Source organism: Vitis riparia, chromosome 17 (assembly GCF_004353265.1).
Source record: "Vitis riparia cultivar Riparia Gloire de Montpellier isolate 1030 chromosome 17, EGFV_Vit.rip_1.0, whole genome shotgun sequence".
NCBI lineage: Eukaryota > Viridiplantae > Streptophyta > Magnoliopsida > Vitales > Vitaceae > Vitis > Vitis riparia.
In genome coordinates this window covers 11554957-11699135 of record NC_048447.1, presented here as the reverse complement: position 1 = coordinate 11699135, position 144179 = coordinate 11554957, and the positions used below count along the sequence as shown (strand labels likewise).

Here is a 144179-nt window from a genome sequence, read left to right as displayed (position 1 = left end):
TTTATTATTGATGAATTAATTTGAAATTTGTTAATTTGAGTTAGATTTAGTTGATAATTTATATGGTTGTACTTATTTGAATTATTTAATTTAGATATGATATAATATTTTAGTATATTTTAGACATGAGTTTGCATATTAAATTGAGTTGATTTTGGTTGTGAATTTATGTTTACATATTAAATTAGGCTTAGATTATGAGATATTAAATTTAGGCCTAATGTGATTTATTTTAATTTATCATGTTTTAGGTTTGATTAATTAATTTTATATTTTGGCTATTAATTTGAAAATTTTAGATTAGGACTTATGACATGTGAAATATTTTTGTTGGGTTATATTTGCTAATTTGACCCCATTTTTAATTGGAGAAATTTGTTGGACTAATTTAAAATTTGAATTTGGGCTTGAATATCTATTGCGAATTTTATACATTTCTAGATATTTACATTTGAACTATTTTTTTTTTTTGCATGGGCGTATTCTACAATTTCGTTGGCTGAGTATGAATTTATGACATGTGAAGTACGAAATTTCATGGAAGAAAATGAGACTCAAAAAACTGTAAAAAGATATTGAACTTATTGTAAGCTTATTTGAGTACACCTTTTATTTCCCACTATTATTTAATTTTATTTTTATTAGTTTCTGTAAATATTCGTTTGTATATATTTATTGAATGTGTATAGAATTGACTATCCAACTAATCAGAAATTTTATTTAAATAAGAGGAATAATTCAATAAATATGTTTTAATAAATAAATAAATTTAAAATATTCTTCTTAATATAAGAAAGTTTATTTATTTTATTTATTTTTTTTATGAATAAAAATTCAGAAAAATGCTTCTTAATATAAGAATTAAAAAAAAATTTTAATCCAAAAATTTATTTGTTTAATAAAAATTGTCCAAAAATTGTTTTGTAAATAAAGTTGTTCTAAATATTAAATTTTACTTAAAGTTATATATTTTTTAATAATTTGTATAAGTCACTTTTTTTAAATGAAAATAAATTGAAATACTTTTTGTAAATAAAATTGTAAAAAGTCATTTTTTTACTAGTAAAAATAATTTTTATACCCAAATTGAAATTTTATAATAAATTCTTTTGATATAAATAATTTTTTTTTTTGAAAATTGAATAGAAATGAAATTGAGAAAATAAATTGACTTTTAAACAAAAAATAAAAAATTGAAATCATTAATTCAAAATAATTTTTAATAAAATCCTTTGAAATTTCTTGAACACTATTTTTTTTATTTAGTTCAATAAATCATTTTACATAATTATCTTGTTATTTATTTTGTATATTTTGGTAATTATATTTCATCATTATTTTTATGTATATTGATTTTCACCATGACTTGTACATTAATTATTTTTCTTTGTATCCATAATTAATTAATTAATTGCCACAATTCCCTTCATTTGTTTAATAGAAGCAATACGTATACAAGTTTAGAGAAGTTTAGAGGGGTGCTACGGCTCATTATCGTATCTTCCTAATGGGTAACCTAACCCCGAACCCAACTTTGGTTTTTCTTTTGGAGTTACACTTAAAGTTTTCTTTCTTATTTTATTTTATTTTTTAAAAATTAAAATTAAAATAAGTGACGACTTTAAGTATTTTTCAAAAAAATCAATTCTTCACAAATTAATAAATAAATAAATAATGAGTCATCGCACGTGACAAATACAGGTTCACACAATTTTAAACTATTATCTAAAAATAATTAATATTTTATATATTTTTAATAAAATATATTATTTGAAACCTTTCAGATACTATTTACTATTTTGACCCTTCTAAGTACTTGTTATAAAATTTAAATTATTTCCTTAAATATTACCTTTAACGGGCGAGTATATGATATTTAATTTTTTTTTTTATATGAGCGGGTTGAAAACACACTTTTAACATGCTTTTTTCTTTTGAAAAATCATCTTCAAGCCTTCAATGGTTGTATTAAAATTGTTTTTTAAAATACAACTTCTCATCGACATTTTGAAATGGTTATAGATTTGGAAATGCTTTTTCAATCATAAAAAATCCATTCCTTTTAAGGGTTGGCATCGAGTTTAAGACCAAAATAATTTATTTGTAAAAAAAAATGATAAGAATAGTATCCATTTGAAAATATTTGTCAAAGTGGTCTTCTTTGTCCACGTAAGCATCCACATGGATTTTAAGTGTAAAAAACCACCGTTGGTGACTGTGGTTTTAAAACTTATAAAAATTTCCTTAAAACCACAGTTATAAACTGTGGTTTTATAATTATTTTTAATTCGTCCCTATTTTAATAGTGTTATAATTTTAATATTATTTTAAAAATATTTTTACAAACTGTGGTTTTACAATTTCTCTTAGAACCACAGTTACTAATTGTGGTTTTAAAAGAAGTATCCTTAAAACCACAGTTACAAACTGTGGTTTTATACTAACTATGGTTTTACAATTATTTTTAATCCGTCCCTATTTTAATGGTGTTATAATTTTAATATTATTTTTAAAATATTTTTTATCAAAATTTTAATATTATTTTTAAAATATTTTTTATCAAAATAACCATAAAACCATAGTTAGTAACTGTGGTTTTACAATTATTTTCAATCCGCATCTATTTTAATGGTGTTGTAATTTTAATATTATTTTTAAAATATTTTTTTTATCAAAATTACAATTATGTTGTAATTTTCACAAATATTTTTAAGGAGAACTCATGTGTAAAAAAGTATGGGATTTTAGAACTTTACTTTTCACAAATTTTTTTGTTAAGACTGTTTTAAATATATATATATATATATATATATATATATATATATATTTATTTATTTTTTCATATGTTCCTTAAAAATTTGAGAAAATAATTTGGTCTACATGCATTCCCATAAAAATTTATATATTTATGGTAAATAAAATATTTATTTGTTTTACAAATATTTTCACATATGAACTAAAGAGAAATTATAAAACCACAGTTTGTAACTGTGGTTTTGGGTTGTTTTGATAAAAAAAATATTTTAAAAATAATATTAAAATTATAACACTATTAAAATAGGAACAGATTAAAAATAATTGTAAAACCACAGTTAGTAACTGTGGTTTTAAGGGAAATTGTAAAACCACAGTTTGTAACTGTGGTTTTAAGGATTTCTTTTAAAACCACAGTTAGTAACTGTGGTTCTAATAGAAATTTCTAAAACCACAGTTTGTAATTATGGTTTTAAGGAAATTTCTGTAAGTTTTAAAACCACAGTCACCAACGGTGGTTTTTTACACTTAAAATTCATGTGGATGTTTACATGGACAAAGAAAATTACTTTGACAAATATTTTCAAATGGATACTATTCTTATCATTTTTTTTTACAAATAAATTATTTTGATCTTAAACTCGTTGGCATCGATGATGCGGATGAGCATTATGATAAGTTGGGGACAATTGTGAGTGGATTAAAAGTTATAAAACAACTCACTTCCCCCGCACGTTGTCTTCAGTCTTCACGTTGATACAACTCTCTCTATATGGCGGAGTCGGGAGCGTGTCCACAGCCTTCTAGATGGCGCGTGGATGATAAAAATCTGGGCCAATCTAGTAGCTTCTCCTTTTCAAATTTAAAATAAATGTTCATTTATAAAAATATATAAAAAAAGATAAATCACCGACAAGGAAAAGAATATAATAAAATTTTATTTAGAATAATAATAACAGCACACGTGGCATGAAAAATTATAGAGAGGGTGGTGCAACCGTCTAGTAGTTTCTAGGCCCATCACCCGGCATCCAGAATCCTCTCATGGCTCGTCAAAACCACATCGCCTCCGTTCTTCCGAATCAATTTCAGTGTTTCGCACAACAAACGCATACGAAGTCGAGCGTCTTCAGCGCTTTTCTTTTCAGTTCTTCACACAGGTAATGTATACGCTCTAATGCTTAATCTTCTTCTTCTTCTTCTTCTTCTTCTTCTTCTTTTTTTTTTTGCCGGTTGATTTTCCGTTTGATTCCCGAGAAATTAAATGATATGGCAAGTGTTGGAGAGCTTTGGTGTTGTTTCTGTTGTTGATCTTGGGAATAAGGGGGACTGGGTTTTGGGTCGTTGGAATTTGGGTGTTTGTGATAGCCGGGAAGCGGGAATCTTGCTGGAGTTAGATTTCGGTTTCTTTGAGGGCTAAATGGGATGCCATTTACATTGTGGTTGTTGAGAAAATGTCTGAAAGATGGGATAAATTGGAGGGGTGGATATTTTATTTTAAAGTTATGGGAGTTGTTGGTTTTGAAAATTGTGTGTCCTTGTTTCATAAGTTTCTAGCAGAGGAGAGGATATTCAAGATTTTTGTTCGTAAATTCTTTTTGATTCTGCGTACTAGTTATAATTATATCCTGTGTGTTTTTCACTCTGGAATTCAATTTTTGTTTAATTCTTGTCGGATCCAAGTCATTCGGCTTGGATGTTCTAGATTTTGGTTTCTTTGATTTTCTGACATTTTCTCAGCAATTTTATTGAAATTCTTCTGTAAACCAGCTTTCTGTTGTCTATAACCAAAAAAGAAGAAGCAGAAAGTAGGAAATTCTTCAAAGAGTTGTGTTTTTTTTTTTTCTATTTCTGTAGAACCATTTCTTCAAAACAGAGTTGAAAATAAGTAAGATGTTTTGAGAGTGACGGACTGATCTTATTTGTTGTTCTTGAAACAATTCAGAAAGCGGTGCCATTGACTTTTATACTTCATTTTTCTGTTTCAATGCTTTTGTTTGTTATGTTCTTGATGTCATTTTTGTTTTCATTACAGTTTTTGTAGGTAACAAGAAGCTAAAGAATGAATCCAGAGAAATTCACCCACAAGACAAATGAGACTCTTGCTGGGGCTCATGAGCTTGCTATGAACTCTGGCCATGCTCAGCTCACACCACTTCACGTTGCTGTGGCTTTGATAACTGATCCCAATGGCATCCTCCGGCAAGCCATAATCGGTGCTGGTGGAAATGATGAGGCTGCCAACTCTGTTGAAAGAGTCTTTAATAAAGCTCTGAAGAAACTCCCAACTCAGAGTCCTCCTCCAGATGAAATCCCAGTAAGCACTACTCTAATCAAAATGGTTCGAAGAGCCCAATCTTCACAAAAGTCACGTGGTGACACCCATTTAGCAGTTGATCAATTGATTCTTGGCCTTCTTGAGGATTCCCAAATTGGTGATTTGCTTAAAGAAGCCGGGGTTAGTACTTCTAGAGTGAAATCTGAGGTTGAGAAGCTTCGAGGGAAAGAAGGTAAGAAGGTGGAAAGTGCTTCTGGGGACACTACATTCCAGGCATTGAAGACTTATGGGCGTGACCTTGTTGAGCAAGCTGGAAAGCTTGACCCTGTCATTGGCCGGGACGAAGAGATTCGGAGGGTCATCAGGATTCTTTCAAGGAGGACCAAGAACAACCCTGTTCTTATTGGAGAACCAGGTGTGGGTAAGACTGCTGTTGTTGAAGGATTAGCTCAGAGAATTGTAAGAGGGGACGTTCCCAGTAATCTCGCTGAAGTGAGGCTTATAGCATTGGATATGGGTGCTTTGGTAGCTGGGGCAAAATATAGAGGAGAATTCGAGGAGAGGTTGAAATCTGTTTTGAAAGAAGTGGAAGAGGCAGAAGGGAAAGTGATTTTATTCATTGATGAAATTCACCTTGTTCTTGGTGCTGGTCGGACTGAAGGATCTATGGATGCTGCTAACTTGTTTAAGCCCATGCTTGCCAGAGGTCAGCTACGCTGTATCGGAGCAACGACCCTTGAGGAATACAGAAAGTATGTTGAGAAAGATGCCGCTTTTGAGAGGCGGTTCCAGCAAGTTTATGTAGCTGAGCCCAGCGTCCCTGACACAATAAGCATTCTTCGAGGGCTGAAAGAAAGGTATGAAGGGCATCATGGTGTTCGAATTCAGGACCGAGCTCTTGTAGTTGCAGCCCAACTATCAAGCCGATACATCACTGGTATGTATACAATTATAGCTTGAAATTGTGTTATGAATTTTTAAATTTAATGACTTTTTATCATTAGAGAGGAATCTGTATTCTAGGTGGATTCAGTCACTGAGGTACAGATTTTACTTCAATCATGAAGGAATATATATGGACTTTGATTGAAATGAGCTCTTTCTTTGTATAGGCCGACATCTGCCAGACAAGGCAATCGACCTGGTTGATGAAGCTTGCGCCAATGTGAGAGTTCAACTTGATAGCCAGCCCGAAGAAATCGACAATTTGGAAAGGAAGAGAATGCAATTAGAAGTTGAACTTCATGCTCTTGAAAAGGAGAAGGACAAAGCCAGTAAAGCTCGTCTTGTTGAAGTGAGTATTTTGTCCTCAGTAGAATTGTTGCTAAACACATGTTAATGCCTCGTACTTGAATTCTTTCTATTTTTTTCTAATCTCAAATGTAACTTCTTGTCACCATTTCAGGTCCGCAGAGAGCTTGACGACTTGAGGGACAAGCTTCAACCCTTGATGATGAAGTACAAAAAGGAAAAAGAAAGGATTGATGAGCTTCGCAGGCTAAAACAGAAAAGAGAGGAGCTCATGTTTGCTTTACAAGAGGCTGAAAGAAGATATGATTTAGCCAGAGCTGCTGATTTGCGATATGGGGCAATTCAAGAAGTGGAGGCTGCTATAGCAAACCTTGAAGGAACCACTGATGAGAACATGATGTTAACAGAGACTGTTGGGCCTGAGCAGATTGCTGAGGTGGTGAGCCGCTGGACTGGCATCCCTGTCACTAGGCTTGGACAAAATGATAAAGAAAGGTTAATTGGGCTTGCGGAGAGGCTGCATCAGAGAGTGGTGGGACAGGATCAGGCAGTCAGTGCTGTGGCAGAGGCTGTCTTGAGATCGAGGGCTGGGTTAGGAAGGCCACAACAACCCACTGGTTCGTTCCTCTTCTTGGGTCCAACTGGTGTTGGTAAGACTGAGCTTGCCAAGGCCCTGGCTGAACAGCTCTTTGATGATGAAAATCTTTTGGTGAGAATTGACATGTCCGAGTACATGGAGCAGCATTCAGTTTCAAGATTGATTGGGGCTCCTCCTGGGTAAGTGTTTTATCATTTGTTTATTTACTTCCATCACCCTTCAAGTCATATGCCTGTTTTATGGAGTTTCCACAATGCTTGCTTACCTCCTCCATTGTCACAAATTTCAGATATGTTGGACATGATGAAGGTGGGCAACTCACAGAGGCAGTAAGAAGGAGGCCTTATAGTGTTGTACTGTTCGATGAAGTAGAGAAAGCACATATCGCTGTATTCAATACCCTCCTCCAGGTTTTAGACGATGGAAGGTTAACTGATGGCCAAGGCCGCACTGTAGACTTCACAAACACAGTGATCATCATGACTTCAAACCTTGGAGCTGAGCATCTCCTCTCGGGTTTAGTAGGCAAGTGTACAATGCAAGATGCTCGTGACCGGGTGATGCAGGAGGTAAAATACTAATGCCCTTCGCTATCTTTTTCACTTCCATGCCCTATTGTCTTTTATTAAGACTTGAAGCTAATCCATCTTTTGGTATGTGATAGGTGAGAAGGCACTTCAGGCCAGAGTTGCTTAACCGGCTGGATGAAATTGTGGTATTTGATCCCCTCTCACATGACCAACTGAGAAAGGTTGCCAGGCTACAAATGAAGGATGTTGCAAGCCGCTTGGCGGAGAGGGGCATTGCTCTGGCTGTGACTGATGCAGCATTGGATGTTGTTCTAGCAGAGAGTTATGATCCGGTAAGTCTTTATTCCATTTCTAAGCTTCTAAATTGTGTACATTGCTTTTACATAAGTGACTAAAACAGTATTCTTTTCTCCATGTCAGGTTTACGGTGCAAGACCCATTAGGAGATGGCTGGAGAAGAAGGTGGTGACTGAGCTATCAAAGATGCTCATAAGGGAGGAGATCGATGAAAACTCAACTGTTTATATAGATGCGGGAGTGTCAGGAAAGGGGTTGGCGTACCGAGTAGAAAACAATGGGGGGCTGGTGAATGCATCCACTGGACAAAAGTCAGACGTGTTGATTCGGATCCCAAACGGGCCAAGAAGCGATGCTGCCCAAGCAGTGAAGAAGATGAAGATCGAAGAAATAGAAGACGAAGAGGATGAGATGGATCTATAAATTGTACACACTTGGGGAAAGGGGTCATGAGAAATAATAAAAGTTTTGTGGGCTTGCGAGTAGAAGGTGAATGGTTTGGCTTGGTGTGTTTTTTTGTTATTTGAATTTTGTAAATGCTAAAATGGGGATCTTTCCCTTTTGTGTACAGATGCAGTGACCTGTAATTGGTTTGCTCTGTTTTTGTTACCAAGTTCAAGTTTTCAAGATCATCAATTGGTCACCAATAATTCATCGTTACTTATTATTTAATAATTTAAGAAATATTTTTCTTCATAATTACCTATAATTCAATAATTTAAGTTCAATTAAATTATTCTTAAATTATTTCTTTAAAATTTATTATTTAATTTTTAATTTAGGATTATTCAATTTATTATAAATTATTAAATTGATATATTTATTTTTATTAAATTTTAATTAAATTACTCTTTAAACTAAACTTAAAGCCTTGCTACTTGATTCCCTAGTTCAGATTGTAGGGACCATATTCAAGATGTTATTATGTCATGGTAGGTCAGGGTTCATGACAAATTAGTCATTAGGTTGGGAGTGATTTGTTTTCACGTTTTAACCAACTCACAGTTCTAGGGTTGTTGTGTACGCCGATCAGGTGGGTAGCCACCAAGGTCTAAACCACTTCCACAATGAGATGTGGACTGTTTGGTAAGCATTTTGAGTCATATTAACGTGCACCCAGTGAATTGAGACAAGGAAGGTAAGATGGGAGTCCTCAAATCATCAGTCCCTATCAAGAATGATATCAAGTATTCCATATGAAAAGGATTTGTTTGGTGACTTGGGAAAGTGGAAAAGGAAAAGGAAAAGGAAAATTAGAATCTCAGATGAAAAAAGAGTAATAAGTTTTAAATTAATAATTAAAAATAATTTAATTTAAAATCAATTTAACTAATTAAGTGATAAGTAACAAGTTTTACCAAACTCAAGGATGTTTTTTTTTTTTTGAAAAGAAATCATTTATGCATTATTGATAATTTTTATGAAAAATGAGATTGATTATTTCAAAGATAAAAACTCATGTAGATAGGCTGATGAGCCACGATAAAATTACTTTGTTTGCAGTATTTCTTCCATTACTTTCTTTATTTTTAGTGTTGTAGTTTCATTATTTGTATGCATATATTGTTTATATTAATATTAGCCCATCGTTTCCTCTACAAGTAATTTTGATGATTACTGAACAAAAGTAATTGATCTAATACTATGCTTGGTCTCTTTGAATTAGATTTAAAGATTTTCAATCCTTCAAAGAGCTAAGGAAAACAAGTGTGTATTATGGAAGTTTTCATAAAGGTTCAAGACTGTTCTAGGTTGAATTTATGTAAAAATTATGGGTACATTAAATTAGGATTGTACTTCATCAGTTTGTAAAATACTATAACTTATCCAAGTTATTAATTTTAAATCATTTTTATATTTTAAAAAATTGAATGAAAAATCATTGCAAAGAAAACTAAGCGTAAAATCAATGCATTTTATCTTAAAAAGGTGTTAGATCAAGGTTAGGTCAATCACGGTTTTGATGATAACAAATCAAAATTAAGATGTTAATGATTTTACTGTCTTAATGCATCATTCTTTGTGAACACAATCTTATTAAATTTAAACATGATCTCAACCCTTGTTTTCCCAAGTAAATAAATTGACATTAACTTCTAATAAATGTTTGGCATATAAATGACATTATTGAGAGCATATACTCTACCTTAAGGTAGCTTAAGAAGTGCTTTCCCTTTGTTTGGCCTTGAGTCACACATAAATACCTGATTTTCACCTTCCCTTATTCTAGTGCAAGATGTAAGTGCCCTCTTGTTGCCACATATGTGCCTAATAGCCCTAAAGTCTACTACCTAGTCTACTATTTAGTCTTTCACACTAGTGACTATAATCATGTAAGAGAAAACCACCATAACTAACACATCAGTCTCAACTAAGTTTTTCTTCACATGTCGATAACAATATGCATGATTTTCTATTCCAAACAACTCGAAAACACTACGCAATATCCCTTGACGTTGATCTAATATAAAAATAACTTCTTTACTATCCAGGACCCTCTTTAACTTCTTCCATCGTTTGTATCATATGCAATGGTGGATAAAAGAACTCTCTTATATGGACTGCTTAGGTGGCAAGAATCAATAACTAATACCAGTCGACACCCCATGATAAACCCTTGAATTGAAAATGCATGAACAATGAACAATTCCATGAAGTGACCTTCATGAGAAGTGTACTCCGCAATAGTTCCAAGGTTTATTTTTCTTAGTTTATGGCATAACCAAGGCAAAAACATGTAGGAGTCACGTCGAGCTCCATATATACACTTTTTTGCCTTCTCTTTAAGGTCCATGCTTGGTTATATGCCAATTCAACTCCATGATTACATTCAAAATCCTTGTATATTTGATAGGAAAGATAAACTGGAGTTGTTCTAAAGACATCTTCAACAACAACAATAACTCTCTTTGAACTAATCTTCACCTTAGATGAACACTCATCTTGAGCTATATGATTATGATTAACTTGGTAGGTATGAACTTGCAAGATTTCATTCCCTTCTATAGCATTAGCTGTTATCTTCCAAGGACAACCTTCAACCGAACACTTCATTGACATATGATTAGGTGAATTTTTCTTGCACTTGTACTTAAACCTTTCACCTAACGACATCTGGTATATTGCATTTCGAATCTCCTTTGCGTTTTTAAATGTATGTCTTGACCCTAATATTGCCTCACGAAACCAATTTGATTCCAAATGGGTGTACTCACTTTCTGCACAATGTGATGCAAAACCTCTTGATAACATCATAACATTAGGATTTGCATCACAGATGCATTAGAGGAAGGCCGGAAACGTGGGAGGTGGACTTCTGTATATTACATACATAAAAAAAATTTAACTACATCATGTGTAAAATTGATATTCACAATATTTTAAGTGGACATTCAAGTCAAAGCACATTACCCAAATGCCAACTGTGTATTTGATATATTTCCCTCAATGGCTTCGATATGGGGTGACTCTACTATGTACAATGTGAAATCAAGGTTTGGTTAATCTTGGTTTTGATGATAACAAAATAAAGTTTAGAACTAATGATTATATTTCAAGTGTTTAGGCAAGACGATTTCCAAAGTGGCAATCACAAAGATAAATCAAGCCAAAAAGAAATCATGAAGAAGAAGACCACTTCAAAGAGAAGTGTTTTTCAAGACCCAAGCTTCATAAAATCTCTTTGTAAGGTTGTTGGTGCATTAGGACTTTCATGCATTACATTCTTTACTTATGCACCGAAATCATCCAAGAGTTATTTTGTTTTAAATATTTTTAAAATTGGATGATTTCATATTTTCAACTAAAACCTTGTGTAAAATGTTTTTCAAACTTATTTAAACTGTTTTAAGTTGAAAAAATTGGTTGTTAATCCAAAAACGGTTCAACCAGTTAAACTAGATGAGGAACTGGTCGACCTCTAGATCAACCAGTCTAGGTCTGGGTCGACCCCCAGCTCAATCGGTTGAGTGGTGCAAAAACCTTCTCTCTATTCTAGAACGGTTGTTTAATCGGTCGGTCGACCCCCACTTCAACAGGTCGAGGTCCGATTAAAGGGTGGTTGAGGTCCAACGGTCACCTGCCAAGTATTAAATGCTAACGGCTAGTCAACTGGTCGACCCCCAACTTGATCGATCGAACCCCCAACGGCTAGTTTGACTTTTTTCCTCTATAAAAAGGCTCCAAATCTTCATTGTTTAAGAGCTTAACCTTCCCAAACCTTTTTTTGAATATATTTGAGCCTTGGGAGAGTGTTTTGAGTGCACCATTGTTCTAAAACTTGCATATCATTAGTGCACTTTTCAATCCTAATTTTCTTGTATCATTTGAGTTTAAAATTTTTGTACTAGGATTTTGTGATATCATTTATTTGTAAATCTTTGAGAGGAAGTTTCTTAAGTGTGGGGTATCACTTGAGTGGTTGTTTAAGAGTGGGGTATCTCTTAAGAAGTGTAAAGGGTGCTTGGAGCCAAAAGTCCAAGAGGGTGGATTGGAACCATAATCCAATTATATTGCTTGAAGGTTTGGTTTGGAAGTCTTGAATTAGTAGAACCCCAAGCTTGGGATTGAAGCTAGATGAGAGTGGATGTAGGTCGGGTTGCGCCGAACCATTATAAAATCTTGTGTTTGCATTATCTCTTCCCTACTCTTTTACTTTATATGCAATTGTCTTTATATTGTTTTATTATATACTTGAATATATTTGTCTCTTACATTTACATAGTTTAAATTTGTAAAAAGAGACCATCACCCTATTCACCCCCCTTCTAGGGTGATTACCATAGGTTGGATTAACCTAATTTTTTTAACATACACATTTGCAAAGTCATCACTGTGGGAAACCACGTTATCTAAGTCATCCTCATCTTCTAAATCTTGGATGAGTCTGGGGTTAAACTTGAGGGTGTAGTACATCCTCATCACATCATGGAAGATATCGAATTTCTCTAAGACTCTTTAAGTGAATTCTTCAAATGACAATCCTTTAAATAGGTGAATACCTTTGCTTTTTCCACCAATGTATTCCCACTACCCATCATTTTTTTGGACAAGTTTGCCTCCCATGATAATGTAATAGTATATCCTATTTGTAGCCTCTATCAACCTATTCAAACAAAACACAACTTTCATACTATTGAACAAACAACTATGCATATTCAATGTCGTCCGAAAAGTTTTTTCGTCTCACAGTATATATTGTTCCCAAACAAATTAGTACCAGTAGCATTTTAAAACATAAAAAACTATCAAATGGAGGCCTATGTGGAAATTGTTCTGGAAAACAATTTTTCGGCCTTATGAACAAAATATAATTCTCTAAAACATAAAAAACAGTTCTCTAAAACAGAAAACACTTCCTAAAAAAAAATAATATATACAATTTTCTAAAACAAAAAACAAATCTCTAACAAAAACACATTGCTAATATGTTTTTTAAATGCACCCCACTTAATAGTTACATTAAAAAACATTGAAACTGAGCATTGACCTTCTCTTATTTGCCGACAACCAATGCATAAAATCTTAGATTTCAAAATCAACAATTCTATGTTTCCTAACAAAACATAAAAAAAAAAAGAATTAAAAAAAAATAATAAAGGCCTACCACAAAGCAACAATTCGGACAACCTCAAAATTTTTAAATGTCTTACATTTTTGAACATTTTTTCGAAATCCAAAAAGAGTATGGAACATTGCGATCTTGAAAGGAAATCAAATATAGGGCGATATTTAGAGAACCTACTAACTTCAAATATCCAAATATGGTTAGCATGGAGAACAATGCTGTTGGGGATCGACGAAGGAGCAATAAACGACGAACTAAAGTCGGGAGAGAGATTAGGGCAATGTATTTGGGCTAAAATCAAATGCTCGGAAGAGATGAAATCGGGAGAAAATGAAATTAGAAAACCTACTAACCTCAAATATCCAACTATTGCGGCACGAAGGGCAACATCGGTGGGGATAAAAGAGGGCAATGTATTGCTAGAAATGAAAAACGCTACTATCTAAGCCTGAAATCAAATGGCTAGAGAGAGACAAAATCGAGAGACGAGTGGGAATGGACGAGCGTAATGTATCACCGGAGATGAAAAACGCCACTATTTAGGCTTAAAATCAAATGGTCGGAGATACGAAATCTAGAGATGATTGGGAATCGACGATGCCAATGTATCGCCGAGGATGAAAAACCCAACTGTTTAGGCCTGAAATCAAATGGTCGGAGAGAAATGAAATCGAGAGATGGGTGGGGATCGATGAGGCCAATGTATCGCCGAAGATGAAAAACCCCACGGTCTAGGCCTGAAATCAAATGGCCGGAGTGAGATGAAATCCATAGATGCGGGCTCGTGATTTCCTTAATAATCTATATGGCGATTTCCTTCTTTAGGGCAATGTTTCGGCAATAAAAACGAAGAAGGAAATTAGGAGAGATGGAAAACGTGATTGTTTAGGACTGAAATGAAATGCAGGACAGAGTAAAATTAGGGCAACATGAATAGAATTCTAATGTGGATTTTTCTACATTTTTTTTTCATAGTCAACAAAGGTCATTTCATACAGATAAAAAATTCATATCATTCTTTTCAATTTTCACAATTCTTTTGGCTCTTGGGCTTAAATGGTGAACTTATACGGATCAAAACTTAATTTTTGGGCCTAACTAGATCCAAAACACAATTCTCCCAATTTTCCTTGGCTTTTGATTCCTCTATCTTCTCATGTTTGTGCGATACTACATGATGCCTAGGCTTTCCACACTTATATAGTATTTCAAGGAATTCAAATGAAGTTTTTTTTTTTTTTTAAAAAAAGTTTTAATTGAATTTTGAAGACACCAACTTTAGTTGAGTTGAATTTTTAAGCTGTAGATATTATAAAAAGTGAGTAGATTCAGAAATAATTTTAAAAGTAACATAATTTAATAAATATTTTTTTTTTCAAAAATCCCTATAATGACCTGCTTTGTCGGTGATAGTACCTGTGTAATTCATTGAATAAGACAAAAAGTTGGTTATAAGTTATAACTTATGAGGCAATGTCTATAATAATGGGAAGATCGAGCAAGGAAAATTAAATCCTTAGGAAGATAACTGTGAAGATATGCAGAATTGCAAGGAAAACAGAGGAGAAAACAGAGGAGCACTCAAACGTGTATTGAAACTGAAAATTCTCCTTACATTCAGATGAGATAAAAGAGTACAGATGAGGTCTATTTATACACTTGAAATGGATCAATAAAGCTATTAAGTATTAACAACTGACATAACTAATTTAACTGACATTAGTTAGATGAATTCTGTTTGGCTATTTGTGATTTTAACTCTAATTCATCTATCAGATTTTGGATATTCCAACACCCCCCCTCAAGATGAGAATGAATGTTTATCATTCCCATCTTGCTGATAAGATGATGAAAATTGAGACATCCGAGAGGTTTGGTCAATATATCTGCCAGTTGATGCTTGGAAGGAATGTGGATTATTTTGATCAAACCCTCTTGCAATTTCTCTCTAACTAGATGGCAATCGAGCTGTATATGTTTTGTTCGTTCGTGGTGTACTGGGTTGGAAGCTATTTCTGAAGCAGGTTTGCTATCAGTATATAACAGTGCTGGTTGAGGATGCTTAACATTCAAATCAGCCAACAAATAAACCAACCATTGAAGCTCACAAGTTGTAGTGGCTAAAACTTTGTATTCAGCTTCTGCCGAGGACCTACTTACAGTAGGTTGCTTCTTTGATTTCCAAGATATGAGAGAGTCTCCTATGAAAACTGTGAAACCAGTAACACTTCGCCTAGTGTCAATGCAGCCACCCCAATCACTATCAGAATATGCCTTTAAATGTAGATCAGATGAAGCCTTTAGGAATAAACCTTGACCTGGTGTTGCCTTAATGTATCGAAGAACTCTTTCTGCAGCTTGTAAATGTGTTGAATGAGGATTAGACATAAACTGGCTGAGAGCTTGTATTGCATATGCCAAGTCAGGTCTAGTGATTGTTAAGTAAAGAAGTCTACCAATGAGTCTTCTATATGATGCAGGATCAGACAATAAAGGACTTGAATCATTGGCAGTAAGTTTTAAACTTGATTCCATAGGAAAACCAACTGGTTTAGAGCCATAGAAACCACTATCTTTCAATACGTCCAAAACAAACTTTCGTTGAGACAACACAATACCTTTTGCTGATCTGGCTACTTCAATGCCTAAAAAATATTTCAGTTCACCTAAATCTTTTATAGTAAAAGATTCATGGAGAAACTTTTTCACACCATCTATTTCTTTGAGATCATTTGAAGCTATTATAACATCATCAACATAGATTAATAGAGCAATGAAACTAGTTGATGTTTGTCTGATAAAAAGGCTTGAATCTGTCTTTGCTTGACTGAAACCAAACTTGAGTAAAGATGAAGACAACTTTGAGTACCACTGCCTTGAAGCTTGTCTCAAACCATATAAACTCTTTTTGAGTTTACAAACCCGAGGGTCATTTGGTGTTGAAAAACCTGGTGGCAATTGCATGTAGACCTCCTCATTTAAGTCTCCATGTAAGAAGGCATTATTTACATCAAGTTGATGCAAATACCATTGTTTAGCTACTGCAATAGCAAGAAGCACTCTAACTGTTGTCATCTTTGCAACAGGAGAGTATGTGTCAAAAAAATCAAGCCCCTCTTGTTGAGTGTAGCCCTTGGCTACAAGCCTGGCTTTGTACCTTTCTACACTTCCATCCGCCTTAAATTTCACTCGATATACCCACTTACAACCTATAGCAGTTTTGTTTGGAGGTAAAATTGCAAGATCCCAAGTTTTATTATGCTCAAGAGCTTTTATTTCATCAGTCATGGCAGTTTGCCAATGAGGAATTGAGACAGCCTGTTTGTAAGTTTTTGGTTCAAAAGTGGATGAAATAACAGAAATGAAGGCTTTGTGTTTGGAAGATAATCTGGAATCAGATAAAAAGGAGAATATGCAGTAGGGCTTACCAGATGAGGAGCAGCTTGAAGGTGCTTGAGTTGCTGAATCAATCTTAGTCATATTACCACAATAGTAATTCTGTAAGTATTTAGGTAAATGCTTAGTTCTTTCAGACCTTCTAAGACTATTAGCATCATTGTTTGCATGAATTGTATTTTCAGGAATTGAAGATTCAATAACAGAGGTTGGATCAGTAGAATTTGTAGAACCAGAAGTTATAGAAACTGAGTTGTTTGGTTTGCAGGATTTGGATTCATATATTTGGGGAAAATCTGGAAAAACAAAAGGTTTGTGAATTGTGTCCGGAATAGAGGGAAATGTAGATTCATGAAAGAGTACATTCTGAGAAACAAAAGTTTTGAGAGTTGTTAAGTCAAGAACTTTGTATCCTTTAATGTTTGGTGGATAACCAAGAAAAATACATTTTGTTGCTCTTGGCTGGAATTTGTCTCGATTGTTTGTGATTGTACTAGCAAAGCATAAACAACCAAAGACTTTGAAGTAATTGTAGTTAGGTGGCTTTTGAAACAATAACTGATATGGTGTTTGATTATTTAGAATGTATGATGGAGTACGATTTATCAGATGTGTGGCTGTTAATACACAATCTGTCCAATAGGATAAGGGTAATTTTGACTAAAACATGAGAGATCTAGCTACATTCAATAGGTGTTGATGTTTTCTTTCAACCCTTCCATTTTGTTCAGGTGTTTCAACACATGATAATTGATGAATAATGCCATGTTCTTGACAGAAAGTAGGCATATTAAATTCTTGACCATTATCTGATCTAAGAGTTTGAATATTAGTGTTGAAATGAGTGTGAACATAAGCTAGAAAGTTGGTAAGTATAGCTCGAGTTTTTGTTTTGGTTTTCATTAAGAATAACCAAGTGAATCTTGTGAAATCATCAACAATAGTTAGAAAGAATCTATAACCAGAATATGAAGGAATGGAAAAAAGCCCCCAAATGTCAGTGTGAACCAATTGAAAAGCTTTATTTGATTGACTATTTGATATAGGAAATGGTAGCTTTTTCTGCTTAGCTAATGGACAGATCTCACAAACTTTGTTATGAATAGCCTTTATAGAAGAATCAGAACTATTTATGAGTTGTATTTTTGCATTTGGAATATGGCCTAAACGAAAATGCCATAGATCAGAATTAACAGTACAAGACTCAACTAAAGAACTAGAAGGTAAACCAATTGAACTAGAAAGCATTTCTTTATTTGTTTGAGCAGATAATTGTTGAAGATGGTATAAACCAGATTGAACTTCAGCAAGCCCAATTATCCTCCATTTGCTGAGATCCTGCAAGATACATTTGGATTGAAGAAAAAATAATCCAATTGAATTATCTTTAGTTAATCTTGATGTAGAAACAAGATCGATATTGAAAGATGGAACATAAAGCGCATTGTGTAAAGTAATATCAGGTGAGAATTTTACAGATCCAGTGAAGATAATTGGAACTGTTTGTCCATTTGGTAAATAAACTTTGGAAGATGTTTTAGGTAAAACAATCGAGTCAAATAGAAGGGGAGAACATATCATATGATCTGTTGCTCCTGTATCAAGAATCCAAGTAAACTGGTTCTTTGATGAGGAAACGGTATTGCAGAAAAAAGGATTACCTAAGATGGATGCAACATTGGCAGTTGCATTAGAATTTGTGTTTGAGCTGGAAAGGCTGTTTGCTAGAGTGAACAGATTTTGGATTTGTTCTTGAGAAAAAATCATGTTGGAATTACTTGAATTTTGCTCCAAAACATTAGTATTATTTGCAGTGGGCAATCTTTGAAATTTTTTGGCTGCAGTTGGTGTAGAGTTGAATCTTTTTCCTCTTGGTCTTTTCCATCCAGGAGGATATCCAATTAGCTGAAAACATTTATCAACTAAGTGACCCGAATAACCACAATGAGAGCAGATTGCATCAGACTTTCTTTTCTGCTTTGTGAATTGAGTATTGCTTGTTGAAACGATTCTTGATGATTGTTCAACAACTATTGCTTGTGAATCAATGGAAATGCCAACTGCATTAGTTAATGATCTTTGACTCTCTTCTTGTAAAAGTAGGGAAAAAACTCTGCTCATAGATGGTAAAGGAGATTGCAGTAGCAATTGACTTCTAATTGCTGAATAAGAATCGTGAAGCCCCACAAGAAACTTCATTACATAGTCTGATTGCTATCTATCAGTTAAGTCCTTCAAAATATTACAAGAACAACGATTAAGGTTCCCACATCTGCAACTGGGAATAGGACGGTAGCTAATGTATTCATCCCATAAAGCCTTGAATTCACTAAAATATTCAGTGATAGATTTGGAATTTTGAGAAATAGAACTTAAGGATTTTTCCAGGGAGAAAACCCTTGGTCCATCACTTCTGAGATATCTGATTTTCAGCTTCTCCCAGATATCAAAAGCATTTGTGAAATAGAGAAGACTACCACGGATTTATTTGGCAATTGAATTCATTAGCCAAGACAGGACAAGATTATTTGCTCTTAGCCAAGCAACAAGAAGATGAGGATCATTAGTGATCGGTTGAACCAGAGAACCATCAACAAATGCAATTTTATTTTTCACTGTTAGAGCAATTGACATAGATCGACTCCATGCAATATAATTCTCACCAGTGAATATCTCGGAAACCAGAAGTGCACCAGGATTATCAGATGGATGTAAGTAATAGCAGCTGGATGAATCATCTGAAAGATTCTGTACAGGTCCATTTGATGAATGAGAGTTAGCCATAGAAGCATGTTCTTCCTCAGTCATTGTGAAGTAACAATCAACCAAGAAAGATGAAGAAGAATCAAGAAAGATCAAGAACAACAGGAAATATGAAGCTCTGATACCATGTGAAGATATGCAGAATTGCAAGGAAAATAGAGGAGAAAACAGAGGAGCACTCAAACGTGTATTGAAACTGAAAATTCTCCTTACATTCAGATGAGATAAAAAAGTACAAATGAGGTCTATTTATACACTTGAAATGGATCAATAAAGCTGTTAAGTATTGACAACTAACATAACTAATTTAACTGACATTAGTTAGATGAATTCTGTTTGGCTATTTGTGATTTTAAATCTAATTCATCTATTAGATTTTGGATATTCCAACAATAACTTTCATCTATTAAAACTAAATGGACTTTAGATGAGGCCGGGGTGGGCATGCATGGGATTCCAGTTTTTGCCCACCCACCCATGAATCTTATAAATTGGAATTCAATAAGCACTCACCCTTTAACCCCATTCATTTTCTGTTTGGGACAAATAAACTCCAGCTATCTTCAACCTTCAAGACAAAAATCATTGACTGGTTCGACAAAATTCAAGATTAAAAGAAAGGTACTCTTAAAGGATCAAAGTGGTACCTACTAAAAAAAATCTTGAATATATACAATAAAATTTAAGTTATCCAACGAGGGTACAAACTAATAAGATTAAGATATAAGAGTACAAATAAATGAAATTAGAGCAATAAGATTTAAAATATATATATATATATATATATATATATATATATATATATATATATATATATATATATATATTGATTAGTGATGATTCATGATGTATTTTTGATAAATATCAAAAAAATATGTTTCTATATTATAACCATCCCTAAAAAAACAACTATTTTATTAAGATATAATGTTTATTTTTTTGATAATATCGAAGCTCATATAGGAGGGTTTTGAAAATAATATAATAATTTTTTTTTTAAAAAAATTATTAGAATATGACACTTTTAAAATAATTTTCAAATATTTGCACTTTCCAAAAATTCAATTGAAAAATGTCTTTTTAAAGAGTATCAATTGAGTTTTAAAAAGATTAATTTTAGTTGAATTTTTAAGTTGTGTGAAAAGATAATTTTCGTATTTAAATTGAAAATATTTTTCAATAGATGTTATAAAAAGTGTGTAGGTTGGAAAATAATTTCAAAAGTAACATATTTTAATAAATATTTTTTAAAATTATTGTATATTTTCAAAAATCACAATAAGCATATGCTTAGGTGATAATACCTTCATGATCATTGGATAAGACAAAAAGTTGATTATGAGTTATGATAATGTGAAACTAGAGCAATGACAAAATCGAGTGCTGTCTCCTGTCTGGTCCCAAACATTAATTATCCATTTTTATTCTCTTATGTCAATGCCACCAACCCCATATTAAATGAATGGAATTGGGATACTGATAGCAAATGGTGAAATAGTCACTTTGAAGTTACTCACATGAAATGTGATGTGAAACGTATCTGTTTCGTTATGTAATTTAAAAATAAATTTGTATTTATCAAAACATAAAATTGTTTTTAAATACTCATAACATTGTTTTAAAAATAAAGTGAAGTAGAAAACAACTTTTAAAAAATAAGTAGAAATTGTATTTAAGGATGAAAATATCGATAATCACAGATATATTGGTATTTTGATTTTAAGGATATACCAGAAATATTATTCAAAACTCTTAAGAATGCTTGAAAAACTAGAGCATCACATGTGTTGTCCGGGTCCCAAACATTAATTATCCATTTTAATTCTCTTATGTCAATGCCACCAACCCCATATTAAATGAATGGAATTGGGATATTGATAGGATACGGTGAAATAGTCACTTTAAAGTTACTTACATGAAATGTGATGTAAAATGTAGCTGTTTTGTTATGTAATTTAAAAATAGCTTTTTATTTTTCAAAACATAAAACTGTTTTTAAAAATTCATAATATTGTTGTAAAAATAGTTTTTAAAAATAAAGTGAAGTAGAAAATAGTTTTTAGAGAATAAGTAGAAGTTGTATTTAATAATGAAAATATCGGTAATCATAGATATATTGGTATTTTAAGAATATATCATAAATATCGGTAGATATTTTTTTTACAAATATTGGTGGAGCGAAAATTATTCAAAATTCATAAAAATGCTTAAAAAAACTAAAAAAAAAAATGATAAAATAAGCAAGAATACACATTTTAAAATTATTTTGTATGTGTAATTGATATAAATGTGATTAGAAAGAAAAACATTGGTAGATAGAGATATATAGGTAGATTTGATACTTGGATTTTTAAGAATAATAAATATGAATTTTGGAAGTGTATAAAGTTAGAATTGAGTTAAAAATATTTGATTTTATTGAATAAAAATAATTTATATATAAATATAATATATATGACACTGCAATAGTTCTTAATACCAAAATAAAGATCGATGTGGTTCCATCATATTATTAGATGAAGGGAGTCCATCTTGTTGAAGACAATATTTATATTAATTTTTTTAAAATACTTTTATTAAAATATGTTTTATTACATTTTAAATGAAAAATTAAATTAATTTATATAAAGTATTTTATTTGAGATTTAATTTCTAAAATTTTATTAAAAAATGTGGTAACAACTTTTTCTATTAATATTAATTTATTTAAATAATTAAAATTATTAATAATTTATCTTATCAAATTAATTTTAATTTATAAAATATTAGAACTTTCTTAATTTTTTTATATTATAGCAATTTTTTTTTAGGTAAAATTATATTTTTAATATTTTAAAATAAAAACATTTAAAATTTAAATAAAATTGAAAGGATAAATATAAAATAAATTTAAGAGTGAAGTGATAATTATTTTAAAAAATAGGATTAATGAGATAAATATAAAAAGTGTTAAAAATAAAATGATAATATAAAATAAAATGATAATATAAAAACACATGTGAAATTTGGATCATCGTAAAAAATGCAAATATGGAAAATTTCAATTTTTTCAAAAAGAAAACCCCCAAAAAATAGGCGATTTATCCGAAAAAATTGGCATCTATCTATAGATGATTTTTTAGTTCCCCTGTCGCTCCACTTGCGTTTTTATCACGGCGATTTTTTCGATATTTTTTCGATATTCCTCCTGTGCATTAATTGTTGCTCAAAATCGTTTTTGGGGCGTTTCGATATTTGATATATCGGTGAAATATCGTAGATATAAACTGAAATTTTAATCCATAGTTGTATTCACTTATTTTTAAACAAAAAGGAAAAATAGAAAATTTTTAAAATCATAAAAAAATAAAATTAAATATAATATCGTATTCTTTCTCTTTTTACGACCCAATACCAATATTGAAAATCTTTAAATATGATATTCTTTTAAATTACATATACTTTTCTAAATTTTTTTAACTTCTCTAAATTTTTTCATCAAATAAATAAATTCTAAATCAAATTGTACTTAATATATCAAATTTGTTAATTTTAAAAAATAATTAAAAACTAAAAAACTGATTTAATTAATTACTAATTAAATCAAAATATTGTAGAATATTATGTTCGTAATTTATTATTAAATGTACACATGAAATAAAAAACTCAACTCATTTATATATTACAAAAGTTGAACTTCATTTATTATTGGTTTAAATAAAATATTATTAAAAATTATTATTATTCATTTTCAACCAAAAGAAATTTACGAAATTATGTTTGTAACATATACTAAAATATCATTTTTTTTTTATAAATACTATAATTTATAATTTTATTATAATATTATTATTTATATTTTAATAAAAAACTATTTATTTTTTAATTTATTTGTAATTACAAGACCATTTTCATTTTTAATAAAACTTAAATTAAATTAAATTTATATTATATAAATTGAATTGATAATGTTTTTACAAAACCAAAACAAAAAAATTATCTTTAAAAATAATTTATCCAAACAAGTTTTTTTGTTTTTTATTTTTAAAAACAACTTATTAAACACCCTTATTTTTATATAAAAAAAAATTTTAAATCTTGTTTTTTAATTTAAAAATAGTTTTTAAAATCAAGTTTTCAAAAATATTGCCAAGTGGCTCTAATGTCCCGCTTCCTCAATTTCTATAAAATAAAACAATTATACAACCTTCTAAGACTCAATGAAAATTTATGATGATCAGAAGTACTATAACATTCTAAGATCCCATTTGATTTATGATGATTAGATGTATTATAAATTCTAAGATCCCATTTGATAATGATTTTAGAAAATGTTTCTAATGTTTCTAATATTAAATTTTTTTTTTATCATTCAAGTATTTAAAAATTTTGTAAAATCATTACCTAACATACTCTAAGCTTATCCAAATTATAAGATCGGTTGCTCGGTTTCTACTTTCTTTTCATCCTTATCACTATTAAGTGAAAAAAGTCACATCCAAATATGGAAAATTCTCTCCAAATATTAAAATATATTTTTTTTAAACTACATTAAAAATATGGTACGAAATATATAGTAGATAATTTAATACATGCATGCACCCTGGGTTCCCTAGAATAACCTCCTTTCTAAGGAAATGAGATGTTCTACTTCTAATACAGCCATGGACCAAATTAATGTTCCTTTCTTGGGAAAATATTTATTTATTTATTTATTATGAAATTAGTTTTAAATAAGTTTGAATGCATATGCAATGCAACTACCATATTCAGTCACTTATGACATGCTACCTCTAAAATGACTATTAACCAATTTCTTGATCTGTTTTATTCCACAATTTCAGTCTTATTTTTGAATATTCATATTTTAAATTAATTATTAAATTTGTATTTTATGAGGGGGGTCATTCTTCTCCCTTTCTTGGTTTCATGTTAGGGAAGGCGAGTCAAATTTAGGGATTTGATTTTGTAATTTAAAAAAAAGGGAAAAAGGGGACGAGTCAAATATAGGAAATTTGATGGTGAGGGCCGGGGGGAGCTACCATTCTTGTGGTGCAGTTTTCAGCTACCACACCACGCACGGGGCACGCTCTTAGTCAGAACTTGTACCTGCCATCTTTGATTTAGCTAACCCCGAATCTCCCTTTATATTCCTCTCTGGATTCAGGAGCCGACACTCAGAGATAAGCCAAGAAGCCATGAATCCCCTGGCGCTGATTTTCTGCACGGCTCTCTTCTGCGTTCTCCTCTACCACTTCCTCACGCGCCGCTCCGTCCGCCTCCCTCCGGGGCCCAAGCCATGGCCGATTGTGGGGAACCTCCCGCACCTGGGCCCCGTCCCTCACCACTCCATTGCTGCGCTCGCTAAAACCTACGGCCCTCTCATGCATCTCCGTATGGGCTTCGTCGACGTCGTGGTGGCCGCCTCCGCCTCCGTTGCCGCTAAGTTCTTGAAAACTCATGATGCTAATTTCTCCAGCAGGCCTCCGAATTCAGGTGCCAAGCATATCGCTTACAACTATCAGGATCTGGTGTTCGCTCCCTACGGCCCCCGGTGGCGCATGCTCCGCAAGATTTGCTCCGTCCACCTCTTCTCCGGCAAAGCCTTGGATGATTTTCGCCATATCCGAGAGGTACCTAGCTTAATCTCTCTCAGAAATGAATGCTTTCTCAATTTTAATCCATTTTTCGTTTTTTCTTCCTGATCGCTTCTATTATTTCATCGCAAATTAAGATCTGGTTATACAGATTTCATTTTTCCATAAAAACATCTAAGAAAATAATAGCATGTGTTCACCATCATTGTCTAATCCTGTCAGAGTATTTGCAGTCTCCACTCTCTGTGTATTTCAAACTTACTTTTCAATACTACACATCTTTTTGAAGAAGGCCCGGCTCCACAAGTTTATTATTACTATTTTTTTAATGATTTTTTTTGAGTAAAGTTGTGTTCCTCCGGCAGGTGGTGTCTTGTCGGAACTGACAAGTCCATGCTTTCACGCGAGACTTTTTCCAATTTTAATGATTAGAAAAATAATGAGTAGATGAAAATTTATGTGACGTACAGGAGGAGGTTTCGGTGCTAACGCGCGCACTTGCGAGGGCGGGTCAAACGCCGGTGAACTTGGGGCAGCTGCTGAACGTGTGTACTACCAACGCCCTAGGGCGGGTGATGTTAGGCAGGAGAGTGTTCGGCGACGGCAGCGGGGGCGAAGATCCGAAGGCCGACGAGTTCAAAGAGATGGTGGTGGAGCTGATGGTCCTGGCCGGAGTTTTCAACATCGGCGACTTTGTGCCGGCGCTGGAATGGCTGGACCTGCAGGGCGTAGCTGCCAAGATGAAGAAGCTCCATGCTCGGTTTGACGCTTTCCTGGGCGCCATCGTGGAGGAGCACAAGATCAGCGGCTCTGCTGGTTCCGAGCGTCACGTGGACTTACTCAGCACGTTGATCTCGGTGAGGGATAATGCCGACGGTGAGGGAGGCAAGCTCACCGACGTTGAGATCAAAGCCTTGCTCTTGGTATCTCTCATTATCCATTTTCTTTCGTTCCTTTTAAAAAAATAATAATTATATTTATTTACATTTTTTCCAGAAATAAATTAATTTATTAATGGGGTCAAATCTCCCAAATAAAGTTTGATATGGACATTACAATAAATTTTTGTTTACTTGTAAAAGTAAGAATTATTATCTGTCGCTGTTTCGTCTACTTCTTGTGGTAATTTGGTACCTGAAATTGATGAAAACCGTCTGTTGACATGGCAGAACTTGTTCACAGCTGGAACTGACACCTCATCCAGCACAGTAGAGTGGGCCATTGCAGAGCTCATTCGCCACCCTGAAATGATGGCCCAAGCCCAACAAGAGCTGGACGCAGTAGTGGGCCGAGGCAGGCTTGTAACTGATTTGGACCTGCCCCGACTCACCTATCTCCAAGCCATAATCAAGGAAACTTTCCGCCTGCACCCATCCACGCCCCTCTCCCTCCCTCGGATGGCGGCGGAGAGCTGCGAGATCAACGGCTACCACATCCCCAAAAACGCCACTCTTCTAGTGAACGTGTGGGCCATAGCGCGGGACCCAGAGGTGTGGGAGAAGCCACTAGAATTCAGGCCCAGCAGGTTCCTCCCAGGAGGGGAAAGACCAAATGCGGACGTGAGAGGGAATGATTTTGAAGTGATTCCATTCGGGGCTGGCCGGAGAATATGCGCGGGGATGAGCTTGGGACTGAGGATGGTGCACCTGTTAACCGCGACGCTTGTTCATGCGTTCAACTGGGAGTTGCCGGAAGGCCAGGTGGCGGAGAAGCTGAACATGGATGAGGCATATGGGCTGACCCTACAACGAGCCGCCCCACTCATGGTGCACCCACGGCCAAGGCTGTCACCCCAAGTTTTCGGGAAGTAAATGAGGTTGTTTGCCCATAATTAAAGTAGAAGACTTGATGATGGATTTGGCTGAATAATTATGATGTTAGAGAGCGAGTGTAGTAGTTTTGTGATGGGTTTTCCCTCAACCACCTGCATGTTAATACTGTAAACGATGATTCTCAAGGGGTATCTAATAATGCAATATGTTGGTTTAAAATTTAAAAGAGAAGAAACTAGAAAGTCATATAATGAATAATGTCCCCAAAACTCAAACAGTGATCGGGGGAAAGTTAGGTTTTGGGCTGATATCTAAATATTATGAAAACCAAAACCCATTTTTACCATTTTTAATTTTTCAATATTGAACCCAAAATATTTTGGGTTTCATGCGGCTGAGCTGGTTTTTAATACCTAATATGTCCTCCGAAAAAACATAAAACGTTTTGCCTAATTTTTTCCATTTGCTCTGCTCTCTTTCGAAACCCAAATCCGAAAAAACCTAACCTCTCCGAGTCTCTCTCTCCCCCCATCTTCGTTCATGTCTCTCCCGCAACTTCTCACACCTACAACTAGCATGTTTTCTCTCCCAATTTATTAAGTCTCAGCCGTTTGTTTCCTATGACGAGGCCTGCAACCAGGGAGTGGAAGATGGGAAAAGAATTTTGGTGTCGTTTGTATCCAGTGGTTCCTCTCACCTCCTACATCCGATTCGGCACCACAAATGCGTATCCGTCTGAACGGTGTCAGCCGAGAATGGAGGTGAAGAAGTTTGGGAGGAGTTATGGTCATCTAGTGGAGGTGATGCTGGAGATGGAAGAAGACCCTTTTTTTTTCTTTTTTTTTCCACGTGTGGAGATTGACCTGGCAAAAGAGGAGGGCATATTGGATATTAAAAAATAGCTCCGCCCAAAGTGCGTGAAGCCGAATAATTATATTAAAAAATCAAAAGTTAGGTTTTCAAACTCATAATATTTAGATAGTACCAGCCCCAAACACAAGTTTCCGGGGAAGAAGGCATCACAATCTAAAGAGTCGTGCAAGGCGGCGAGTGTACCAACGACCAATAAAAGCACGAAAGCTGAACAAGGAGTAGCTTCATCTGTCATCTGACCAACCAGCCTCCTCACAAAATACCATATTCCAAGTCAAAGGTAGTATATATGATTTATGGGTTGTTCTTCGGAACCCACTCTTCATTTTGGGTACCTAACCACATTTTACCCCAATAAAAAAATTGACATGTTTAAAGTATATATCATTAAAAAAATTTATAAAAACTTATCAAAATGGTAAAAATGACTTGTTGGTGAAAAATAATCACATGCATTTCATATATATATCTAAATATTACAACTTTTTTTATAATTTATTATTAAATATCAAATATAATTTGTTATTTAATGCATTGCCTAACTCTATCTAAAAAAAGAAAATCCTATCAATTACTCTTATACTCTCATTATTCATATATATATATATATATAAAATGATAGTAATTTAATATGAAAATTAAATAATTTCAACTACCAAATTACAAAATATGTAAGATGTATTTTGATGAATCAAATTTCAAGATCAAGTTTAAAACTTTTTGAGAGAGAAAATTTAAAATTTGTATTATATGAAGAAGATGAAGGATTTCAAGTAAGTGTCAAAGGTAATATTTGATATTTTTTTATCCAAATATAATTGTTGTAGGAAGAAATGTGATGTTAAATAACGATTTTAGAATTTTTTATGAGTTTATTATAAAATTGTGTTATCAAATTGTTATTAATATTTTTATATAATTTTTTTTTTGTTCATAGATTAAATTTAAAGATGAAGCTTTATATGTCTTGAAGGATGTCAAGTGATTACAAGTGTTAAAAGGTACCATTTGATTTTTTTTTTCAATTTACATATAACTATTGTAGGTAGAAATGTCATGTTAAATGACATTTAAATATGTAATGATTTATAACATCTAGATTTTTTAATTTTTTTCTGAGTTATTATTAATCAAATTGAGAGCATTTAGTCATTTGTTATGAAATTGTTATCAATATTTTGTAAGAGAGGGTACGAACTTTCTAAGAGATGGTACGAACATTGTAAGAGAGGGTACGAACTTTCTAAGAGATGGTACGAACTTTTTAAGACAGTGTACGAACTTTCTAAGAGATTGTACGAACTTTCTAAGATAGGGTATGAACTTTCTAAGAGATGGTACAAACTTTCTAAGATAGGGTACGAACTTTTTAAGACAGGGTACAAACTTTCTAAGAAATGGTATGAACTTTTTAAAACGGGGTACGAACTTCTAAGAGATAGTACGAACTTTGTAAGAGAGGGTACGAACTTTTTAGGAGAGGGTACGAACTTTCTAAGACATGGAACAAACTTTCTAAGAGAGGGTACGGACTTTCTAAGAGATGATACGAACTTTCTAAGAGAGGGTACGAACTTTCTAAGACAAATTACGAATTTTCTAAGAGATGGTACGAACTTTCTAAGAGATGGTACGAACTTTCTAAGACGGGGTACGAACTTTCTAAGAGAGGGTACGAACTTTCTGAGAGTGGGTACGAACTTTCTAAGAGAGTGTACGAACTTTCTAAGAGATGGTACGAATTTTGTAAGACATTTCTAAGCTTAATTAGTATCAATAAATAATATTATTGTATTTCCATGTGGAAAAAAAATTGAAAAGTTTGAAAATTTGTAAAATTTTTTAAGGTAAAGAGAATGTGACGAAGGGTGCTAAGAATGTGAGGATTCCTCACATTCTTTGTACCATTCCTCACATTATTCGTACCTTCTACAATTACTTAGTGTTTTAATTTTTAAATTTTCTTAAAAATAATTTTCATCGTTTCTAAGCTTGATTAGTATCAATAAATATTATTTGTATTTTTAAGTGGAAAAAAATCGAAAAATTCGAAAAATTGTTAAATTTCAGGGTACGGAGAATGTGAGGTAAGGTATGAAGAATGTGAGGATTTCTCATAATCTTCATACATTTTCTCACATATTTCATATTCTCTCTAATTTTTTAGTGTTTTAATTTTCTAATTTTTTTTAGGATAATTTACATTATTTCCAATTTTAATTTTTTTTAAATCTTTTTTTTTTTATAACAATTCTATTAATAATAACTCAAAATAATATTATTAAACCATGTTATTGTTATTTCAAGTTAAAAAGTAAATCTGAAATTTTAAAAATATAAATAATTTAGGGTACGAAAAATATGAGAACGGTACGAAAAATGTGATAAATACATGTTTGGTACTTTCATCACATATTTCATATTGATTTTTAGTTTTAAAATTTTTGAAATTACAAATTTATTTTTGAAAATAGTATCATTAGTAACTTAAAAGAGTATTAGTAATTTATTTTATTGTAATTTAACTTTAAAAACCTTAAATTCAAAAAATGTAAAATTTGGAGAGTACGGAAAAAAATTAGGACGATCTAATTACCTAAACTTTACATATGATTATCAAAATGTTGAATTTTAATGAAAATACTCATTTCATATTAAAATATTACCATATTCATTTTTATGTTGAATTTAAATGTTTAATAATTTGTTAAAAATAAAATAATGTAATTATGATATATGATGATTTTTTTTTAATGAATATGTTTTCAAATTTTATATCATTTTTATTTTTATTTTTTTTTTCCAATTCTACTTTTATCTAATATTTATTTTATTTAAACCCAAAATTGTTGAGAATGAAGGAAGAAAGAATGCCACAACCGGTTCTTCCCTTAACCGGTTAAGTGGAATTTTTATTTCAAATTTAAAATGGATGGCCAAGATGTAATCTTGGACATCCAATGGCTTGGAAAACTTTACATCGACATCCAATGGCTTGGAAAACTTTTTCGGTAGGTACCGAAGTGGTACCCTAGAATTTTCCATGATTTATTAGATGAGAAGCAGAGGCTCCAAACATCATGATATCTTTAATACACCACCTTTCAAACAAGATACCTAAAAATGTACAAAATCACATCATCTCAAAACCAGCACTATAAAAGAAGACGACCTCCTTGACCTATATGACCTGATGGTACAAAATCACCTCATCCCGAAATCAGGACTATAAAAGAAGACGACTTTCCGAACCTATCAGATGACCTGATTGACCGATTTGTGTCTAAAAAGACGAGTACAATTACCCTTATCCTTATATCCTCAAAAGTCAATAAAGTCTACCGTAAAAAGTGTGCTAAAACCACTCCTTTATAAAGAAAGTGACTTTAAAAGAGAAGTCTCTTCCTCCTCAGGGGCTTTTTCTCTCTCCCCCTCTTAAAGAAGATGGAGAAAATGGATCTTTGTATCCAAAATGATTGAATAAAATATCCAATATGTTTGTTGAAGAATTTTAGCATATTCAAGAAGTATCATAACTCCTAATAGATTTAATTATAAAAACCCCATGAATAATTGACTAAATCAATTCTTCCCTACTTTTTAATATCTTTAATAAATAGGTAATTTTAAAAAATATTAAAGAGTCGCGTGGAAACTAATTATTAGTCTAATTACAATATTAAATAAATAAAAATGAGATATTTTGAGATTCATGTACTATATAGTTATTTTTTCATAAATAAATTCTTATTCATAATTAATAATTTGCATTAATAAAAATAAATTATAAAAATTTATAACATTACTTATATCATCGTAATAAATTAAAAACATGTGGACTTGTCAACGTTCATTTATTTCTCTCTCAATATATTATTAAATACATAAATTAATAGTATTTATTAAAATGATATTTTCAAGTTGGGGGTGGGATGAGAACTCGTGTCGGGATTTTTGATCCTAAAGGTCTAATTGAAAAAAAAAATATTAAAGTATATCACTTTTAAAACTATTTTCAAATCTACTATATTTTTTATAATATCAATTAAAAATTGTATTTTAAAAAAACCAACTTTAATTCAAATATGAAAATTATTTTTTGAAAAGATAATTTTAAAATTCAACTAAGTTGTCTCTTCAAAAACCAATTTTTACTTTAAGTTTTTGAAAGTACCATACATTTGGAAGTAGTTTCAAAAGTGCCATATTTTAATAAATATATATTTTTTAAATTATAATATTTTTTTCAAAATCTTGACACTTAAGATAGAGAGGGCAAGCATGGGAAAAAAAATTTACATACACTCGGATTTATGTCGTAGACTAGGAACTGAAAAATTGTGGGACATATGGATCATACAAAAACAATTATTTTACTTAGTGTTACTTATTATTACTTAAGCATTAATTAAAAGGAAAGTGTTACAGTATCCAAATGCTAAATATAGAACTTCAAATTCGGACCATTAAATTGAATAAAAATACAATATATATATATATATAAGTAATGAAGATTCAAACAAATAGGATTGTAGTGTAAGAATATAAATAAATAAGATTACGATACAAATAATAACATTTGAAAATGTATACCTAAGACCATTTTATTGAGTTTTTTCGTACATTTATTTGAGCTTAGGATTACAGATGGTGCATGATGGGAAGTGTCACAAATTCCTAATTAGTAAAGATTGGGAGATACTCAATGGAGCGAGAGACTCGTGGTTCTATGTGTGAATACAAGGAGTGAAAAGATGTTTTGAGAACCCAATAATGATATCTGGTTTTGTTCTTTATAATGTTTTCTATAATATAATTGAAATATTTTCTCTCGTGTGTGAATGTATATATGATTGATCAAACCACGTTAAAACCTTGTGTAATCTAATATTGCTTATATTAAAGTTTTTGTTAGCGTAACAAACTCGTATAGGACTTTTGAAGGTAAAAGGAATTTTAGTTAAAAGTGAGGTCGATTGCTTTATCGTGCTGATATGATATAAAAAGCCTCTCTTATGGAGAGATTGAAAATTGACTTTAAAGAATTTGATATGAAAATTGTTGAAAAATATATCAAATTCTTAATTAGTAAAGATTTATTTTTATACGGAATATCATATAAAATATTTTCTAAGTTAATACATCATTGTAATATTATATTTTTTTATAGAATAAACAAAGTTATTAATAATATTTTTATAACTATTTTAGGTTAAGAAAGGAAAAAGTTACAGATTTTACAGACTACACATTGTTTTATCTTTGTGTCGGAAGGCCAGAAGGCCAGATTGCGGAGAAGTTGAACATGGATAAAGCATATGGGCTGACCTTACAACGAGCCGCCCCACTAATGGTGCACCCACAGCCAAGGCTGTCACCCCAAGGTTTCGGGAAGTAAATGAGGTTGTTTTCCCATGATTAAAATAGAAAACTTGATGATGGATTTGGCTGAATAATTATGACGTTGGAGAGCGATCGAGTGTAGTAGTTTCGTGATGGGTTATCCCTCAGCCACCTGGACGTTAATATTGTAAACGTTGACTCTCAAGGAGCTATCTAATAATGCAATATGTCGGCTTAAAAATTAAATTAATAACCCCACAATGTCAACGTCGAGTGTAGGAGAAGAAAGTGATCATATGATGAATATCCTCAAAACTCATAAGGAGATCGGGGAAGAAGCCATCACAATCTAAGGAGTCGTGCAATGCGGCGAGTGAATATGACTGTGTACCAACGACCAATAAAAGCACGAAAACTGAACAAGACGGGAGTAGCTTCATCTGTCATGCCTTCATTTCACAAACCGGTCGGCCCCTCACGTGCGCTATGCCAAAGCTGAGCTGACCCACCGGCCTCCTCACAAAAAACCCATATTCCAACTTCAGCAGAGCGCGCATGTTGTGGCGTATGCCGATGGTTACCGATCCATATACATTCTTTATCCTGCCGCCTTTGATGAAAAATTACATAGGTTAAGAATCCGTCCTTAATGTATACTCGTTCTTGGAAAAATTTTCCCATCATTTCGAATGTCTTCCCATTTAAATATGAAATTTTGAAATTTTCTTTCATTTCATTTTCATATATTTTGAAGCTTCATGGTCGTGTATGGTTTTTTCTTACTAGCCATTATTTTGAGAATAATACAAGTTTGACCAACACAACTATGTCTTTTTTCCTCATTCGCATAACGAAATAAAGTTCCAATCTTGATTCATTATAATTTTTTATTACTCATTTCTCTACGGAAATAATTCAAAAAAATATTCAATTCAAAAAACTACATACAAGTTTTTATATCCTTGTTTTTAAACTATTAAAATGATTTCCTTCGACCAATTGTTTCATCACGTCATAGGAGAAATATGGAACCCAATTTTGAGATTGATAACCCATTTGATAGTGATTTTAAGTAATATTTTTAATATTTAAAAATATTTATTATTAGAGATATTTTCTAAAATTACTATCAAATACATTCTAATTAATTTAGTAATCCATCTTTTCAACATTAGGATTAGGAACCCAAAATAAAATATAATTTCCCCTACATGCTACCAAAGGTTTTGGTTTGATTATTTTTCATTTTCAGTGATAATAAACTATATATATATATATATATATATATATATATATATATATATATATATATATATTTAAAAAAAAACACACATTAATTAAAGAAAAGTTCAAGACATTTAATTAATGATTTATTGATGGATAGAAGCATAAAGCATCTATAAATAGAAAAATTCACACAAATTTTTATCCACCTTAAACAAATATTAAATTATAAAGATATAAATATAAAATAAATGGATAATAATTATTTTAATAAATAATGTAATGATGAAATTGGTAATATATATATATATATATATATATATATATATATATATATATATATATATATTAAAAAATGATAATAATCTATTAAAAATATAAAAGATTGATATTAATATCTTAATAGATGATAAGTATTAATAATATTTTATTTAAAATAATAATAAAAACGAGATGTTGCATTTGGGAAGATGGGTGAGTCTGTAGGGTAGAAAAAATAAATGATTTAAAAAAAATGAAAAACAGAGATTACAAGTAAATAGAAAAGGCATTTTTGAAGGTTAGTATTTTTATATGTCATTTTTTTTCAATAGATACTGAAACTACCACAAATCAGGTAATGTCACATATACAATTTTAAGTCTTATCGTTTATACCTTAGTCCTATTTGTTTGTATTTTTGAAATCAATGCTACATACATGATATCAATGCATGAAACTGTATACAGATGACAAGTTTTTCTTCTGGTATTGCAATTTAACTTACAATCATCCTTCATACTTAATAGATGACTGAAACACAGACTAATAAATAGTATTCCAAAATGAAGGCAACTAAGCAGTAACTGTATTACTCTTTATATCAACCAAGATGGCATTAAATCTCTTCAAAAAACTAGGTATCTGACATGTAAATGGAGAGATTAGAAGCTAGGGAACTTAAGAGCAATTGGTTTGGCCACTCTTTTCATTCTAGGGGAATAATTAGTTGTACCTAGAAATACTGTTTTGTCTCTTGGTGTTGATGAAGAAGGTGAGGTTCGATGTTAAATTTACAAATACCTATGATTGGAAGCTTCAAAATCTTGTGATATTTGGATGTCTTGGGTCCAAAACTAGTCAAGATTCCTGATTACAGTTGCTGAGATCCATCAAGTTCTTCGATGGAGTGCTCTTGTTCAAACCCAAGATAACAATCTGAAACTAAAATCAGCTTCATTCCCTGGAAAAAAAAAAAAAAGACAACATTTTTATCCAATCACATCAGAGAATTACCAGACAATTGTAGATTTCTGCTGCAGAGAAAAAGTATCAGACAACTGTACCTATTTACAATGGTCCAATTTTGGGGAACTCAGGTTTCTCTTGCCTTTTTTTAATAATAATAATAACAAACAACAGTACTCATTTACAATAGGGCAATTTTGGTTTATAAAAATAATATTGATGATGATGATGATGATGTTTCTCTTGCCTTTTTTAAATAATAATAATAACAGTAGTAACAGACAACAGTACTTGTTTACAATAGGGCAATTTTGGTTTATAAAATTAATACTGATGACGAATTTAAACCCTTCTTCAGTGATTTTCTCCACCTCCAGGCAAAAAGGCGAATGAAATAAAACCTCTCCACCATGTATAATTAAGGGTATAATTATAGAGAGAAACAGAAGGCAAAATGATGATGAATTTTAAATCTTCTTCAGTGATTTTCTCCACCTCCAGGTAAAAAGGCAAATGAAATAAAACCTCTTTACTGTGTATAATTAAGGGTGAAGGTATTATAGAAAGAAACAGAAGGAAAAAACAAAACAAAGTAAAAACTGTAAGTTGGAAATTAGATGTGAAAGTACCTGGAGATTGGTTGGAGTTGATGATGGTAACTTCATGTGGGTGACTAAGCGGTCAGCAAAACTAACTCTCTTCAGAGCAAAGAGTTCGGAGGTTGAGGTGTTACCAAGAACCAGCCACCAAGCTTCGTTTTTGACCTGTAAAGAAGTGATAGCTTAATTGCATTATGGATAATGATACTAAAACAAAGTGAACTTTTACCTTTGGGAATCGAGGGGCAAAAGCTCTCAAGGATTTCCGTTTGGAATTCATTCTTTCCAATCTAATATTCAGAGTGGGAGACTTTCCACCATTAGCGTCCTTTCTCTGAAGCTTTAATATCACACGAACATGGGGGAAATACTGCAGATCCTGAGAAAATGATGAACAAAATGCTCAGACAGAAACTAGTGGACATGCCCAACTGTAAGGCAAGAAAACGGAAGCACATTCCATTTGACAGAAAAGCTAATACACAAAACAAAGAGAGGTGTGGTGCAGATTAGACAATAAAGTGATTCCTGTCAATCCAAAGAACTGACAGAATCAGATTGACACAACCAGCTTCCAAATTTAGATTTGAAATTTGGAAATACAGAAACCCAAGAGTCTGACATAATTCAAACACTTTTTGTTTTCTTTTTTGCGCTAAAAAAAATGATATAATCAACTAGGCTCTTATCTTGAATGCAGTCTTAGATCTGGAATTTCACTTGAGTGCAGTCTTACATCTGAAATTTCACTTGAATGCAGTCTTACATCTGGAATTTCCAATCACTATCTCAACATGTTTTCTTGCATTTTGAAAATGAGAAAAGTAGAGAAGGCAAAGAGAAACAGGTTTCACACATGCAAATTTTTAAATCACAATCAAACAGAAAACAAAATTGCATAATCCTGAGGCTCACATTGTGACTAAAGAGAATAACCATGATACCCCCACACCAAGATCACCACCACTAGTCTCCCCAAACAAAGATCACCACCACTACTTTCCCCACACCACAATCATCACTGTCACAACCTTCATCATGACCACCTCCAGTCTCATCCCTAATATTATCTGATGCATTCATTGTTTTGTGTGTTTCAAAAGTAATTGCTGCTGCTACCAATTGACCAAACACACTATTTTTCACAGGAAATTTAAAGACAGCTACAAGTTCCTAGAGTTCTAGTTATAAAAATAGAAGACACAATCCATCCAGATGGTCCCTTAAATATAGGATTTTCCTTCGGATCTTCCTCTGATTTTTTCTATTTGAAGAATTGCTTCTACAAGGAAAACTTCAAAAACAAGCCCCATCTTCACTTGCCCCTGAAAGCCTAGGTTATGAGTATTCCATGATATAAATGCATTTTGGAATCTCAAATAACAGTCAAAACACATGCTTTAAAAAAATGAATTAACACGTGAAACTGGAGCAATAGCCAAATAAAATTTTTTCCATACTCAAAAAGAAGAACAAATGGCACAATATTTAAAATTATGAGGAACCATTGACATGTCCATATTATCATAAATAAATTAAAAATATAAATTGTTTTCTTCAATGGCACAAAAATCAAATTAATGAAGCTAATTCTAGCACTTGCACATCCCACCCATGGGATGATGCCTTGTGTGCGTGCGCAGTTACAAGCTGTGTATTGCCCCCAAGGATCCAGGCCAATGTGTTCCCATCCAAATAATATACATGCTGCATCTTTTTCATGCACTTGATCTGTGCCATCTTTGTACCATATTTCTGTTCCTGTGATGTCATGTGCTCCTCCCTTCATAAATATCATTAGATTCTTGGCATGCCATATCCTTCTATTGACTCTTGCTAATTGTTTTGGCTCATGATGCAAAAGAATAGGTTTGTAGGGATGCGTGACTTGAATCCCACCATGAGCTGCCACTATGAGGATATGAACTTCAATAGCTAACAACTAGGTACAATGGTTTCACACCCTACAGTAGTGGATCAAGAACTAATACCAATATATTATTGAGGGTCATCAAAACTGATTATGGGTATTATTTGATCAAACAGGTAACCTTAATTCAACTATATGTTAAAAACCTTTCATCACTTAAAGTATCATGCAGTGTCAGGAATGTAAACTTTGAAACCATTCTCATGCACCTTTGAAACTCCAACCTCAGAAATAAAATTTATCTCAGAATCATTGTAAGTGTTTTTGGTGAAATTTCGACACATGTTCCATACGGATTAAGTTGAAAGAATGCAGGATGACTTTCTTTCACATTAATGCAGAGATGAAGATAATTTCATGTTCAAGAAATGTATGAAAAAAAATACTAAAAAAAAACCTTGCAAAATATCAGAGAGCAATCCAAACCTGATATAATCTTGAAGCAGGGAAATTATTAATCAAAGCCTGCAAAGTTGCCTTGGGAAGATCTAACAGTTGCTGCACTTTTGAGATTCCTCTTCTGGTCAGTGAACCCTCAAGTTCATTAGTCATGCAGGGCAACATCCATAGGCAAGAAGTCTCACTAAACCATAAACCCTGAAAGTAAAGGAGAAATAATAAATGGAGTAACAAAGATAAGAGTGTGTTTCCTTCTGAGCAAGCAGGAATGTTTATGAATACTGGAGATAATTTTTCACCAATTCAGCCACAGTTGCATTTGAAACACAGCAAACTAAAAAACTGTGTATTTTTCTCCCTAACATGCTGTGTAGCAAAAATGTGGCTCCTGTTTACAGGTCAAATAGTTATCTATGACAATCTCCACTAAAAAAGAACGCAATAAGGTGTAAGTTATATTATCCTAGTGTTTCCTTGGTGCAGTGGTTCATGAATCTACATCCACTTAACTTTTAGTTGGACAAAAGATATACTTCATTTCAACCCAACTATGAAAATTATTCAAGAGGCTTCAGTTCTCATGCTGATTGGACTTTTCCATGAAAGATGTGTTGGTTGGGTGACAAGCTGCATGAACATGCAGACTTTCTCTGGAAGGATAGATTGCAAAGGGCCAACTAGATGTGCCGGGCGCTAAGTCCACAGATAGTCAGATGAAGAAGGCAAAACTATGGTACATGTCATAATTATGATTCTAACATGTGATTAATAACCTGACTTTGACTGAGATTGAAGAAGCTAGTAACACTTTGTCAAGGAATGTCTGAAATTTAATATCACAGGCCAGAACAACCTGGAATATAAGTGCTAAGGTAGCATAATGATGAATGACTAGTGCTGATTTTGAAAAGCATACTTTTGGGCTCAATTTGAGCCAATAGGTACCTATGCTTATAAAATTTGGACATGGAATGTGATTTCAAGGGATTTGCCAGGTTCGAATTCATGGCCTAACTAAGAAAGACCACAACTTCAGATTTATTTCTCATTTCTGGAATATATTTTAGTACCTGCTAGGAAGGGGATTTACATTCTCCTTGTCTCTTTGTAATTGATGAGAAAGTAAAGGAAGCTAGTCATCTAGAGCATTATAAGTTGCTTGTGGAAGAGGACAACTGGTCTTCAAGATCCATAAGTGAAGCTGATTTCCTCCTAAAGAGAGGCCAAAATGCTAAAGGACTTTGGGAGCCATTTCTGCTCTTCATAGTTGTGTTTACCAGATTGTAAACATGGGTCTTTTCTTTTTCCTTAATTTTTCTACCGCTTTCTTAAAGGACATATTATCCTCTTCTGTGCTTTTCTTTTCTTTCTGTTTTTATACTATTTTGTTACTTTTCTTTTTCTTTATGCTTGGAATTCAACCTGGTGCCTCCCCATCCTCTCCAACCCCTTGTTTAGTGATATTTTTTTATTTCTATCAAATGAAAAAAAAAAAATGCCCACATATAATGAGATCCCTAGTGCATCTCATCATCTGGGATCTGTTTCTACCACTAGCAGAATGCCTACCTCTTTCAGTCTTCCAGATAGAATTCATTCAGCTTGTAAAAGTGGGATTAAACAATCAATTGCTGGGGGATCAAAAGTTATAAAACTTTGAAAGGAGGAGCTGATCCTTTTCGGATAATTTTGACCATGGTACAGGTCAGAATGTCTTTGATTAGGTGATACAAGGCATATTTATGGCTAAGATAAGTCAAAAAGTAGCATAAAATGGAAGGCAGTACATGAGAGAAGAGACAAAAAGCATGAGACAAATTTTGCTTTCTTTTAAAAAAGAACAATCATTTTCACACCTTATTTTCTGTTTTATACCAAAAAGAAAAAAATATTGATGGTCAAATGGACGGGTTGATAAAGCAGGCTGGAATCCTCAAACAATTAAAATACAGGACAGTTCTTACCACAGGAGGTATTCAATCTTGATTGAAAAAATAACTATAATTAAAATAAAAAATCACTGGCATGAAGGAGATTCTCAGAATTGAATGATCCACGGTAAGTAGAAGGCCTTTTTTGTTGTATCCTACAGATGGAAGAATCTCAATTTGTGATTTTGTACGTGCATGAGCACATATACCATATACTAGAATTTCAAGTTCAACTTAGGGCACACCCCTGTCACTACAGGACTAGAACTAGTTCATGGACATTGACAAAAATTATTAACCAAGATGTAACTTTCAGTAACAGAAACACAATGTTCTAAATGTTGATTATTGTTAATTACCTTACTATTCCATTGTTAGATTAACACCATGCTTTTACAAGTGTAGCAACATCCAGCCCATGTATTTAATGAAAATGATTATTCGATCAATATGGTCAGGACACCTACATTCTCCTTTTATCAACTAAAATTCCCATTTATTATAAACAAGCATCAAGGCATCAATGGAGAGGAATACCTGCATGATCATTTGCAAGAGATGCATACAAGTAATTGTGCTTGAAAGCCATCCACTGTTAGCACATATATCTATCATTGCCTGCACAATACGTATACTTTGATCCAATACTGACTTCAAGTCTGTGATATAGTCACTGATGGGCAACTCTAGCTGAGAAAAATGTGCCTGAATTCAAAAGTTCACATACTATTATAAGACCATAAAATAAAGGTTCTTGAAATGACCACCACTTCACATTTACCAATCCTTTGATAAAAGATCTGGTCAGAGATGAACCTGACCTGAAATAGCAAATTTGCTTTGACATGTGGATCATCTAGGCGATTCTTATCCACCATACATGGAACTTTCGCAGATAGTGCTTCATTGTAATTTTCCTATGAGCAACACATGAAAATTTAGAGAAGGAAAAATGAGAAACAACACATAAGTTTCTTGTCCAATGAAGTTTAACACGTGGCCATGACTACAATCGATAAATCAGAGAATTAGTGCATATGTGCAATTGATGATACTGATGCCAGAATTTACACAGATACGAGCTTGAGGTTCTACAAACCATAGAAAAGGTTCATGAAGATGCAGAATAAAATCAAGCTTATAACCAAAGGACTTTTTAGTACAACAAAAAACATTCTTTATTTGGATATACAATTCACAAACACCTGCATAATAAAGATCAATCACAAAAGATAGCAGGACAAGTATAAGTTTTTATCTCCAGTTTAGTAACTAGAAAAAGAAACAGAACTTGCAATGAATAGTGGAGTTAAGAACTGAACTGAACTTTCATCTTTTGAAAAACTTCTTTGTTTCACAGCAAAGAGAATATCTTCGGCTGCCTTGTTGCAGTTCAAAATCAGGAGACATCCTATGTTCTTGAAGTTAAGGATTCTCCATTCAGGACTTCCATAAATACATTTCCTCATTCCCCTCCTCCCCCCCCCCCCCAACCAAACAAAGAATTATCTCTGTAAAATACTGAGAAAAAAAAAAAAAAAAAATTCACTTGTCATGGCTGAACACTTTCCTCTCAGACACAAGACGTAAGGGACTTGTTCCCGCATGCTTTTTTCTGACTTAGCCTTAAACCCAAGTGCCCATGATCTTAACCTATGATGCTAATTGGAAGAACCCATTAAAAATATCAAAGCAAATAAAATTTATATGATATCACAAAAAATAAAAAATAAATAATGTTGAATAAAATGTATTTATAGTGTACAATCTTTCTTTCCTTTCTTAATATAAGTCACACATATGGTAGTTAGTTCAACCTAGCCTTGTATATATATTTCTCTATTGTAAGAAGTTAAATATATGAATGGGAATTAAGGTTTTCTCTCTCTCTCTCTCTCTTTCAACATGGTATCAGAGCCAAGGGAGAAAACTTTATTCTTTCTAGTTTACCCGTGTAATTAATTCCGGCAATCCATCTAGTGACCGTGTTTCATTCCGGTCACCTTTTCCATCTCCCAAAGCTTTCCGGTCAGCCATATCGTGGTCAGAAAACCCTCATCACAATCAACATTTTTCCGGCAATATTTTTCGGAGACTTTTCCGGCTCTCATTCACAGTCGTCTGGTCATCCTAGTCTCTCCAAGTTCCAGAAGATGGTCCCTCGTTTTTCCACTTTGTTGTCGCTTGCGTGTGAGTCGTGTCAACTTGGGAAACATACTCGTGTCTCATTCCCAAAGCGTTTGAATAATTGGGCAAAGTCTCCTTTTGAACTTGTCCACACTGATATTTGGGGTCCGTGTCGGACCGCGTCTACTTTAGGATTTCAGTATTTTGTCACTTTCATTGATGACTATTCAAGATGTTACTGGATTAATCGTATGCCCTCATCTATATTACATGACCAAATCCCTCATTCCCTCATTTTTCCTACCCAACTTCTTTATTTCCTTCCTCCTCGTGTCTTTGGCTGTACTTGTTTTGTTCATACTCTCACACCTGGACAAGACAAGCTCTCCGCCAAGGCTACGAAATGCATCTTCTTGGGATACTCTCGACTTCAAAAGGGCTATCGTTGTTATTCCCCTGACACTCATCGTTATTTTCTCTCCGCTGATGTCACCTTCTTTGAGGACTCTCCATTCTTCTTATCCTCTGAATCTTTTCCTATTTCTAAAGTATTGCCACTTCCCTATATATCCCCCTCTTTAGATGCGCTCTCTCGTCCTCTTCAGGTTTATCATCGTCGACATCGTGCTGTTGCTCCTCCTCTCTCTTCAGCCGAGGTACCTGATGACTCACCTCCTGTCCCACCGATTTCTCCTACCCCGGCCCTGTCATCTACTGACCATTTGCCTATTGCTCTTCGGAAAGGTAATCGATTTACTCGTAATCCTCATCCTATTTATAATTTTTTGAGCTACCATCGATTATCTTCATCTTATTCTGTCTCTGTCTCTACTATATCCTCTGTTTCTCTTCCTAAGAGCACTAGTGAGGCACTTTCTCATCCTGGGGGCGACAGACAATGGTTGATGAAATGGCTGCTTTGCACTCCAATGGCACATGAGATCTTGTTTCTTTACCTCTTGGTAAATCTACAGTTGGATGTCGTTGGGTCTACACTATTAAAGTTGGTCCTAATGGTCAGGTTGATCGCCTTAAGGCCCGCTTGGTTGCTAAAGGTTATACTCAGATTTATGGTTGTGACTATGGTGACACCTTCTCTCCTGTTGCCAAGATTGCTTCTGTTCGTTTATTTTTCTCCATGGCAACTATGTGTCATTAGCCTCTTTATTAGTTGGATATTAAGAATGCTTTCCTTCATGGTGAACTTCTCGAGGAAGTGTATATGGAGCAACCACCTGGTTTTGTTGCTCAGGGGGAGTCCGGTTTAGTGTGCAAGTTACGCCGCTCTCTATATGGCTTGAAACAGTCTCCTCGGGCATGGTTTGAGCGTTTTAGTTCAGTTGTTCAAGAGTCTGAAATGCTTCGGAGTGAAGCAGATCATTCAGTTTTCTATCATCATAACTCTTCGAGCCAGTGCATCTATTTGGTAGTTTATGTGGATGACATTGTCATTACAGGCAGTGATCGGGAGGGTATCCAAAGACTAAAGCAACACCTTTTCAACCACTTTCAAACCAAAGACTTGGGCAAACTCAAGTACTTTCTGGGACTTGAAATAGCTCAATCCAGTTCAGGTGTGGTTATGTCACAAAGGAAGTATGCCTTAGACATCTTGGAAGAAACAAGTATGTTAGAATGTAAACCTGTTGACACTCCTATAGATCCAAATGTCAAACTTGTACCAGGACAGGGGGAGCCTCTAAGAGATCCTAGGAGATATCGACGACTTGTAGGCAAACTGAACTACTTCACCATCACTCGGCCAGACATCTCTTTTCCTGTGAGTGTGGTTAGTCAATTTCTACAGTCACCATGTGACAACCATTGGGATGCTGTGATCCGCATTCTTCGATATATTAAAGGAACACCATGCCAAGGTATGTTGTATGAAGACAAGGGTCATACCTAAATTGTTGGTTACACAGATGCAGACTGGGCTGGTTCACCCTCAGATAGGCGTTCCACCTCAGGGTATTGTGTTTTTATTGGAGGTAACTTAATATCCTAGAAGAGTAAGAAACAAGATGTAGTGGTCAGATCAAGTGCCGAAACTGAGTATCGAGTTATGGCTTTGGCAACATGTGAACTCATATGGTTGAGGCAACTCCTTCAGGAATTGAGATTTGGAAAAGATGAACAGATAAAGCTAGTCTGTGACAATTAGGCTGCATTACATATTGCATCCAATCCAGTCTTTCATGAAAGGACCAAGCATATTGAAGTTGACTGTCACTTCATTAGAGAGAAGATCGCATCAGGGTGTGTTGCTTCAAGTTTTGTTAATTCAAATGATCAACTAGCAGACATCTTTACTAAATCTCTCAGAGGTCCTAGGATTAAATACATTTGTAATAAGCTTGGTGCATATGACATATATGCTCCAGCTTGAGGGGGAGTGTTGAATATAATGTATTTATAGTGTACAATCTTTCTTTCCTTTCTTAATATAGGTCACATATATGGTAGGTAGTTCAACTTAGCCTTGTATATATATTTCTCTACTGTAAGAAGTTAAATATATGAATGAGAATTAAGGTTTTCTCTCTCTCTCTCTCTTTCAACAAATAAATTACAAGTCTTAGCCCAAGGTTTGGCTAAACCTAAGTTTTGATGATAACAAATAAAGACTTTGATTTAATGTTTAATTTCAAGTGTGATAGAAAAGAAGATCACCTTGGATGAATAATGAAGAAACTATACAACTCAATGATGTAGAGCTAAAGTAGATCAAAGTGCACATCATGAAGAACTCATCAAGATCGAAGATTTATTTTTAGGTCAATTCCATGTAAAACTGGTGTGCACTAAGTTAAGAAGCATGTGATCACTTTGAGGCACCAAAACTCATCCAATTTAAATCAAATTGTTTTAAACCTTTTCAAAATTGTATGAAATATCTTTTCAAATGAAAACCACTTTAAAATTAGGTAATTCATGTCTAAAAGATTTTCAAATCATAAGGAGTTTGTTTAGTTGGTTTTCCCTGAGTTTATTTAATTGGGTGATTGACCAATTGAGGAGGTTTTGGCAAAGGGAGAAAGTAGTGGCTATTGGTCAAGGAAAACCTCTACCAGTCGAGTAATAGGTTGACTAATCACTCAACCATCCAATTGACCTGTAGAATACAAAATGTGTCTACCCACTATTTTCTAATTGAAACTCCTATTTAAAGCTCTCCAAGTGCATTTATGAATGAGTGAGTAATCATTGTTACATCATTTATTGAGCTTTAAAGAGTATTTAAATGCATCCTTCATTAGATTTGCTAATCCATACATAATGAACCTTAATCCTAGTTTTTATTGTATCCTTGAGCTTTAGCAAACTAGGAGGATTACTGGTGAGGTTTCATTCTTGTAACCTTGAAAAAGTTTGTATCAAGTGCGAGATATCACTTGAGAGAAATTGTTAAGACCCATTGGAGTCAAAGAATCAAAGTGTAAGAAGTTTTAAAGGCTTTGAATTGAAAGTTGATAGTGGAGCCCTTGGCTTGGGATTGAAGTTAGAGGAGAGTGGATGTAGACGGGTTGTGTCAAACCACATTAAACGGAGCTTGCATCTCTCTTACCCTCTTTCTCCTAATTTTATTTATTAATATTAGTGCTATTTGCATTTAAATTTGTTAAAATTTATTTAAAGAGACTGATTGATACCCAATTCAAACCACACCCAACCAAACCCAACACCCCACCCCCCTCTCTTTCCTCCCCCTCTTCTCTCTTGAGTGATTACCTAGGTTTGCTAATTAAATTGACTTCACAACAGGGACTTTGAAGTTACTTTCTTGAATAAGATGTTATTCTCTTATGTGAAATGACATCCTTGATTTTAAACAAAAGCCATAAAACTTCTACTCCATCCTGTTCCATACTAATTAGGTAGTCTATGTGAAGTTGTTTTCATCATTCTACTCTATCTTGGTCCATACTAATTGCTAAGCCTTATAACACCATGTCTTTCCTCAAACTATCAAAACGCATTCTTTTAGTCTCCCAAGGGGGAGTAACTTTTGTAGGAACCATATGACTACATATTGATAAAACCCATCTCAAGCTACTGTAATCTTGCATTAAACTGATATTGCCTCTAATTTCTCTATTTCTCAAAAACACACTAAATCATTTCTACAAATTGAAAAGATAAGAGAAGGAGACATCCTTCCACAATATTCAAATCTAATCAACCTAAGAGAAAAAACTCCTAAAAAGAGAAACAATACAAGCTGTAAATTGAGGTTACAACTTAGGGAGAAAAAAATCGCCAATGAAAGACACAAAATATTTTGCTCATTTTTGGCTAAAAGATCCACCATTTCATGGCTAAGCAAAGAACCCAGTAAAAGGAACAACCCAATTTTGTGGTAATATTAAAAATTTGGTAGAACCACTCATCAAACCTCGATGAGCCTATTTCCTAAGGATTCATCCATGAAATGGGAACAACGGAATCTCCCTCAACTACAAGATTGGAAAGGCCTGAAGCTTTAGCCTACAAATAGCCCTCTAGGATGGTTAGAATCACAGTCCCAATAGTGGAACTCTAATCTGCAGGTTTAGACTAGGTCTTTATCACAGTACTGCACTGATTTCTAAGCACTCCTTCAGCCCTTAGCCGCCTTGGGATACCCAAGGAACATCCATCAAAGTTTAATTTGACATAACCTGTAGGAAGCAATGACCATACACGAAAAGTCTTCTTAGGCAACCTCTTGGACCTGCATACAAGGTTCCAATTGGTCAAAGGAGTGCCCATGAAGGCTTCATTAATAGAGGCCCAAAGAGAGGAAGAAAAGTAAAACAAGTTCTAACAAAATATACTGTCCTTCAAATATCCCAAAAAATCCTCACAGTTCTTTTTTGCCATATAGCCCAAATCAAATTGAGGCTTGCAATGTTTCATAGGACCTTGATCCTAGGCCGACCCCCCAAAAACCCTAAAAGAAATTATCAACTCATTTAATCTCAAAAAGGATGAATAATCTGTGCCACAGGCACATGACAATTGGACAATGAAGGCATTTGCTTGTAGAGCATATCATTGGTATTAACCTTCTTAAGGATCATATTTACTCCTTCCTAAACATGTCCAATCTTTCCTCTATAACTGGTACAAAAGGTAGGGCCCAACATTGTTCGCTTGACCTAAATTGTGATAGGCAATTCACTTGGCGTAGTTCTCATTTTTCACATGCTCTCCATCACACTTCCATTGATTGTGTATATATGATAATTGTTTTGACTCTAGAGACAGTTGTTGTTTCTTTAAGGACCCTATCCCAAGCTTTTTTAAAAATAAATAAATAAATACCTTATTTCTTCTTCTATCCAAACATTTCATTAATTGATATAGCTTCAACAGTGATCTACCTGCCATGGCACCAAACTAATTATATGATTAACATGTTTCATATTTTAGTATTTGATTCAGCACTCTCTCCTTTAGTTTTCACAGTATGAATCAAACATTTCATGTATTGCATTTATTCATATATGTGCCTATGTATGTATATGTGTTCTCTATGAAAAATGACATCAAAATTCATTGCAATTTGAACTAAAATGAAGAAAAATGAGTTATTCTTCAGGAAGTATAAGACACCAAATAATGGTCTCTAAGAATGTGATGCAACACACAATCATTATTAGTTTCTATTTTTAGTTTCCTACATAATTAGTTTCTATTTTAAATTCATCATTAGTTTCTATTTTCTACATTATCAGTTTCTATTTTAGGTTCATTATTAGTTTCCTATTTTAAGTTTCCTATTTCAATTATTTCTTTTATTTTTGCATTACAAACATTATTTAAAGACTTCTTGTAATTGTTAGGAGTTGAATATAATTTTTCAGAATTATTCCATAATTTTCAGATCCTATTGTGATCTTTGTGTTTGTTCTTGAGTGTTTTTTTGTTTCGTTTCAAAACAAACCTTCCGCTGCCCCAAAATTGGTATCAGAGCAAGAATTTTTACCTCGATCTGATGGCTAGCGATGGTTCTAGTGGAAAACGAACCATCAACAACAAACGGTTCGAAATTAAGCAACGACTCAACAAGATCGACGAAACTCCTTGCAACCTCACACAAATGGTGACCGTGTTGATTGTTGAAGGGAAATGCGAACCCATGGAGTGACGACTAGACCAGTGTGGTGACTAGCAAGAGGATGGCTACGATGACCAACGTCGATCATAGATCGGGCCAGAAATCGATGGCAAAGGAGTGATTCATGCAGGTCCAACCGCAAATCGCAATTTTCGCGAGCCCCTTCCATTACGAGTGTTTGAGCGTCAGAATCAAGGAGCTCTTAGGCGGCGTAATGACGACAACCTCTGGCGAGGGGTTTTTGATGAACAAAATGAGTTTTGTCCACCTTTTCAAGATGGTGATGATTTTCAACTTCCACAGTGGAGGAATATTCAACAAAGGTAGCAATGGAGGTTGAGTTATTCATCTAGAGAAGAAGATGATTTTTGTTTCAATTATCAGGCTAACAATCGAAGTCAAAATAACCAAGAGTTTAAGATAAAGATGGATTTACCAAGTTTCAACGATCGACTACACATTGAAGATTTTTTTGATTGGGTCCATATTGTAGAAAACTTTTTTTACTATTTGAATATTTTAGAAAAAAATCAAGTAAAGCTCGTGGAATATAAGTTGAAAGACGAATCTTCTATATGGTGGGAACAACTTCAATATAATCGTCAATGACAAGAAAAACGTGTTCATACTTGGCCTAAGATGAAATGGTTATTACAGGGGTGATTTCTCCCTCCCGATTATGAACAATTTTTATACCAACAATATCAAAATTGTCGACAAGCCAACCGGACTGTGAACGAATACACGGAGGAATTTCATCAATTAAATGCCTAAGTTAATTTTGTTGAGAGAGAGAGAAAGAAGAAAGACCTTAATTCTCATTAATGTAATAATCTACTTACAATTGAGAAATATATATATATACAAGGCTAGGAGTCCTAACTACCATACATGTATCCTATATTAACAAGGAAAGGTTATATACTATAAATACATTATATTCAACACTCCCCCTCAAGCTGGAGCATATACGTCATATGCACCAAGCTTGTTACAAATATATTTAATCCTAGGACCTCTGAGAGATTTAGTGAAGATGTCAGCTAGTTGATCATTTGAATTAACAAAACTTGTAGCAACACATCCTGATGCGATCTTCTCTCTAATGAAATGACAGTCAACTTCAATATGTTTGGTCCTTTCATGAAAGACTGGATTGGATGCAATATGTAATGCGGCCTGGTTATCACATATGAGTTTCATCTGTTCATCCTTTCCAAATCTCAACTCTAGAAGAAGATGTCTCAACCATATGAGTTCACATGTTGCCAAAGCCATAGCTCGATACTCGGCTTCAGCGCTAGATCTGGCCACTACATCTTGTTTCTTACTCTTCCAAGATATTAGATTACCTCCAATAAAAACACAGTACCCTGAAGTGGAACGTCTATCTGTGGGTGAGCCAGCCCAATCTGCATCTGTGTAACCAACAACCTGAGTATGACCTCTGTTCTCGTACAACACACCTTGGCCTGGTGTACTTTTGATATATCGAAGAATGCGGATTACAGCATCCCAATGGCTATCACATGGTGACTGTAGGAATTGACTAACAACACTCACAGGAAAAGAAATGTCTGGACGAGTAATGGTGAGATAGTTCAATTTACCTACGAGCCGTCGATATCTCCCGGGGTCTCCTAAAGGCTCCCCCTGTCCTGGTACAAGTTTGACATTCGGATCCATAGGTGTGTCTACCGGTTTACAGTCTAACATACCAGTTTCTTCCAGGATGTCTAAAGCATACTTCCTTTGGGAAAGGACCACAGCAGAACTGGATTGAGCTATCTCAATTCCCAAGAAATACTTGAGTTTCCCCAAGTCTTTGGTCTGAAAGTGGGTAAAAAGGTGTTGCTTTAGTTTCTGAATACCATCTTGATCACTGCCTGTAATGACGATGTCGTCCACATAAACAACCAGATAAATACACTGCCCCAAAGAGTTATGATGATAGAAAACTGAATGGTCTGCTGTACTGCGAAGCATGCCAAACTCTTGAACAACAGAACTAAAACGGCTAAACCATGCTCGAGGAGATTGTTTCAAGCCATATAGAGAATGGCGTAACCTGCATACTAAACCAGACTCCCCCTGAGCAACAAAACCAGGAGGTTGCTCCATATAAACTTCCTCGGCAAGATCACCATGAAGGAAGGCATTTTTAATATCCAATTGATAAAGAGGCCAAGAACACATGGCAGCCATGGAGAGAAGCAGACGAACAGAAGCAATCTTGGCAACCGGAGAGAATGTGTCACCATAATCAGAACCATAAACCTGAGTATAGCCTTTAGCAACTAAGCGGGCCTTAAGGCGATCAACCTGACCATCAGGACCAACCTTAACTGCGTAAACCCAACGACAACCAACGGTAGATTTACCCGAGGGTAAAACAACAAGATCCCAAGTGCCATTAGAGTGCAGAGCAGCCATTTCATCCACCATTGCCTGTCGCCAGCCTGGATGGGAAAGAGCTTCATGGGTGCTCTTTGGAAGAGAAACAGAGGATATAGCAGAAACAAAAGCAGAATAGGGTGAAGATAATCGATGATAACTCAAAAAATTGTAAATAGGATGAGGATTACGAGTAGAGCGAGTACCTTTCCGAACAGCAATGGGTAAGTCATTAGGAGAAGGCAGAGCCAGGGTAGGTGAAGCCGAAGGGATAGGAAGTGAGTCAGCAGGTGCCTCAGCAAAAGGGAGAGGAGCAACGACACGAGGGCGACGATGATAAACCTGAAGTGGCCGAGGAGGCATAGCATCAGGTGGGGAGACAATGGGAATAGGCAAGACTTCAGAAACAGGAAGAGACTCAGAAGTGGTGGAAAAGAATGGTGAGTCCTCAAAGAAGGTGACATCAGCGGAGATAAAGTATCGATGAGTCTCAAGGGAATAACAACGATAACCCTTCTGAAGTCTAGAGTATCCCAAGAAGAGACACTTCATGGCTTTGGCGGAAAGCTTGTCCTGTCCAGGAGTGAGAATATGAACAAAGCAAGTACAACCAAAGACACGAGGAGGAAGGAAATAAAGTGGTTGGTCAGGGAAGAGAAGGGAGTGAGGAATCTGATCATGTAAGACAGAGGAGGGCATACGATTAATCAAATAACAAGCGGTAAGAACAGCGTCCCCCCAAAAACGAAAAGGAACATTGCTATGGAGGAGGAGAGTACGAGCTGTCTCAACAAGATGTCGATTCTTGCGTTCAGCTACCCCATTTTGTTGAGGAGTATGAGCACAAGAAGACTGATGAAGAATCCCATGATGAGACATAAACGAAGTAAATGGGGCTGAAAAATATTCCCTGGCATTGTCACTGCGTAACACACGAATAGAAACATTGAACTGGGTTTGGATTTCAGCATAAAATTTCTGGAAAATAGAGAATAACTCAGCTCGATTTTTCATTAAAAATAACCAAGTACATCGAGAATAATCATCAATGAAAGTGACAAAATACTGAAATCCTAAAGTAGATGCAGTCCGACAAGGACCCCAAACATCAGTGTGGACAAGCTCAAAAGGAGACTTTGCCCGATTATTCAAACGCTTTGGGAACGAGACACGAGTATGTTTCCCAAGCTGACATGACTCACACGGAAGCGACGATAAAGTGGAAAAACGAGGGACCATCTTCTGGAACTTGGAGAGACTAGGGTGGCCCAGACGATTGTGAATGAGGAGAGGAGCATCAGTGGAAATGCAAACTGCAGGAGATGAATCCGAGGTGAGGTGATAGAGGCCTTGAGACTCACGTCCTATGCCAATCGTCTTCCCCGTACTCCGGTCCTGCAAGGTCACAAATTTATCAGAAAAGGTAATAGAGCAATTAAGAGTACGAGTGATTTTGCTGATGGAAATAAGATTAAAAGGACATTCAGGAGTATAAAGGACAGAAGTGAGAGGTAGAGAAGGCAGAGGAAGGGCCAAACCAATACCTTTAGCCACAGTTTGAGAACCATTAGCTAAGGTAACATTAGGTAAAGCAGAGGTAGTAGTAATAGAGGAGAAAAATCCTTATTACCAGATAAGTGATCAGAAGCTCCAGAATCTAGAATCCAGGGTCCAAGAGAAGATGTGTGGGTAAGGCAGGCAGAGGCATTACCAGGCTGGGCAACAGAGGCAACAGAAGCCTGAGATGCGGAAGAGCTCGGAGCTTGAGGCAGCGGAGAATCAGAGGACTGGGCCACATGGGCAGTGCGAGGAGGTCGTCCATGTAACTGATAGCAACGATCGCGAGTGTGGCCAAGTTTATTGCAATAGGTGCAATGAGGACGTTGACCTCTACCTCGGGTACCACTACGGCCTCCTCGAGAGTTAGTTTGAGAAACTAACACAGAAGAATCTGAAGTGCTATCAAATGGCAAAGTCTGAGTGGAGGAGATACGGAGGAGGCGAGCAAACACATCATCCAAGGACGGAACTGATGAACTACCAAGAATCTGATCGCGGACAGGCTCAAGATCCGGACGGAGGCCAATAAGAGTAAGAACCATGAAGAACTTGTCAAGCTGTGTTTGTTGAGCCCCAACATCAGGAGTAAGAGGCATCACAGTCAAGAACTCCTCCTTAAGAGAGGCAATCTGGCCAATATAAGTAGATAGATCCAAGTCCTGTTGGCTGAGATGGACAATTGCAGAAGCCACCTTATAAAGACGCTGGATATCATTCGTATATAATCCTTTGGCCTGAGTCCAAAATTTAAAACAAGTTTTGTAGGCCCGAAGATGAAGAAGAATCTTGGGATCAACCGATTGCCATAATACACTACATAACTGTGCATCTATCTTCCTCCACTGTACGCGGTCAACCTCAGGGATATCTGCCTCCTGTGTAATCAAGTGATCCTCATATCCTTGACCCATAAACCAAAGTTCAACAGACGCAGACCAGGAAAGATAATTGTCACTGCCAACCAATTTCTCCGAAGTAATCATAGGAGATCCAGATATAACAGCGGAAAAAATGGAATTTTTAGTAGTCATATCTACTTATCTGAAGAATGAAGTATGTTTGGATCGAAGAGAGCCCTAATACGGCTTCAGATTGCGGCGTGGCACCACCGAAAAAGGGAGACGGCCTCAGATCGCGGCGTGGTACCACCAGAAAGGTAGAAGAACACTTCCCAAGGCACGTGCAGGGATTGGAGTGGAGAAAAAGTAGTCGGAGCTTCGCCGGAAAGGCTGTTTGGAGGGCCGACGGAGACAAAAATCCCCAAAAGAGGTATGTGCAGGGCTCGGATGGGAGAACCAGGGAGGTAGGGAGGCTGGTCGGCGTCAGGCGAAGCTGGAGGAGGAGGCGCGTCGCCGGAAAAGGCCTCACGCGCCCTCACGCGCCGGCGCGTGAGATTCAGTCGCCGGCCGGAAATTTGCGCGTGGACGGCGCGTGGATGGGATTTTGGTGCCGGTGCCTTCACAAAAGTTGTAGATCTCCTCCAGGCGCTCCTTCTGGTATAGTCGGTGTCGGAAAAATACGTCGCCGGAAAAGTCCCGGAAAAGCTCGCCGGAAAATTCGCCGGAAAAGTTCGCCGGCGGTGAGTAGTTTCTGTCGACGATCCGAATGACCGGAAAGTATTGGAAGATGGGGAAGGTGACCGGAATGAAACACGGTCACCGGAAGGTTTCCCGGAGTTGATGACACGGGAAACAAGAAAGAATTAGGTTTTCTTCCTTGGCTCTGATACCATGTTGAGAGAGAGAGAAAGAAGAAAGACCTTAATTCTCATTAATGTAATAATCTACTTACAATTGAGAAATATATATATATACAAGGCTAGGAGTCCTAACTACCATACATGTATCCTATATTAACAAGGAAAGGTTATATACTATAAATACATTATATTCAACAAATTTGTTTGAGACGGAGGATCAATTTATTGCTCGTTATATTAGGGGCCTAAAGTTAGTTATTCAAGATCGAATGGCTCTTCAAGGGGTTTGGACCATGACAAATGCAACTAATTTGGTGATGAAAGTAGAAAATCATATCAATAGGTCCACGATGCACACTCACGGTAACTTTTGTCGACCAACCCAAGAAACTTCTTTTGCTCTAAAGGGGTCAACAACTTCAAATAGTTATGATAACAACAATAAAGATGCCCCTTCAACTCAAAATTCGACGCAGAATCAAAGTAGAACTTCAGTTCCTATTCGATCTAATACTCAAGGCCGAAACCAACAGCAACAACAAATCAATAATGACCCTTATGCGCGTCCAAATCTAAGGAAATATTTCTAGTGCAACCAATCAGGCCATCTTTCAAATAATTACCCGAACAGATGATCTGTTAACTTTGTAGAAGAAGGTGGCAGTGAAGAGAAATAGGTTCTTGAAGAAGATATTTACGAGGGTGCTGAGTTTGTAGAAGGAAATATGGGAGAAGAAGTGGCATGCATCATCCAACGACTTTTGTTTATCTTAAAGAAGTCAAACGACTCTCAACGACATAAAATATTCCGGACTCGATGCACTATTTGTAATAAGTGTGCAACGTGATCATTGACAGTGGCAATAGCGAGAATGTTGTTTCCAAGGCTTTGGTGAAAGCACTAAATTTAAAGACTAAGAAACACCCTTCTCCATACAAGATTGCATGGATCAAGAAGGACCCAGAAGTTCAAGTGCTAGAAGTTTGCAAAAGTCCTTTGTCGATCAAGAAGTATTACAAAGACAAGATCGCATATGACATGGTGGATATGGACACTTGTCATATTTTATTAGGAAGGTTGTGGCACTATGATGTTGATGCCACTTATTTATTTTTTTAATCAAAACAAAATATATGTATTAATAGAGAAAAAAGGGATGAGAAGAATGAGAAATCTTCCCTAATAAGTACAAACCAGATAAAAAAAATTAATAAGTACAAACCTGATAAAAAAAAACTAAGTAAACCTTCATTAACCAAGGAAGACTATACAAGAGATACAAAAGGTCGCATGAACGAAAGGCCTATACAAGTAAAATAATCTTGACCCTGTAACCCAACCCTAGGGTGTACATAACTAAAGCCAACTAAGTTGGATTACACTCAAAAGATAGGGTTTTAAAATGTCTATACAGTAAGCCCAGAAAGAAACATGAAAATGGATCTGATCCCACATCATCTTTAGCGTCTTCCAAATGTCCTCGAAAATCTTAGCATTTTTCTCTCTCCACACAATCCATAGGAGAGAGAAAGACGCGATCCTCTAAAGAGTCTTGCCTCTAATAGAATTCCCAAAACACTTAAAGGAGATCACCAACATAACACAAATACTGCTAGGTTGAACCCACTCCATCCAAGCTTGTGAAAAGATTCTATGCCACAATCCCAAAGTAATTGGACAATGTAAGAAAAGATGATCAATCATCTCTCTGCTCCTCCTACAAAGGATGCACCAATCAAGGCTAAGGGCTTTGAAAGGTCTTCTTAACTGTAACATGCCATTGGTATTTATCTTCTTATGAGCCACTAACCAAGCAAAGGCCTTGACCTTAGAGGGGACTTTTGAGTTCCACAAAAAATTAGTTAGGTAGAAAGGAATAGAATTTGAGACACTGGCTAAGGCTAAAAAAAAAAAATTAACTGAGAAAATTCCGGAAGAGGATGGAATCCAAGTTTTCGCATCTGGAACTGAAGGAGTCAAATAAACAAGGGAAAGTAAGGCTTTTAGTCTTTCAAGATCCACAATCTCCTCATCAGTTAGGTTGCGCCTAAATACTAGATTCTAGGACAAAGAAGTGTTATTTTCCAGAATAGCTGAATAGGACGAGTTTTAATGGTGGTGATTTTGAACAGTCTTGGAAATTGTAAACAAAGAGGTTGGTCCTCCCACCAAAGATCTTCCTAAAAACGAATTTTGGTCTCATTAGCTACCACAATACAAATGTGTAGAAAAACTTCGAAAAAAATGAGCAATGGCTTTCCGGGGGCAACAATGTAACCATCTAATTATATTGTTGGCGTCCCATCCATTAGGATATGTCTCATAGATACTCAAGATAACCTAATGCCAAGGGGCAAAACCTTCCTTAGGGTACCTCCAAAGTCACTTCCCTAATAAAGTTTGGTTCCTCAGAGAGATTTTTCCAAACCCTAACCCACTAGACTCCTTAGGCTTACAGACCATGTCCCAATTGACCAAATGATCCCTTTTACCCTCCCTAAAACTTGACCACAAAAAATCTCTTTGTAATTTTTCAATCCTTAAAGCTATGAAAATTGGAACCTTAAAAAGAGAAAGAAAATACTGTGGGATGTGTGACAAACAAAACTAAATAATGGTGATTCTTCCTCCTAAGGACAAAAAGGTTTTTTTTCATCCATCCAACCTCCTAGAGACTATCCAACACTGGATCCCAAAAGGAGAGCGAATTTGGATTCCCTCCCAAAGGGAGACCCAAATACGATAAAGGTCAATTAGAGACTGTACACTCAAGCAAAGAAGCCAACCTTGCGGTTTGGTCTTGACTAATGTTGATTCCCGAGAGAGTGCTCTTATTTAGATTGATCCTTAGCCCTAATAACTGCCCAAACACCAACAGAATTAACTTGAGAGAATGCAACTCTTCAAAGGATGCTCCAAAAAAATATGGTGCTATCCGCAAATTGTAAATGAGACACTTGGATCCTATTTATGCCCACTAGAAACCTCTCAAATAAACCTCTCTCCTCCGCTCTCACAATCAATCTACTTAAAACATCAGCCACCAAGGTGAAAAGAAAAAAGGAAAGGGGATTGTAAATGATGCCACTTATAAGAGTCGAAATAATACTTTTGTTTTTTGGTGGTTTGACAAGAAGATTGTTTTGATGTCACGGTCTCAATCATCAAAAAACAATTCGATTACTAAGAAAGATAAGCTGCTATTCACCAACATAACAAGCCTAGATTTCTTTAAGCAAGTCAAGGATCCAAATTTTGTTGTAGCATTGGTGGTTAAGGGCCAATCTGAAGCAACTATTAATATCCCCACCAAGGTTCAAGAGGTACTTGCTGATTTTCCTGATTTATCTCTTAATGAATTACCTAATGAGTTACCTCCTATGCGAAATATTCAACACCATATCGACTTAGTACCTAGCACTAGTTTGCCTAACTTGCCACATTATCGTATGAGCCCAACTGAGCATGAAGAGTTGCAGCAACAACTTAACAAGTTGCTTGATAAAGGCTTGATTCGTGAGAGCTTAAGTCTTTGTGCAGTCCCAGCTTTACTCACCCCAAAGAAGGACGGTAGTTGGCGCATGTGTGTGGACAATCGCACTATCAACAAAATAACGGTCAAGTATCATTTTCCTATCCCACATCTTAATAACATGCTTGACAAGTTAGAAGGTGTTGTGGTGTTTACCAAACTTGATTTACGAGGTGACTATCACCAGATTCGTATTCGACCAGGAAATGAGTGGAAGATGACTTTCAAGACTAAAGATGGCCTTTATGAATAGCTAGTGATGCCAATTTGGGCTATCACATGCGCTAAGCACTTTCATGCGGTTGATGAACCAGGTTCTTCGTCCATTTATTGGAAAATTTGTGGTGGTTTGTTTTGATGATATTCTCATCTATAGTAAGAACATGGAAGAGCACTTATCACATTTCAGGGAAGTTCTTTTAGCCTTACAAGCTAATAAATTATATATCAATCTTAAGAAGTGTAGCTTTATGACTAGCCATCTTCTATTCCTTGGATTTATAGTGGGAAAGAATGGTATTCAAGTTGATGAGACGAAGATGAAGGCAATTCGGGAATGGCCAGCTCTTAAAACTGTGCATGAAATGCAAAGTTTCCACAGTTTAACTACTTTTTACAAGTGTTTTATTCGAGGATTTAGCACAATCGGCCATTACCGATTGTTTGAAGAAAGACCAGTTCCAATGGGGTAAAGCACAAAAGACAACTTTGAATCAATAAAAGCAAAGTTATGCACTACGCCAATGTTCGCACTCCCCAATTTTGAGAAAGTGTTTGAGGTTGAATGTGATGCATCGGTTCTGGGAATTGGGGTTGTCTTATCTCAAGAGGGTCACCCAATGGGATTTTTTAGTGAAAAGGTTAGTGAGCCTTGACAAAAGTGGTCCACCTACGAGTCTTCAATTTTATGCAATTGTTCAAGCCTTAAAGCATTGGGAGCATTATTTGTTTCATCAAGAGTTTGTGCTATTTACGGATCATCAAGCTTTAAAGTTCATCAATTCTCAAAAGACAATGAATCGAATGCATGCTCGATGGATTGCCTTTTTACAGAAGTTCACTTTTGTTATCAAACATAAGTCTAGCCAACAGAATAAAGTAGTCGATGCATTGAGTTGACGAGCCTTTTTACTAGCTACAATTAGTACCAAGGTGGTGGGGTTTGATTATTTGAAGATACTTATGCTGTTGATGAGGATTTTGGTGGCATATGGGAGCGATGCAACAATAAGGAGTTTGTTACTAACATCCTTATTCAAGATGGATTTTTATTTTGAGGTACACAATTATGTATCCCTCATTCCTCTTTACATGAACATTTAATTAGAGAATTGCATGTTGGTGGACTAGGAGGACATGTTGGCTAGGATAAAACAATCAGCTTGGTAGATGAGAGATTTTATTGGTCCCAACTTAAACGGGATGTTGGGCGTTTCATTCAGCGTTGCCTAGTGTGTCAGAAAGTTAAGGGACGAGTTCAAAATACTGGTCTTTATACTCCTTTACCTGTTCCAAAGACAATTTGGCAAGATTTAACTATGGATTTTGTTCTTAGCCTCCCAAGAACTCAACGTGGAGTTGATTCAGTTTTGGTTGTAGTTGACCAATTTTCTAAGATGGTTCACTTTCTTCCTTGTAAAAAGACTTCGAATACTTCTTATGTGGCCAATTTATTTTTCCGTGAAATTGTTCACCTGCATGGCGTTCTTCGTTCCATAACTTCAAATAGGGATGTGAAATTCCTTAGTCATTTTTGGAGAACTCTAGGGAAATTGTTTGACACTTCTTTGAAGTATAGTAGCACGAGCTATCCCCAGACTGAGGTGGCTAATCACACTCTTGGCAATATGATACAATCTGTTAGTGGAGATAAATCGAAGCAATAGGATGTTGCCCTTCCACAAATTGAGTTTGCTTTTAATAGTATGCCTAATCGTTCTACCAAGAAGACTCCTTTTGAAGTTGTCTACACTAGTGTTCCAAGGCATATAGTGGATTTTATTCGTCTTCCCCTTTCTCATGATGTCAATCCTAACGCAGAGAAGTTTGCAGAGTGTATTCAACAGATTCATCAAGAAGTGAAGAAGAATTTAGAAAAGGTTAATATTCATTACAAAACTGTTGTAGACCAACATCGGAACCTTAAGTTGTTCAATGAAGGTGACCTAGTGATGGTCCATCTCCGTAAAAATCATTTTCCTACTGGCACGTACAATAATGCTTACAAGTTTGGTCCTTTCCGAGTCCTTCAGAAGATTGGAGATAATGCTTACAAGATTGATCTTCTAGCTGATATGAACATTTCCAATACTTTCAACGTTGTTGATGTCTTTGAATACTTTCCCTCATATGAGTTTTCTTTGCAGCCACAAAACTTGAGGATGAGTTTTCTTCAAGTGGAGGGGATTGATGCAACACACAATCATCATCAGTTTCTATTTTTAGTTTCTTATATAATTAGTTTATATTTTAAGTTCATCATTAGTTTCCTACATCATTAGTTTCTATTTTAGGTTAGTTTCTATTTTCTACATCATGAGTTTCTATTTTAGATTCATCATTAGTTTCCTACATCATTAGTTTCTATTTTAGGTTAGTTTCTATTTTCTACATCATGAGTTTCTATTTTAGATTCATCATTAGTTTCCTATTTTAAGTTTCTTATTTTAGTTATTTCCTTTATTTTTGCATTACAAACATTATTTAAAAACTTATTATAATTGTTAGGAAATATAATTTTTCAGAATTATTCCCTAATTTTCAGCTCCTATTGTGATCTTTGTGTTTGTTCTTTAATTTTATTTTATTTTTGTTTCATTTCAAAACAAACCTTTCGTTGCACCAGAATGAAGAAAGAGAAAACAAAACCATAAAGATACACAAACCCTCTCAAGGAGGCATAAACTCCTCTACGAACACCTTTAGCCCAGAACCCCCTGGTTTACCCAAAGAGTGAGCTAACTAATTAGCTGAGTGAGGAATCCACCTGAAGGAGCAACCCAACTCAGCAGACAAGACATTTTCTGCAATAAAGACTCCTTCATTCCTATATTCCTTGGATCCTATAATTCCTCTTCCAAATAACTACTTTTGAGACTCTGTATACATGCATGCATAAAAAGCAGAGACAAGAAATTCTGTCAAAATGTACAAAACCTGATCAATACCAACAAGCTGAATATTAACTGTTCCAGTGCATAAGCAAAACAAGCTCTGCAACACAGGAAAGTGACAAAAATGTACAAGCAAGCGCTATAATAGCATAGAGAGAATCCAGCAAAGGAATTAGAAAAACACAGCCATTTCACTGTTGAAAAGTGAGATATATGTTAGTTTGTGGCCAAGGGAATAAGGAAATAAAACCCAAATTTGATGACAACTGCATTTTTATCCAATGCAAATACAGTATACCTATATATTATAATGTTACTAACACCAAGCATAAATGTTTTCTGATATTCATCTGAAGAGGTAAATATACAAATCTGGGCATATCATAATCAGAAAATTACCTCATTATGCCGCACAGGAAGCTCATCATACTCAGAAGCACCAGATAGAATATGAAGGAAAACCTGAGATACAGATCCTTTTCAATGAAAAACAGTCTGAAGGAAAACAGAAAAAATAAAAAATAAAGAGGATTAAATTAACAATACGTTGGAACAGTTACTTACTTCAAGTGATGTATCAGGGCCTATGTTAGAACCAAACATTGACACAGTCATGTAGCTAAGGTAATACTGAGATGCTATTGAACCCAACATCATAGGCTCGACATTATCTTCATTCATCTGGATGCATCCACTGTCTTCCAGATCCTCGAAAGTGTTTTGCACTAACCTGCCAAAAATATGGACAAAGAAGATAGAACTGCCATCAAAAGGAAAGAAACTTTCCTAACAGAAGAACTTCCATGGAATCAGTATGGCAATATTACCGTGACAAGTATGAACTTAGAATCTCAGGATCTGTATCATCTAAGCCATAATAAGCTGGGTTAACCATCTGTCACATGGATTTGTTGCTCAGAACTTTTAAAGAAGACAAAGAACAAGAACTTCTTTTGGAATAAGTGTAAAATCATCAATACTTGGGCATATTTTGTCATGTAAGATTCTATAGGAATAGAAGAAGAAACACAATTTGAGAAGACCAATAATTTTCTAGATGTTGCAGTGTCAAATACAAAATCTTTCACTTTTCTCATGTATGACAGCATTTTTCTTACTAGTCTGCGAAATAAATAAGTCCAGGTGAGATAGTGCATGGCGTCCTCTTTATGACAAATTGTTCCAGAAACTATCTCTGCATTGATGTGATCATGAAAGTGCTCCCTCAGACTACTCTCAACTGGAAACGGTTCATAAAGGAACTGCAAATAGAAAAGATCACAAGTTGTTCCAGAAAGTTTAGCAACAAATATCGCTCAATGATCATGCATTTCTTTTATTATAATAACAACAAAACTTTATTTCATTGACCTTTTTATAAAAGCTCTTTTTAGGTTCATGAACAAGAATGACTGCTTTCCCATGTTGGTCATATTGTGGTCGGCCTGCACGCCCCATCATTTGCAAGATATCTGTGATAGGAAAGTCAACATATCTTTTGGCCTTTCCATCATAAAACTCTGTTCCCTGGATGAGAAATAGAAGTTATGTTAAAACAATGTTAGTCACAAGGTGTCAAAGGAGATCCTGCAAAGTAACAGATTCTCATAGAAAAACCAATTTAAATATATATCTATCCACTTGATTTAAGATCTAGATAACATTACATCCAAATTTCAAAAGAAAAATAGTTGACTTAAGCCAGTACCTGAACTGAGTTACCCTTAGTAGTTGATGTGATAAGACCGGTTTCAAAATAAAAAGTCAACTGAGGGTTATTTATGTTTTAAAAGGTAAAATATCCATAAGCTGATACATAATAAGGTAATTACAGCCAACTTCTACAGTAGGCTCCCTTTCCATAAGATGTTCACAAGAACTAGGGTGGTAAATAATGTGTTCTGTCAACTTCCAGTCCAGTTAATTGATTTAGAGGGTGGGTGTTTGATAAAGCAACTTAATGACTTTATATGAATTAATAACTTAATTTAAGTCATTAACTAAATTAAATATGTTTGGAAAAATAACTTATTGTCATAAGTTAGAGTTAAAAATAACTTTAAGTATTAAGTCAAAATAATTAACTTATTATGAATCTTAAATCTCTTTTGCCCTAATTTCCCACATTTAGTGAGAGCCTCTTATAGATCTATAAGACTATAACTCCACATTTATACCTCATTTTTTATAATAAATAATTATTTTATGCATCTACAAGACTTTTAATATGGATGTTTAACAAATAAATTTATTCCTTGAGATTAAAGAAAGTAAATATTAGTTAAAATTAACAAGAGTAAATATGAAAATTTGATGATTTAGAAAAAAATTTAACTTTAGAAAAAAAAAAATTTATACTTCCAATAAAAATCAAGTAATAATTACTTAACCTAAGTCAAGAAAAAGGTGTAATTAGTTTGTTATGTTCTCAAAACCATTTACTAAAGAAAATGCAGGAAAAGAAAAAGAATTTACTCACCCCTCTTCAGGAGTTCATACCAACATTAACAGCTATAAATATATACATATATATATAAGCATACAATATATAGCTTTGCCTCACCTTGATTATAACTAGATGAGCTGGAAGGTTTACACCCCAGGCTAGTGTGCTAGTACAAACCAAGACCTATCAATATATAGAGGTGAAAATGCCTTGTCAATAAAATGAGTGAGAACATACCTTCATTTTTTAAGGTTTGTCTTCTCCAAATAAAAATTACTAAACAGGTGACAAGGAAGAACCTGAATCTTGTTGTTTGAAAAAAGTTCCTCAACCAGAGATCTGTCTTTGTCATTTAATCCTGCATGGTGTAGGCCAATGCCAAATTGCAAGGTGTGCCTTAGGTTCTGATCAGTAACCTGAGAAAGAACCATCTGTAGTGCTTCTTCTGGAATGCTCAGAAATTGCCTTGGGTGTTCATCTGAAGCTGCAAACTTCAATTACATAAAAAGAAAAAACAAGAACTGTAAGTCTCAACAGTGACAGAACAATTTATTTTCCTAACAGGTTGTTTGATGTCACCTGAATAAGATCTAGTGCAGTAAGCCTTGTCTGGCGACGAGATGAAACAAATATAAGAACTGGTTTCATAGGAGAATGGGTGCAAATGGCAGCATATGCTGGTTTATTCATGCTATTCATCCTTGGGCAGTAAAATTTACCAGGGTATCCCTGTTCATGAAAAGTGACATTAGAGTGACAACACAACAGTTGTAAATACAAGATCTTCAACCAAATCAACCATACCCAGAGGTAGTAATTAGAACAAAGAAAATCCAGTCTAACCAATCTAACACCCATCAAGAAAAATATTTTAGTTGGATGAGATACCATGACAAACATAAATCAAGTTCTGTAGGTCTTTTTTTTTCTTTTTTTCTTTGGTGTAGTAATTATAAATTATACAGTAAAACAAGTCATTCCATCAATTTTCTAACCAAGATTTCTTTTATCAGACATCAGTAGCAGGTGGCCCATGTATTCAGCCCTACCTCTCCTGGTTTTATATTTGTCAGTTTTTATAAGATAGGATAAACGCATCTTCCCTTCAACCCTCTTCAAAATATCTAAAGAATTGTTCATGCTAACATGACCACATATTTGACCTGTTCCTTGTACATTCATACTTATCCCCCACATTGGAGAATACGAAGTCAAGCTTTCAATTCATTATATAGAACATCAATGGAGGAACCTCAACTTCCTAGCTCTCAAATTTTCCATTGAGAAATTCCATGAGGAATAGAAAAATATGTACCACAGAAAAGGATCGCTGATCCATTGTTCAAGCTTAATCTACTGAAATATATTTATTTATTTTTAATTTAAGTTATAACTAACAAGATCTACGGAAAGAGAATAGGAAGAAAAAAATATCAACTTATGATAAAGCTCTGTTTTCTTAAAAAAATATACAAATATGTTACATTGCCCAAGCTTTTTCTATAAAATCTTTTACATGTAAATTCACCCTTTTTCCCTTGTTTTTCCAGTGTTCAGTTACAAGCTTGAAATTGTGCATACTCATTTCCGTTCTAGGAAGTACTGCCACACAAAGAGTCAACAATAAATTCATTATGAGGGAGAAAAAGGCCAAAACAATAAAAACAAGATCCAACGCCATTCCCCAGAAACCTGATCTATGTGCCCTCATGAGATGTTCAGACAATAGGACATAGGAGATAAGACATCCAAACCCAAACCCTAAACCAACCATCCATTTGCCTGCTCAAGTATCTGAGCCTTGAAATATAATCCTTTACCCCTCCTTAATTTCTTTGCTTCTCCCTTTGAAAAAATCCTCCTTGCAGACCCTATAGAAATTATGAACGAAATGAAACCAAGACACCCAAACCCAAATCTGAAAGAAACTCCACTTTCTGGCTTCAGGTTTTGCAGGCCAAAAGCAAAGCCCTGATTTCCAGCTTCCTGGTGTTCTTCCCCCTCTTCCTCTCCTTCACTCATTCCAGTGACAATCTTTTGCAATCTTATTGAAATTTTACAAGCCACACCTCAATCTGACAAACCCTGATAGATGATGATCTATCAAATTTGTGATTTCTCATGGAACTGATAATGGCAAATCAGAAACCGCTTGTTTTCCTAAAGAGAAGCAATAATTAACTTGATTAAAGAAAAAAAGTCATTTCAAAGAGTTGACCAACCTTGTTGACAAAAAGGAATGTGAAATATGAAGCTTTTTTTTTTTTTTTTGATGAGAAACAATAGTATAGTATATTAAAGTAAGAATAAGTACAATAGAAGGATGAGTAATCCTCCAAAAAACTACATAAAAAGAGAGTAGGAACCTCTAAAGTACAAGTAAATCTATACAACTATGAGGTTCCACAAACCATGTCCCATGTGGGCATATACAAAAATAATCTATACTTGCTAACCCACACCCTTGGAACTACACACCAACATCCAATCAAGTTGGATCATATTAAGGGGAAAACCCTTAAAAGTTGTAGTGCAAGAGGCCCAAAAGGAGGCTAAAAAATGACTTATGTTCCGAAGACCCTTTGAAGTTCTTACCTTGTTCTCAAAAATCCTAGTATTTCTTTCACGCACACAACTCACATCAAAGCAAGACAAATGAACCGCCACAACACCTTGCCTCTAATGGTACTTCTCAATCCTCTATATGAGATAATCATCATGTCACATATACTCCTAGGAGGAACTTAATCCATATGAGCCAAGCTGAATAGTCTGTCATAGGCCCAAACTCAAAGGACAATGTAAGAAGATACGGTCTACCATTTCACCACTCTCTATATGCAATAAAAAAACATCAGGATTAAGGGCTTTGTAAGATCTTCTAAGTTGTAACATGTCATTGGTGTTTACCTTCTTGTGTGCCACTAACCAAGCAAAAGATCTGACCTTAAATGGGGCTTGCAATTTCCAAACAAAATTAATAGTGAATGATGGAATTAGATCAATATGGTTGAACAAGACTCAAAAGAACAATTTTACTGTAAATAAACCTGAAAAAAAAAAGGGAACCAAGCTCTCATATCAGGACTAGATGGAAATAAGTGCAAATGAGAAAGAAAGGACATCAGTCTTTCAAGATTTCCTATCTCAAAATTAGAAAGATTGCAACAAAGGTTTAAATTCCAAGAGAAAGGATTAGTGGACCCGAGAACTAATGAAATAGTGAGGTTTTTAACTGTGACAATTCTTAATAGACTTGGAAATTGAGAACACAAAGGTTGATCCCTCCACCACAAGTCTTCCCATAAATGAATTCTTGTCCCATCTCCCACCACCAACTGAGTATATTTAGAAAAATCTTGAAAGACTTGTGCAATGGTCTTCCAAGGACAACGATGTGACCACTTAACTATAGTGTTGGCATCTCACCCATTAGTATGTATCCCACAAATACTTAGAATAACCTAATGCCAAAGAGCAAAACTTTCCTTAGGAAATCTCCATAGCCATTTCCCTAATAGAGCACGATTCCTTACAGAAATCTTCCCAAACCCTAACCCCCTTCTCCCTTAGACTTACACAGTAAGTCCCAACCAACGAGATGGTCTCGCTTGTGCTCCCCAACCCTTGACCATAGAAAATCCCTATGCATTTATGAAGTATGAAGCATTGTAGTGGTTTACTAAGGGTATGAAATGACTCGAAGTAATTTACTAGATGAATCAGTTTCTGAAAGAATGCCCCCTCATTTTTGGATACAAACACTTAACGAAACCTTAATTTACAAGATAAGAAACATTGTGAAATGTGAGAAAAACTTTGGGCTTCTTATTAACCTAGTTGGAAAGAAGAATAATCGTTTTATTCATTTAGTACAGATTTCCAAGAACCATGAATTACTCAAAATATCTCTTTGTGTATTTTCTTATAGGTTTTCTTTTTATTTTTCATTTTTCTCTTTTGCTAGTACACAAAATCAAAACAGGAACCTCTCCCATCCTAACTCCAACCCCTTGCCACTTGGGCTTGGCCTCAAGGGCACCATATCATTTTATGTATATTCCTCAAGGCATCTTATTCTCTTGACATATGTCCACTTCATCAAAATAAACTTAAGAGTTGGCACCTATCTTCATTCAAAAGAATAATAAGTACAATGCAACAATAGAAAATGAAAATCAGGGTTGATATGAAAGCTAGTTGATGTTGAAAGAACCATAATGCATGCAAAATACTGCCTCCACTTACCTGGATATGAACTTCAAGAGGGACAGGCCTCACACTAGGCTTGAAATTGAAGAGTCCAATTTCACCAACACCCAACCAGTCAGCCAAGTCACTAAGTACAGATAAGTGTAAGAAAATTAGTAAATGAGATAACAGCCAATGAACACAAAAGCACCTAATATCCCACAAATAATCTAACCACATGCAAGAGAATGTTAAGGTGACAAGCCAAAATTTATTCTTCCTGAATTCCAAATCTCTTTGTAGATCCCAAAACCCCAAAATCAAACCAAACCAACCCCTCCTCTCCTCCCCTCCCACTCCCATGCCACCCCTACCACCAAAAAACATCGACTAAAAAAGAAAAAGACTCAATTTGATTACAAATTAAAACAAAACAACCAAGGTATAGTATCTTGGTTAAAAAAGAAAAAGGAAATACTTGAATAGATCTCTAAATGAAAAGAGAATAAATTTTTTCTTGGTTAAAATCTTCCATTATTTGTAGTTCTTTTTTTTTTTTCTTTCTTTTTCTCATAGAAATCGACAAGTCTTTTGTTCTTACATGTAATGTTTTTGTTCTCATAGTTCAAATATGTAGTATCAGTTGTTGACTCCGTTGGTTGCGAAACAAATCAGTCTACACATCATGGATAAATATTGAATGATATGCATGATACACTAGTTAAAAAGCTCAAAAGATTCTAAAAAAGATATTGAAAATATACTCATTTTTATATTCAATACCAAGTTATGATAATTGGCATATCTGGAAAATAAAGAAATGAAAATAATTAATATTTGTTTGAAGATAAATCATTTTGAATTTCTTGATTGACAAGAGAAATTTTTGATAAATGTAGAGATTCTCTATCATTTTTCTTCCATTTGCTTTGGATCCAAGCAATGATGTTGGGATTCCAAGTTATCTTGCAAGTTAGTTGAGTCAAGTGATTCATATCCAAGTCAAGACCAAGTTATTGGGCTAACAATATATATCAAGCTAACCTACACTTGGGCTAAAGCCCTAACACCTACTTCATGGGCAGCCTACTTTGGGCTTGTGCGTGAGCTCAATAAACGAGGGTAATAAATATCAGTAAGGTTTGAACATATTAACTGCACATGACCTGTAAACTAAGGCTCAAATGCCCTATTAAGTTACCAATTGATCTAACTTACTATTAGGTAATGGGGCAACAATGTAGATCAATTTAATTTACACTTGAACTAAAGCATTAACAATGTTATAATCTATATATGCTCCTATTACATTAGTGTTGAATTAGTACATCATTTAACAGAAATACAAATCTATAATGCTGGAATGGTATGTACAATTTGTGTTGCCAATATCTCATAGTTGGAAAATGTACACTATATCTTCCAAATCTGATACAAGAGGCCATGGTAGTGAAGTCCCGGAGAACAGGGGATATTCTGAAGATTCAATTAAGCGTGAGTATATAGACATACCCTGCATTTGCTAAAGCAGTTGAAAGTCCTACAAACCGCACTGTCCTCTCTGTTTGTGATGATATGTATCTCATCCTTGAAACAATAACCTGGAGTCAAACAGTTCTTTGGTGAGATTTACAAGTAAGTTACAGTTACGAAAACAGTTTGTAGGCTACTAAAATGAGGATGATTAACATAACAGCTTTAAGGAACATAATGAAAGAAGGATAGATGCATCTTGTCTAACATCCCAAACATTCTAGACAATAGTTTTATACAAACTGTCAGATGTAAATATAAATTCCTCCTCACTTCGATTAAGAGAATCTCTGCTTTTAAGTCTTTTCAGACAATGGAGGTTTGAAGTGTCTCATCTGCTTTACCACCTCATATTCCCCCTTTTTAAAATTTGGATACACATGTCAAAAACGATTTGTCAATGTCAAAATTCTTCCATTACTTGCAAGACTAAAAGAGAGAATTGTTGAATATAATGTATTTATAGTATATAATCTTTCCTTGTTAATATAGGTCACATGTATGGTAGTTAGGACTCCTAGCCTTGTATATATATATCTCTCAATTGTAAGTAGATATTACATTAATGAGAATTAAGGTTTTTCTTCTTTCTCTCTCTCTCTCTCAACATGGTATCAGAGCCAAGGAAGAAAACCTAATTCTTTCCTGTTTCCCGTGTCATCAACTCCGGGAAACCTTCCAGTGACCGTGTTTCATTCCGGTCACCTTCCCCATCTCCCAATACTTTCTGGTCAGTCGGATCGTCGACAGAAACCACTCACCGCCGGCGAACTTTTCCGGCGAACTTCTGGCGACGTATTTTTCCGACACCGACCATACCAGAAGGAGCGCCTGGAGGAGATCTCCAACTTTTGTGAAGGCACCGGCACCAAAAGAGCGTCCACGCGCCGGCCACGCTCCATTTTCCGGCCGTCGGCTGCATCTCACGCACCGGCGCGTGAGGGCGCGTGAGGCCTTTTCCGGCGACGCGCCTCCTCATCCAGCTTCGCCTGACGCCGACCAACCTCCCTACCTCCCTCGTTCTCCCATCCGAGCCCTGCACGTACCTCTTTCGGGGATTTTTGTCTCCGTCGGCCCTCCAAACAGTCTTTCCGGCGAAGCTCCGACTACTTTTTCTCCACTCCAATCCCTGCACGTGCCTTGGGAAGTGTTCTTCTACCTTTCTGGTGGTACCACACCGCGATCTGAGGCCGTCTCCCTTTTTCGGTGGTGCCACGCTGCAATCTGAAGCCGTATTAGGGCTCTCTTCGATCCAAATATACTTCATTCTCCAGATAAGTAGATATGGCTACTAAAACTTCCATTTTTTCCTCTGTTATATCTGGATCTCCTATGATTACTTCGGAGAAATTGGTTGGCAGTGACAATTATCTTTCCTGGTCTGCTTCTGTTGAACTTTGGTTTATGGGTCAAGGATATGAGGATCACTTGATTACACAGGAGGCAGATATCCCTGAGGTTGACCGCGTACAGTGGAGGAAGATAGATGCACAATTATGTAGTGTATTATGGCAATCGGTTGATCCCAAGATTCTTCTTCATCTTCGGGCCTACAAAACTTGTTTTAAATTTTGGACTCAGGCAAAAGGATTATACACGAATGATATCCAGCGTCTTTATAAGGTGGCTTCTGCTATTGTCCATATCAGCCAACAGGACTTGGATCTATCTACTTATATTGGCCAGATTGCCTCTCTTAAGGAGGAGTTCTTGACTGTGATGCCTCTTACTCCTGATGTTGGGGCTCAACAAACACAGCTTGACAAGTTCTTCATGGTTCTTACTCTTATTGGCCTCCGTCCGGATCTTGAGCTTGTCCGCGATCAGATTCTTGGTAGTTCATCAGTTCCGTCCTTGGATGATGTGTTTGCTCGCCTCCTCCGTATCTCCTCCACTCAGACTTTGCCATTTGATAGCACTTCAGATTCTTCTGTGTTAGTTTCTCAAACTAGCTCTCGAGGAGGCCGCAGTGGTACCCGAGGTAGAGGTCAACGTCCTCATTGCACCTATTGCAATAAACTTGGCCACACTCGCGATCGTTGTTATCAGTTACATGGACGGCCTCCTCGCACTGCTCATGTGGCCCAGTCCTCTGATTCTCCGCTGCCTCAGCCTTCGAGCTCTTCCGCATCTCAGGCTTCTGTTGCTTTTGTTGAACAGCCTGGTAATGCCTCTGCCTGCCTTACCCACGCATCTTCTCTTGGACCCTGGATTCTAGATTCTGGAACTTCTGATCACCTATCTGGTAATAAGGATTTTTTCTCTTCTATTACTACTACCTCTGCTTTACCTAATGTTACCTTAGCTAATGGTTCTCAAACTGTGGCTAAAGGTATTGGTTTGGCCCTTCCTCTGCCTTCTCTACCTCTCACTTCTGTCCTTTATACTCCTGAATGTCTTTTTAATCTTATTTCCATCAGCAAAATCACTCGTACTCTTAATTACTCTATTACCTTTTCTGATAAATTTGTGACCTTGAAGGACCGGAGTACGGGGAAGACGATTGGCATAGGACGTGAGTCTCAAGGCCTCTATCACCTCACCTCGGATTCATCTCCTGCAGTTTGCATTTCCACTGATGCTCCTCTCCTCATTCACAATCGTCTGGGCCACCCTAGTCTCTCCAAGTTCCAGAAGATGGTCCCTCGTTTTTCCACTTTGTCGTCTCTTCCGTGTGAGTCATGTCAGCTCGGGAAACATACTCGTGTCTCGTTCCCAAAGCGTTTGAATAATCGGGCAAAGTCTCCTTTTGAGCTTGTCCACACTGATGTTTGGGGTCCTTGTCGGACTGCGTCTACTTTAGGATTTCAGTATTTTGTCACTTTCATTGATGATTATTCTCGATGTACTTGGTTATTTTTAATGAAAAATCGAGCTGAGTTATTTTCTATTTTCCAGAAATTTTATGTTGAAATCCAAACCCAGTTCAATATTTCTATTCGTGTGTTACGCAGTGACAATGCCAGAGAATATTTTTCAGCCCCATTTACTTCGTTTATGTCTCATCATGGGATTCTTCATCAATCTTCTTGTGCTCATACTCCTCAACAAAATGGGGTAGCTGAACGCAAGAATCGACATCTTGTTGAGACAGCTCGTACTATCCTCCTCCATAGTAATGTTCCTTTTCGTTTTTGAGGGGACGCTGTTCTTACCGCTTGTTATTTGATTAATCGTATGCCCTCCTCTGTCTTACACGATCAGATTCCTCACTCCCTTCTCTTCCCTGACCAACCACTTTATTTCTTTCCTCCTCGTGTCTTTGGTTGTACTTGCTTTGTTCATATTCTCACTCCTGGACAGGACAAGCTTTCCGCCAAAGCCATGAAGTGCCTCTTCGTGGGATATTCCAGACTTCAGAAGGGTTATCGTTGTTATTCCCTTGAGACTCATCGATACTTTATCTCCGCTGATGTCACCTTCTGAAGAATTTCTGAATTCCTTTATTGATATGTTTAGGTACACACCATACACATATATATACACAAATGATTGAATAAGAAAATATCAATCTAGCTTGATTCTCTCCTAAAATTAGGAAACTGAATCATCCTAAATGATCTCTCCTTTTTTATTCCTAAAATACTTTCCTAAATTAAAAACCCTAACTTTGAATGCCAAATTTCAACACTCCCCCTCAAGCTGGAGAATATATATCATATAATCCCAGCTTGCAAGTTAAGTCTTCAAAGTTAAGCCTAGGTAAAGCTTTGGTGAGGATGTCTGTCAATCTCAACGTGCTTGGTCCTGTCATGATGCAAGGGGTTCTTTGCTATGCTTATAGCTGCCTGATTATCACACATCATCAGAATTGGAGATGAACTCGTTTGCCCCAGTTCACTAAGAACCCTTTTTATCCAAATCCCTTCACAGATTCCCTGTGCAAGAGCTCTGTACTCAGCTTCTGCACTACTTCTGGCTACAACTGATTACTTCTTACTCCTCCAGGTAACAAGATTTCCCCAGACAAAAGAACAATATCCAGAAGTGGACCGCCTGTCAATGATGTTTCCTGCCCAATCCGCATCTGAGTATACTTCAGTGTCACGGTTCTCTGTCTTTCTGAAGAATAGACCTTTCCCTGGTGTCATTTTTAAATATCTAAGAATCCTGTAGACTGCTTCCATGTGTTCCTCAGTGGGGCTGTGCATGAATTGACTTACAGCACTCACTGCAAAGCCAATATCTGGCCGAGTGTGTGAGAGATAAATCAAGCGCCCGACGAGCCGTTGATATCTCCCCCTGTCTACCGGTGTACTTTCTTTCTCGATACCAAGTTTCTTCTGACTATCCATAGGAGTATCAATTGGTTTGCATCCAAGCATACCGGTCTCCTTAAGAAGATCGAGTATGTATTTTCTTTGAGAGACTACAATTCCCTTCCTTGATCTAGCCACTTCCATACCAAGGAAATATTTCAAATTTCCAAGGTCTTTAACTTCAAACTCCTCTGACAAATACTTCTTCAAATTCTGTAATTCCTCCATATCATTCCCAGATAGAATAATATCATCAACATAGACTATCAATATGGCCATTTTCCCGGCATGAGACTTCTTGACAAATAGAGTATGATCAGCCTGACCTTGTTTGTAGCCTAGCTTCAGGACTGCTTTTGTGAATCTATCAAACCAGGCTCGGGGAGATTGTTTAAGACCGTACAAGGATTTTTGGAGTTTGCAAACCTGATTCTTTGCCATACTTCCTTCGAAACCAGGTGGTATTTCCATGTAGACTTCCTCTTCTAGGTCACCATTTAGAAACGCATTTTTTATGTCCAGTTGTTGCAAGCACCAATCTTGATTGACAGCCAATGAGAGAAGAATCCTGATAGTGTTCAGTTTTGCAACAGGAGCAAAAGTCTCCTGATAGTCTATCCCATAGGATTGTGTAAACCCTCTAGCTACCAAACGAGCCTTGAATCTCTCGACTGATCCATCTGCTTTGTATTTTATGGTGAAAATCCACTTGCACCCCACGGGCCTCTTCCCAACCGGCAAATCTGTGATAGTCCACGTCCCATTCTTCTCAAGTGCATCAATCTCATCTTGTACTGCCTTCTTCCATTCTGAAATTTTTAATGCCTCTTATATTGTGTTGGGAACCTGAGTATCATCAAGAGAAGTAGCAAATGCTCTGTAAGATGGTGATAGCCCTTCATATGTAACATAATTCCCAATTGGATGATCTGTACATCTCCTAACACCCTTCCTCAATGCAATCAGCAGAGTAGAATCATCAATGCTGGGAATTAACACCTCTCCAGCCCTATCCTCACCTATGTTCTCTTCAGGAAGACTTGAATTGGAGTCAATATATTGGCCATATGTTGACTGTGATCCGTGCTCTAATTCCTGTCTTTTCCTCCTCCTGATGTAAACTTGTAAGTTCTCATTAGCAAGTTGTGGGGCTATAGGTTGAATAGGCATGGGAGACTGGATGGTCACAGGAGAAGGAACATTTGTGTGCTGGGCTGGTTGGACTGATGACGGTATGGGTGTGGACAACTCAGTGGGCGCGAATTGGAAAGGATTTGGTGACTCTGAGTGAAAAGAAGGTACACCCTCAAGAAAAGACTCCCAAACTTGATGTTCATTCATGCTCTCCCCCTGAACATGAGATTTGGGATAGAAGAAGACATGTTCAAAGAAAGAGACGTCCATGGTGGTGTAAAATCTTTTGTTGGTTGGAGAATAGCATTTGTACCCTTTTTGGGTTGGAGAATACCCTAGGAAAATGCACTTATTGGCTCGAGGAGCAAATTTGCTACGATTTTGAGGATACACATGAACGAATGTCGTGCAACCAAATACTTTGAGTGGCAAATCAGAAGAGGCTACACGGGTGTGAGGAAATTGTTTTAAGAAAAGTTGACGTGGGGATTGAAAGGTAAGCACTCTGGATGGCATACGGTTAATCAAATAAGTAGCTGTGAGAACAGCTTCCCCCCAGAAATAGTTTGGAACATTAGAGAAAAACATAAGGCACCGGGCAACCTCCAAGAGATGTCTATTCTTGCGTTCAGCCACCCCATTTTGTTGTGGGGTGTCAACGCAAGAACTTATGTGGATAATGCCGTGATTTTGAAGATAAGTACTGAGACTACTAGTAAAGTATTCCTTTGCATTATCTGACTTGAGGACTTGAATTTTGGAATTGAATTGATTTTGAACCATAAGATGGAAGGTTTTAAAAATGTGCCCGACCTCTGACTTTTCTTTCATAAGGAAAACCCATGTTACCCGTGTATGATCATCAACGAATGTCACAAACCATCGAGTGCCAGAAATATTTTTTATCCGGGAGGGACCCCACACATCACTATGTACTAGAGAGAAAACAGTCGAAAGTTTGTATGGGATTTGAGGATAGACTGTTCAAGTATGCTTTGCAAACTGACAAATTTCACAGTGATAAGATGCTGGATTTTTATTGATAAATAATTTTGGAAACAATTTTGCAAGGTAAACAAAGCTAGGATGACCAAGGCGATAGTGTAACATTATAATCTCACTATCTTTATTGACCTTAGAATTTGACACAGAATTGAGAGACTCTAACATACTCTGAGACTGTACGCAACTTGCTTGAGAGACTTGGTTTGAGAATTGGCCACATGAGAGGAGGTAGAGCCCGGAGCACAGTTCAGCACTGCCAATCATCTTCCCCGATTTCAAGTCCTGAAAAACACACAAGTTTGGATAAAATTTAGTAACACATTGGAGATCACGGGCCAATTTGCTAATGGACAAAAGATTACAATCCAAGTTTGGAACATGGAGGACAGAGTCAAGATATAAGTCTTTAGTAAGTTTTATAGAACCTGTCCCGGCAATTTTTGACTTTGAACCATCAGCAATATGGACGGATGAATGACCATTACTTGGCTTGTAATTTTGAAGAATGGTAGCATCTCCTGTCATGTGATCAGAAGCACCTGTGTCCACTATCCACGACTTCATTCCTCCTTGATTAGCAGTGAAGGCTACACCGGTAGTACTGCCACTGCCAACTTGGCTTAATAGTTTCTGTAGCATCTCCATCTGCTCTTTGTTGAATGGACTCGGCTCGGGAACAGATGTGCTCTCAGAGTTGGCAGCCACGTGTGCTCTGCCATCTCTGTCAGACCGTGGCTTTGGTTTCCAATCAGCCGGTTTGCCATGAAGCTTCCAGCAAGTCTCCTTATAATGGCCTGGTTTCTTACAATAATCACACCAAGGCCTATCCCGTTTCTGACGATCTCCACCACTACTATTAAATGACCGAGTAGCAAGGGCAGAGGCATCCAATGTTGGGGCAGGTTGCTCTTTGGATCCCATCATCACTTTCTTTCTACTTTCTTCACGCCTAACCTCTGAAAAAGCCTCCCTGAGACTTGGCAGGGGTTTAATGCCCATGATTCGGCCTCTAACATCATCCAATTCCCTGTTTAGTCCTAGGAAAAACTTGAACAGTCTCTTTTGTTCCACAATTTTCCTGTATGTTGCTGCATCATCAGGACATTTCCATGAGTGAGTCTCGAATAAGTCAAGGTGCTGCCAGTACCTTGTGAGTGTGTTGTAATACTGAGTAACTGTCTGCTCTCCTTGGCGGAAGTCATGTAGGGCTGATTCAACCTGAAAAAGTTCTGAAATATTTTCAGAACTTGAGTAAGTTTCTTTGGCTGCATCCCATATGTCCTTTGCAGTCCTAAACAGCAAGAAATTTTCACCTATGTCATTGTTCATGGAATTGATAAGCCATGACATGATCATGCTGTTTTCAATCTTCCACTTCCTGAAACCCGGTTCTGTAGTTTCTGGCATGGCTGCTTCTCCAGTGAGGTACTCATCCTTTCCTTTACCGCAAATGAACAGCAACACAGATTGTGACCACTGTAAATAGTTATGGCCACTTAATTTGTGTCCTGTGATGAGAACAGGAGAGGAATCACTGCCACCAAGGTTTGGAACTTCAGATCTGCCTCCTAATTCTGGTGACGTGACGCTGGATACTTGTGATGATGCCATTCCGTATTTTGTCATGGACCGGAAAGGTAGAAGAACACTTCCCAAGGCACGTGCAGGGATTGGAGTTGAGGAAAAATAGCCGGAGGACGTCGGAAAAACTGATCGGAGGGCTCGCGGAGGCAAAAGGACCCCAAAAGAGGCACGTGCAGGGCTTGGATGGCAGAAACAGGTACGTAGGGTGGCTGGTCGGCGTCAGGCGAGCTTGGAGTAGGAAGCGCGTCGTCGGCCGGAAAAACGCGCGTGGGCAGCGCGTGGATGGTTTTCTGGCTCCGGCGTTTTGGGAAAAGTTGTAGATCTCCTCCAGACGCTCCTTGCGGTGTGAAAAAAAAGTTCGCCGGAAAAGTTCGCCGGCGGTGAATGTTTTCTGACAACGATTCGACCGACCGGAAAGCGTTTTCTCCCTTGGCTCTGAGAACAGAGACTGATGACCAGAATGAGAGATGGTCGGATTGAGAGATGGCCAGAGAGATTTGGCCGGAGTGAATGATGGCCTGAATAAGAGGTGGCCAGAAGGGATTAGGGTTTCAGAAAACTGGCTCTGATACCATGAAGAATTTCTGAATTCCTTTATTGATATGTTTAGGTACACACCATACACATATATATACACAAATGACTGAATAAGAAAATATCAATCTAGCTTGATTCTCTCCTAAAATTAGGAAACTGAATCATCCTAAATGATCTCTCCTTTTTTATTCCTAAAATACTTTCCTAAATTAAAAACCCTAACTTTGAATGCCAAATTTCAACACCTTCTTTGAGGACTCACCATTTTTTTCCACCACTTCTGAGTCTCTTCCTGTTTCTGAAGTCTTGCCCATTCCCATTGTCTCCCTACCTGATGCTATGCCTCCTCGACCACTTCAGGTTTATCATCGTCGCCCTCGTGTCGTTGCTCCTCTCCCTTTTGCTGAGGCACCTGCTGACTCACTTCCTATCCCTTCGGCTTCACCTGCCCCGGCTCTGCCTTCTCCTAATGACTTACCCATTGCTGTTCGGAAAGGTACTCGCTCTACTCGTAATCCTCATCTTATTTACAATTTTTTGAGTTATCATCGATTATCTTCACCCTATTCTGCTTTTGTTTCTGCTATATCCTCTGTTTCTCTTCCAAAGAGCACACATGAAGCTCTTTCCCATCCAGGCTGGCGACAGGCAATGGTGGATGAAATGGATGCTCTGCACTCTAATGACACTTGGGATCTTGTTGTTTTACCCTCTGGTAAATCTACCGTTGGCTGTCGTTGGGTCTACGCAGTTAAGGTTGGTCCTGATGGTCAGGTTGATCGCCTTAAGGCCCGCTTAGTTGCTAAAGGCTATACTCAGGTTTATGGTTCTAATTATGGTGACACATTCTCCCCTGTTGCCAAGATTGCTTCTGTCCGTCTGCTTCTCTCCATGACTGCTATGTGTTCTTGGCCTCTTTATCAGTTGGATATTAAAAATGTCTTCCTTCATGGTGATCTTGCCGAGGAAGTTTATATGGAGCAACCTCCTGGTTTTGTTGCTCAGGGGGAGTCTGGTTTAGTGTGCAGGTTACGCCGTTCTCTATATGGCTTGAAACAATCTCCTCGAGCATGGTTTGGCCGTTTTAGTTCTGTTGTTCAAGAGTTTGGCATGCTTCGCAGTACAGCAGACCATTCAGTTTTCTATCATCATAACTCCTTGGGGCAGTGTATTTATCTGGTTGTTTATGTGGACGACATCGTCATTACAAGCAGTGATCAGGATGGTATTCAGAAACTAAAGCAACATCTTTTTACCCACTTTCAGACCAAAGACTTGGGGAAACTCAAGTATTTCTTGGGAATTGAGATAGCTCAATCCAGTTCTGGTGTGGTCCTTTCCCAAAGGAAGTATGCTTTAGACATCCTGGAAGAAACCGGTATGTTAGACTGTAAACCGGTAGACACACCTATGGATTCGAATGTCAAACTTGTACCAGGACAGGGGGAGCCTTTAGAAGACCCCGGGAGATATCGACGACTCGTAGGTAAATTGAACTATCTCACCATTACTCGTCCAGACATTTCTTTTCCTGTGAGTGTTATTAGTCAATTCCTACAGTCACCATGTGATAGCCATTGGGATGCCGTAATCTGCATTCTTCGATATATCAAAAGTACACCAGGCCAAGGTGTGTTGTACGAGAACAGAGGTCATACTCAGGTTGTTGGTTACACAGATGCAGATTGGGCTGGCTCACTCACAGATAGGTGTTCCACTTCAGGGTACTGTGTTTTTATTGGAGGTAATCTAATATCTTGGAAGAGTAAGAAACAAGATGTAGTGGCCAGATCTAGCGCTGAAGCCGAGTATCGAGCTATGGCTTTGGCAACATGTGAACTCATATGGTTGAGACATCTTCTTCGAGAGTTGAGATTTGGAAAGGATGAACAGATGAAACTCATCTGTGATAACCAGGCCGCATTACATATTGCATCCAATCCAGTCTTTCATGAAAGGACCAAGCATATTGAAGTTGACTGTCATTTCATTAGAGAGAAGATCGCATCAGGATGTGTTGCTACAAGTTTTGTTAATTCAAATGATCAACTAGCAGACATCTTCACTAAATCTCTTAGAGGTCCTAGGATTAAATATATTTGTAACAAGCTTGGTGCATATGACGTATATGCTCCAGCTTGAGGGGGAGTGTTGAATATAATGTATTTATAGTATATAATCTTTCCTTGTTAATATAGGTCACATATATGGTAGTTAGGACTCCTAGCCTTGTATATATATATCTCTCAATTGTAAGTAGATATTACATTAATGAGAATTAAGGTTTTTCTTCTTTCTCTCTCTCTCTCTCAACAAGAATCATACACTCGTCTCAACAAGATGAAGATAAACCTATTCCAACCACTGATAAATGTGGCTCCCACATATGCTCAAGGACCTAATAGACCATTGATATATATATATATGTGTGTGTGTGTGTGTGTGTGTGTGTGTGTGTGTGTGTGTGTGTGTGAGCATGCACATGTGTGTCTTCATCCTTATCTCTACCCCTTGCCACCTGAGCCAGACCTTAAGGCTCAATAAACCACTGAATAATTGAACTTTTAGAATCAGTGTCTAATGTATTTTGTTTTCAGAGCATGGCAATAATTAAAAATCAAAATTTATTATCCATGACTTAACCAATTAAACTAATAAAAGTACCATGTAAAATATCAAATTCTGAGAACATAGATTCTAATATAAACTAAGTGATTCAAAAATATGTTATAGCAACTAGTAAGTAAATACCTCAAGAATGGGTCCACGATCAGCTCCAAGTAAGTGGATCTCATCCAAAATCATAAGCCCAACCTAGATATAAAATTTCACAGGTTTAAATGCAGCCAACAAATATGATTAGTTTGTGTACTAATTAAAGGTACAATGGCAATTCCCCAAAGAGATAGAAGTAAACAAATAACAATTTTCACCTTTTTAACATAGCCTCGATTATGCCAGTTACGACTGATACCGTCCCATTTTTCGGGCGTAGAAATTATGATATCTGCTGACATGAGGGCCATCAAGTCTGGAGTATAATCCCCAGTCATCTCAACCTGACAGAAACAATGTATTAATGCCCATACCAGATGTTTTCATTGCCTATGCATGGTTAAAAGTAAAAAACATCACCATCTCTTTTCCAAGTTGAGAGACAATACGCTTTTTCCAATCAATCATTCTTTCCCGAACAATAGCCTTCAGAGGTGCTATGTAAATAACCTGCATTATGGCAACAATTTAACCATGTCCTTGCATTTTGTAATATGGGACATAAAACATTCAGAAAAACTGTTAACAGAAAGTAAGGATGTGCAATTTAAGCACGCATTGGACCTGGATAACAAGAGACTTAATTCATTGTTCTCTGTGACAGTTGTTATACTTTGGTGGAGCATGTAAAACAAGTGGAGGGACTGTTAACACAAATTATGGATATTCAATTTAAGCAGACATTGGACCTGTATAACAAGCGACCTAAGTCACTGTTTTCTGTGAAGTTTGTTTTACTTTCCATTTCATAGGGAAAACCAAACAAGGAGCACACAGAAAAGGATCTATAAAAGAGGGGTGATAGATCCTTCACGAGAGAAAAACCAGAAAAACAACATAATGCTCAACAAAAATTATAAAGGGCATTATAGACTTGAGAGATCTATTTCTTCTTTTATCCAAAAACCTTCCTACTAGATCTTTTCTTTTTTTAATCTGTGTGTGTGTGTGTGTGTGTGTGTGTTATCATAAACAAGCATATTCATTGCGTTGAATGCAAAGAGGGGTGAGCATTCCTTCCAAGGTGTAAAATTTATGATTGGAAGTATAAATGTAAGGCTCCACATAAACTTAAGACTACCAACACAAATTATAGCAATGTACACATAATAAAACCACTCTATACACTCAATGGAGGAAAAGGTCTCCAACAAAAGAAGCTAAGTCTTTTGCTCCTCACTTGGCTAATTGGTTAACAACTTGATTAGCCGAGCAAGAAACCCAAAAGGAGGAGCATCCCAGCTCATTAGAAATGTCAATTATTTTGCAGAGTCAACCATCTAACTTCCATGAGTCTCTTTCCTATTGGACACCCAAGACACAAGAATAGAAAAATCTCCCTCCACATTTAGGTTGGACAGACACAAAGCTTTAGCTTGCAACAAACCCTCTAGTAATGCCAGTATCTTTGCCTCCATAGTTGAACCCACTACAGAAAATTTAGAGTAAGCCATCGGTGTTATACCTGAATGATCTCCGAGCAAGCTTCCTATACCTAATTACCCAGGAGAACACAGAGAACACCCATCAAAATTAACTCTATTGAACCTACCAGAGGTAACCAATCAAGCATAGTCTTCCCATGTCATTTCTTGGAGTAGCAAGCATTTCTCTAATCTAGCAATAGTAGGTTTAAAGGAGAACCCACAAGCTCCATGGGTTGAAAACCTCTAGGCAAGAAATTGGCATACCAGTATTAGATTCAGTTCCTCTCTATTGCAACAATCAAGCAGCCATTCATGTTGCTAGCAATCCTATTTTTCATGAATGAACAAAAAACACATGTAGGTGGATTGTCAGTGCATTCCCTCAAAACTGGAGAAAGGAATCTTTACTCCATTTGTATCATTAATGAATCAACTAACCAACATATTCACCAAAGCCCTTTCAAGATTGTTAGGGAAATTCTAAAAAAGATTGTAGGAGAATTTTTGAGAATATTTTTTATTTATCTCCTTTTGTTTTACTTTTATAGGCTCATAAATACCATTGTAACTTGATTCAGAATACACAGAAAAATATGAGATATATTCTATTCTTTTCAACAAGGACTAAATTTTATTTGAAACCTCCAAAGCCACCTTAAACTAGAAGCAAATAACAGCCACTAAATTCCAAAATGTTGCTGAGGATTTGAGTTAGAACTGATGGCAGTTTGATCCGATATGCATAAGCTATAGAAGGTACATTCTGGCAAGAACATGACAAGTAGTATAGTTTAACATGTAGTCCTAAAAGGCATGCAAATCTTACAACAATCATTAAACTTAAAGCAAGAATAGAGCCAAACATTTCGTCAACCCTTCAGACCTTAACTTCACCTTTTGCCTAAGATTAGAGGCATTGCACTACAATACAATTTTCATAGCCTGAAGTACATGACTCAACATTGTTAAGCATTGTACAAAATGAAAATTATAACTGAAATCCCAAATGAGGTCCATGTATCATTAAAGTGAAAAGATCAACAAATTTACCTTCATATCAGGCTGAGTGTTGAAGAGATGAAGCATAGCAAGCTCAGCAGATATCGTTTTTCCACTTCCAGTAGGAGCTCCTAAGAGGACATTGTTGTCTGTGTGATACAGGACATGAAAAGTCTGCAACTTCCCAGCAAAAGCATTAAATCAAAAGCTCCAGTGTGATGAATAAAACCTGAAACCATGAAGAATAAATCCAGAAAACTAGGGGAAGGTCACTGAGTGCAAACCTGTGTTTGAATGGGATTGAAGTGTGAAAATTTGTACAAGAGTTCATAAGTTCTGTTGCCAAGTGAAGTCACAGGAAGAGGTTTCAAATCTAGAAGTTCTGTGTGGGAAGTACGAGCCTGAATGGACCGGTATTTATATAAGACACATCATTAATAGGAGAAAGTAACCACAAAATCACCATCCTATTGAATCCTATTAAAATAAGGAAAAGAATATAAAATATAAAACCTCTGGCAGTGCTAGATTATGGAAAGATATAGTGTAGAAGGCCTCTGCCTGCAACCAAGAATCAGAAACAGCACGAATGTAGTATTGAGGTGGATGTGGTTCAAATATTGGCACAGTGAACGAAAGCTTCTGAGGCTCCCCTCTTGCCATCCGCTTTGTCAGTGTGAAATTCTCAGAGTGGTAGATGTGGTCATTGTCAGAGTCCTATTTAAAATAGTTGATTAAGCCTCTAATTCAGGTTTAGTAAACATTATCAAGTAGAATACATAAACAGCAATTCTATCACAACAGTTAGTATTTGAAGCCATGGGCTGATCTGCAAGTCCATTGAAAATTGAAATAAAGAAATTCTCTATCAACTGCATTATAGGTTGCACCTAACTCACAGTATAAATCACCATGCCTTTATTGTATAAATGCTCAGAACATGACTTCACATATAAGCCATCTTAATATGTACTAGCTGCATTTTTGCAACAAAAATAAGAGAAATAAAGAAGAAAACATTGGATTCATTTTACAACTACGATATTATGTCAGACTGCTAGTCACTTCTTTGAATACGGTCAACAAAAATCAAGCCTAATATCTGGAAATTCTTTTAAATTCAGAAAAAAAAAAACATAAATTACCTTAATAACCTTGTGTTTGAAGGAAAACTCAATTTGGCCCCCGAGCTGCTTCAAGTAGCAAGGGGTTGGGGTAGGGATGTGGGAGGCTTCAGGTTCTAGTCCCAGCAGGGGCAAATATTTAATAGTAAATAAACAAATTTTATCCATGAAAGGAAAAGATAAAAAACATAAAACAAAAACAAAAACTCAATTTGATGTCTGTCCAGTGGTCCTCTACAACTCTGCAAATTATTAAGCTTAGAATATGAACTCACAAGAAAATTTCTTTGCTTGTGTAGACATCATCCACCTCAATTAAAAACCTAGAACCTCTATTCTTGCTTTGCACTAAACATTTGAGGTTCCAACTGTCTGTCAGGTTTCAAAGTTAACTGGACGAAACCATTTTTGAAAAGAAATGAATAGCATATTTGATAATGAAGATCCATTCAAACCTGCATGGGACATCTTGCTAGGAGATTTTGGAGAATACATTGTAGAAAAGAGAGAGAGAGAGAGAGAGAAAAGGAGCTGAAAGTTGAAATAGTGTTCACCAGGTTGCCTGCTACTAGATGGCTCTAAGCTTTTCTAAGTAGTCTTATCAAGGAATTAGAAAGGATTATTTAATCCCTACAAATTTAGGGGAATGATATCAAGCAAAAAGTGCATCAATGGTTTAAAGAGATTCACTGTGTTCGAAGGTGTTTACAGTTAAGAGTTGAAGTAGCTAATAAGTAAAGGGGGTATATTAGCATTTTCTAATTTCCTTATAAATAAATTAAATAATAAAGGTGCAGGCATCCTAAGAATAATCCAGAAAGTTCCCTGCATTTTTTTCTTCTCTCTTTCATTTTCCTTTTTCTTTCTTTTGTGCCAAACAACTTGGTACTAAAGCAAGGTTTAAATCATCAGAATGGAGACATAAAGTTGAAGATAGATTAAGCATGATATTTGAAGGATGTTGAAATCAGCAGTACACACAGATGCCGGCACTATATGGACACAAGAATCCTAAAACTCTAGGGTTCTTTGAGTAGTTGTTTGGAGAATTAGAATCTGACATTTCATAGTATTTTGAGGTTGTCTGATAAGTCTTTCCATTCTTCTTGTATTTTTCAAAAAAAGGAATGTTTTAAAAAAAAATGAAAATTTTCGTAGCATTTTGGTTTTTACTAGTAATCAACTTGCAAATGTTCTTACTAAGGGAGTCCCAAGTCATGAATTTCATTAGGTGTTAAATGTTAGATAAGTTGGGTATGTGTGATATACATGAACATATTTGAGGAGTGTTGAGAAGTAGTTAATAAGTGAGAGAGTACATTTGTATTTTTCAATTTCCTTATAAATAATAAAGGAGTGAGCTATTGAGAACAGTCCAAACATTGTCCTCCTTTCTTTTCTTCTTCATTTCTTTTCCCTTCTTTCTTTTGTGTCAAACGACTTTTACATGGTGGGGTAAGTAGTATAGCAGCAAGGATTCTAGATGTCTAAACTTCCCAAATGTACCTTTTGTACTTTGCAATCATGTGACCAATTTCCTCATTCATGATAACCTCTCAAAATTTTCAGTGTTGCACTGCTACCCCTGAGATTGTACTGAACATAGAGCACAATGTGCCTAGGGTATGCAGTGTGATTGGCTGTATTACAAAATTCAAATATCTAACAGAAATATTTGAATTTTTTCGTTTTCTGATAAATAAAAAAATCAATATGTGCATGCTTATGTTACACATGTGAGTCCAAATTCTATGTCTTTCAAATAAAATCTAAGCACCTAGAAAGTGTGGAGCAGAGTAATTCTTCAAGGAAAGTTTTAATCTTATGATATAAATGATTAAATACAGGCACATCTGAATCCTTTCCATGAGGAGCCACAAAGCTAACAAGCAAGGAAATGGTTGAGAAGTCAACACCTCAACCAGGATCCACCAACGTTGTGCTGCACCATGAAAACGATCCTTCCATACGAAGTCTGAAGCTATGAGCAGATCAATCTGAGAAATGAAATTAAATATCAAAATATAGGATCTACTTTCAATTTCTAAATGATCAAAAAATGTCTCCAACTTGAAGAGGAAAAAATAAAATTGTTCATCAAAGGAGTTACCTTCAAAACAGTTCTGGTGATTGGACTTACAGTTGCAGACAACTGGATCGATGGGAAATATCCTAAGTATTGCTTAACCAACTTCCATTGCAAATACAAGCCAAATAAAAACTATCAGTATTAGCAAACTGTAATACCATAGAGAACTCCATCACACCATTTTTTAAGAGGAGTTACACCTTTCCACCAGATGCATAACGAATCAGGGCACCAATGTCTTTTTCCTGCATATCGTAGAGGCGATCTAAGTCAGCCCCACGATCTTCAAGCTTCCGTAGTATCTGAAACAAACAAGGAGTGTTACTTGACAATGAACATAGAACACAATCAATTTAAATAATACTATAATAATGATAAATTGATGATATGCTAAACTAACGTCTGATGAAAGATCCTTGTCAAATTGTCTGAGGGGATGTTGATGTGGCCAAACTTGGCGATCCACAGCCTTGCAGTAATCCAACATGAAGGAACACATCTCACACCACCCTCTGCGCAAACAAATTTCAAATAACGCTCGCATGATGCGAGCCAAACTTGCGCTTATGTATGCAGCATCAGAAATCAATGAAAAACTATCTATTGAACCCCGAGATATGTACAACTGCAAATTATATAAGCAGCATAATTGTCAGATACAACCTTCTCTTCGATTTCACAAACAAAAAGTGTCTGCTGCTGTGTGACAACTGACCTGAATAAGAATTGAAATTTTTCCATGTTTATTTGAAGGACCACCCTTAATTTCTAAGGGGCATGATGTACGTGCCAACATTTCTAGCTCATTTTGTTCCTCCTCTCGAACAACAATGTTTTCAAACTCAGAAGAATGGGCTACCATGTCAATTACCTATAGATAAAAAGGAACAAACCCATAATATATATATATATATATATATATATATATATTAAAAAATAAATACAACTCTATAGTATGATATTAGTTATAAACACATAACACCACAGATTAAATAAGTCAATAGATTGCCATAAGAGTCGTGGAACCTTACACCTAGAAACTACGAAAATATCTACTGAACAACCTATTTTCCTAAAAGCTTAAGCTTGCAGGATTTGGGTTCAATATGCATATCATGCTATCTTCAACACCCTCTCTCATGTGCAGCCCTATACTCACACGTGGAGAGATACACAAACTGCAAATTGGGGAGAGGAAAAACAACCATAGACAAAGAATTGCAAATTGGGGGAGAGGAGAAACAAATGGGGAATTGCGGAAAGGTGGCTCCAACGCATGACTTGTTAAACCAAATTTTGATTCCATATTGAACAACCAATTTTCCTAAAAGCTCAAGCTTGTAGGATTTGAGTTTAATATACATATCATACACTCTTTAACAATATCTTTCCAAAAGATAACTCTACATGAGTAAGAAATATCCCATAATTGGTATGAAAGAGAAGCTCATAAATCACTAGGCTTTTTGAACTAGATCCCAAAAACTACTTAAAAAAAGGGGTAAGAATAACTTGTACCTTACAAAGATTTGTTTACTTTCTTCTTTTTCTTTTCTTCAGTTTTTTTTTTTTTTTTTTTTAGAAAAATAAAAATAAAGGTAAGAAATGTTATAGGCTTCTAAACTAAATCCCAAAAACTACTTAAAAAGAAAAGGTAAGAGTAACTTGTACCTTACAAAGATTTTTGTACTTTTTTTTTTTGTTAGAAAAATAAAAATAAAGGTAAGAAATGTTATTAGTATAAAGAATGGAAGGGTATACAGGAAGAACAAGAGCTCCTTAAGGGAAAAAAAGAAGAGAGTACATTGCATATAGTTTTTGAATTAATTTCATGTAACAATAAGAAAATAGGAGTCCAAAAGTTAAAAAATTTATGTATATTAAAGAAATGCAATAATCATAACCAATCACCTCGCTGTCATTCATGTGGCGTCTCAACATTTCATTGTAAGTTTCAACACTGGAGTATTGAATATAAAAGTGGCTAGCAATTCGACCAAGCTCTGTACAGTAAAAGTTCCCACTTTTCTCATCAAACCGCATCATTTTTGCTTTGTCTAGTGCACGTGCAGCATCTGTTACAAAAGCTCTCTGCTTTAAACTCAAAGAAGGATCTGCAATGACCTGTCAAACAAAGATGCATGGATTGTAGGAAAAAGTGAAACCTAATCAGGAACGTCTCTTTTCTGATGCAAACTAAAGACAGACAACATTGTAAAAAATTGAATGTACATAATAGCAACCACCCATTTTAATGAATGAAAATGCACGCAAGAATGGATTAAGCATCAGCAAATTAGAAAAGAAGACTGATAATAAGAAAATGGAAACATTGGTAAGAATGTTCATATATACATGCGCATGCACAGACACACATGTAAGAAAGTATGTATATATATATACATTGCTGCAGGCACACACATGTACACTTCCCGTGACATATCAAGGTGGATTAATATTAAAAGCCTTACTGTGGATCACAATGAATTCTTATCCATAATCATGAAGATACCTCATCCCATCCAATGCCATATGCCAAAGGATTCAGCCTCATCCTTATAAAAAGGTATGTATACCCGAGCCATGCACAAGCTTCCTTAACATTTGTAACAGTACCCAATGCCACTTCTGCATTCAAATTATCTTTCAAGGAGCTAATAAACTGCAAAAATAAAAAAAATAAAAAATAAAAAAGCAAGAAACAAAGAGTGTATCAAGAGTTAAAGCCATATTTTAGGACTGATCCATAGATGCAAACAAGTAAAAACTTAATGTGAAGTCAAAATAGATATGTATCCAAACAGCATATAATGTATCCTATATCCAAGGATATGCATGAAGCAAATAGTTTTCCTCCTAATGGTGTTCTAACAAACAACTTGAAACTACTAGAACATGTCAGGGAGGATCAGATGTGATTCAATTGCATGGAATAAACTGAATTTCCATTCCTTAACCATCAGCCTAATAACCTGTTGAGCTAACAGCATAAGCTCATATCAGACATATAAATCTAAACTACCAACTGGTTGTGAGGTGTTCACAAAGAATAAGGACTTCCAATCTTATCACTTGATTTTAGTTAAACAAAATAAAAGAAGAAACTCTGCATATCTGCCAAGAAGGGTCTATAAGTTTACCCCTTAATCAACCAAAATCATCTTAAAGCAAACCCAAGCAGTGTGTGTATGTCCATATGTAGTTGCAAGCTATATGTTACTATAACCAAAAGTCCTCATCCCAGTTATCAAAAGTAAAATTACATCATGAAAATCTGTTAAAAGGAAATTTAGTGAACTCTCCGCTAAACAATTGCTTAAAGTAGAAGATGGCCATATGACAGCATGGAGCTAATGACGATGTATAAGGTTCAAAATTCAATATAAATAATAAGATACCACTTGTTGGAAGAGTATTGTGTTCCTAAAAACAATGTGCACATGGAACACATAATGCAATTTGACAGTTAATGTCAGAGTTACTTCTTTTCCCCAGTAACCCACTACAAAGCACAAAGATAAGAGAGTAGCATCCAATCCCATGGTAACCAAACTGTCACTATAATATTTCAAGGTCTCAAAAAAATCTTCTTGTTCTAGGTTTCACAATAAATCAAAATACAATAACTACCTGACTTTCTATGGGTAGTTGACTTGTCAATAACCGTAGATAGTAGGCTAGTTTGTCATGAGATGTTATTATGATGCCTTCACCACTTTTGTCAAACTGAGGTCTTCCAGCACGTCCAAAGATCTAGACCAGGAATACCATGAGAATAACTGAAATGACTCATGAAAAATCATAACTTATAACTTAATTCCAGATATAATTCAAGGTGGAAGATCTATCTCTTGCCTGCATCACATCAAGCATGCCCAGATCTCGCCATCCACCTGCCTTTGGATCATATAATTGAGTCCCCTGAAGAAATAACACCAGATAAGTTAAAAAAAATTTAGACAAAAAATGCCATATAAGATTCATCTGTCTACAGAACGTATTACATGATATATCCAATCCTCAAGCTGCCCTATATAATATTTTTAAAGAATAGGGGATCTAAGGAATGCACTATATAAAGATTCATTGAGCTACAAAGGGCTTATTATTAGAAAACGAATATCTAATTTTTAATCAACACAGACATAATCATAGTTTGAGATGATATGTGATTTATATAGTGGATCATTACGCAGTGGTAAGTGAGAAAGCGACATGTAGTTTCTTCTCTATACAGGAATCAATCCAGAATTAATTGAATCATCTTTTACTTTTCTACTTAAGTATGAGATATAGTTTCTACCCATTTCAAAGCCTCATATTTCCTTCTTGTTATTTTCCAGTAAAAGAACTTAGAATTGTGGGTGATCACCCATAACTAGGGAAAGAACAACACCAGGTAGATACCTTTCCTATACAAGAAGTGAGGAAATGGTTGGTTATTCCAATCATCATTAATTATTTCTTCTGAGTGAAAGGAGCTATTTGTGTAATTGGCAGGCTCGGCAATTTGTCAAAGCTGCTTTAGAATTGGCAGTGACTTTTTACAGGAATCATATTATTAAAAGGAAAGAGTGTAATGCAGGGAAGGATTAGATGTCCTTCAAGAGAAACAAATAAGAAATATTTGGACACTGCACTCGCATACAACCAAGCAAGTTCAAGCCCACTCACACCTATAGAAAAATCCCCCTAATATCTAGGGGCTTTAAGGGGGATGGAGTCCCAAACAAACATTTCTAGTGGACTGGTTCTTGCTTAGCCAATCGATCCACTATCTGTTTGGCCAACCCAGGTTTCCAATCAAAGAAGCAGCCCAAACTTCTAGAAAAAATACACTATTATGAGGATTAACAAATCATAACACCAGTGTCCTCAGATGACATGGGGAGACCCAGCAGTGGACAATTATCAAACTCCCCTCCACCAAAAAGTAACATCCAATGGGACCACTTTGGTTAACACCTGCAATAAAAGATTCCATAGTGCCTTTACCTTCCAGAGGGAAGATAACTTGGAGATAGGACCCTACATTGGTTTACTGAAGCTCATGGAAGTGTAGGACAGTGGGAACTTGAATAATATCAGGTAGTCAATCAACATTTAATTTTCCACCTTGTCCTGGTTTGTGGCTTTGTAAAAATTCTAATATGACAGTTCAATCAACACAATGCTTAAACCATAGAAAAGTTATAGAAGTTCAATTAGCAAATCATGCAACAAATTCCACAAACCTTAATCACAACAGTATGAGCAGGTAGATTTACTCCCCATGCCAAAGTTGCTGTGCAAACAAGAACCTGAAACAAGCAAATAGCATAGTTTCACAAAAAACATGTAATCCAAAATCTAAAACCAGTCAGGTGAAGCATGAAAAAGCTCTACCTTCAAAAGGCCATCAGAGAAAAGCCGCTCAGTTAGACCTCTATCAGCACGTAACATACCAGCATGGTGAATACCAACCCCAAACCCAAAATATTCAACCAAATCTTTGTTTCTGGATTTCATGACTTCCATCTGAAATGCTTAGAGTGGATAACCGATCAACAAAAAAATGAAATGGTTACAAGTGTATCACCAAAAATGAAGCATATGAGTTCCTTGCCTTGACTAAGGAAAACTGTGGATGTGTTTCATTCTGAAAAACCTCTACATCATCATTCCTTCGCGCAAGCTCAATCTGTTGAATACTCAATTTTATCATAAATAAAATACTGTGAACAGTACAGTGCAATGACATGCAAAGGATGGCATTTCACAATTTAATGTTTATCGAAGTGAGTTTATCTTGGGAGGCAAAAAAAAAAAAAAGGGAACCATTTCTGACACCAGGCAGCATAAGAAAACAAATATACCATGACAGAATAAAACTTGTAGCGTACTAAGCAGACTACATTTATGTGCCTCCATTAAAAAGATCTCACAATGAACTGTGTGGTCAGATCTATACCACAAGATAAGAAATGCCAACAATATAATGTACATCATCCAAAAAAATTATGATCATTCTAATGCAGTTCTACCTCTAGTTTAACACACCCGTTTTTTTTTTTTTAATTTACTATATATATTTTTAAAGAGAAGGGGCATAGAGTGGTAGAGAAGGATGAGAGATCCTTCTCAAAAATAAAACAGGGGAAACAGGCCTAAAAACAAAAATCAAGACTACTCCCACTCATATCATTTAGGGGAGAGGAGTTAAAGAACATCTGCAAATCAGTAAAAAAAAGGAATATGCAAGATTGTGATATCTAAAAACTCAAGATATGTGGGTTCCCTCTTACGTAAAAAACGCAACTGACCATCTGCCTTGTGCTGTAACCTCCAAGGGAAGGAGGCTCCCCTGCCTCTGGAAATCTGAGTGATTTTGTGGTGCCACTACAATTTTAATCAAGAAGAAGATTGTTGAACCCTGATCCGGTGTAAAACCAATAATCTGAACCTGTGACAGTTATTGAATCTAACCCTAGTCATTCCCCTGTGTCACCAATGTTTTGAAGACCTAAATTTGCCAATAGCTCTTAGGAAAGGAGTTAAAAAATGCACCCAACACCTATGTCCAATTCCATATCTTTTGATAGATTATTCTCACAACACCAAACCTTCACTACCCAATTAAATCTTATTGAAATTTCACCAATTGCCAAAGAGGCACTTTGAAATGAGAATCGGAGAAAAGCTATTGGAAAGGAGATGAGTGCTCTTGAAAAAAATTAAGAAATAGGAGATTGTTGATTTACTCAAAGGGAAGAAACCAGTAGGGTGCAAGTGGGTGTTTGCTGTAAAATATGAAGCAGATGGAACCTTGGAGAGTTACAAAGCTACACTTGTAGGTAAAGGCTACACTTAAGACATATCAAGTGGACTATCAACAAATCTTTGCTCTGGTAGCAAAGATGAATACTATAAGAGTATTATTGTCCTTATCAGCTAATCCTGGTTGGTCTTTGCAACAGTTTTGACGTTAAGAACACCTTCTTGCATGGTGACCTAGAAAAAGAGGTTGACATGTAAGCACCTCCAAGGTTGAGTAATGTATTCAAGGCTAATGAAGTATGTAGGCTACAAAAAGGGCTTAAAAACATTCTTCTAACACATGGTTTGGAAGATTTGCTAAATGGAAGTTCCGATGGAGCAAAAGGAATCATAGTCTTTTTATCAAACAGCCAACAACTGGTAAAATCACACCTTTGATTCCTTATATGCATGATATAATCGTAATAAGGGATGATATTGAAGAAAAAGGCTTAAGACCAGATGACTTATCTAAGTTGGCTTCTTATGTGGTTCAAGGCTTGTTCAGGTTTGAGAATCAATTTGGAGAAAAGTGAGCTAATTCTGGTGGGCAGGGTGCATAATATAGAGAATTTGGCCTTAGAGTTGGGTTGCAAAGTGGGCAGCCTCCTTTCCAGCTATTTGGGTCTTCCTTTTGGGGGGCCCTTCAAATCTGTGGCGGTTTGGGATGGTGTTGAAAAGAGATTTCGAAAAAGGCTAGCCATGTGGAAAAAACATTATATCTCAAAAGGAGAGAGGCTCACTTCAATTTGAAGCACTTTGTTTAGTATGCCTATCCATTTCATGTCTCCCTTTTGCATGCCAAGACAAGTGAGGTTGTGATTGGAGAAGATATAAAGGGATTTTCTTTGGGGTGGTGGGGCTCTTGTGCAGAAACCGCATCTTGAAAGGTGGAAAACGGTTTGTTTGGAGAAAAGGAAAGGTGGTTTAGGTGTGAGAAATCTCTCTCTAATGAATTTAGCCCTTTTATGCAAGTGGAGTTGACGGTATGCCATTGAAAGGAAGGCACTTTGGAAGCAAGTCATTAGTCAAAGGTATGGTGAAGATGAAGGGGGGTGGCGTTCCTGTGAGGTGAGTGAGAGGTTTGATGTGGGGTTGTGGAAAGTTATTAGGAAGGAGTGGAATTATTTGAGTGATAGGTTGACCTTCCAAGTGGACAATGGGCAAAGAGTGAGATTCTTGATGGACAAGTGGTATGGAGATGAGCCACTTTATGAGTCATTTCCTTCCTTATTTACCCTTTCTTCGTCTAAAGAAGCTTGGGTGATGGATGTTTGGAATCCTAACGGTGAAGAGGATGGATGGACCCCTTTTTTCTCTAGGGTCTTTAATGATTGGGAGTTAGATTTGGTGGAGTGTTTTCTGCAAAAGATTCAAGCAACTAGAGTTCACAGGGCTGTGGAAGATAGAGTGATTTGGACAGCTTCGAGGTGCCAGACCTTTTCGATCAAATCTCTCGATTCTATCTTGGAACCCAAAGATCCTCTTTTGTTCCCTAGAGGTAGTATTTGGAGATCGAGCACGCCTCCTAAGGTGGATTTCTTTGCTTGGGAGGCTTCTTGGGGGAAGGTTTTAACTATGGACCAACTTCAAAGGAGGGGGTACTTTTTAGCAAATAGGTGCTTCTTTTGTCTCTCTAAAGTAAAGATGGTTGATCATCTTCTTCTTCACTGTGCAAAGACTTGGGTTCTTTGGAATTTTTTTTCTCCCTCTTTGGTGTGTCTTGGATTCTCTCTTGTTCAATGAAGGAAACTCTTATTGGGTGGAATGGGTCGTTTGTGGGTACTTGGCAAGCGGCTCCTTTATATATATTTCGGACTATGTGGAAGGAAAGGAATTTGATAGTGTTTGACAATGAGGAGTAATCAATCCAAAGATTGAAAAATTCTTTTGCATGTAACATGTGGTCTTGGTCTAGGTGTCTATAGATATGTGCCCTATTTCTCTTGTAAGTTTCATTGATTAGCTAGGCTCTAAGTAAGGGTAGGTGATATTTTTTGCTTCTTTCCCCTCCTCTGGTTTGAGCCTTTAGGCTTCTTTTGTATACTTCCCGTATACTCTAAGGGCACTGTTTTTGGTGTCTCCTCTTCACATTTATACGACTTTTTTTACCTATCAAAAAAAGTACTGAAGAAATGGTTGGCCAAAGAATTTGAGATAAATGACTTGGGTGAGCTCAAGCGTTTCTTGAGAATTAAAGTGGCTCATTCAAGAAACAATATTTTTATTTCCTAACAAAAGTATATTCTTAATATTCTCAAAGAAACCAAGATGCTTACATGTAAGTCTGCCAACACACTTATTGAACAAAATCATAAGCTTGAAAAATCATCAAAAAATGTAGTCATAGAAACAATATTTTTATTTCTTAACAAAAGCATATTCTTAATATTCTCAAAGAGACTAAGATGCCTACATGTAAGTCTGCCAACACACTTATTGAACAAAATCATAAGCTTGAAAAAGCATCAAAAGATGTAGTCATAGACAAGGAAAGTTACCAGAGGCTAATTGTGATACACATTTATTGGTCTTACACTAGACCTAATGTAGCTTATGCAGTGAGTGTGGTAAGCCAATTCATGCACTTTCCTAAAGCAACTCACGTATGGGCTATACACGAAATTTTATAATACCTAAGTTCTATTTGGGCAAAGGAATACTCTTCAAGAAAAATGAAGAGTTAAGTTTGGAAGCCTACATTAACACAAATTGGGTCCAATCAGTAGTAGATTGCAGATCAACCTCTAGCTAATGTAGTAAGAGAAAATTTGGCGACATTGAGAAGTAATAAACAAGTTGTAGTTGTTAGGTCTAATGCAGATGCAAAGTTCAAAGCCATGGAAAAAGGAATCTATAAACTACTTTGGCTTAAAACAATTCTTTGTAATCTAGGAGTGAGGTGGAAAGTGACTATAAAGTTATACCATAATAAGAAATCAATAATAAATATTGCTCATAACCCAATTCAACATGATTGTACAAAACATGTTGAAGTGGATCAATGCTTTATCAAAGAGAAGATAGATAGTGGATTGCGTACTCCTTATGTTTTTTTTTTTTTTTTTGATTGGAAACAACACAGAGATATGTTGATAGATAAAAAAAAGTACAAAAAGAAGGATAAGAAATCCTCCCGCCAAAGAAAACTAAACTACAGGAAATTACACTGTAAAACAAGCGAACTCTCTATAAAGGACTAATCCTTATGGAGTACACACCGCTAACCAATCAAGTTGTAACACATTAAGGGGAGTCCCCTTAAAAACCTTGGAATAGAAAGCCCAAAGAGAAGCAAGGAAAACAATAAAGTCCCAAAGATACTCTGAATTCCTTGCATTATCCTCAAAAATCCTCCCGTTTCTTTCCCACCACACAACCCGAATTAGAGCTATGCTCGCAGCTTGCCACAAAACTATCCCCCTCTTAGAAGAACCAAAACCATTAAATTTGATGGACATCATGTCAAAGATGCTCCTCGGGAAGACCCAATCCATCTTAGCTAACTGAAATAACTTGTGCCACAACCCAATCGTCAAGGAACAATGAAGAAAAAGATGATCTGCTGATTCCCCATGCTTCATGCACAGAATACAAATATCAGGATTAAGGGCTTTGTAGGGTCTTCTCACTTGTAGCATGTCATTAGTATTCACCTTCTTGTGTGTCACTAACTAGAAAAAGGACTTCCCTTTGAAAGGAACTTGAAAATTCCAAACGAACTTAGAAGGGAAAACCTGAGGAGAACCAGAAAATTGAGATAATGCTAGAAAGAAGGATTTGACTGAAAAAAGCCCTAAAGAAGATAATGACCAAAATCTGGCATCTTGATTGCACTCCTTATGTTTCAACAGATGGATAACTTGTTGATATTTTAACAAAAGGTCTACCAAATCACTCATTTCAATAGATAAGTAGCAAGCTAGAAATGGATAATATCTATTCACTAGCTTGAGAGGAAGTGTTGATGAATCTCATTGAAGATACCAGGTAATTAACTCCCTAATATCTGAGATTTGATTAAAAAATATCAGGAAATTTATTCCCTAATTTCCGAGATTATATAGCCATATATTTCTTATTTTATTTTTCCGATTTGTAGGGTAGAGAAATTCTAAGAATTATTCAACCTTCTGATTTTGTGTAATTTAATTTCCTAATTTGTAGGATTGAACGCTATAAATACTATATCATTTTGTCATAAATGCAAGAATAAAAATCATTCTTTTCTGCACTCTAGGTGGATGAAAGTTCTTTGTCAAATGAAATAATTGTTTTTTTTCTTTTCTTTTTTTGGGCAATAAAAAACACCTTTTTATCTTTGTTATGACTGTTCATATTTACATAAATTATGTTTTAATATATCCTACAAGCACAATATTAGACAATCACGAATACCAACACACCACACATCCATAACAAAATTGAATTCTATAGTTCCAAAAGAAAAGAAATTTAAGCCAACATATAAAGATGATGGCAATAATATGAATTAAAATTTACAAGAAGTTCAATCAAACACAAACAACTCCAACTAATTCCATGAAGATGGAATGTAAGGAAATACCAGTTTCTCAGCAGTTTTTGCAGTGTCTTTTCGTGAATGAACAAAAACCATTGCTTGATGCCCTTGCCTCAATGAATCAACAACCTTGAATAGAAAACATTAAATCTCCCAAGTGACCATTCCAAGTATTAAGTTACATAAGAGAGCCCAGGTGAAAAAAGAAACCTTATTATAGCATATCTCATTTAAAAGTTCAGTGCGAGCAAGAAAGTTCTGCTCACTAATTCCAATATACTGTTGTGCGAGAGGCACTGGTCGATAGCTAGAATCAAAGTAGAATAGTCCTGCCTCGGGATTCACCCTCAGAAACTGAGCAACCTGGATGTTTACAAGGGAGATAAAACCAACCACTAAATAATAATGGTAGAGGCTTGAAAAATGAGAGCGAGAGACTAATGAATAAATTGAATATAAAGTGTGTGATTGAGAAACCTCCAAATAATTGGGTAGAGTGGCCGAAAGGCCAACGATACGTATCATGGTCTGTGTTGACTCAACCTGCCAAAAAGATCAGGATGAAATACTTAAAGAGTTAGAACTAGTTATATGTAGCAAGTCCCAAGAATAAATACAATAATACTACTATGATTCCAAAGACCTAGGATCGACAAAATCACAAATACATGGCATATTATTTACAATTAACAGCAGTCTGGGATTTGTTTCAATTGCATATATCAATTGTTGGGCATTGACAAAAGTTGCCCTCCAAAAAATAAATAAATAAGGAAAATTGACAATTTTATTTGATAGAGGCAAATAATTTTTTTTTTTTTTCTCAAGACATGGAAAATGTCTGTTAGCCTTTTTGTAAAGAAATGTTTCCAAAGATATTTCCTAAAAATAGAGCATTTCATGAAACGTGAAATATTGTTTTTCATGTTTTCACAAAACACAAGCATTTTAACAATTAAAAACAGTTGAACTTCCAATTTTCCTGAAAGTTTAAGCTTATAGGATTTGGGTCCACAATGTATATCATGCACTCTAACACCCTCCCTCACGTATAGCTTCATACCCGCACATGAAGAGACACATAGTCCAGTGAGCAAGCAATCACAATTAACCTCTTTTAGGCTTACTTAATAAATTGGGGGTATAAATATATAGTGGTGAGGATCAAACACATGACCTCCCACCAAACAAGGCTCCGATACCATGTTGAACTTCCAATTTTCCTAAAAGCTTTAGCTTGTTGGATTTGGGCCCACAATGTATGTCATACACTCTAACAAAAAACAATTCAAAAAGGATACATTTTCTACCAGGTCCATTGTTTTGGCTTTTCACTAAACAAACCTGAAAATTCTGAATGGAAGTCCTCCATAGATAAATTTAAGGCTCCATGCCTACCGGCAGAGAATCCTTTTCACCACACACTCTTAAATTTCCAAACATTTATGTTATGATGACCAAATTCCTTGTGTCATAGAAAAAACTAAAACAAAACCTAAATCACAACAACATCAGGTTTATTCTTGGAAACTCTACCATGATCAACCCATGGTATGTTTGGTCTTCTTCTGGTTAACATTCAACTTGAACCAAATTAGTCCTCATACCAGCAAAGTCCATGGTCTTCATTACATACAAACAAACCGGTCAAATAATATTCCCTTTTCTTGTCCTTAATTGGTGCTAACTTTGGGCTCTAGCTTTTCACATGCATTTGCTACTTATTCCATCTTTTCCTTTATTTCTACTCACTTGTGTCAAGAACTGCACTTCAAGCACATTCAATTCATAGACATGCTGGGACTTGACCACCTGACCTCTGAATTTTCTCTTTAAATGTCAAAAATAAGCAAATAAAACTGAGGACTAAGACTAGGACCAAAAGATAGAAATCACCCAATGTTGATGGTTATGAAATACAGTCAATTGCTTCAAACTTAAATTGGTTGATATGAAACTTAGTTAAGAAAGAAAATTACATCACACTGACATTTTACCTGGCGAAGGGTCCGAGCAACTAATGCCTCTATTACCGCCCCTCTATCATCATTCAAAAGATGCACTTCATCAATAATTAAGAGCTTTACAAGCATCGAGAGTGACATGTCACTGCTCTTACGAGTAATGACATCCCATTTCTCAGGTGTGGTCACTATCATCTGATTGAAATGAGTAAACAAGGTTAAGTTATTTACTTTAATCTGTATGTTCCTACAGCATGACAAGGCAACAGAATATTGTTCAGCAAGCAACCTGAGTTTCTTCAAGCTCATACTTAGAAAGTTGCATGTCTCCAGTAAGTTCTCTTACGGATATATTCAATGGAGATAACCGATGACTAAATGTTGATGTGACCTCTGCAGCTAATGCCTAAAAATGCACATGATCATAGATTAGCAATGGACAATAGATAAAACATCAGAGTAAAATGTGGATGAGTTTTACCTTCATTGGAGCAACATAAACTATCTTAAATTCATTTTTATGCAAGTAGCCATCCTTGAAGTGCTGGCCAATCTGCCACAAAACATCTTACTTCCCCAATCAGATAAATACAAAATAGCAAGGAAAAAGTGCATACAATCCACCCAAAAGGAAATTTGCATATATGATATCACCAATTAGGTTGTTGTTGTAGAACAAGCAAAGCTACAAGACCTTGGCTCAAGAAGCAACTTGAGAAGAGAGAGAATATTAGATAGGCAAGCGAAGTTCAATCTTGCTCTGGAGGTCATGAATTTTTATGTGAATCCAAGCCAAACACTGCCTGGCTTGATAGGCTCATCAGTGCTCTTAAGATTGTCAGAAAAATCCAAGACACAAGATTTTGAGCCCAGGCCCAACTCAATTAAAGTCTTCTTGAGATAGTAGTAGACAGATATAGACTATGCCCAATCCTACCTACTAGACACGGCTTGGCTCGTGTAAAACCCCAATCAATTGTTGAATGAAAATTCTTAAATGGCCAAGATGTAAAATTAATTGGTGGCTTAACTCAAAATTTCAAGAAAAAGAAGCAACCTTCTTGGTCAGAGTCATCAGATAAGAGATCTTCCTCCAACTCCAAGAAGTCACTCAAGTGGGACAAATTTACATATGCAAATGACATAACAATAAGACTCATAATACATCAAGGCAATTTCTCCCACTTATACAGCATTTTAATCTCCAACCACCAAAAGGACAGGATTATAATTCCAAAAGCCTCATATATTTATGTCAAACTATGCTTTAATCCCAAAGATCTTTTTTTTTTTTTCTTGCAGATTTTTTTTACTACATGAAATCAAACCAGGAATTTACCCCATTCCCAGCCAACCCTTTGCCGCCTGAGAGAAGCCTCAGAGGTACTTTCATCCCAAATATAGAGCATAGCAGTAAGGGTTGAATCCTAACAGAAGAGCAAAGAAAGCCAAGTAGAGCTCACTCTTTGCATACCTCATGTAGAATAGCAATCATAGCTATATTTGTTTTGCCAGCTCCTGTTGGAGCACAAACCTGCAGGCATTTAAAAATCATTGAGCAAAAAAGCATCAATTTAATAAAACTGGTTCAACAATACACTAAATAACATACCAGTACATTCTCATTAGTGTAATAAACAGTTTGGAAAATCCGGCTCTGGATACGGTTAAGTGATTTGTAGCCATGGAAAGCAGCTTGAGCAAAGTCATCTAACTCCTTTATATCAATCTAAGAACAAAATATAATAAGCACAAAACATAGTAAGAAAGAAATCAAGATGAAAAAGCATCTAAAGAGAATTTTAAGAGCACACCAAACAGTAACCCGATTTGTTATAAAAAAAACAAGAAAGACAGTATTCAATACAGAAGTGAACTCTGAAATCAAGTCCTGCCAATATACTGTGAAGAGCTATGTTTAAAGGATTAAAATGGAGCTATGATACACTTTATGTTTCCAAAAATTGAATCTAAAACATCAAACAAATAATGTTCTACAGAGAATGACAGGTAACGTAAATTCCAGGTAAACTTGCACATTGCATCCCAGTTAATATTAGAGATAGGTTTAAGAGAACAGTTGACCACAGGGAAGCATCTGCATGGCTGGTCAAGAAAGATCAGTTAATCTTTAAATACTTTGGCAACAGATCAGCTATCGTGGTGCTGGGTTCATGGACACCTGCTAAGGTTGGCTTCTTCCCTAGGGAGGCAGTTAGGGCGAAACCTTTTTGAGGGGATGGAGAATAATTGTTCCTCTTTGTTGCACTTCATTGACTGAAATGAAAGTTACCAGTTTTTCTCCAGGTTTCAATTGTGCTGTTGGAGTTGGTGGGATTATGACTTCTTCATAACCCTTGTAATGCTTCCTGAGAGTTCCTTGAGGAAGGGCAGTAACTGGTAATGAGTGTGGGCCTTCTCCACTCCCAATTAGACCATCAAATGGACTCTTGTTTTCACTAGCTTCAAGTAAAGAAGAAAAATTTGCAGCCAACATATTATCTTCAACCCCATATTCACTTCCACGTCTATGTCGTTTTTCCTCTTTGCGCCGAAGTTTATCAATCTGCCGCTCAGACTCTGTTTGAACAGTAACCTAAAACAATGGTTGAAAAATCACAATGAGAAATATAGCATCTTGATGACTGATAACAGGGCAGAGAATAGACCAGCTAACATGGTAAACCACCCTACCCCAGCCCGTTCAAGTAGGGCAAGGGATGGTACTTCCATTGCTGACTCATCAGATATGGCATGGTAATGAGTTTAAGTTGTCTAACTGGCCCCATGGTAATTACATTGAGGTGATTTGTTCTACAGCTAAAGGAAACTTTGTTTAATCAGATTATAAAGAGCACCCAACTACTCAAAAGTCTAGCAAATGGCTAATATGCGACTGGAAACATGTAGAATCAAGATTAAATTTCATTGTATTTGAAGGAAAATAGCAAAAGTCGAAAATTCCCTGCTCCCTTTGGCTGCCCCACAACCCAACCCAACCCAACCCAACCCACCAACATTCATTCTCATTCCAAGGTTCTTTCATGCACTTTGCCTGCATGTAACTGTTTGACAAATTAAAAATAAATAATAAAATAAAAAATTGTTTATTACAAGAGACCCATAGGAAAACCCACCCCACCTTGGCCTGCTTTTCCCCTTTGTTGAATATAATGTATTTATAGTGTATAACCTTTCCTTGTTAATATAGGACACATATATGGTAGGACACATGTATGGTAGTTAGGACTCTTAGCCTTGTAGGACTCTTAGCCTTGTATATATATATATTTCTCAATTGTAAGTAGATTATTTACATTAATGAGAATCAAGGTCTTTCTTCTTTCTCTCTCTCTCAACATGGTATCAGAGCCAAGGAAGAAAACCTAATTCTTTCCTGTTTCCCGTGTCATCAACTCCGGGAAACCTTCCGGTGACCGTGTTTCATTCCGGTCACCTTCCCCATCTCCCAATACTTTCCGGTCATTCGGAACGTCGACAGAAACCACTCACCGCCGGCGAACTTTTCCGGCGAACTTTTCCGGCGACGTATTTTTCCGACACCGACCATACCAGAAGGAGCGCCTGGAGGAGATCTCCAACTTTTGTGAAGGCACCAGCACCAAAAAAGCCTCCACGCACCGTCCACGCGCAATTTTCCGGCCGGCGGCTGCATCTCACGCGCCGGCGCGTGAGGGCGCGTGAGGCCTTTTCCGGCCACGCGCCTCCTCCTCCAGCTTCGCCTGACGCCGACCAGCCTCCCTACCTCCCTGGTTCTCCCATCCGAGCCCTGCACATACCTCTTTTGGGGATTTTTGTCTCCATCGGCCCTCCAAACAGTCTTTCCGGCGAAGCTCCGACTACTTTTTCTCCACTCCAATCCCTGCACGTGCCTTGGGAAGTGTTCTTCTACCTTTCTAGTGGTACCACGCCGCGATCTGAGGTCGTCTCCCTTTTTCGGTGGTGCCACGCCGCAATCTGAAGCCGTATTAGGGCTCTCTTCGATCCAAACATACTTCATTCTCCAGATAAGTAGATATGACTACTAAAAATTCCATTTTTTCCGCTGTTATATCTGGATCTCCTATGATTACTTCGGAGAAATTGGTTGGCAGTGACAATTATCTTTCCTAGTCTGCCTCTGTTGAACTTTGGTTTATGGGTCAAGGATATGAGGATCACTTGATTACACAGGAGGCAGATATCCCTGAGGTTGACCGCGTACAGTGGAGGAAGATAGATGCACAGTTATGTAGTGTATTATGGCAATCGGTTGATCCCAAGATTCTTCTTCATCTTCGGGCCTACAAAACTTGTTTTAAATTTTGGACTCAGGCCAAAGGATTATATACGAATGATGTCCAGCGTCTTTATAAGGTGGCTTCTGCTATTGTCCATCTCAGCCAACAGGACTTGGATCTATCTACTTATATTGGCCAGATTGCCTCTCTTAAGGAGGAGTTCTTGACTGTGATGCCTCTTACTCCTGATGTTGGGGCTCAACAAACACAGCTTGACCAGTTCTTCATGGTTCTTACTCTTATTGGCCTCCGTCCGGATCTTGAGCCTGTCCGCGATCAGATTCTTGGTAGTTCATCAGTTCCGTCCTTGGATGATGTGTTTGCTCGCCTCCTCCGTATCTCCTCCACTCAGACTTTGCCATCTGATAGCACTTCAGATTCTTCTGTGTTAGTTTCTCAAACTAGCTCTCGAGGAGGCCGCAGTGGTACCCGAGGTAGAGGTCAACGTCCTCATTGCACCTATTGCAATAAACTTGGCCACACTTGTGATCGTTGCTATCAGTTACATGGACGACCTCCTCGCACTGCCCATGTGGCCCAGTCCTCTGATTCTCCGCTGCCTCAGCCTTCGAGCTCTTCCGCATCTCAGGCTTCTGTTGCCTCTGTTGCCCAACCTTGTAATGCCTCTGCCTGCCTTACCCACACATCTTCTCTTGGACCCTGGATTCTAGATTCTGGAGCTTCTGATCACTTATCTGGTAATAAGGATCTTTTCTCCTCTATTACTACTACCTCTGCTTTACCTACTGTTACCTTAGCTAATGGTTCTCAAACTGTGGCTAAAGGTATTGGTTTGGCCCTTCCTCTACCTTCACTACCTCTCACTTCTGTCCTTTATACTCCTGAATGTCCTTTTAATCTTATTTCCATCAGCAAAATCACTCGTACTCTTAATTGCTCTATTACCTTTTCTGATAAATTTGTGACCTTGCAGGACCGGAGTACGGGGAAGACGATTGGCATAGGACGTGAGTCTCAAGGCCTCTATCACCTCACCTCGGATTCATCTCCTGCAGTTTGCATTTCCACTGATGCTCCTCTCCTCATTCACAATCGTCTGGGCCACCCTAGTCTCTCCAAGTTCCAGAAGATGGTCCCTCGTTTTTCCACTTTATCGTCACTTCCGTGTGAGTCATGTCAGCTTGGGAAACATACTCGTGTCTCGTTCCCAAAGCGTTTGAATAATCGGGCAAAGTCTCCTTTTGAGCTTGTCCACACTGATGTTTGGGGTCCTTGTCGGACTGCGTCTACTTTAGGATTTCAGTATTTTGTCACTTTCATTGATGACTATTCTCGATGTACTTGGTTATTTTTAATGAAAAATCGAGCTGAGTTATTCTCTATTTTCCAGAAATTTTATGCTGAAATCCAAACCCAGTTCAATATTTCTATTCGTGTGTTACGCAGTGACAATGCCAGGGAATATTTTTCAGCACCATTTACTTCGTTTATGTCCCATCATGGGATTCTTCATCAGTCTTCTTGTGCTCATACTCCTCAACAAAATGGGGTAGCTGAACGCAAGAATCGACATCTTATTGAGACAGCTCGTACTCTCCTCCTCCACAGTAATATTCCTTTTCGTTTTTGGGGGGACGCTGTTCTTACCGCTTGTTATTTGATTAATCGTATGCCCTCCTCTGTCTTACATGATCAGATTCCTCACTCCTTTCTCTTCCCTGACCAACCACTTTATTTCCTTCCTCCTCGTGTCTTTGGTTGTACTTGCTTTGTTCATATTCTCACTCCTGGACAGGACAAGCTTTCCGCCAAAGCCATGAAGTGTCTCTTCTTGGGATACTCCAGACTTCAGAAGGGTTATCGTTGTTATTCCCTTGAGACTCATCGATACTTTATCTCCGCTGATGTCACCTTCTTTGAGGACTCACCATTCTTTTCCACCACTTCTGAGTCTCTTCCTGTTTCTGAAGTCTTGCCTATTCCCATTGTCTCCCCACCTGATGCTATGCCTCCTCGACCACTTCAGGTTTATCATCGTCGCCCTCGTGTCGTTGCTCCTCTCCCTTCTGCTTAGGCACCTGCTGACTCACTTCCTATCCCTTCGGCTTCACCTACCCCGGCTCTGCCTTCTCCTAATGACTTACCCATTGCTGTTCGGAAAGGTACTCGCTCTACTCGTAATCCTCATCCTATTTACAATTTTTTGAGTTATCATCGATTGTCTTCACCCTATTCTGCTTTTGTTTCTGCTATATCCTCTGTTTCTCTTCCAAAGAGCACCCATGAAGCTCTTTTCCATCCAGGCTGGCGACAGGCAATGGTGGATGAAATGGCTGCTCTGCACTCTAATGGCACTTGGGATCTTGTTGTTTTACCCTCGGGTAAATCTACCGTTGGCTGTCGTTGGGTCTACGCAGTTAAGGTTGGTCCTGATGGTCAGGTTGATCGCCTTAAGGCCCGCTTAGTTGCTAAAGGCTATACTCAGGTTTATGGTTCTGATTATGGTGACACATTCTCTCCTGTTGCCAAGATTGCTTCTGTCCGTATGCTTCTCTCCATGGCTGCCATGTGTTCTTGGCCTCTTTATCAATTGGATATTAAAAATGCCTTCCTTCATGGTGATCTTGCCGAGGAGGTTTATATGGAGCAACCCCTTGGTTTTGTTGCTCAGGGGGAGTCTGGTTTAGTATGCAGGTTACGCCGTTCTCTATATGGCTTGAAACAATCTCCTCGAGCATGGTTTGGCCGTTTTAGTTCTGTTGTTCAAGAGTTTGGCATGCTTCGCAGTACAGCAGACCATTCAGTTTTCTATCATCATAACTCTTTGGGGCAGTGTATTTATCTAGTTGTTTATGTGGACGACATCGTCATTACAGGCAGTGATCAGGATGGTATTCAGAAACTAAAGCAACACCTTTTTACCCACTTTCAGACCAAAGACTTGGGGAAACTCAAGTATTTCTTGGGAATTGAGATAGCTCAATCCAGTTCTGCTGTGGTCCTTTCCCAAAGGAAGTATGCTTTAGACATCCTGGAAGAAACCGGTATGGTAGACTGTAAACCGGTAGACACACCTATGGATCCGAATGTCAAACTTGTACCAGGACAGGGGGAGCCTTTAGGAGACCCCGGGAGATATCGACGGCTTGTAGGTAAATTGAACTATCTCACCATTACTCGTCCAGACATTTCTTTTCTTGTGAGTGTTGTTAGTCAATTCCTACAGTCACCATGTGATAGCCATTGGGATGCTGTAATCCGCATTCTTCGATATATCAAAAGTACATCAGGCCAAGGTGTGTTGTACGAGAACAGAGGTCATACTCAGGTTGTTGGTTACACAGATGCAGATTGGGCTGGCTCACCCACAGATAGACGTTCCACTTCAGGGTACTGTGTTTTTATTGGAGGTAATCTAATATCTTGGAAGAGTAAGAAACAAGATGTAGTGGCCAGATCTAGCGCTGAAGCCGAGTATCGAGCTATGGCTTTGGCAACATGTGAACTCATATGGTTGAGACATCTTCTTCGAGAGTTGAGATTTGGAAAGAATGAACAGATGAAACTCATATGTGATAACCAGGCCGCATTACATATTGCATCCAATCCAGTCTTTCATGAAAGGACCAAACATATTGAAGTTGACTGTCATTTCATTAGAGAGAAGATCGCATCAGGATGTGTTGCTACAAGTTTTGTTAATTCAAATGATCAACTAGCTGACATCTTCACTAAATCTCTCAGAGGTCCTAGGATTAAATATATTTGTAACAAGCTTGGTGCATATGACGTATATGCTCCAGCTTGAGGGGGAGTGTTGAATATAATGTATTTATAGTGTATAACCTTTCCTTGTTAATATAGGACACATATATGGTAGGACACATGTATGGTAGTTAGGACTCTTAGCCTTGTAGGACTCTTAGCCTTGTATATATATATATTTCTCAATTGTAAGTAGATTATTTACATTAATGAGAATCAAGGTCTTTCTTCTTTCTCTCTCTCTCAACACCCTTCATCTCAGCCAACCTTTCCCTGGCTCAAGTTTGGGTTGGGTATGGAATTGAGATTTTTAATACTAGGATAACCCCAATTCTCTGGACATCCCTAATTGATGACATGAATCCCTACTTGATAATTTAACAAGACAAATTTTTTTTTCTTATGATGAGTAAGATAATCCATGGAAGGGCACCAAGAAAGGTGTTGTAACCTAAGTTAACGAGAACAATTACTTTATACAGAAAGTTAAGACCATACCTGAGTGCCATAACTAGGCATACGTGATTGTGAATTCGAAGCTGCTTTTTCAGATTTCAGCACCAGCAAGCCATGATGTATAGCATCAGTAAGGTCCTTTCGATGCTAAAAAGGTGAAAACGAAGATTATAATCCAAGAAAAACAAGAAAAAGAATCTTGTAAACTTAAGTCATTCAATGCTTAATCTTTTTAAATTAACTAAAACAATAATCAGATCATTAACCAATGGGTTAATATGGGGCTAAAGTAGCAGGATGGACAGGAATGTCGTCCTTAAATGTCATTATCAACCAAAAAAAAAAAAATCAATAATTCCAGTTGCAAAATTTAGCAGTGAATATGAAAAATAAACAATTTATTTGACCTCTCAAAATTTCCACCAAGACAATAAATTGCAATTGTTCAGAACAGAAGAATCACATATCAGTTAATACAAGTGAACTTCATGAACAAGCATCCAACATAAATAATCAAGAATAGCTCATATCCTTACCGATATAATATCTTGAACCATTTCAAACGCATTATCCCCAACAAGATCCAACAAATCACCAGCTATCTTCACAAAAATAGTTTAAGAAACTAAGAATTTAGTGCACATGATATTGAGACACAAGTGCTCAAAAAATCATCATAGATCAAACAGTTAAAGAGAAGCTGGTGACCAGTACCTCCTCACCAGGTTTGTCCGAATCAAGCACCCGGCAAATGGCCATTGCTAATTCATCTTGGGAAAGCTGTGAAGTACTGCCTCTGACTATTCCATCACAAGCATCTCTTAACCATCTCAAAGTGAAGTTCCGCCGGTCAACAGCAGAATGATCATGTGTAGAGGCAGTATGATCATACCATCTATCACGTCCTGAAGAAGGTGGAGCACTTTCCTCCCCCAAAAATTCCTCATCTTCCAAAGATGCATCCACCAAAAACCGAGAAGGTGCTTGGAAAGCAAGGTTAGCACCAAATTCTACATCATCACCACTCCCAGGTACTTGCCTTTCATGAACAAGTCCAGTCACAAGGTTGTTAGGCTGCAAATTGAAAAGCCTCTGTGCTAGAGAGGCAACTTTCTGCAGATTAGCATCTGAGACCACATAACCAAGAAGTTTTTGCAATTCCAACCTGCATTGGAAGAAATTTTGTTACAATCACAATGCTTGAATATAAGTAACAAAACTCCTATGTACAATTTAAGATCATATACTCTTGTCACAGTCTCTGTACTCCATTATTAGAATTTAAAATTACAACTAAGGGGCATTGCCATTTTTATTTTCCAATTCATATTAACAAATTGTTTGTTTTTTTTATTAATAAAGAAACAAATAGATAATGGTCCTCTCCTCAAGCAAAAGAGTTTGCACTATTAAAGGCCCTGAGATTTTGCAGTGCAAGTATATGAAATATGATAGGTAAAAACACTGAAATTTTGCAAAATACATGAAAGATGCCTTTTTCTTGCAAAAATATGTTGGGTAACACACCATATATGGAACATGATTGTTACAAACTTGAACTTCTCTGAATGTATTTGTAAGATGCCTCTTTCTCAGAAATGCTGAACACCTTGAATTTTTTTAACCACATCTACTATATATTTATTAAATCATGTAAATTCTTTCTTAAATAAAATGACATTAACATTACATCATCATAATGATAGACCCTTAACTGAATTGCATGGCTTAGTGCCCGCTCCAACTCTGTTTCCCATTCAAACAAACAGAACTTAAGATAGGGGAAAACATTATCCTTACTTTTTCTCGGCAATCCTCGTATCATCTTCATACTCATCTCTGGGGCCTGTAAAAAGATTATAAACCAATAACGCCACCTCACGGAAATATTCTGAGGCCACTTCACCATCTATCAACTCAACCACTGCAGCAATAAAGTGTTTATATGCTTGACACACTTCAATGGAAGCTACAAGAAAAAGAAAACACATCAACATCTGAGAAGTCATTGATATCCATGTGAATGAAAAGTTTTATGCAAGGTAATAGTGCATAAATATTATATAAAATTAAAAATAGCACATTTCATTCACAGAGCAGCTGCTTCACTAATGACTTTACCACTCACAAACTATATCATCATAAAACTGGCTATTGTCTTTTTCATATGCCATTAGCAGGCAGTGCATTGACAAAAATTGCAAGCAATTCCCAAAATCGAATGTCTCTTGCGAAATTTATAGATGGAATAAAATCATGAGCGATGGATTAAAAACTTAGTCAAAAATATCTTTCTGAAAGGGGTTGGAAATTTACAAGATATTTTCCTTTTGGTGGCAGCTCCAAAAAAAAAATGAAATTATTTCTTCCAAAATCACAAGCAAACTTCTGATTTTAAGTTATAATTTTCACTTGCTGGATGTGCCCTAATGAGACTAGTGAACTAGCAAGTAAAAGCAACTGTTAACCAAAACACCTTATATGCCAATACGACTGAAATGAAGTTTCACATGCCACGGTACAAGGAAAAAACAAGTCCATATTAGAAGCAAAATTTTGGAATTTCACAGAATTTGGTTCCGAATCAAATCCAATTCAGTAATCCCGTACCATAAAAACCAGCCTTGTAGAATTCATTCTCTAGAATCTCTACTAAAGCTTAAATATCAATACTAAACACAAACTGAAAATATCAACAGCCATGAGTCATAATACCTTCGTCCCACCCATGAACTATCTTCCGTGCAAGCTCTGATTCCTCAACCGAATTGGCATCACTGATTACAGAATTAACAATCCAAAAATTAAATTTCACAGATTTTGACAAACTAACCAGCCCCTTACCCTCCATTTGGTTGCTGAGAAAATTGAGTCATTTCCACTAAACTAAACTAGTTCAATTGGGCTGAGTGTGTTAAAATCTCTAATTTTCTCGTAAAGAATCAAGGATTCAGAATTTTAATTCCCCGGACTCCCCAACATTTTCTCGGCAACCAAACAAAAATAATTAATTAATTAATTAAACCATACAGAAGACTGTGTTTGAACCTGCGAGGGTTGTGGTTTTGGAGGATGAGTTTGCGTCGGAGATAGGCATGGTCGACATCGAAGGGGTCTCGGAGAGAGTTCGTTAAGCGAGGAAGCTGAACCAACATTACTTCTTGTGAAGATTCTGGAAAACTAGAAAAAGTTTTCTCAGTAGAAGATTACTCGAAGTAGAAGGTGACGGTGATCGGAGACAATGAACTCCGAAAATTATTGAAAATGTACGGTTATGAAGATTACTTGCGGCACAGGCTTCGTTTGTATTATTTCGGATACGAAACAGCTGAAGAGTCCAGTAGCTACAAACCAATCACATCACGCCACGTCACTTTACGCAGGGCAAAATTGTCATTTCCGCGCATTACCCCTAGCTTCCAACACCGTGAATACCCTAGCGAATTCAGAGAAGGCGCGAATCAATCCACGACGTCACAGTTGCCGGCATTTTCGCCGTCGAACATACTTTCACATTCTGGTTTTTGTTGCTCTTAGTTACAGCTTGATTGTTTGTTGGGAATTTGAGATTCACCAGAAAACCTGAAATTCACCAGTGGGAATTTCACCTAAGTGATGCAGAGAAGAATAATTTCGCAATTTTCTTATTCCAAGAGGGTACACTGCCAATTAAGTCCAATTTTCTTCTTTGCTTCCAGAAGAACCCTAACCCTAGGAGGGGAAGGAGTGGATGATCCACTGTATGCAGATGTACCAAGGCCTTGTAGAAGAAAGTCGGAGAGGAAGCCGTATCCAACACCCATGAAAATTCTGATCCGAAGAGCCAAGGAAGAGAAGGAAGCTAGAAAGGCCCAGCCTAGTAGGGTGCTTGAAGACCCCCCCGACAATGGTTTGCTTGTCCCTGAACTCATCGGGGTGGCTCATCAAGTTTATCAAGCCCAACAGTCACTCCTCCTTGGCCTCAGAAAACTCATTGATGTCATTCCCGTTCAACGCTGCAGGTACTATCCTGTGATTTTTCTTCTAATCTTTTTAATGGGATATCTCTTATATATTTTGTTTGTTGCCTTTTCCTGTGGGAATACATTTTCTTGTTTCATAGGCAATGGTTACAATTCACATGAATGCTAATTGTAAGCTATCCTTTTTCTCTGCAAATTTAGGTCTTTTAGTAGAGATTGTTAGCCCATTTCTAAACTGTCAATACAAGGTCTAGAAACCTAGAATCAAGCTCAACAAAATTACATTTAGGTTTATATGTGGCCTGTTATTTTGGTGTGTCAGAAAATGAAAAACTTATGAGTTAAGTCTTTGTTTCTTCTATGTTGGTTCTGGATCCTACTGGTTTTCCAAGTTGTGTTCAGTTGATTTCCTGGGTGAGATTTGTCTTTGTTAATTTTGGGGCGGGCTCAACCTCTTGCAGCTTGGGTACTTCTTTGTATCTGGCTCAACCTCTTGCATCTTCTACTTAGCATTTAGTTTTGCTGCTTCTTTGTGGTTTCAGATAAATTAAACTTTTTCCTCGAATATCAAGACAACAGGGTGAGAAGATGATCTTATTTTGGAGAAAACTGGAAAATATAGAGACAGAGAGATAATTGAAACATGCCAAATTAATTTGCACAATTAAAACCTCCAATTCTCCTCGCCTTCCTGTACATGTTTCACTTTTCATGCCTGGCCTCCATATGAGTCTGCTGCTGAATAACCGATGCCCTTGCAGCATTTAACTGATTTGCTAATTCTCTATAAGGCTTTGCTTTCAGGTTCTGCTTTGAAGTTCACATTGGCCATATGGGTCATGAAATTCGAACGTGCACTGGTCCAAAGAGTGGTTTCCGTAGTTCTAAACATGTTTGGAGAAAGGGGCGAGTTGAAGATGCAGTTTATTTTCCAAAATGCTTCCATCTCTGTGATCGTGTTGGAAAACCCAGAGTTGGACATGATGAGAGGTTTAATGTCCGAAGAATCCCTGCCATTTTAGAGCTCTGCATTCAAGCAGGTGTAGACCTTGAAAAGTACCCTACAAAGAGAAGAACAAGGCCTGTATATTGTATTGAAGGAAGAATTGTAGATTTTGAGCCAGAGACAGAAAAAGATGAAATGAGAAGAAATGTAGAAGCTTCTGATTTGGGGACCAAAACTGAAGAGATGGAAAGGAATTCCAATTCACATAATCCTAGTCATTTTCTCACACATTCAAATAATGGGGAGGAGAAGAGCTTGAAGGAATTAAGTACCACCACACTTGAATCATGGTTTGAGATGATATCAGGAGCGAAAAAGATTATGGAGAAGTACAGTGTGAAGACTTGTGGATATTGTCCTGAAGTTCAGGTGGGTCCCAAGGGACACAAGGTGAGAATGTGCAAAGCATCAAAGCACCAGTCTCGCAACGGTTTGCATGCTTGGCAAGAAGCAACAATAGATGATCTTGTGGGTCCCAACTATGTCTGGCATGTACAGGATCAAAATAGGCCTGCTTTGGATAACAGCCTGAAGCGGTATTATGGCAAGGCTCCAGCTGTGGTGGAGTTGTGTGTGCAGGGTGGTGCACCCATTCCAGATCAGTATAGGAGTATGATGAGATTGGACGTGGTTCCGCCTGACCGTGATGAAGTTGATCTTGTTGCTTGACATGGTGTTTCTTCCCACAGATGAATGGTACATTACTCAAAACATTAGAGAATCTGAAGATCCTTTGCTTTTGCATTAGAGCTGAAGTTCTTTGTCTTGATGGAATTCGACTCAAAGGAGTTTCCAGTAAGTCCTTTTCATTTAAGGCTGTTGATCTATTGTAGATGTGCAAATTTTTCATCACCTGCAGTCTCATTAAAAGAATCTAGCACATACTACTAGAAGAGGCCACCTTAAATTTGATGTGGCTTCCAAATTGATTACTGCCAACTGTTGGTGGTCCATAATTTCATAGTTTGGCAACTGGACCATATCTGGTCCAAAACCCACTGAGAGGTCTGGACAAAATAACTAGAGAATTGTCCATACCCATATAATATGACTTTTTTCTTAATAATTTATGGGGAAAAAACACTTTCCAGATCCTTCAGAAAGGAAAATATGGTAGTTTCTTGTTGGAATGTCACATGTAGTGATCAGAGGAATTCTTGTATCCTTTCATCTCCTCCTTAAATTGTTTTGCTGAAATGTGTTTAAATAAATGTATTCCTAGACTTTCATCTCCTCCTTCAAAGTCTAGTACCTAATATAGATTCTTAGTCCAAGGTTATCAATACCTATTGGAATTACTTGATGCTGAGCACTTAAGTGGGTCTTTGTGGAGTTAGCCATGGCACAAATCAATTGTTTAAACAGTTTTATCTCCTCTTCTTCCTCTTTCTCTTCGTCTTCCTCTTAAAAGATGAAATGTCAAGATTAAGGAGTAAATCCTGATTTTCTGAGGGGTGAAACCATGGGAAAGGTGATAGAATTATGTACCTCAAATCTGTATTGTGTCTTTGGATCAAACCAGTTAGGAGGGTTATGGTATGTGGATGGCCAATACGAAGCATATATTGCACATAGTGGATGAGGATCATGAATATTAATTGAATTGTGTCTTAAATTGTTCAAATTGAACGCTTGTTTTTTACTAGAATTAGAGGTCTACACTTGCTTGCTTGTTTTTCTATGTGTTGAGGATTTCAATAGATGGCCTTGATTCAATTCGTTGTCTTCTTTTCTGCAATTACAGTATTGATCAAATCTCTGTGTAGCTTTTGGCTACTATCAAAGTGGGAGCTGGTCCCTTCATGAAATCATCCTTGAAGAACCTTGATTTGAACAAATTCAGCATCATTTGGTACTATTGTTCATGCTCGTCAACCCCACAAAGTGCCTCATTCATTCCGGAATTCCAATTTCTCTCATATGGCCTGAAGGCTGGAACACGTGGAGTTATTGCCCTCTTCGGCCGGGATGGAAAAAACATGTGCTGAATACAATTTTTCACATGGCCGGATCAGCCCTCTCCTCCCTCTGGGAGCCTGAAGCTTCCAGTTTTCACCTGGCTTCTACAGAGACAGGGTTTTCCTGGTAATTCTCCATTTCATCCTCTGTAAATTGCTTCCCAATTTTTATCCTCGTGTTGATCAAAATTTGGATTTTTTTGGGGAGTAAAGCTAATTCGATATCTTCTAAGATTTTGGAACCCAAAATGCATTTCCAAATACAGCATTTAACTTCACAACTTCCTCGGGTTTCTGTAAAGATTTACATTGGGGTTGGTGATTTTTTATTTATTTATTTTTGTTTCCAAAGCACCATTCATTTTACTGGATTTGTCTGCAGTGTGAGATTTTGGAGACGTGGCATTAGCCATTAGGCAGCTGACGTATAGCTGCAAGTGGACCAATAGCCAGAAACCAAACAGAGACAAAAAGTACGAGCCACGGACTGTGCATTCTCAGCTGGCGCGCATGTGTGCATGTGTGACACAATGGCTCCATTGGCTCCCTACCAGCTAGGCTCAAGAGAGCATGTCTTTATGCGGTGGTGTATGGGCCCATGTGGAGCAACGGTCGGGAAAAAAAAATGCCGTTGCGGCGGATTGCTCTTCAGAAATAGGTCGGCGCTGGGGTGTGATTTTGTGTTAAAGCTTAAAATCATGCACGGTTTTTCATGTATTTTTAGACCAAATACTCCGGTGACAAAACAGGTGTTTTGAAAAACTGCCTTTTTATTACGCAAAAGTTTACATTAAACTACTTTTTCTACATGTTTCAAAAATAAAATTAGAATAGCTTTTTTACTTTTGACTTGGTTAAAGCAAAAGTTGAAAGCTTTCATTTGAAAATACTAATTTTGATATGATATAAAACATATTTGAAGTGTGAAATGGCTTAGAGCTTTTTTCAAAACTGATTTTGAAAACAGTTTTCTTTTCTTCAAAACAAAATATATATATATATATATATATATATATTTAATAATTATAAATTATTTTCTGTTTTGTGCTTTTAATAATAAAAAATAAGTTGTTTTCAAATTTATGTTGTTTTTACTTTTTTATAATTGTTTTAAAAAATAATTATATGAAAATGTAAAATGATTAAAAATAATAATAAATATAAAAATTGTTTTTAAAAATATTAAAAATCGATTAAAAATATTTTAGGTTTCGAAATTGTTTTTATAAACGGTTTTAAGAATTATTATTAAAAACCTTTTCGAAAACTGTGAGGCCTTAAAATATTTTTAATTTATCATCAAAAAAATTTATTAAGGACTAAAATAATTGTAAAATATGCTTAAAAAAAACATTCTTCCTTATGAGAATATTTGAAGTTCAAAATGAATATTTTAGGTGGTTTATTCCTGTGATGAAAAGTATAATTTTAACGTTCAAAATGAATATTTTAGGTGGTTTATTCCTGTGATGAAAAGTATAATTTTAACGTTAATTTGGATTGAAATTTCGTTTTTATTATAATTTATATAATAAAAATAATTAACATTAGTATTCTTTAACGTTGGTGAAGAGCCGTTGCAGAAAGGGGATGTTTCTTGGGGTTTTCAAAAAGGAGCGAGGATTTGGTAATTCAAAGAAAATAAAAGGGCAATAAATAAATTAAAGGAAAAAAAAAAAAGGGCCGTTGCACTAAATCCAAAGAAATTCAAATGGAGAGAGAAATAAAAAGGAATCAAAAGGACACAATAATGACAGGTGGGGAGGATGAGGCGGGGCCCACTGCCAGCTATCGTCCACCTCTATCTTGGTTTTTTAAGCTCGTAGTCACCTTTCAAATCATGCCCAATGATTCACGTTCATATTTACAATTACATTAATCCCATCATCATCCATCATATTATCGTTCTTGAAATATTTAGGGTATGTTGTTTGGTTACCGAGAAACTCGAGGGAAAATGAAAAAGGAAGAAAATAGAGAGAAAAATAAAAAGAAATAAAAAGTGTAGGAAAGTGAAAAATAGGTTTATATCTGATAAATTGTTTTCATATGCTCCTCTAAATTTATTTTATTTATTCCTCTTTATAAATTTGTAAATAATCTTAATTATATTTTATTTTTATTTATTTTTTTATAATAAAACTAAATATAATAAAGTCATTTTATTTAATACTTTTTTTTTAGGTTTTTCCTTAACCAAAACATAGTCTTACGAAATTCATATATTACAATATGCTAATAACCATCTTTTATATATATATATATATATATATATATATATATATATATATATATATATATATATATATATATATATATATATATATAAGTTTTCAGATAGTCAATTTATTAAAAACTTTCAAATCCATTACATCTAATAGTCTTTTATCATATATTTCACACGCACACGTGTCTACGTGCCCGTACCTCTCTAAACTTGGGTGAATCAAGTTAGAGATGGCGATGGGTTTTAAAATACATAACATGAATTTGTCTAGTCCCACATTGATTATATATAATATTAAATAAAAATTATTTTTATTATATATATATATAATATTATTTCATAAAAATAAATTATAAATATTTATAATATTTTATTTAGTCATAAACTGTATTTATTTTTTTAAATAATTTAATATTTCAGAAGAAAAAATAGAAAATAAGAATTTTTAAAATAAATAAATAAATATAGTGTGAAGTATGAGAATTTATTATAACCTCTTTAACCCTATCCCTCCTCCGTTAGTTTTTTTTTTTTATTGGCTGGGATGAGAATTGATTTAAATAGATGGGATCCCATGGGTTTGCAAGGAAGTGTGGGGACTCTCCGATAAATACGCAACAATGAAGCTATTTTTATAATTTTTTTATTTAGATATAAATCAGTTTTGAGACTTTACTTATCAACTTAATTTTTTCTATATTTCTTAAAAATGTTTTATATCTAATATTTTATTTTTAATAATTTATCATGTTTATCAAATCAATTTTTAAAATAATCCCCGAATAAGTGATTTTTTTTTTAAAAAAATACCATATTTTAATAATAAATAATCATCAATCTTATTTTTTATTGCAAAAAAAGTCTTTTATTTTTAAAACTCTTTTTTTTTTAAAAAAAAAAAAAGAGTTCCTAAAGGTTTTATTTAAAATAGTTATCAATTCTAATAAAAAATGTGTCATTTTAAGAAATCATTTTTTGAACGTTTTCTATTATAATAATTTATTTTCTAAATGTTATTTTAAAAAATAATTATAAATGATTCAAAATAAATCACTACATATCAAAGTTATTTTTAAAATATATTTAAAATATAAAAAATAAATTTAAAATATTTTACTTCATCAAATAAAATTTCATTTTATAAAACAGTGTATAATAATTTTTAAAAATTATTTTTTTATAACCTTCTAAGAGTACTTTTGGAAATAATTTAAAAAAAAATTATAGTATTTATAATATTTAAAAAATTAAAAAAATTTCAAGTTTTAAAAATATTAGAAATATTTTATAAAATCATTGCAAACGTGTTATAAACGTTGGTTTAGTGATTATTCTATAAAACTCTTATAGCATTTGAAATTTTTTTATCTTTTAAGCATTTGAAAAACTAAAAAGATTAATCGAAATTATTGTCAAATGCATTATACAAATGTGTTTGTCCATAATTTTTTGAAATATTTTTAATATTTTTAATATTTAAATAATAAAAATTTCAAGTTAGAAAGGTTAAAAACTGTTGATAGAATCTGCAAAACCGACTCTAAAACAGCTCACAAATAGAGGACAAATGCTCCAATTGTATCCCTAAATGCGATGATCCGAATTCATATGGATTTGGGTTGGTTTGTGGGTGGAGTATGCAGAACAGCAGAGAGGGGGAGAGGCCAAAAAGCTTACGCAAGCTCGCCTCCCTATGACACTCTGCAATGTCCTTGGTAGATGATAAAGAGAAGCGAAGAGTAAGAGTAAGAGTAGAGTAGCAACAAACAAATACACTACCCATTAACCGACACTCACAGCTGGCCCACTTTCACCCCACCATCTACATCACTCTTGTATCTATATATTTCTTCTTCTTTTTTTTTTACTAGAAATTCCCATTTCTCACATCCTCTCCATCACTGTATCTCTCTCTTTTTCTCTCTCTAGTGCTCTCTCAACCTGCAAGAAAAAGCCTTTCTCTGAGCACCATTGTTATCTCTTCCACCCCATACTCAATACTCATCCCCTTTGTTTCTTCTGCTTAAATCATGGCTGCTTTAGTCTACATGGTGCTCATTTTGGCCATGGCTGGTCATTCAAGTAAGGCTTGAATATCTGGTCCCTTTTTTTTCTAATTTTTCTACTGATATGTGTTTTTGGACCTGGGTTCTCCTTTTTTCCTGCTTTTATTTGGTTGGCATGCTCTTTCTGCAATGGATCCTCCTAAGCAGCTTTTGGTTTTTCTTTTGAGTCCGTTTTTTTTGTTGCAAATTCATGGGTTCTTCTTCTTCTTTTGAGTCTTCTTTTTCATATTTGTTTGGTTCTGGTTTTTTTTTTTCTTTCTTTCTTTTGTAACCCTTTCACATGGGCTGAAATGTCACATGAAGCGCTCAGGACTTACCCTCTGCATTTATCTTGAATTTTTTTTTTTTTTTTTTTTTTTTGCTTTTCTTCTGATGGAATTTTTTTTTTCCTGAATTTTTGTAGGTGCTAATTGGTGTGTTTGCAAAGATGGGCTTAGCGATGCTGTCCTGCAGAAAACATTGGACTATGCATGTGGAGCTGGGGCAGACTGTGGCCCTATCCATCAAAATGGTGGTTGTTACAACCCCAACACTGTAAGAGCTCATTGTTCATATGCTGTCAACAGCTTTTTCCAAAAGAAAGGTCAGGCTCAAGGAACCTGTGATTTTGCTGGCACTGCCTCTGTTGCCACATCTGATCCAAGTAAGCCCTTACAAGCCATCCCTCTCCCTTTAACATTTTTTTATAGTAATAATATTAGAGAACTAGTTCTTTTTAGTTACAAATTTTGCTTTTTCTTGGTGATTTACAGGCGCTTCTGGTTGTGTCTATCCTTCTAGCATCAGGTATGCATTTAATCTCTTTCATTTTTATTCTCTTTAATGGGGTGTTGCAGGTCTGATACTTTTCAGAACAGTGATTAAGGTGCCTTTATTTTAGAAATGGGGTGCCCCTGTTTATACCAGATAGTTCTGGTTCAAAGGGCACAATGGGATGACCATGAACCCAACTCAGATCTTTTCTTCATCTGAAAGTAAATCAGTGAGTAAAAGAGGTGTCTGAAGAGAGCTAGATTAATGCCTAGAAAAAGGGTCAAAAGAGAAAAAGTAACAAATATAGGAGTAATGGCATGGTTTGTTTCCATGTTGAAATGCCCAGATCCCCAGAAATATTTTCTGTTTTCTAAAATCATTCCAGAATGTGGTCCATGGTTTTTGAATTCAGAGCTAGTTGGTGGGATTCCGATTCCTCCACTCCAGGAAATGAAATTTTATTTCAGATGGACACGCTCCTTTTTCCTGGAAGCTGATTGAAAATTGGATATTTGGGAAAGGTTTTGGCAACTCAAATACTTTAATATTTTTGGTATCTATAAAATATGGTTAATTTTGGAGTAGGATGAACTGCTTGTTTTAGAAAGATTGGTTGGGTGAAATTTGCTGAAAATAAGATTGCGGAAAAAAAAGAATGGAAAATTTTGGAAATAAAAGCCGTGATTTAATCGAAAGTGGAGCCTGCTTTTTGTGTTGTGCCGCTTTCTTTTGATTCCTTCATCGGTGAGCCTTTCTTTTCTCAGATACATTTTTCCTTGGTGGATGGGCATCTTTTCTTTTTTTATTTGGAAAGCATAGCTTTTTGAATGGTTGCAGTCTGCATCCCTTGTTTCTTTTTGAAGCCTTCTATCTTATGATGATAAGTTTAGTGTGAAAAATCCAACACCAACACCCGCTTCTTTTTTTCATCTTTGATCTAATGATGAATCGGAGCCCCTTTTTCATTGGATGCATTGTAATTGTATGATGATGTTCCTGACTCATTACGCATTTATTGCTGGTAGAGCTGTTGGTGTAGCTTTTCGCTTTCTTCAAAGATTCTTCAATTATTGGTATCTAGTGTGTCTTTTACTGAAGTTTAGATGTGAGTAGAGGTGATTGGTACAATGTGTATCACCTTGTGAAAAGATTTCCCTTTGTTCTGAGACTGTATCCTTTGTAAATAAACAAATAAAATATCAGCACCCAAAACAGTGATAAGGGGAGGGGGGAGGAGAGGGGAGTGTGTAGGGATTTTGTCTGGACACTACTGTCAGCTAAGCTTGTCCACATTGAACGAACGGTAAAGTAATTATTCATGAGTATGATTCAAAGTGATGGGTGGACCACTGCCTCGAGATTTGAGGCAACTTTTTGACATTTATTGGTATCTTGAGGGCTGTATGTATACATGTGATACCATAGTGTTTAGGTGTCTCCTGGGTTTTATTTTTAGGTAGCCTCTTTCATGTCTGCATAAGTCTTATGAACCTTTTTGGGATTGGCTTTTCCATCGGCGAATCTAGGCGCTCTAGTATTTTTGGGCTACTATTTTCTATGTGAAATATTCATTTAGAATATTGGGACTCATCAAATGATAGGTCTTGTTTAAGAGAATAATTGTGTAAAAAATCAATATGGTTGGAGGATTTTATCCATCAGTTATGTTGAAGAAGCGAACCTATCCAAGAACAAATTAAAGAAAAGAAAAGAATCAAATGGTTAAAATTTTTTTAATCATATTGATTTTTTGTACAATTGTTCTCTCAAGTGGGGTTCATCCATATGAACAGCCCCAACATTTGGAAGGAGCATACCATATGGAACCAACAGCATGTGATCCTTGGATTGACTAATTCATTCCCAGATTACCCACATTGATGTAGTTCGGTTTACCTCTTTCAACCCAGTCACTTAAATGGAAAGACCACTACAAACCATGTTAAATATTGATTAATATTTTATTTGGGGATAGAGAGATGCAATTTTTTTTACACAATCCTTTGTGCTGATACCGTAGTGTTTACCATTGTTCTAAAATCTTTAAGAGAGATGGAATACAAACTAAACTAAAATGGAATTTTGGGTGGTTATTTCAAAAACAATAAATTTAGCCGTCAATGTGCTGGTTTCTTCAAGGTGAGTCATTATGCATTGGATATATAAGAACCAGCAAACAAAAAGTTTGTGTGAGCATTATGGCAGTCACTGGACTGGATATGTTGGAACCAATCTCGTATGTATTCATGGGATTTTAATTCAATTTTTTTTTTTTTTTTTTGTCTGAATCTGGCTTCTTTACAACTTTATTGTGGTTTCAATGAAACGATCTTTGAAAATCCTAGTATCATAATCAATGGCCATCTTATTCCATTCTCCATCGTGAATTTTGATGAAGAACGATGCCATATTTTGGGATTTATCTTACAAATGACATCCTTCTGTATCAAATTTGGTGTGGAGAAATTGGCTGTGATGGTCATCTTATTTACAATGCTAGGGTGGGTTTTTTCACATGAAATAGCGTTTATAGAATTTAATGCATGTTTGGCTGTGGAAAATGGTTGCTGGGATTTCGTGTATTTCTGAGGACAATACTTGTGGCAAGCTTGCTTTTTATAAATGTTCAAGACAAGTTCACTTCCATGACTTCTATAGAATGGTAAATTTCAGCCCAAATGCCTCTCCCCTGTGCCATTTATGTTCTGGAGTACAACCTTTTTCCTTTTAACCCATATGCTTGGTAGATGGTAAAACTGTTGCTCTCCCTGTCTTTGCTTTATGAAAGCATAAAAAGGGGACAATTTCTTACCACTAGGTTATACAACCGAGAGATAATAAGAACTTAAGCTTGCTTTGAAGGGGACAATTTCTTTGCTTTATGAAACCATCTTCTTAGGCTTAAAACTCTTTAATTTTTGAATGAGCTTAAGCCTGTTTGGATTACTGTGTACTATCTTGTTATGCATTTGCTCTAGTGGTATATGGTTTTTCAAGGTTGATGCTAATGCACTTGCATTGTTTTCTTGGTTCAGCTCTGCGGGCACCAGTACAACCCCTTCCACGACAACTCCCTCAACCACACCATCAACCACAACGCCCTCAACCACGCCATCCACTACAACACCCTCAACTACAACACCCTCAACCACTTCACCTTACACTGGGACACCTTCTACTGGGGTATATGGCGGCATTAACAGTGGTGTTGGCCCATCAGGAGCTGGCATCAACACAGACATCAGTCATGGTGGGTTTATGCTTCAAAACACTTGCATGTTCTCTTTCTTTATAACCCTCTGGTTTTCAGGCTTGATGCTTTTGTGGGGTTGAAGAAACAAAGAACTAGATGTGGTGGTGGTGGGGCAGGGTGGTGAAAGGTGGATGTTGAAGAATTGCGCAGTGGTGGTGCAATGCATGTGATTCTACTGTTGTTTTGTGGGAAATCATCTAAAGACAGCCTTGCTAGGTTTTTGTTTTTTTCTTCCCCTTCCTACTTGGTAAAAAAAAGATGGCTTTTGATTCCTTTTGGGTTGGGGTGGGGTTGCTGGTGGGACTGCTCTCTTCTCACTCTCTCTCTCTTTCTCTTTCTCTCTCTCTCTCTCTCACGCTGTGTACTCTGTACCCTTTTTCCCTTTTTGTTGTACATCTAGATCTAGAGAGGCAGTAATATATTAATTTGATGAGAAGTTGGTGCCTCATTTTCCTATTGGTATTCATGATCTTCAAGGGTCTTTTTCTTTTTATCTACTCTTTTTCTATATGCTAGGTTCTTCATTTTATATTCTAAACTCAATCATCTGCATTATGGAGACCAGAAGATCTTGGTATTTGTTAGTTTAGTTTTAAGCTTGTATTGCATTTTGTTGGGGTTTTAGAATTTGGTTGAGGTTGCCTGTGTCTCTATCTAACTTGGCTTGAGCTTGATTAGGGGTGTCATAGTCCTGTCTCAGCAGCCCAGTACAGAACCTCAAAGAAAGCCCAGACCTTTATCTCCACAAGGGAGACCAAATGGGTCTTTGTGCCTTGAGCAAACCAAGGACAGAGGAAGGCTTTTTAGGCTTTTACAGCTTGATCACGATAAAGTTGCACTTCGTGCTGGAACTTCAACTTGAATGGGGCACACCCCTAGTTCTAGAGATGAACTCCATGGAAGTGCATCTGAGAACCCTTTTGTAATGCTCATTGCCATATTGCAATATGACCCAAAACTAAAATGGAAGAAAAAAGATCAACCTGATGAAAATCAAGGAATAATGATTAATTCAGTGATTTCAATTTTCTTTTTGGCATATTCCGCTCTGTTCATGTTCATATCATGATTCTCTTTTGTGATTAAAGCTTTAACTCATTGGCTCTCATCATGTACTCAGAACTTAAAGTCAAATGTTGTTGTTATGGGTAACATCATTGGTGACACTGAAATATTGGGCCATCTGACATGTGATTTGCCTCTTTTTTCTTACTAATATTCTCTTCTGAGCAAAAATAGTAATTCTCTTTTTTCATATCTTCCAAGAATATTCTCTCCAAATCAATACCAGACCCATTCAGGCTGTTCCTTGGCTTTATTAAATTATTGCCCTTCATATGAACCACTTTTAAATAATTTTAAAAAAGTTGATTTATACATGTGGACAAGGCGGGGTTGATGGATTTTTATGCCAAATTGATGTATATTTTGTTAAAATTAAATTGTATTTACTGAATTTCTAATGAGAGAAGTCCCCTTCAATAGTAAAGGATGTTATGCTCTTGTTTTGTTTGAATTTTGAGAATTCTTTTTGAAGTTTAATAGGAGCTTTTATACCTATTTAGTTAATTTTGTAATCTTTGTTTAAAGAGCTTATGACTTCTCTTGTAATAACTCTATTTTAGCTTGCGCAATAATTTTTTCATATTTTATGAAACTTTTATATATTATGACTTTGATTTGGGTTTTAGCTTTAAACATTAAAAGGTGTTCAAAGATTTATGTACAGCTAAATCTTGTTTCAATTACGATGTTCATAAATAAATAAATAAATAAAAATCATATTTTAGAATAATTTTTAGTAAATGTAATGATTTGCTCCCAATCATATGGGTCAGAAACTTTTTTCTCTTATTCGATGTAGAATATTGCAATTATCTCTCATGTAGACACAAATATAGGTTGGAGATCAAAGAGATCGATTCTAATACCATTTGTAAGGACGTATTCTTAACTATTCTAACACCATATGTTATAACTTATAAGGTTGGCTTTGTTGGGTAGACTAGCTATTTGGACCAATCCAAGCCCAAACCACTTTCATTGGGTTGGGCTTGTAAGTGGTGGGCTTTGGATTATTCAATTTACAATATTTTCGTTTGGGCAATTTCAGAAGTTTTGGGATCAAATAGATTTTGCATTTGAGGATCTAAAATCTAGTATGAGTTTTCATTCCACTGTCAAAACTATTGCTTGCCTAAGTCACGTTATGAACTTTATGAAATGTAACGTTAGAAAAAGTTTATAACTTAAAAAATAGGGATATTCGATTAAAACCCTTCACCTTTTTTCAACCTAAAAAATACCCATTTTTGATAAAAATGCCCTTATCTTTTTCTTGTAAAAGTAACTATTTCTTTTAAAACACACATGTAAATAATAAAAAAAATGAAGGATATTTATGTCAAAAATGGGTTACTTTTCAAGTTCAAAAATGGGAAATGTTAGTTTTACAAATTTGAGATGTTTTCATTATTTTTAATCAATTAATCCTAAAAAATATCAATCATGATAAAGGTTATCAATCCATGTATTGAAAGTTATTAATTCACATGATTTTATCATTATTGTTTAGCCGTGGTTAAAAAAAATTGTGATAAAATATGACATTTTGCCACCATCAGAAATTTTGAACATGGTTGGAGGGAAATTGTGACCACGACTAAAATAACATTAAGCTTTGATTTGTTTTAGAAAAAAATTATTACTAAACTTTTCTTTTATATTTTTTTTTATTAAAATCGTGACTAAAAATGTATTGGTATCGAGGATTATGATCACGGGTCGGGTTCTCTATAACCATGACTATTGAGTCACAAGAAGATAATCCTATGTTAATGTCTCCATATAATGTGCACTTGCAAAATCCCACCATCCAAACACAATTTGTTCATAATCTTTTATGTTTTTCCTTTCTTTTTTTCCCCACCAAAATAGAGTAAATATAATTTAATTAGCCTTTAAACACTACTAAAAAAAATGAAATTAATGACGCTTTATTCCTTGACACTTATAAGAAGTGTCATTATTTACTCTCAAAAATGATTATTATTGGGAATTGCATTTTCTTGGTCCTTTAGAGCGAGAAATAAAGACATTTTTAAATAACAACGCTTTTAGAAGCGTCGTTGTACAATGCTTTTCAAAGAATGACATTTTTTATAAGCATCATTGTGGGAGAAGTTTTAACCTTGACACTTTTTAAAAGTGTCGTCTTTTGTTCATTTATTAGTACTCTTATTTCCCAATTAAAAAAAAATACAATTTAATTTTTTTTAAAATTCATAATTTGGATAAAGCGACATTTAGAACACACAGTCCCCCACAATGGGTACTTAGTAGTTAGTATCCACACTTCAAGTTCCATCAACAAGTCTTCATTTGACTCAACCAACAAGCTACTGTCAATCTCCCAATAGGAAAATGAACTTGATATAGATTTGGCTGTTTGGTTTGACCTTGCAAATGTTGTCTTTGATAAGGTGTGAACTATATGTTAACTACATAGCGTTCGGAAATAACATTGAGTTTGCTTTGTTTGAAATCATTGAAGCATTATTATTTTTTGTACTAAGCAACCATCACATGGAAATTATGTAGGATTTTAGTGGTAAACAATTTCTACCACTTTCTCATTTGATGGTTCAATTTTTATGTTAATTTAAACTTGGTAACTTCTAAGAATGACTTCTTTTGTTTCTTCGTATTTGAGTAGACATGGTAGTTTGGTTTGTGATATAAATGCTTTTTACTTCAATGCTCCAATTAATTATGTGAAGTTAAGGAATCCAATGTAAGAGGGAATGAATTGGATGTTAATGAATAGATTTTTGAAAATTGTTCAACTAATAGACATTTTAAAGGCTAAATGTACATTCAATAAGGGATAGTATGTAGACAATAAAGGGCAAGCAAACGACAATTTAAAAGTGATTTGACATAAACTCGCCTATATCCATGGCTTCAAGCTCAAGCCCCAAGCATTGAGGTATTTCATTGTGCCAAGGAATTCCACTTTATACTTTATTTATAAGTAGCAATGGACTTTTATAATCTCTCATAAGAAAAATATACTCAGTTAAATATGTTTCTGTCATGGTATAATTGAATTGAATAACAATAAATACAAGAGTTAGCTTTAATAAGAGGATACGAGTGAAGATACTTAGCGTTGGAAAGTGTCTCAAATTCCTAATTAGTATAAATTATTTTTTGTAAAGAATATTATATAGGATATCTCATAAATTGATATGTTATTGTAATATTATATTTCATTATAAAATAAGAAAACTTTTTAAAAATATTTGTATGAATATTTTAGATCATAAAGGAAAAAAATTATGAGATAGATATGAACTTATAAATACCATACGTGTGAGAAAAAATGGGAGATACCCGATGGGGTAGGGGGCTCATGGTTAAGGGCGTGGATGCAAGGAGTGGAGAAATATATGATACTTTAAAAACCTAATAATTATATCTGGTATTGTTCTCTATAATATTTTTGTGGTATAATGAAATGATCTTTCTCATCTGTGAATGTAGACATGGTTGGCCAAACCACATTAAAACCTTATTTATTATTTGTGTGATTGTTTTATTTTTTTTATGTTTTTAAACTAACATGTTTGCATTAAAAGCTTTTCTTGGTACACTAAATTGGTATAAGAGCTTCCGCATCCACAAAACTTAGGCTCTAATGTTGCAAGCAAGATAGTATGCAAGTTTGGTAGCATTTACACTTGAGAGAGTATTTAAGGCTTACAACGATAATATAATGATTTTTAGGATTAAGAATGACTAAAAAGTGGCCATTAGGTAGCGATTTTTGTACAACTAGTAACTCGGTCGATCAATTGTCTAACTAGTCATTAGCAATTAAAGTTTCTAATAGGCGATAATTACAAAAGCATATATGGCGTTGATGATTAATAAACCTATGGTAATCACCTAAAATGAGAAGTGAATTGGGTAGTGATCATTTTTGAAATTTTTACAAAATGTTATTAGATAATATATAAGAATATAACAATAAAGGCATCATCAGTAACAAATATAAGAGAAGGAAAGTGCAAATTAAGATTTTATCATGGTTTAGAAAATTTTTCTTACATACGCTCCAAAGTTTCTTCCAAGTGCCAAGAATTTATTTATTTATTTATTTATTAGTTTCATGGGTACTAAGGGACCTCCACAAGCTCTCACAATATTCTCTTAGGTTATGTTTGGTTCCCGGAAAATACTAAGGAAAGAAAAAAAATGTAAAGGAAAATGATTTTTTTATGTTTGGTTGCCCTATAAAAATATCAAAGAAAATCAAATATGATTAAAACTAATTAAAAACTTATGCATTTTTAAATTATTTAATCTTTATATTGATGAGTTAAAATAAATAAAATGAGTTTGAAGTAACAAAAATAATAATTTATCAACTTTTAATCTATTTTTTTATTTTCCTTCACTTTTTCTTTCCCTCTGCTTTTCCTTTGTATTTTCTTTCCCTTGCATTTTCCTTCAAAATTTTTTGGAACCAAACATAGCCTTTAATATTTCACAAATTTATGATTGAAGAATTAACAAATGGGACTCTCATCTAAAGTAGATTACACAGATGAAAAGGGTTTGGAGTAACCTCTAATGGCTTGAATTGGTTCAATTTGAAACTTCTTCTAATGTTAAAAATGCATATTGAAATATATGCTTATCATTAAACTAATCAATATCATTTTTCATAAACATCATTAATAATATATAAATGAATTCTTTAAGAAAACCTTTTAAAAAGTTTAGAGTCTATTTGGCTATGTTTTCTAATACTTTTTTAAAAAATATTTTTTAAATTAAAAACCCAAAAATAGTTTTTTAGTATTTTATAACAAAAAGGGTATTTGGTGAGTTGCTTTTAAAAACATTTTTTTTTTAAATGAAAAACAAAAAACTTATTTGGATAAGTTGTTTTTAAAGGTAAATTTTCTATTTTGATTTAAAAAAAAACATTGTAAATTCAAATTATACAATAATAACTTCTATTCAATTAAAATCTTATTAAAAAATAAAAATAGTTTTTAGTAAAGCATGAATAAAAATATTATAATAATATTTTCATAAAAGCATTTTTTTTGTTAAAAATGAATAATAATAATAATTTAAGAATAATAATTTTTAATAGTATTTTATTTAAAATGAATAAAAAATAAAATTTAATTTTTTTAATATGTAAACGAGTCAAATTTTTTGTTACATGCACACATTTATTACTTAATTACAAACACAATATTTTAGAATTCTTTAATTTAATCTGAAATTAATTGGATCAATTTTTTGAATTTCAAATTATTCATAAAAATTAAAAAATTCATTAAAAAAAATTAAATTGTTAAATATTCCTTAGATAATTTATAATTCATTTAGCCAATGAAAATATTCAAAAAATATGGATGTGTGTATAAGAGAAATAATAAAGTCATAAATTATAATATCCTAATTTTAGTCTATTATTTTTTTTTAGCAATTATGTCTATTTTTTTTCAAATTATTTTTAAAAATTGTTGAACTTGTTAATAAAAATGATACAAAGTATTGTTTGATTTGGAATTCATTTTTCTTGTGAAAAAATTATAAAAATATAATTATTTTCAAAAAATAAATAATAATCATTGTTAACCAATTTTTATTCATAAATTTATCATATTAATTTATTTATTATTTGAGTTTTAAGTTATTTAAAAAAAATTATAAACTCGTTAATGAAATCAAAACATCATGTCTTATTTAATTTAGAGTTTATTTATCAAGTGAAAAAAAAAATGATTTTTATGTAAAAACACTAAAGTCATTATAAACCAATTTTTGTCCATAAATTTCTAACATTAATTCAACTACTATTTGAATTTTAAGTTATTTTTAAAAATTACTAAATCTTATTTGATTTACAGTTTATTTGTCCAGTAAAAAAATTTGTAAATGTATTATATATGTAAAGAATAAGCTAGTCTTGTTTCCGATTTTCTTACTCTTAGGGAGTGTTTGGTACGTCGGAACAGGGAATGTAAATAATATTGGAAATGAAAAAGAAATAAATTTACAATAATATCCTTACATATAATTTAAAATATTTTTTATTTTTACTTTTATTTAAAAAAAATAAAATTTGAGAGGTTTTTTGTTATTAAATAATAAGACTAAAAAATATATATATACTCAATAAATAAAAAATTAACCATAAAAAATCGTATAACTCTAATGCACAAATATTCAATTATTATTTTTATTAAAAAATTGAATAATTTGTCATGCTTAAGTAGTTATAAAATTATATTTTTTTTAAAAAAATTATTTATTATAATATTTAAATTCTCAAAGCTAGCAAATGTTTTTCCTATTTTCAAAAGAGGAAATAAAAGAATTCAAATTTATTCTAATTTTCAACAAGTATCATATCCGATAAAATCCATAACCTTAAAAAATTTTAAATATTCGTTTTTTTTATCAAAATTTTAAATAATTTGTCATGCAAAAAAAGCTATAGAATTATGTTTTACTAAGGAAAAAAAAAGAGAAAAAAAATATAAGAACATATAAATTGTCAAAGCTACCAAATACTTATTTCTTATTTGCAAAAAAGGAAATAAAAAAACACAAACTTTATTATAATATTTTTTTCCTAACCATTAAAATTTTCAATATTGTAAACACGTGAAATCGAAAAATCTTTTTCCAACCATTTCAATTTTTTTCTCCAGTTTCCATTAATACAAGATAAAGAAACATCAAAGATTCCAAACATAAATTAATAAAAAAAAATTAATCGATTTATAGAGAAGAAGAAACACATATAAAGAAGTAGAAGAAGAAAGAGAAAATAAGGTAAACCTGATCGAAGATGTAGAAGAGAGTTTTTAGAACCTAGTTGCAGCAAACAATGACGAATCCTAGATCCAACAATCAAAATGAACATCCAAAACCCTATAAATTAGAAATTGATTTTTTTTTTTAAATATCGTGGAAGGTTTAATTGATTCAATTTGGAAGAATCACTTGTTGCAGAGAATTGGATGATGAGTGGGTCTCTAGCTTTGCAAAGAAGATAAGAAGTGGATGATGAATGGATCTCTACCTTTACAAAGAAGATAAACATCGGGTTTGAAGAATAAGATAAGAGGGTAAAATAGTAATTTAGGTTATTTTATATTATCAAATAGGTTTAATGAATCAGAATACCACCTACTTTTAATGAATGCAAATCCGACTCATAAGTTGAATTTGATTTCTACCGGAATAATTTTTTATTTCATTTCCACCTTCTTAATATTTATCCAAACATAGGAATAAGGGAGAAAATAAATGAAATGTTTATTTCCACTCCCTATTCCCGTGTACCAAACACCCTCTTATATTCTCCCCTTTTTCATTGACACTCTCTCTAATACTTTAGAAAAAGACAAAAATAAAAAATAAAAGGCAAAACACATTTTTTTTCCATTATGAGAAAAATTATCTTAGAAAGAAAATAAATTTAAAAAATTGCATGTCTAAATGCAATTTATTTTAAGATTTAAGTCAAAAAAACAAAAAGATCGACTTAAGTAAAATTAAATTATATTTATATTTAAGAGAAAAAAATGTCACCTTCTTTACGTTATTCCAATAATTCAAGTAAATGTAGTAATTTTTTTTTTTTAAGAATTAATCGTATACTTGAGAATTGTATTTTAAATATATGGTCTTTCACATGTTAAGGTTAAAAGATTATTCCACAATAATAACCACCACTCAACCATAACAACCATCAATTTAATAATAATAATAACCTAATTCTATAACCTAATAATAATAACATTGAATAGTGCCCATAAAATAACCATAATCTTCTTTCCTTTTCTTAGTCACCCCTTCTCCTATAAAAAAGATTTAATGTTATAAGGAAAACCCAAATATAAAACCCAATTATTATTCGCAACACTATTTTTACTAATACAATATTTTACATTCTTAAATTACCATCTGTGGACCCCGCATTTCGGCTCAATGCGTTTCCCACTCGATGACGAAACTCGATTTTTAGTTTGAAATTTTGATTTTTATTGATTCTTTGAAAATGACTTGGAGTCGCCACTTATTTTTGTTTTATTTTTAAAGGGTAAACAAAATAAGAAAGAAAAACCCTAAGTGTGACTCCTTATTTTGGAAAAGATGGTCTACGAAAAACCGGATCGGGTTCGGGGGTCAGGTTACTTATCGGGAAGGTACGGTAAAGACCGTAGCACCCCTCTAAGTCCCTAAAGTCGGGTCTCTACTAATAAAATGAAGCAATCATGGCAATCAACGAGAGTCAATGGATACCCACCTAAATCATGCACAATATGAGAATCAAAACACGCAATATGGATTGACTAGGGTGAAAGTGGATGTGTACCTCGGCCATGAGCCACACTGCGCTATCAAGAAATAGAATTAGTGCACAATTGGTGAATACAAAATATAGCTCATGCATATCGGAGCGCAAAACGAAGCTCAAGCAAAATACATTAAGCACAACAGTTGACAAATCGAAAAAGATCGAACATAGGGCCCCACCAAAGCCCAATTTATTACTCATAAACTAGTCTCACAAATTCCGTGTTTTAGGATTAAGAAGAATTCGCTATTGCCTATGTAAAATCAAGAAGAACAGAAGATTATTTAGGAATCGAAATGGAATTAAAACTATTCGAGTGAAAATTGGATTTTTGGAGCTTATGGGAAAATTGAATTTTTGGGAATTAAATTTAAAAGATTAGAGCTTCGATAATTAAAATAAAATTTGCCAGAGAAAATAAAATAAAAAAATGAACTTTAGGGAATTAAACTACGAGGGTATGGATTTTGAAAATTGAATTTGTAATAATAATAATAACAAAGAATGAACTTCGGGAAATTGAACTGCGAGAATATAGATTTTTAATAATAATAAGAAGAAATGGACTTTAAGAAATTAAACGGCTAGAGTATAGATTTTTAATAATAATAATAATAATAATAATGATAATAACAATAAATGATAATAATAATATGGATAAACGAAAGGGATTAAAGAAGGCTTTGGAATTATAAGGGCCTAAGGTGATAACAATGACGGTAATAATAATAAGGACAATTACAATAACAATAAGGTTTTGAAATAATAATAATAATAATAATAATAACAAGATTTTGAAAGTCGAATTGATGATAACAATAATAATAATGAGATTTTAAAAGTTAAATTAATAATAATAACAATAAGGTTTTGAGGGTTTGAATTAATAATAACGATAATAATAATAATAATAATAATAAGATTTTGAAAAGAGGAATTAATAATAATAATAATAATAATAATAATAAGATCAATGATAAGATTTTAAAATGTTGGATTAATAAAAAAAGAATGAGATTTTGAAAGGGGAATTAATAATAATAAATAATACTAAGATTAATGATGAGATTTTAAAAGGTTGGATTAATGATAAAAATAAGAATAAGATTTCGGAGGTGGAATTAATAATAATAAATAATAATAAGATTAATGATGAGATTTTAAAAGGTTGGATTGATGAAAATAAGAATGAGATTTTGAAAGGGGAATTAATAATAATAAATAATAATAAGATTAATGATGAGATTTTAAAAGGTTGGATTAATAATAATAACAATAATATTTTGAAGGTGTGAATTAATAATAATAATAATAATAAGATTGGGAGAGTTTGAAATAATAAAAATGATAATAATAATAACAATAATAGTAATAATAATAACAATTGATAATAATGGTAGCAATAGCAATAATAATAACTAATAATGATGATGTCCGTTAATAATAATAGTAATAATAATAATATTCGTTAATAATAATAAGGATAATAATGTCTGTTAATAATAGTAATAATAATAATCTGTTAATAATAATAATATCCGTTAACAATAATAATGATAATAATAATAATAGTGATAAAAATAAAAATTGAACAAATAATAATAATGACAATGATAATAATAATAATAAGATTCGAAGAAATTGAACAAATACTAATAATGACGATGATAATAATAATAATAAGATTCGAAACAAATTGAACAAATACTGATAATGACAATAGTAACAATAACAATAACGGTAATAATGATAATAATTGATAATGATAATGGCAAATTAATATTGATGATATCCGTTAATAATAATAGTAATAATTATATTATCTGTTAATAATAATAATAATAATAATACGTTAATTATAATAATGATAATAATTTAAAAGTTGGATTAATAATAATAATAATAGTAATATTTTAACAGTAATAAGATTTTGAGAGTTCGGGTTAATAATAACAATAAGAATAATAATAAGAATATTTTAATTGAATAAATAATAATAATAATAATCGTAATACTTTAAAAGTTAAATTGATAACAATAATAATAGTAAGATTTTTAAAAGTCGAGTCGATAATAATAATAATAATATATTAATGATAAGATTTTAAAAGGTTGGATTAATAATAAAAATATGCAATAAGATTTTGAAAGTGGAATTAATAATAATAATAAGATTAATAAGAACAATGATAATGACAATAATAATAATAGTAACAGTGATAACCAATAATAATAACAATAATAATAACAATAATAGAAATGATAATAATGATAATAATAATAGCAATAATGATAACTAATAAAGATAATATCCGCTAATAATAATTATAATAATAATGATATCCGCCAACAATAATAATAATGATGTTCGTTAATTATAATAATATCAATAACAATAATAATGCTTTAGAAGTCGAGTTAATAATAATGATAATGATATTAAATTACTAGAATATGGATTTTGAAAGTGAAATTAACAAGGATAGTAATAATAATGATAAGTTTTTGAAAAGATGAATTAGCAATAATAATAATAATATTCTAAAAGTTGGGTTAATAAAAATAATGACAAGAACTAATGTAATAATAACAACAAGGATAAAAAAAAGTCTTAAATGGGCTTGAGTTCTCTCTCCCTCATGGACCCAATCTACAAGCCCAGGCCCATGTCAACTCATTGAAATAACTGGGCTCCAAGAAACAAGCCCAAAATACCATGGGCAATCCAAAGGAGGAATTGGATCATGAGTTTGGGCTTGGCTCTAAAAGCAAGCCCAAGTCCAAGGCTAGCATGGGGTCCAGGGGGGGTCGTCTTCTTCACCAGCTTGCCCCGCCTGGCTGCAACTCCGTCTCGCCCACTCTTCGCGGCGGCAGCGGCGCGTGGCTGCGTGGTGACACGGCAAACGGCGGCGACTGAGGAAGCGGCGGCGGCGACTGAGGGAGCGGCAGGCTGTCCGCGACGAGCCTTCCCGGCGCGCTCGCGGGGGCTCCCGCGTCTGGCTGTTGTCGACGGCGACCTTGGGATTCCGGCCAGCAACCTCGGAGTTGAGCCGACCAGCGGCGACGAGGAGACCACTGGGATCGCGTAGGCAAGAAGATGTTTGACAGGAAATGGAAGTGAGAGAAGAGGTGGTGGTGGGGGCTTGTGACGTGAGAGACCCATGAGATCCCAAAGAATGGACAATGAGGTGCACCAATGGAGCATGAGGATGAAGGCATGCATGGGAACTGGAACAAGGAACATGAGAATGACAACGGCCATACATGAACGGAGATGGGTACCAAATAGAAAATAAAAAAATAAAAGAAATAAAAAAAACGAGAACAGAGCATAGCATGCATACAGACGGGTTCAACCCAAAACCAAACCTGTGGCCATTGATATCCACAGCAAACAACGAAATATCATGTGTATACCTTCAAATGGTGAAGTGGGCAATGAGAAAGGGAAACTTACCACACCTGAGGAAGCTCCTTCTACCTGGTCTCCCTCCTTTCTTTTTCTTTTTCTTCCACCAAAATCCTCTCCTTCTCGTTCTCGTGCCGCCCTCTGGATCCCCCTTTTTCTCCTCCTTTTTGATTTCCAGAGAGAAAAAAATCCTCCCGAGAAGAGCCCCCCTAACTCTCCTTTTCTTCCCCTTTTTGTTCTCTGCTCTGCCACTCTTCCAGCTGCTGTTCCCCTGCGAAAGCCCAAAAAAAAAATCCGAAAAGATCTTCTTTCCCACTGACAGCTTCTCCTCCAAGCTGTCTCTCTCTGGCCGCCAGCAGCAGCTCATTTCCCATCCTATGGCCGCCAAAAGCAGCCCCTGTTTTTTCAGGTGGGCAGAAAATTTTTAATAATGGGAAATGCCAGCTTTCCGTTTCTGGGGGGTCTACAAATATGCCCCTCTTCGGAAGAGTTCACGAGTGTAAAGAACATGAACACTGGAGTGAAAAGCAAGTGTGAATAGTGAGTGTAATGAAGCGAACTCTAGCGAAGAACTAAGGAGACCCCCATATGAGTACTAGTGAAACACGAACTCGCTCAGACCAACAAACAAACACAAAGGCTCTAAACCTGAGGGAAAACGATGTCTCAAAATGTCCCTAAAACCAGACTGAGGACCTAGGCTTCTTCTAAGACGTCTCCAAAAGTGACTCGAAAGACCATATCAAGGATGAGTAGCAGTCGAACCACTCTAGAAGTACGGGAAAGAATGCATCTAAAGGAGACTGTCCTACGTGAACCACATGAAAGCATCAAGTGTAGGGTGCTCAATAACATGACAGAAATACGTATCGTGGACTCGAAGGATCGTGTCATGAGCAATGAGGAGGGAAATCTGAAGAACCATGACGAATAGGCGATAAGCACAAGGTAACCAGGTGAGGAAAAAATGAGAGTAAGTGTGATACCATGAAAGCCAGAGTGGGCAATGTCAGTGAATGTGAATACTGGGGAACTGAACTGTGACTCGGAATGATACAAAGGAGGAGAAGTGACTCCAATCATCAATAACACGGAGAGATGGTGACTCAAGGTGCCTAAACGGATATGTACAATGGCTATGAATGCCAAACTAAAGAAAGATGTTGGCATCGAATGCATGAATGAGCATGAAAAATGGCTTTGAACGCCGCAACTAAAAAAACAGCGACTCAAAATACATGAATGAGTACAAAAAAAAAAAAAAAAAAAAAAAAAAAAAAAAACGGCTCTGTACGCCAAAATAAAGAAGAATGGTGACGCCTCTGGATGTCGAACGAAATATAGCCATGATGACTTTGAGTGTCGAACTGAAGAAGGAAGATGGCTCTGAACGCCAAATTGGAAGGAGGTGGTGGCTCTGAACGCCAAAGCTGAGAGATGATAATGGCTCGGGACACCAAACGAAAAAATGCTGATGGCTTTGAATGCCAAGACTAAGAAGAGAGAGTGGCCCTAAACGCCAAATGGAAAATACTGATGGCTCTGAATGCCGAAACTGAGGAGTGGTGACGACTTTGAACACCGAGACTGAGAAGAAATAGTGGCTCTGAACACCAAAACTGAGAAGTGGTGATGGCTCTGAATACCAAAACTAAGAATAGTGATGGCTATGAATGCCAAAACTGAGGAGTGGTGGTGGCTCTGAACGCCAAACTGAATAGTGATAAAGGCTCTGAACGCCAAATTGAAAATAGTGGTGGCTTTGAACGCCAAAACTGAATAGTGATGATGGCTCCGAACGCCGAAACCGAGAAAATAATAGCCCTGGAAGCCAAATCAAAAAGCCAACTTCAAACACTAAACTAAAGGAATAATGGCTCTGGAAGCCAAACCAAAAAAACTAACTCTAAAAGCTAAACTAGAAAACAACAGCTCTAGAAGCCCAAACCAAAAAGCTAACTCTAAAAGCTAAACTAGAAAGTAACAGCTCTGGAAGCCTAAACAAGACGACAATAACGGTTCTGGAAGCCTAAACAAGACGACAGAAATGGCTCTGGAAGCCTAAACAAGATGACAGAAATGGCTCTGGAAGCCTAAACATGATGACAGAAATGGCTCTGGAAGCCTAAACAAGACGACAGTAATGGCTTTGGAAGCCTAAATGAGATGACAGAAATGGCTCTGGAAGCCTAAACAAGATGACAGAAATGGATCTGGAAGCCTAAACAAGATGACAGAAATGGCTCTGGAAGCCTAAATGAGATGACAGAAATGGCTCTGGAAGCCTAAACAAGATGACAGAAATGGCTCTGGAAGCCTAAATGAGATGACAGAAATGGCTCTGGAAGCCTAAACAAGACGACAGAAATGGCTCTGGAAGCCTAAACAAGATGACAGAAATGGCTCTGGAAGCCTAAACATGATGACAGAAATGGCTCTGGAAGCCTAAACAAGACGACAGTAATGGCTTTGGAAGCCTAAATGAGATGACAGAAATGGCTCTGGAAGCCTAAACAAGATGACAGAAATGGCTCTGGAAGCCTAAATGAGATGACAGAAATGGCTCTGGAAGCCTAAACAAGACGACAGTAATGGCTTTGGAAGCCTAAATGAGATGACAGAAATGGCTCTGGAAGCCTAAACAAGATGACGGAAATGGCTCTGGAAGCCTAAACAAGACGACAGTAATGGCTTTGGAAGCCTAAATGAGATGACAAAAATAGCTCTGGAAGCCTAAACAAGATGACGGAAATGGCTCTGGAAGCCTAAACAAGACGACAGAAATGGCTCTGGAAGCCTAAACAAGATGACAGAAATGGCTCTGGAAGCCTAAACAAGATGACAGAAATGGCTCTGGAAGCCTAAACAAGACGACAGTAATGGCTTTGGAAGCCTAAATGAGATGACAGAAATGGCTCTAGAAGCCTAAACAAGATGACGGAAATGGCTCTGGAAGCCTAAACAAGACGACAGTAATGGCTTTGGAAGCCTAAACAAGATGACGGAAATGGCTCTGGAAGCCTAAACAAGATGACAGAAATGGCTCTGGAAGCCTAAACAAGATGACAGTAGGGGGATGCCCTAGGTGATAACTCATAAAGATCGGTAAATGGGTATGACAATCGTGAAATCGACACGAGACACGGCAAACCCAAAGAGAAAAGGTGTATGACCCAGTGAAAAAGCGCTGAAAGGGGGTATGCCCCAGTGTGACGACTCATGAAGATCAAGAAGTAGATCGAGCAGTAAGAGAAATCTGCAAAAGATCCGATGAACTCAAGGAAAGGGGTATGCCCCAGTGTGGCATGCTGCTGCAAATCTCAATCCGTGGAGAATGGCTGAACGGGACTCTACGAGTCTCGAACGACGCTCTACTGAGATCTCATATCGCTGAAAAGCCCAGAAATAATGGTCAGTGAGGCGAACACAATATATCTCGGCCGAGTGATGGAAACTGTAACGGATATGTGAGAGAACGATCGCCTCCAGTGCTAAATGAGGGCAATATGCCCCAGTATGGCATCAGATGTACCCGATCTGTCCTGATGACCCGAGAATAACACCAATGGGACATGTAACAGATCTGATATGTACGCCACTGAAATGATGACGCGGGAAATCCAGGCACCAGAGACAACTCCCTCCAGGGATCACGACCATATCAAAGGGTACGAATCTGGCCGAACGACTCAAGAGAGGCTCATCGGAGTATCCGGACAAAATGAAATCAAACATCAACCTGGCGTGTATCTCATAACCGTGGATGATCATGTAAACCAGTGGGGATCTATAAGTCTCGATCAAGATGGGGAATATGCCCCAGTGTGGCATCGAGAATGTAACATGTCGAAAGAGAAAAATCAGATGAGCTCAGATCATCTATGCCTGCAACTGAATCAAACCCACATATCGAAGAGGTGTCCCTCGGAAGGAAGCATGACGACATCTAAGCATCTAAAAGCGCGAGCCTGGCTAGATGGCTCTCGATAGGCTCCACTAAGGAATCATCGTGAGGATAGCAAATATATCGTCATCTCTACATATATCTTGCAAATAAGGATAAGCATGCAACTCCCTCATGGTCTGCAAATCTCATCCGAACGGAAATATGCCCCTGTATGGCAACGAAATGCATGATAGGTCGGAGATCAGATAGCATGGAATCATCTATCCTCGAACATGTGACCTCTACAAAGATCCATAAAGATCCTCCGAAACGGAATATGCCCCAGTATGGCATCAGGTGCGCGACAGGTCCGAAGAACAAATGTCGTGAAATCATCCATCATCGCACATGCGACCTCCATGAAAGTCCNTGCTGGTGGGACTGCTCTCTTCTCACTCTCTCTCTCTTTCTCTTTCTCTCTCTCTCTCTCTCACGCTGTGTACTCTGTACCCTTTTTCCCTTTTTGTTGTACATCTAGATCTAGAGAGGCAGTATATATTAATTTGATGAGAAGTTGGTGCCTCATTTTCCTATGGTATTCATGATCTTCAAGGGTCTTTTTCTTTTTATCTACTCTTTTTCTATATGCTAGGTTCTTCATTTTATATTCTAAACTCAATCATCTGCATTATGGAGACCAGAATATCTTGGTATTTGTTAGTTTAGTTTTAAGCCTGTATTGCATTTTGTTGGGGTTTTAGAATTTGGTTGAGGTGCCTGGGTCTCTATCTAACTTGGCTTGAGCTTGATTAGGGGTGTCATAGTCCTGTCTCAGCAGCCCAGTACAGAACCTCAAAGAAAGCCCAGACCTTTATCTCCACAAGGGAGACCAAATGGGTCTTTGTGCCTTGAGCAAACCAAGGACAGAGGAAGGCTTTTTAGGCTTTTACAGCTTGATCACGATAAAGTTGCACTTCCTGCTGGAACTTCAACTTGAATGGGGCACACCCCTAGTTCTAGAGATGAACTCCATGGAAGTGCATCTGAGAACCTTTTGTAATGCTCATTGCCATATTGCAATATGACCCAAAACTAAAATGGAAGAAAAAGATCAACCTGATGAAAATCAAGGAATAATGATTAATTCAGTGATTTCAATTTTCTTTTTGGCATATTCCGCTCTGTTCATGTTCATATCATGATTCTCTTTGTGATTAAAGCTTTAACTCATTGGCTCTCATCATGTACTCAGAACTTAAAGTCAAATGTTGTTGTTATGGGTAACATCATTGGTGACACTGAAATATTGGCCATCTGACATGTGATTGCCTCTTTTTTCTTACTAATATTCTCTTCTGAGCAAAAATAGTAATTCTCTTTTTTCATATCTTCCAAGAATATTCTCTCCAAATCAATACCAGACCCATTCAGGCTGTTCCTTGGCTTTATTAAATTATTGCCCTTCATATGAACCACTTTTAAATAATTTTAAAAAAGTTGATTTATACATGTGGACAAGGCGGGGTTGATGAATTTTTATGCCAAATTGATACATATTTTGTTAAAATAAAATTGTATTTACTAAATTTCTAATGAGAGAAGTCCCCTTCAATAGTAAAGGATTTATGCTCTTGTTTTGTTTGAATTTTGAGAATTCTTTTTGAAGTTTAATAGGAGCTTTATACCTATTTAGTTAATTTTGTAATCTTTGTTTAAAGAGCTTATGACTTCTCTTGTAATAACTCTATTTTAGCTTGCGCAATAATTTTTCATATTTTATGAAACTTTTATATATTATGACTTTGATTGGGTTTTAGCTTTAAACATTAAAAGGTGTTCAAAGATTATGTACAGCTAAATCTTGTTTCAATTACGATGTTCATAAATAAATAAATAAATAAAAATCATATTTTAGAATAATTTTTAGTAAATGTAATGATTTGCTCCCAATCATATGGGTCAGAAACTTTTTTCTCTTATTCGATGTAGAATATTGCAATTATCTTTCATGTAGACACAAATATAGGTTGGAGATCAAAAAGATCGATTCTAATACCATTTGTAATGACGTATTCTTAACTATTCTAACACCATATGTTATAACTTATAAGGTTGGCTTTGTCAGGTAGACTAGCTATTTGGACCAACCAAGCCCAAACCACTTTCATTGGGTTGGGCTTGTAAGTGGTGGGCTTTGGATTATTCAATTTACAATATTTTCGTTTGGGCAATTTCAGAAGTTTTGGATCAAATAGATTTTGCATTTGAGGATCTAAAATCTAGTATGAGTTTTCATTCCACTGTCAAAACTATTGCTTGCCTAAGTCACGTTATGAACTTTATGAAATGTAACGTTAGAAAAAGGTTATAACTTAAAAAATAGGGATATTCGATTAAAACCCTTCACCTTTTTCCAACCTAAAAAGTACCCATTTTTGATAAAAATGCCCTTATCTTTTTCTTGCAAAAGTAACTATTTCTTTTAAAATACACATGTAAATAATAAAAAAATTGAAGGATATTTATGTCAAAAATGGGTTACTTTTCAAGTTCAAAAATGGGAAATGTTAGTTTTACAAATTTGAGATGTTTTCATCATTTTTAATCAATTAATCCTACAAAATATCAATCGTGATAAAGGTTATCAATCCACATATTGAAAGTTATTAATTCACATGATTTTATCATTATTGTTTAGCCGTGGTTAAAAAAAATTGCGATAAAATATGACCTTTTGCCACCATCATAAATTTTGAACATGGTTGGAGGGAAATTGTGATCACGACTAAAATAACATTAAGCTTTGATTTGTTTTAGAAAAAAATTATTACTAAACTTTTCTTTTATATTTTTTTTTATTAAAATCGTGACTAAAAATGTATTGGTATCGAGGATTATGATCACGGGTCGGGTTCTCTATAACCATGACTATTGAGTCACAAGAAGATAATCCTATGTTAATGTCTCCATATACCATTATATGAGATGTGCACTTGCAAAATCCCACCATCCAAACACAATTTGTTCATAATCTTTTATGTTTTTCCTTTCTTTCTTTTTTTCCCCACCAAAATAGAGTAAATATAATTTAATTAGCCTTTAAACACTACTAAAAAAAATGAAATTAATGACGCTTTATTCCTTGACACTTATAAGAAGTGTCATTATTACTCTCAAAAATGATTATTATTGAGAATTGTATTTTTTTGGTCCTTTAGAGCGAGAAATAAAGACATTTTTAAATAACAACGCTTTTAGAAGCGTCGTTGTACAATGCTTTTCAAAGAATGACATTTTTTATAAGCATCATTGTGGGAGAAGTTTTAACCTTGACACTTTTTAAAAGTGTCGTCTTTTGTTCATTTATTAGTACTCTTATTTCCCAATTAAAAAAAAATACAATTTAATTTTTTTTTAAATTCATAATTTGGATAAAGCCACATTTAGACCACACAGTCCCCCACAATGGGTACTTAGTAGTTAGTATCCATACTTCAAGTTCCATCAACAAGTCTTCATTTGACTCAACCAACAAGCTACTGTCAATCTCCCAATAGGAAAGTGAACTTGATATAGATTTGGTTGTTTGGTTTGACCTTGCAAATGTTATCTTTGATAAGGTGTCAACTATATGTTAACTACATAGCGTTCGGAAATAACATTGAGTTTGCTTTGTTTGAAATCATTGAAGCATTATTATTTTTTGTACTAAGCAACCATCACATGGAAATTATGTAGGAATTTAGTGGTAAACAATTTCTCATTTGATAGTTCAATTTTTATGTTAATTTAAACTTGGTAACTTCTAAGAACGACTTCTTTTGTTTTTTTTTTGTGTCTGATTAGATATGGTAGTTTGCTTTGTGATATAAATGCTTTTTACTTCAATGCTCCAATTAATTATGTGAAGTTCAGGAAATTAATGAATAGATTTTTGAAAATTGTTCAACTAATAGACATTTTAAAGGCTAAATGTACATTCAATAAGGGATAGCATGTAGACAATAAAGAGCAAGCAAACGACAATTTAAAAGTGATTTGACATAAACTTGCCTATATCCATGGCTTCAAGCTCAAGCCCCAAGCGTTGAGGTATTTCATTATGCCAAGGAATCCCACTTTATACTTTATTTATAGTAGCAATGGACTTTTACAATCTCTCGTAAGAAAAATATACTTAGTTAAATATGTTTCTGTCATAGTATAATTGAATTGAATAACAATAAATACAAGAGTTAGCTTTAACATAAGGATACAAGTGAAGATACTTAGCGTTGGAAAGTGTCTCAAATTCCTAATTAGTATAAATTCTTTTTTATAAAGAATATTATTTAGATTATCTCATAAATTGTTATGTTATTGTAATATTATATTTCCTTATAAAATAAGAAAACTTTTTAAGAACATCTGTATGAATATTTTATATCAGAAAGGAAAAAAGAGATATGAACTTATAAAGACCATACATGGTGAATAAAGATGTGAGAAAAAAATGGGAGATACCCAATGGGGTAGGGGGCTCATGGTTAAAGGTGTGGATGCAATGAGTGGAAATATAG

The 144179-nt window shown here is 35.5% G+C and overlaps 5 protein-coding genes across 7 annotated transcripts; 4 read left to right on the top strand and 1 right to left on the bottom strand.

Moving 5' to 3' along the window:
* The first annotated feature begins 3793 nt into the window (after nt 1–3793).
* LOC117904623 (chaperone protein ClpB1) lies at nt 3794–8375 on the top strand. The gene is made up of 8 exons (XM_034817318.1): nt 3794–3914; nt 4790–5969; nt 6145–6326; nt 6438–7060; nt 7171–7450; nt 7546–7743; nt 7832–8130; nt 8167–8375. Coding segments are annotated over exons 2-8 (2736 nt in total). The 5' UTR covers nt 3794–3914; nt 4790–4816; the 3' UTR covers nt 8168–8375.
* A 16080-nt stretch (nt 8376–24455) lies between these two features.
* On the top strand, nt 24456–27007 carry LOC117904722 (flavonoid 3'-monooxygenase). The gene is made up of 3 exons (XM_034817477.1): nt 24456–25045; nt 25480–25932; nt 26179–27007. The coding sequence occupies exons 1-3, from the start codon at nt 24611–24613 to the stop codon at nt 26818–26820; spliced, it is 1530 nt and encodes a 509-aa protein (XP_034673368.1). The 5' UTR covers nt 24456–24610; the 3' UTR covers nt 26821–27007.
* A 7935-nt stretch (nt 27008–34942) lies between these two features.
* LOC117904976 (DExH-box ATP-dependent RNA helicase DExH14) lies at nt 34943–110962 on the bottom strand. 2 transcript variants are annotated; one of them, XM_034817816.1, is made up of 49 exons: nt 110752–110962; nt 110419–110480; nt 109504–109672; nt 108418–108868; nt 108240–108305; nt 107746–107850; nt 101514–101816; nt 100833–100949; nt 100695–100754; nt 99702–99773; nt 99510–99626; nt 99254–99415; nt 97734–97799; nt 97467–97619; nt 97302–97385; nt 91545–91619; nt 91325–91456; nt 91174–91239; nt 89795–89860; nt 89570–89692; nt 88452–88601; nt 87851–88063; nt 86655–86810; nt 86340–86564; nt 86140–86241; nt 85961–86041; nt 85767–85847; nt 83240–83443; nt 83011–83127; nt 82778–82900; nt 80661–80750; nt 80459–80584; nt 80277–80339; nt 68986–69074; nt 67531–67621; nt 63862–64011; nt 63582–63773; nt 63400–63465; nt 62208–62363; nt 61955–62098; nt 61664–61731; nt 61401–61566; nt 61236–61298; nt 41129–41224; nt 40845–41012; nt 38404–38574; nt 36277–36426; nt 36078–36212; nt 34945–35443 (listed from the first exon to the last, which is right to left on the bottom strand). In XM_034817816.1, the coding sequence occupies exons 1-49, from the start codon at nt 110856–110858 to the stop codon at nt 35354–35356; spliced, it is 6282 nt and encodes a 2093-aa protein (XP_034673707.1). In that variant the 5' UTR covers nt 110859–110962; the 3' UTR covers nt 34945–35353. The 2 variants fall into 2 exon arrangements, with proteins under 2 accessions (XP_034673708.1, XP_034673707.1); XM_034817817.1 differs by lacking the exons at nt 109504–109672; nt 110419–110480; nt 110752–110962 and having other exon boundaries at nt 34943–35443; nt 108240–108301; nt 108418–108504.
* A 195-nt stretch (nt 110963–111157) lies between these two features.
* Nucleotides 111158–115391, top strand: LOC117904977 (APO protein 3, mitochondrial). 2 transcript variants are annotated; one of them, XM_034817820.1, is made up of 4 exons: nt 111158–111704; nt 112470–113466; nt 114438–114756; nt 115012–115391. In XM_034817820.1, exons 1-2 carry the CDS (start codon nt 111319–111321, stop codon nt 113338–113340), a joined length of 1257 nt encoding a protein of 418 aa, XP_034673711.1. In that variant the 5' UTR covers nt 111158–111318; the 3' UTR covers nt 113341–113466; nt 114438–114756; nt 115012–115391. The 2 variants fall into 2 exon arrangements, with proteins under 2 accessions (XP_034673711.1, XP_034673710.1); XM_034817819.1 differs by having other exon boundaries at nt 114416–114756.
* Nucleotides 115392–118723: 3332 nt separating this feature from the next.
* On the top strand, nt 118724–123421 carry LOC117904727 (PLASMODESMATA CALLOSE-BINDING PROTEIN 3-like). Its single transcript, XM_034817487.1, has 4 exons — nt 118724–118938; nt 119326–119565; nt 119675–119708; nt 122711–123421. Exons 1-4 carry the CDS (start codon nt 118887–118889, stop codon nt 123006–123008), a joined length of 624 nt encoding a protein of 207 aa, XP_034673378.1. The 5' UTR covers nt 118724–118886; the 3' UTR covers nt 123009–123421.
* Nucleotides 123422–144179: the final 20758 nt, after the last annotated feature.

Coding starts and splice junctions, on each gene's coding strand:
- LOC117904976 (XM_034817816.1), bottom strand. CDS start 110,858: ATGTTGGTTCAGCTTCCTCGCTTAACGAACTCTCTCCGAGACCCCTTC. Junction 86,042..86,139: donor GTTATGCATCTGGTGGAAAG/GTGTAACTCCTC, acceptor TTGCAATGGAAG/TTGGTTAAGCAATACTTAGG. Junction 63,774..63,861: donor CTGCACTAGATCTTATTCAG/GTGACATCAAAC, acceptor ATGTAATTGAAG/TTTGCAGCTTCAGATGAACA.
- LOC117904727 (XM_034817487.1), top strand. CDS start 118,887: ATGGCTGCTTTAGTCTACATGGTGCTCATTTTGGCCATGGCTGGTCAT. Junction 119,566..119,674: donor TGTTGCCACATCTGATCCAA/GTAAGCCCTTAC, acceptor GGTGATTTACAG/GCGCTTCTGGTTGTGTCTAT. Junction 119,709..122,710: donor GTCTATCCTTCTAGCATCAG/GTATGCATTTAA, acceptor TTCTTGGTTCAG/CTCTGCGGGCACCAGTACAA.
- LOC117904623 (XM_034817318.1), top strand. CDS start 4,817: ATGAATCCAGAGAAATTCACCCACAAGACAAATGAGACTCTTGCTGGG. Junction 7,061..7,170: donor TTGATTGGGGCTCCTCCTGG/GTAAGTGTTTTA, acceptor CACAAATTTCAG/ATATGTTGGACATGATGAAG. Junction 7,744..7,831: donor TAGCAGAGAGTTATGATCCG/GTAAGTCTTTAT, acceptor TCTCCATGTCAG/GTTTACGGTGCAAGACCCAT.
- LOC117904977 (XM_034817820.1), top strand. CDS start 111,319: ATGCAGAGAAGAATAATTTCGCAATTTTCTTATTCCAAGAGGGTACAC. Junction 111,705..112,469: donor ATTCCCGTTCAACGCTGCAG/GTACTATCCTGT, acceptor CTTTGCTTTCAG/GTTCTGCTTTGAAGTTCACA.
- LOC117904722 (XM_034817477.1), top strand. CDS start 24,611: ATGAATCCCCTGGCGCTGATTTTCTGCACGGCTCTCTTCTGCGTTCTC. Junction 25,046..25,479: donor ATTTTCGCCATATCCGAGAG/GTACCTAGCTTA, acceptor TGTGACGTACAG/GAGGAGGTTTCGGTGCTAAC. Junction 25,933..26,178: donor AGATCAAAGCCTTGCTCTTG/GTATCTCTCATT, acceptor TTGACATGGCAG/AACTTGTTCACAGCTGGAAC.